The sequence below is a fragment of the Lepus europaeus genome, unplaced genomic scaffold (genome assembly GCF_033115175.1).
Source record: "Lepus europaeus isolate LE1 unplaced genomic scaffold, mLepTim1.pri SCAFFOLD_28, whole genome shotgun sequence".
Lineage (NCBI taxonomy): Eukaryota > Metazoa > Chordata > Mammalia > Lagomorpha > Leporidae > Lepus > Lepus europaeus.
Genome location: NW_026909158.1, coordinates 5925200 through 6069378, shown reverse-complemented (window position 1 = coordinate 6069378; position 144179 = coordinate 5925200).

Here is a 144179-nt window from a genome sequence, read left to right as displayed (position 1 = left end):
TCGATCCATTGCATATGAATTCCATAAGAGTTTGTCTGGATATGACTGGATGAAAAGAGAAATATCAGGTTGTGTTTTGTCTATCTCAATCCGAAATATCTTGAAAGCCTCTGTGTTTGTGTTTTCTGGATATTCTCGATGGACTTTATTGTTTTGAATGTTTTTATCAGGCAACATTAATTTTGTACCGTTGAATCACTAATTCGTTCATCATGGGGACACCAGCTCTACACATTTGTATTTTCTAGGGAGAAAGCTAGAGGAACTGCGGCAAACAAACATGATATTTCTGTTTGTATCTAAGACATTTTATGCAATTGCCTAACAAAAAGACTTTGCTTTTCTCCAAAACCATTTATACTGTGATTTTCTCGGTCAATTGCACACGAATTCCACACCAGTGTGTCTGGATATGACTGGATGAAACCAGAAATATCCGGTTTTGTTTTGCCTAACTCAATCACAGATATTGTTACTGCGCCTGTGTTTGTGTATTCCTGGTATTATCCACAGAATTTATTATTTTGAATATTTTTTATCAGGGAATATTTAATTTTCTGTTTGGAAACACTAATTGGTTCCACATATAGACACCAGCTCTACACATTCGTATATTCTAGGGAGAAAGCTAGAGGAACTGAGGCAAACATTATATTTCTGTTTTTATAGATGACATTTTATGCACTTGCCTAACGAGAAGACTTTGCTTTTCTCCAAAACCATTTGTACTGTGATTTTCTCGGTCCATTGCATACGAAATCCACAGGAGGTTGTCCGGATATGACAGGATGAAACCAGAAATATCCGGTTGTGTTTTGGCTAACTCAATCCGAAATATTTTGAAAGCCTCTGTGTTTGTGTTTTCTGGATATTATCGATGGACTTTATTGTTTTGAATGCTTTTTATCGGGGAACATTTTATTTTGAGCTTGGATACAGTAATTGGTTCCACATGGATACACCAGCTCTACACATTCGTATTTTCTAGGGAGAAAGCTAGAGGAACTGCGGCAAACAAACATGATACTTCTGTTGGTATAGATGACATTTTATGCACTTGCCTAACGAAAAGACTTCGCTTTTCTCCAAAACTATTTGTACTGTGATTTTCTCGGTCCATTTCATACGAATTCCATACCAGTTTGTCTGGATATGACTGGACGTAACTGTAAATATCTGGGTTTTTTTTTTTTTTTTTGGCTAACTCAATCCCAAATATTGCTACAGCCTCTGTGTTTGTTTTTTCTGTATACTATCAATGGACTTTATTGTTTTGAATGCTTTTTATCGGGGAATATTTTATTTTGAGCTAGGATACAGTAATTGGTTACACAGGGAGACACCAGATCTACATATTCGTATTTTCTAGGGAGAAAGCTAGAGGAACTGCAGCAAACAAACTTGATATTTATGTATGTATAGATGGCATTTTATGCTCTTGCCTAACGAAAAGACTTGCTTTTCTCCAAATACATTTGTACTGTGATTTTCTCGGTCCATTACATATGAATTCCAAACCACTTTGTCCGGATATCACTGGAGGAGAGCGGAAATATCCGGTTGTGTTTTGGCTAACTCAAACCGAAATATTGTGAAAGCCTCTCTGTTTGTGTTTTCTGGATATTATCGATGGACTTTATTGTTTTGAATGTTTTTTTTTCAGGGAACATTTAATTTTGTGCTTGGAAACACTAATTGGTTCCACATGGAGACTCTAGCTCTACATATTTGTATTTTCCAGAGAGAAAGCTAGAGGAACTGCGGCAAACAAACATGATATTTCTGTTTGTATAGATGACATTTTATGCACTTGCCTGGCGAAAAGGCTTTGCTTTTCTCGAAAACCTTTTTTCTGTGTTTTTCTCAGTACACTTCATATGATATCCACACCACTTTGTCCTGATATGACTGGATGATACCGGAAATATCCGCCTTATTTTTGGCTAACTCAATCCCAGATATTGCTACAGCCTCTGTATTTGTGTTTTCTGGATATTATCGATGGACTTTATTGTTTTGAATGTTTTTATCAGGGAACATTTAATTTTGTACCATTGAAACACTAATTGGTTCATCATGGGGACACCAGCTCTACACATTCCTATTTTCTAGGGAGTAAGCTAGAGGAACGGTTGCAAACAAACAGGATATTTCTGTTTGTATAGATGACGTTTTATGCACTTGCCTAACGAAAAGACTTTGCTATTCCCCAAAACCATTTGTACTGTGATTTTCTCGGTCCATTGCATACGAATTCCACAGCACTTTGTACGGATATGACTGGATGAAACCAGAAATATCCGTTTTTGTTTTGGCTAACTCAATGCGAAATATTGTGAAAGTTTCTGTGTTTGTGTTTTCTGGATGTTATCGATGGACTTTATTGTTTAGAATGTTATTTATCAAGGAACATTTATTTTTGTACCATAGAAACATTAATTGGTTCATCAATGGGACACCAGCTCTACACATTCGTATTTTCTAGGGAGAACGCTAGAGGAACTGCGGTAAACAAACATGATATTTCTGTTTGTATAGATGACATTTTATGCACTTGCTTAACGAAAAGACTTTGGTTTTCTCCAAAACCAATTTTACTGTGATTTTCTCGGTCCATTGCATACGAATTCCACACCAGTTTGTCCGGATATGAATGGATGAAGCCGGAAATATCCGGTTTTGTTTTGGCTAACTCAATCCCAGATATTGCTACAGCCTCTGTGTTTGTGTATTCCTGATATTAGCCACGGACTTTATTGATTTGAATGTTTTTTACCCGGAAATATTTAATTTTGTCCTTGGAATCACTAATTTTTTCCACATGGAGACACCAGCTCTACACATTCGTATTTTCTAGGGAGATATCTAGAGGAACTGTGATAAACAAACATGATATTGCTGTTTATATAGATGACAATTTATGCACTTGCCTAACAAAAAGACTTTGCTTTTCTCTTTAACCATTTGTACTGTGATTTTCTCTGTCCATTTCATCCAAATTCTAAACAACTTTTTCCGGATATGACTGGATGAAAACAGAAATATCCGGTTGTGTTTTGGCTAAGTGAATCCGAAATATTGCTCCAGCCTCTGTGTTTATGTTTTCTGGATATTATCGATGGACTTTATTGTTTTGAATATTTTCATCAGGGAACATTTAATTTTGTACCGTAGAAACACTAATTGGTTTCACATTTAGACACCATTCTACACATTCATATTTTCTAGGGAGACTGCTAGAGGAAATGAGGCAAACAAACATGATACTTCTGCTTGTATAGATGACATTTTATGCACTTGCCTAACGAAAAGACTTTGCTTTTATCGAAAACCATTTTTCTGTGATTTTCTCGGTACACTTCATATGAATTCCACACAAGTTTGTCTGGACATGCCTGGATGAAAACAGAAATATCCGTTTTTGTTTTGGCTAACTCAATCCCAGATATTGCTACACCCTCTGTGTTTGAGTATTCCTGTTATTATCCACGGACTTTATTGTTTTGAAAGTTTTTTATCGGGGAACATTTTATTTTTAGCTAGGATACAGTAATTGGTTCCACATGGAGACACCAGCTCTACACATTCGTATTTTCTAGGTAGAAAGCTAGAGGAACGGTGGCAAACAAACATGATATTGCTGTTTGTATAGATGACATTTTATGCACTTGCTTAACGAAAAGACTTTGCTTTTTCTCCAAAACCATTTTTACTGTGATTTTCATGGCCCATTGCATACAAATTCCATACCACTTTGTCCGGATATGGCTAGATGAAAGCTGAAATATCCGGTGTGTTTTGGCTAAGTCAATCCGAAATATTGTGAAAGACTCTGTGTTTGTGTTTTCTGGATATTATTGATGGACGTTACTGTGATTTTCTCAGTCCATTGCATCTGAATTCCAAACGACTTTTTCCGGATATGACTGGATGAAACCAGAAATACCCGGTCGTGTTTAGGCCAATTATATGCGAAATATTGTGAAAGTTTCTGTGTTTGTGTTTTTTGGATATCATCGATGGACTTTATTATTTTGAATGTTTTTATCAGGGAACATTAAATTTTGTACCGTTGAAACACTAACTGTTTTATCATGGGGACACCAGCTCTACATATTCGTATTTTCTAGGGAGAATGCTAGAGGAACTGCGGCAAACAAACATGATATTTCTGTTTGTATCGATGACATTTTATGCACTTGCCTAACGAAAATACTTTGCCTTTCTCCAAAACCATTTGTACTGTGATTTTCTCGGTCTATTGCATACGAATTCCACACCAGTTTACCATATATGACTGGATGAAACCAAAAATATCCGGTTTTGTTTTGGCTAACTCAATCCCAGATATTGCTACAGCCTCTGTGTTTGTGTATTCCTGATATTATCCACAGACTTTATTGTTTTGAATGTTTTTTCAGGGAACATTTAATGTTGTGCCATTGAAACACTAATTGGTTCATCATGGGGACACCAGCTCTACACTTTTGTATTTTCTAGGGAGAAAGCTAGAGGAACTGCGGCAAACAAACATGATATTTCTGTTTGTATAGATGACATTTTATGCACTTGCCTAACGAAAAGACTTGCTTTTCTCCACAGCCATTTTTCTGTGATTTTCTCGGTACACTTAATCTGAATTCCACACCAGTTTGTACGGATATGACTGGATGAAACCGGAAATATCTAGTTTTCTTGTGGCTAACTCAATCCCAAATATTGCTACAGCCTCTGTGTTTGTGTTTTCTTGATATTCTCAACGGACTTTATTGTTTTGAATGTTTGTTATCGGGGAATATTTTATTTTCAACTTGGATACAGTAATTGGTTCATCATGGGGACACCAGCTCTACACATTTGTATTTTCTAGGGAGAAAGCTAGAGGAACTGCGACAAAAGGCACGATATTTGTGTTTGTATAGATGACATTTTATGCACTTGCCTAACGAAAAGACTTTGCTTTTCTCCAAAACAAATTTTACTCTGATTTTCTCGGTCCATTTCATCCGAATTCCAAACGACTTTTCTGGATATGACTGGATGAAACCAGAAATATCCGGTTGTGTTTTGGCTAACTCAATACGAAATATTGTGAAAGCCTCTGTGTTGGTGTTCTCTGGATATTATGGAAGGGCTTTATTGTTTTGAATATTTTTTTATCAGTGAACATTTAATTTAGTACCGTAGAAACACTAATTGGTTCATTATTTGGACACCAGCTCTACACATTCGTATTTTCCAGGGAGAAAGCTAGAGGAACTCGCCAAACAAACATGATATATCTGTTTGTATATAAGACTTTTTATGCACTTGCCTAAAGAAAAGACTTTGCTTTTCTCCAAAACCATTTTTTTGTGATTTTCTCGGTACACTTCATATTAATTAAACACCAGTATGTCCGGATATGAATGGATGAAACCGGAAATACCCGCTTTGTTTTGGCTAACTCAATCCCAGATATTGCTACAGCCTCTGTGTTTGTGTATTCCTGATATTATCCACGTACTTTATTGTTTTGGATGTTTTTTATCAGGGAACATTTTATTTTGATCTTGGAAACAATAATTGGTTCCACATGGAGACACCAGCTCCACACATTCCTATTTTCTAGGGAGAAAGCTAGAGGAACTGTGACAAACACAAATGACATTTCTGTTTGTATACATGACATTTTATGCACTTGCCTAACTAATAGTCTTTATTTTTCTCCAAAACCATTTTTACTGTGATTTTCTCGGTCCATTGCATCCGAATTCCAAACGACTTTTTCCGGATATGACTGGATGAAACCAGAAATATCCGGTTGTGTTTTGGCTAACTCTATCGGAAATATTGTGAAAGCCTCTGTGTTTGCGTTTTCTGGATATTATCGATGGACTTTCTTGTTTTGAATGTTTTTATCAGGGAACATTTAATTTTGTACCGTAGAAACACTAATTGGTTCCACATGGAGACACCAGCTCTACACATTCATATTTTCTAGGGAGACTGCTAGAGGAAATGTAGCCAACAAACATGATATTTCTGTTTCTATAGATGACATTTTATGCACTTGCCTAACGAAAAGTCTTTGGTTTTCTCGAAAACCATTTTTACTGTGATTTTCTCGGTCCATTGCATAAGAATTCCACACAAGTTTTTCTGGATATGACTGGATGAAAACAGAAATATCCGTTTTTGTTTTGGATAACTCAATCCCAGATATTGCTACAGCCTCTGTGTTTGTGTCTTCCTGATATTTTTCACGGAATGTATTGTATTGAATGTTTTTTATCAGGGATCATTTTATTTTGATCTTGGATACACTAATTGGTTCATCATGGGGCCACCAGCTCTACACATTCGTGTTTTCTAGGGAGATAGCTAGAGGAACTGCGAGAAACAAACATGATATTTCTGATTGTATAGATGACATTTTATGCACTTGCCTAACGAAAATACTTTGCTTTTCTCCACAACCATTTTACTGTGATTTTCTCGGTCCATTGCATATGAATTCCACACCAGTTTGTCCGGATATGACTGGATAAAAACAGAAATATCCCGTTTTGTTTTGGCTAACTCAATCCGAAATATTGCTCCAGCATCTGTGTTTCTGTTTTCTGGATATTATCAATGGACTTTATTGTTTTGAATGTTTTTATCAGGGAACATTTCATTTTGTACCACAGAAACACTAATTGGCTCATCATGGGGAAACCAGCTCTACACATTTGTATTTTCTAGGGAGAAAGCTAGAGGAACTGTGGCAAACAAACATGATATTTCTGTTTGTATAGATAGCATTTTATGCACTTGCCTAATGAAACGACTTTGCTTTTCTCCGAAAACATTTTTACTGTGATTTTCTCGGTACATTCCATACGAATTCCACACCACTTTGTCCAGATATGACTGCATGAAACCAGAAATATCTGGTTGTGTTTTGGCTAACTCAATCCAAAATATTGCTACACCCTCTGAGTTTGTGTATTCCTGATATTATCCACAGACTTTATATTTTTGAATGTTTTTTTTTTCAGGGAACATTTAATTATGTGCTTGGAAACACTAATTAGTTCCACAGGAGACACCAGCTCTAAACATTCGTATTTTCTAGGGAGAAAGCTAGAGGAACTGCGGCAAACAAACATGATATTTCTGTTTGTATAGATGACACTGTATGCACTTGGCTAAGGAAAAGACTTTGTTTTTCTCCAAAATCTTTTTTACTGTGATTTTCTTGGTCCATTGCATACGAATTCCACACAGGTTTGTCCTGATATGACTGGAAGACACCAGAAATATCTGGTTGTGTTTTGGCTAACTAATTCCCAGATATTGCTACAGCCTCTGTGTTTGTGTTTTCTGGATATTATCCACGGACTTTGTTGTTTTGAATGTTTTATAGCAGGGAACATTTAATTATTTGCTTGGAAACTCTCATTGGTTAAACATGGAGCCACCAGCTCTACACATTCATATTTTCTAGTGAGAAACCTAGAGGAACTGCGGCAAACAATCATGATATTTCTGTTTGTATAGCTGACATTTTATGCACTTACCTAACTAAAAGACTTTTCTATTTTCCAGAACCATTTTTACTGTGATTTTTTCCATCCATTGCATTCGAATTCCACACCAGTTTGTCCGGATATGACTGGATAAAAAGAGAAATATCCGGTTTTGTTTTGACTAACTCAATCCCAGATAGTGCCTCAGCCTCTGTGTTTGTATTTTCTGGATATTATCGATGGACTTTATTTTTTGAATGTTTTTTATCAGGGAACATTTTATTTTGAGCTTGGATACAGTAATTGGTTCCCATTGAGACACCAGCGCTATATATTCGTATTTTCTAGGGAGAAAGCTTGAGGAATTGTGGCAAACAAACATGATACTACTGTTTGTATAGATGACATTTTATGCACTTGCCTAACGAAAAGACTTTGCTTTGCTCCAAAACCATTTCTACTGTGATTTTCTCGGTCCATTGCATAGGAATTCCAAACCACTTTGTCCAGATATGACTGGATGAAATGAGAAATATCCGGTTGTGTTTGGGCCAACTCAATCCCAGATATTGCAACAGGCTATGTGTTTGTGTTTTCCGGAAATTATCGATGGATTTTATTGTTTTGAATGTTTTTATCAGGGAATATTTCATTTTGTACCGCAGAAACACTAATTGGTTCATCATGGGGACACCAGCTCTACACATTCGTATTTTCTAGGGAGAAAGCTAGAGGAACTGTGGCAAGCAAACATGATATTTCTGTTTGTATAGATAGCATTTTATGCACTTGCCTAATGAAACGACTTTGCTTTTCTCCGAAACCATTTTTACTGTGATTTTCTCAGTCCGTTGCATACGAATTCCACAGCACTTTGTCCGGATATGACTGGATGAAACCGGAAATATCTGGTTTTGTTTTGGTTAACTCAATCCCAGGTATTGCTACACCCTCTGTGTTTGTGTATTCCTGATATTATCCACGGACTTTATTGTTTTGATTGATTTTTATCAAGGAACATTTAATTTTGTGCTTGAAAACAATAACAGTTTCCACATGCAGACACCAGCTCTATATATTTGTATTTTATAGGGAGCAAGCTAGAAGAACTGTGACAAACAAACATGATATTTCTGTTTGTATCGATGATATTTTATCTACTTGCCTAATGAAAAGACTTTGCTCTTCTCCAAAACCATTTGTACTGTGATTTTCTCGGTCCATTGCATACGATTTCCACACGAGTTTGTCCGGAAATGACTGGATAAAAAGAGAAATATCCACTTGTGTTTTGGCTAACTCAATACGAAATATTGCTACAGCCTCTGTGTTTGTGTATTCCTGATATTATCCACAGACTTTATTGTTTTTAATGTTTCTTATCAGTGAACATTTAATTATGTGCTTGGAAACACTAATTGGTTTCACATGGACACCCCAGCTCTACACATTCGTATTTTCTAGGGAGAAAGCTAGCGAAACTACAGCAAACAAACATGATAGTTCTGTTTGTCTAGATGACATTTTATGCACTTGCATAATAAAACGACTTTGATTTTCTCCGAAACCATTTTTACAGTAATTTTCTCGGTACATTGCATAAAACTTCTACAACACTTTATCCGTATACGACTGGATGAAACCAGAAATGCCTGGTTGTGTTTTGGCTAACTCGATCCAAAATATTGCTCCAGCCTCTGTATTTGTGTTTTCTGGATATTATCAACGGACTGTATTGTTTTGAATGTTTTATCAGGGAACATTTAATTTTGTACCGTAGAAACACTAATTGGTTCATCATGGGAAAATCAGCTCTACACATTCGTATTTTCTAGGGAGAAAGCTAGAGGAACTGCGGCAAACAATCATGATATTTATGTTTGTGCGGATGACATTTTATGCACTTGCCTAATGAAACGACTTTGATTTTCTCCGAAACCTTTTTACTGTGATTTTCTCGGTCCATTGCATACAACTTCTACACCACTTTATCCGTATACGACTGGATGAAACCAGAAATGTCTGGTTGTATTTTGGCTAACTCAATCCAAAATATTGCTCCAGCCTCTGTATTTGTGTTTTCTGGATATTATCAACAGACTGTATTGTTTTGAATGTTTTATCAGGGAACATTTAATTTTGTACCGTAGAAACAATAATTGGTTCATCATGGGAAAACCAGCTCTACACATTCGTATTTTCTAGGGAGAAAGCTAGAGGAACTGCGGCAAACAATCATGATATTTATGTTTGTGCGGATGACATTTTATGCACTTGCCTAATGAAACGACTTTGATTTTCTCCGAAACCTTTTTACTGTGATTTTCTCGGTCCATTGCATACAACTTCTACACCACTTTATCCGTATACGACTGGATGAAACCAGAAATGTCTGGTTGTATTTTGGCTAACTCAATCCAAAATATTGCTCCAGCCTCTGTATTTGTGTTTTCTGGATATTATCAACAGACTGTATTGTTTTGAATGTTTTATCAGGGAACATTTAATTTTGTACCATAGAAACAATAATTGGTTCATCATGGGAAAACCAGCTCTACACATTCGTATTTTCTAGGGAGAAAGCTAGAGGAACTGCGGCAAACAATCATGATATTTATGTTTGTGCGGATGACATTTTATGCGCTTGCCTAATGAAACGACTTTGCTCTTCTCCAAAACCATTTGTACTGTGATTTTCTCGGTCCATTGCATACGATTTCCACACGAGTTTGTCCGGAAATGACTGGATAAAAAGAGAAATATCCACTTGTGTTTTGGCTAACTCAATACGAAATATTGCTACAGCCTCTGTGTTTGTGTATTCCTGATATTATCCACAGACTTTATTGTTTTTAATGTTTCTTATCAGTGAACATTTAATTATGTGCTTGGAAACACTAATTGGTTTCACATGGACACCCCAGCTCTACACTTTCGTATTTTCTAGGGAGAAAGCTAGCGAAACTACAGCAAACAAACATGATAGTTCTGTTTGTCTAGATGACATTTTATGCACTTGCATAATAAAACGACTTTGATTTTCTCCGAAACCATTTTTACAGTAATTTTCTCGGTACATTGCATAAAACTTCTACAACACTTTATCCGTATACGACTGGATGAAACCAGAAATGCCTGGTTGTGTTTTGGCTAACTCGATCCAAAATATTGCTCCAGCCTCTGTATTTGTGTTTTCTGGATATTATCAACGGACTGTATTGTTTTGAATGTTTTATCAGGGAACATTTAATTTTGTACCGTAGAAACACTAATTGGTTCATCATGGGAAAATCAGCTCTACACATTCGTATTTTCTAGGGAGAAAGCTAGAGGAACTGCGGCAAACAATCATGATATTTATGTTTGTGCGGATGACATTTTATGCACTTGCCTAATGAAACGACTTTGATTTTCTCCGAAACCTTTTTACTGTGATTTTCTCGGTCCATTGCATACAACTTCTACACCACTTTATCCGTATACGACTGGATGAAACCAGAAATGTCTGGTTGTATTTTGGCTAACTCAATCCAAAATATTGCTCCAGCCTCTGTATTTGTGTTTTCTGGATATTATCAACAGACTGTATTGTTTTGAATGTTTTATCAGGGAACATTTAATTTTGTACCGTAGAAACAATAATTGGTTCATCATGGGAAAACCAGCTCTACACATTCGTATTTTCTAGGGAGAAAGCTAGAGGAACTGCGGCAAACAATCATGATATTTATGTTTGTGCGGATGACATTTTATGCACTTGCCTAATGAAACGACTTTGATTTTCTCCGAAACCATTTTTACAGTGATTTTCTCGGTCCATTGCACACGAATTCCACACCAGTTTGTCCAGATATGACTGGATGAAAACTGAAATATCAGGTTTTGTTTTGGCTCACTCAATCCCAGATATTGCTACAGCCTCTGTGTTTCTGTATTCCTGATATTATTCTTGGAATTTATTGTTTTGAATGGTTTTTATCAAGGAACATTTGATTTTGTGCTTGAAAACCCTAACTCTTTCCAGATGGAGAAACCAGCTCTATATATTTGTATTTTCTAGGGAGAAATCTAGAGGAACTGCGGCAAACAAACATGATATTTCTGTTTGTATCGATGATATTTTATCTAATTGCCTAATGAAAAGACTTTGTTTTTCTCTAAAACCATTTTTACTGTGATTTTCTCGGTTCATTGCATACTATTTCCAAACCACTTTGTCCAGATATGACTGGATGAAACCAGAAATATCCGGCTGTTTTGGCCAACTCAATCCCAGATATTGCTACAGCCTCTGTGTTTGTGTTTTCCGGATATTATCGATGGACTTTACTGTTTTGAATGTTTCTTCAGGGAACATTTCATTTTGTACCGCAGAAACACTGATTGGTTCATCATGGGGACACCAGCTCTACACATTCTTATTTTCTAGGGAGAAAGCTAGAGGAACTGTGGCAAACAAACATGATATTTCTGTTTGTATAGATGACATTTTATGCACTTGCCTAACGAAAAGACTTTGCTTTTCTCCAAAATCATTTTTACTGTGATTTTCTCCATCCGTCTATTGCATAGTAATTCCACAACACGTTGTCCTGAAGTGACTGGATGAAACCGTAAATATCCGGTTTTGTTTTGGCTAACTCAATCCCAGATATTGCTACAGCCTCTGTGTTTGTGTATTCCTGATATTATCCTTGGAATTTATTGTTTTGAATATTTTTATCAGGGAACATTTAATTTTGTACCTTTGAAATATTAATTGGTTCATCATGGGAACACCAGCTCTACACATTCTTATTTTCTAGGGAGAAAGCTAGAGGAACTGCGAGAAACATGATATTTCTGTTTGTCTAGATGACATTTCATGCACTTGCCTAACGAAAGACTTTGTTTTTCTCCAAAACCATTTGTACTGTGATTTTCTCGGTCCATTGCATACGAATTCCACACCTGTTTTTCCGGATATGACTGGATGAAACCAGAAATATCCCGTTGATTTTGGCCAACTTAATCCCAGGTATTGCTACAGCCTCTGTGTTTGTGTATTCCTGATATTATCCACGGACTTTATTGTTTTGAATATTTTTGTCAGGGAACATTTCATTTTGTACCGTTGAAACACTAATTGGTTCATCAAGGGGACACCAGCTCTACACATTCGTATTTTCTAGGGAGAAATCTATGGGAACTGTGGCAAACAAACATGATATTTCTTTATGTATAGATGACATTTTCTGCTCTTCTCTGGCGAAAAGACTTTGCTATTCTCCAAAACCATTTCTACTGTGATTTTCTCGGTCCATTGCATACGAATTCCACACCAGTTTGTCCGGATAAGACTGGATGAAACCGGAAATATCAGGTTTTTTTTGGCTGACTCAATCCCAGATATTGCTACAGCCTCTTTGTTTTTTTTTTTTCTTGATATTATCAATGGACTTCATTGTTTTGAATGTTTTTTCTCAGGGAGCATTTTATTTTGAGCTTGGATAGAGTAAGTGGTTCCACATGGAGACACTAGCGCTACATATTCGTATATTCTAGGGAGAAAGCTAGAGGAACTGCGGCAAACAACCATGATATTTCTCTTTCTATAGATGACATTTTATGCATTTGCCTAACTAAAGACTTTGCTTTTCTCCAAAACCATGTTTACTGTGATATTCTCGGTCCATTGCATACGAATTCCACACCAGTTTGTCCAGATATGACTGGATGAAAACAGAAATATCCGGTTGTGTTTTTCTAATTAATCCCAGATATTGCTACAGCCTCTGTGTTTGTGTTTTCTGGATATTATCAATGCACTTTATTGTTTTTAATGTTTTTATCAGGGAACATTTTATTTATACCGTAGAAACACTAATTGGTTCATCAAGGGGACACCAGCTCCAAACATTCCTATTTTTTTTTTTTTTTTGGGAGAAAGCAGAGGAAATGCGGCAAACAAACATCATATTTCTGTTTGTATCGATGACATTTTATGCACTTGCCTAACGAAAAGACCTTGCTTTTCTCCAAAACCATTTTTACTGTGATATTCTCGGTCCATTGCATACGAATTCCACACTACTTTGTCTGGATATGACTAGATGTAACCAGAAATATCCGGTTGTGTTTTGGCTAACTCAATCTGAAATATTGTGAAAGCCTCAGTGTTTGTGATTTCTGGATATTATCCATGGACTTCATTGTTTTGAATGTTTTTATCAGGGAACATTTTATTTTGTACCGTAGAAACACTAATTGGTTCATCATGGGGACACCAGCTCCACACATTCCTATTTTCTAGGGAGAAAGCTAGAGGAAATGCGGCAAACAAACATCATATTTCTGTTTGTATAGATAGCATTTTATGCACTTGCCTAATGAAACGACTTTGCTTTTCTCCGAAACCATTTTTACTGTGATTTTCTCGGTCCATTGCACACGAATTCCACAGCACTTTGTCTGGATATGACTGGATGAAACCGGAAATATCCGTTTTTTTTGGCTAACTCAATCCCAGATATTGCTACACCCTCTGTGTTTCTGTAATCCTGATATAATCCACGGACTTTATTGTTTTGAATGATTTTTATCAAGGATCATTTTATTTTGTGCTTGAAAACACTAACTGTTTCCACATGGAGACACCAGCTCTATATATTTGTATTTTATAGGGAGAAAGCTAGAGGAACTACTGCAAACAAACATGATATTTCTGTTTTTATCGATGATATTTTATCTACTTGCCTAATGAAAAGACTTTGCTCTTCTCCAAAACCATTTGTACTGTGATTTTCTCGGTCCATTGCATATGATTTCCACACGAGTTAGTCCGGAAATGACTGGATAAAAAGAGAAATATCCGGTTGTGTTTTGGCTAACTCAATACGAAATATTGCTACAGCCTCTGTGTTTGTGTATTCCTGATATTATCCACAGACTTTATTGTTTTGAATGTTTTTTATCAGGGAACATTTAATTTTGTGCTTGGAAACATTAATTGTTTCCACATGGAGACACCAGCTCTAAGTATTCGTATTTTCCAGGGAGAAAACTAGAGGAACTGTGGCAAACAAACATGATATTTCTGTTTGTATAGATGACACTCTATGCTCTTGCCTGGCGAAAAGGCTTTGCTTTTCTCCAAAACCATTTTTACTGTGATTTTCTCGGTCCATTGCATACGAATTCCACACCACTTTGTCCAGATATGACTGCATGAAACCAGAAATATCTGGTTGTGTTTTGGCTAACTCAATCCGAAATATTGCTACAGCCTCTGAGTTTGTGTATTCCTGATATTATCCACAGACTTTATATTTTTGAATGTTTTTTTTTTCAGGGATCATTTAATCATGTGCTTGGAAACACTAATTATTTCCACTGGAGACACCAACTCTATACATTCGTATTTTCTAGGGAGAAAGCTAGAGGAACTGGGGCAAACAAACATGATATTTCTGTTTGTATAGATGACATTCTATGCACTTGCCTAAGGAAAAGACTTTGTTTTTCTCCAAAATCATTTTTACTGTGATTTTCTTGGTCCATTGCATACGAATTCCACACAGGTTTGTCCTGATATGACTGGAAGACACCAGAAATATCTGGTTGTGTTTTGGCTAACTCATTCCCAGATATTGCTACAGCCTCTGTGTTTGTGTTTTCTGGATATTATCCACGGACTTTGTTGTTTTGAATGTTTTATATCAGGGAACATTTAATTATGTGCTTGGAAACACTAATTGGTTCCACATGGAGCCACCAGCTCTACACATTCGTATTTTCTAGGGAGAAAGCTAGAGGAACTGCGGCAAACAATCATGATATTTCTGTTTGTATAGCTGACATTTTATGCACTTACCTAACTAAAAGACTTTTCTATTTTCCAGAACCATTTTTACTGTGATTTTTTCTATCCATTGCATTCGAATTCCACACCAGTTTGTCCGGATATGACTGGATAAAAAGAGAAATATCCGGTTTTGTTTTGACTAACTCAATCCCAGATAGTGCCTCAGCCACTGTGTTTGTATTTTCTGGATATTATCGATGGACTTTATTTTATGAATGTTTTTTATCAGGGAACATTTTATTTTGAGCTTGGATACAGTAATTGGTTCCCATTGAGACACCAGCGCTATATATTCGTATTTTCTAGGGAGAAAGCTTGAGGAATTGTGGCAAACAAACATGATGTTACTGTTTGTATAGATGACATTTTATGCACTTGCCTAACGAAAAGACTTTGCTTTGCTCCAAAACCATTTTTACTGTGATTTTCTCGGTCCATTGCATAGGAATTCCAAACCACTTTGTCCAGATATGACTGGATGAAATGAGAAATATCCGGTTGTGTTTGGGCCAACTCAATCCCAGATATTGCAACAGGCTATGTGTTTGTGTTTTCCGGAAATTATCAATGGATTTTATTGTTTTGAATGTTTTTATCAGGGAACATTTCATTTTGTACCGCAGAAACACTAATTGGTTCATCATGGGGACACCAGCTCTACACATTCGTATTTTCTAGGGAGAAAGCTAAAGGAACTGCGGCAAACAAACATGATATTTCTGTTTGTATAGATAGCATTTTATGCACTTGCCTAATGAAACGACTGCTTTTCTCCGAAACCATTTTACTGTGATTTTCTCAGTCCGTTGCATACGAATTCCACAGCACTTTGTCCGGATATGACTGGATGAAACCGGAAATATCCGGTTTTGTTTTGGTTAACTCAATCCCACATATTGCTACACCCTCTGTGTTTCTGTATTCCTGATATTATCCATGGACTTTATTGTTTTGATTGATTTTTATCAAGGAACATTTAATTTTGTGCTTGAAAACAATAACAGTTTCCACATGCAGACACCAGCTCTATATATTTGTATTTTATAGGGAGCAAGCTAGAAGAACTGTGACAAACAAACATGATATTTCTGTTTGTATCGATGATATTTTATCTACTTGCCTAATGAAAAGACTTTGCTCTTCTCCAAAACCATTTGTACTGTGATTTTCTCGGTCCATTGCATACGATTTCCACACGAGTTTGTCCGGAAATGACTGGATAAAAAGAAATATCCGGTTTTGTTTTGGCTAACTCAATACGAAATATTGCTACAGCCTCTGTGTTTGTGTATTCCTGATATTATCCACAGACTTTATTGTTTTGAATGTTTTTTATCAGGGAACATTTAATTTTGTGCTTGGAAACACTAATTGTTTCCACATGGAGACACCAGCTCTACACATTCGTATTTTCTAGGGAGAAAACTAGAGGAACTGTGGCAAACAAACATGATATTTCTGTATGTATCGATGACATTTTATACTCTTGCCTGGCGAGAAAACTTTGCTTTTCTCCAAAACCATTTGTACTCTGATTTTCTCGGTCCATTGCATACGAATTCCACACCAGTTTGTCTGGATATGACTGGATGAAACCAGAAATATGGTTGTTTTTTGGCTAACTCAATCCAAAATATTGCTACAGGCTCTGAGTTTGTGTATTCCTGATATTATCCACGGACTTTATGTTTTTGAATGTTTTTTTTTTTTTCAGGGGACACTTAATTTTGTACTTGGAAACACTAATTAGTTCCACAGGAGACACCAGCTCTACACATTCGTATATTCTAGGGAGAAAGCTAGAGGAACTGCGACAAACAAACATGATATTTCTATTTGTATAGATGACATTTTAAGCACTTGCCAAAGGAAAAGACTTTGTTTTTCTCCATAATCATTTTTACTTAGATTTTCTTGGTCCATTGCATACGAATTCTACACAGGTTTGTCCTGATATGACTGGAAGACACCAGAAATATCTGGTTGTGTTTTGGCTAACTCATTCCCAGATATTGCTACAGCCTCTGTGGTTGTGTTTTCTGGATATTATACACGGACTTTGTTGTTTTGAATGTTTTATATCAGGGAACATTTAATTTTGTGCTTGGAAACACTAACTGGTTCCACATGGAGACCCAAGCTCTACAAATTCGTATTTTCTAGTTAGAAAGCTAGAGGAACTTTGGCAAACAATCATGATATTTCTGTTTGTATAGATCACATTTTATGCACTTGCCTAACTAAAAGACTTTTCTATTCTCTAAAACCATTTTTACTGTGATTTTCTCGGTTCATTGCACACTATTTCCAAACCACTTTGTCCAGATATGACTGGATGAAACCAGAAATATCCGGCTGTTTTGGCCCACTCAATCCCAGATATTGCTACAGCCTCTGTGTTTGTGTTTTCCGGATATTATCGATGGACTTTATTGTTTTGAATGTTTTTATCAGGGAACATTTCATTTTGTACCGCAGAAACACTGATTGGTTCATCATGGGGACACCAGCTCTACACATTCGTATTTTCTAGGGAGAAAGCTAGAGGAACTGCGGCAAACAAACATGATATTTCTGTTTGTATAGATGACATTTTATGCACTTGCCTAACGAAAAGACTTTGCTTTTCTCCAAAATCATTTTTACTGTGATTTTCTCCGTCCGTCCATTGCATAGGAATTCCACAACACGTTGTCCTGAAGTGACTGGATGAAACCGGAACTATCCGGTTTGGTTTTGGCTAACTCAATCCCAGATATTGCTACAGCCTCTATGTTTTCTATTTTTTTTTCTGGATATTATCAATGGACTTTATCATTTTGAATGTTTTTTATCAGGGAACATTTAATTTTGTGCTTGGAAACACTAATTGTTTCCACGTGGAGACACCAGCTCTACACATTTTTATTTTCTAGGGAGAAAGCTAGAGGGACAGTGGCAAACAAACATGATATTTCTGTTTGTATAGATGACATTTTATGCACTTCCCTCACGAAAAGACTTTGCTTTTCTCCAAAACCATTTTTACTGTGATTTTCTCGGTCCATTGCATACGAATTCCACACCACTTTATCCGGATATGACTGGATGAATCCAGAAATATCTGGTGTGTTTTGGCTTACTCAATCCGAAATATTGCTACAGCCTCTGTGTTTGTGTATTCCTGATATTATCCATGGACTTTATTTTTTGGAATGTTTTTTTTTTCAGGGAACATTTAATTTTGTGCTTGGAAACACTAATTGGTTCCATATGGAGACACTAGCTCTACACATTTATATTTTCTACAGAGAAAGCTTGAGGAACTGCAGCAAACAAACATGATATTTCTGTTTGTATAGGTGACATTTAAGCTCTTGCCTGGCGAAAAGACTTTGCTTTTCTCCAAAACCATTTTTACTGTGATTTTCTCGGTCCATTGCATACGAATTCTACACCAGTTTGTCCGGATATGACTGGATGAAACCAGAAATATCCGTTTTTTTATTTTTGCTAACTCAATCCCAGATATTGCTACAGCATCTGTGTTTGTATATTTTTATATTATCCATGGACTTAATTGTTTTGAATGTTTTTTATCAGGGAACATTTAATTTTGTGGTTGAAAACACTAACTGTTTCACATGGAGGCACCAGCTCTACACATTCGTATTTTCTAGGGAGAAAGCTAGAGGAACTATGGCAAATAAACATGATATTTCTGTTTGTATAGATGACATTTTATGCCCTTTCCTAACGAAAAGACTTTGCTATTCTGCAAAACTATTTTTACTGTGATTTTCTCGGTCCATTGCATACGAATTCTACACCACTTTATCCGGATATGACTGGATGAAACCAGAAATATCTGGTTGTGTTTTGGCTAACTCAATCCGAAATATTGCTCCAGCGTCTGTGTTTCTGTTTTCTGGATATTATCAATGGACTTTAATGTTTTGAATGTTTTTATCAGGGAACATTGAATTTTGTACCACAGAAACACTAATTGGTTCATCATGGGGACACCAGCTCTACACATTCGTATTTTCTAGGGAGAAAGCTAGAGGAACTGCGGCAAACAAACATGATATTTCTGTTTGTATAGATAGCATTTTATGCACTTGCCTAATGAAACGACTTTGCTTTTCTCCGAAACCATTTTTACTGTGATTTTCTCGGTCCATTGCACACGAATTCCACAGCACTTTGTCTGGATATGACTGGATGAAACCGGAAATATCCGTTTTTTTTGGCTAACTCAATCCCAGATATTGCTACACCCTCTGTGTTTCTGTAATCCTGATATAATCCACGGACTTTATTGTTTTGAATGATTTTTATCAAGGATCATTTTATTTTGTGCTTGAAAACACTAACCTTTTCCACATGGAGACACCAGCTCTATATATTTGTATTTTATAGGGAGAAAGCTAGAGGAACTACTGCAAACAAACATGATATTTCTGTTTTTATCGATGATATTTTATCTACTTGCCTAATGAAAAGACTTTGCTCTTCTCCAAAACCATTTGTACTGTGATTTTCTCGGTCCATTGCATATGATTTCCACACGAGTTAGTCCGGAAATGACTGGATAAAAAGAGAAATATCCGGTTGTGTTTTGGCTAACTCAATACGAAATATTGCTACAGCCTCTGTGTTTGTGTATTCCTGATATTATCCACAGACTTTATTGTTTTGAATGTTTTTTATCAGGGAACATTTAATTTTGTGCTTGGAAACATTAATTGTTTCCACATGGAGACACCAGCTCTAAGTATTCGTATTTTCCAGGGAGAAAACTAGAGGAACTGTGGCAAACAAACATGATATTTCTGTTTGTATAGATGACACTTTATGCTCTTGCCTGGCGAAAAGGCTTTGCTTTTCTCCAAAACCATTTTTACTGTGATTTTCTCGGTCCATTGCATACGAATTCCACACCACATTGTCCAGATATGACTGCATGAAACCAGAAATATCTGGTTGTGTTTTGGCTAACTCAATCCGAAATATTGCTACAGCCTCTGAGTTTGTGTATTCCTGATATTATCCACAGACTTTATATTTTTGAATGTTTTTTTTTTTCAGGGGACATTTAATCATGTGCTTGGAAACACTAATTATTTCCACTGGAGACACCAAATCTATACATTCGTATTTTCTAGGGAGAAAGCTAGAGGAACTGGGGCAAACAAACATGATATTTCTGTTTGTATAGATGACATTCTATGCACTTGCCTAAGGAAAAGACTTTGTTTTTCTCCAAAATCATTTTTACTGTGATTTTCTTGGTCCATTGCATACGAATTCCACACAGGTTTGTCCTGATATGACTGGAAGACACCAGAAATATCTGGTTGTGTTTTGGCTAACTCATTCCCAGATATTGCTACAGCCTCTGTGGTTGTGTTTTCTGGATATTATCCACGGACTTTGTTGTTTTGAATGTTTTATATCAGGGAACATTTAATTATGTGCTTGGAAACATTAATTGGTTCCACATGGAGCCACCAGCTCTACACATTCGTATTTTCTAGGGAGAAAGCTAGAGGAACTGCGGCAAACAATCATGATATTTCTGTTTGTATAGCTGACATTTTATGCACTTACCTAACTAAAAGACTTTTCTATTTTCCAGAACCATTTTTACTGTGATTTTTTCCATCCATTGCATTCGAATTCCACACCAGTTTGTCCGGATATGACTGGATAAAAAGAGAAATATCCGGTTTTGTTTTGACTAACTCAATCCCAGATAGTGCCTCAGCCACTGTGTTTGTATTTTCTGGATATTATCGATGGACTTTATTTTATGAATGTTTTTTATCAGGGAACATTTTATTTTGAGCTTGGATACAGTAATTGGTTCCCATTGAGACACCAGCGCTATATATTCGTATTTTCTAGGGAGAAAGCTTGAGGAATTGTGGCAAACAAACATGATGTTACTGTTTGTATAGATGACATTTTATGCACTTGCCTAACGAAAAGACTTTGCTTTGCTCCAAAACCATTTTTACTGTGATTTTCTCGGTCCATTGCATAGGAATTCCAAACCACTTTGTCCAGATATGACTGGATGAAATGAGAAATATCCGGTTGTGTTTGGGCCAACTCAATCCCAGATATTGCAACAGGCTATGTGTTTGTGTTTTCCGGAAATTATCAATGGATTTTATTGTTTTGAATGTTTTTATCAGGGAACATTTCATTTTGTACCGAAGAAACACTAATTGGTTCATCATGGGGACACCAGCTCTACACATTCGTATTTTCTAGGGAGAAAGCTAGAGGAACTGTGGCAAGCAAACATGATATTTCTGTTTGTATAGATAGCATTTTATGCACTTGCCTAATGAAACGACTTTGCTTTTCTCCGAAACCATTTTTACTGTGATTTTCTCAGTCCGTTGCATACGAATTCCACAGCACTTTGTCCGGATATGACTGGATGAAACCGGAAATATCCGGTTTTGTTTTGGTTAACTCAATCCCACATATTGCTACACCCTCTGTGTTTCTGTATTCCTGATATTATCCATGGACTTTATTGTTTTGATTGATTTTTATCAAGGAACATTTAATTTTGTGCTTGAAAACAATAACAGTTTCCACATGGAGACACCAGCTCTATATATTTGTATTTTATAGGGAGCAAGCTAGAAGAACTGTGACAAACAAACATGATATTTCTGTTTGTATCGATGATATTTTATCTACTTGCCTAATGAAAAGACTTTGCTCTTCTCCAAAACCATTTGTACTGTGATTTTTTCGGTCCATTGCATATGATTTCCACACGAGTTTGTCCAGAAATGACTGGATAAAAAGAAATATCCGGTTTTGTTTTGGCTAACTCAATACGAAATATTGCTACAGCCTCTGTGTTTGTGTATTCCTGATATTATCCACAGACTTTATTGTTTCGAATGTTTTTTATCAGGGAACATTTAATTTTGTGCTTGGAAACACTAAGCGTTTCCACATGGAGACACCAGCTCTACACATTTGTATTTTCTAGGGAGAAAACTAGAGGAACTGTGGCAAACAAACATGATATTTCTGTATGTATCGATGACATTTTATACTCTTGCCTGGCGAGAAAACTTTGCTTTTCTCCAAAACCATTTGTACTCTGATTTTCTCGGTCCATTGCATACGAATTCCGCACCAGTTTGTCTGGATATGACTGGATGAAACCAGAAATATGGTTGTTTTTTGGCTAACTCAATCCAAAATATTGCTACAGGCTCTGAGTTTGTGTATTCCTGATATTATCCACGGACTTTATGTTTTTGAATGTTTTTTTTTTTCAGGGGACATTTAATTTTGTACTTGGAAACACTAATTAGTTCCACAGGAGACACCAGCTCTACACATTCGTATATTCTAGGGAGAAAGCTAGAGGAACTGCGACAAACAAACATGATATTTCTATTTGTATAGATGACATTTTAAGCACTTGCCAAAGGAAAAGACTTTGTTTTTCTCCATAATCATTTTTACTTAGATTTTCTTGGTCCATTGCATACGAATTCTACACAGGTTTGTCCTGATATGACTGGAAGACACCAGAAATATCTGGTTGTGTTTTGGCTAACTCATTCCCAGATATTGCTACAGCCTCTGTGGTTGTGTTTTCTGGATATTATACACGGACTTTGTTGTTTTGAATGTTTTATATCAGGGAACATTTAATTTTGTGCTTGGAAACACTAACTGGTTCCACATGGAGACCCAAGCTCTACAAATTCGTATTTTCTAGTTAGAAAGCTAGAGGAACTTTGGCAAACAATCATGATATTTCTGTTTGTATAGATCACATTTTATGCACTTGCCTAACTAAAAGACTTTTCTATTCTCTAAAACCATTTTTACTGTGATTTTCTCGGTTCATTGCATACTATTTCCAAACCACTTTGTCCAGATATGACTGGATGAAACCAGAAATATCCGGCTGTTTTGGCCCACTCAATCCCAGATATTGCTACAGCCTCTGTGTTTGTGTTTTCCGGATATTATCGATGGGCTTTATTGTTTTGAATGTTTTTATCAGGGAACATTTCATTTTGTACCGCAGAAACACTGATTGGTTCATCATGGGGACACCAGCTCTACACATTCGTATTTTCTAGGGAGAAAGCTAGAGGAACTGCGGCAAACAAACATGATATTTCTGTTTGTATAGATGACATTTTATGCACTTGCCTAACGAAAAGACTTTGCTTTTCTCCAAAATCATTTTTACTGTGATTTTCTCCATCCGTCCATTGCATAGGAATTCCACAACACGTTGTCCTGAAGTGACTGGATGAAACCGTAAATATCCGGTTTTGTTTTGGCTAACTCAATCCCAGATATTGCTACACCCTCTGTGTTTGTGTATTCCTGATATTATCCTTGGAATTTATTGTTTTGAATATTTTTATCAGGGAACATTTAATTTTGTACCTTTGAAATATTAATTGGTTCATCATGGGAACACCAGCTCTACACATTCTTATTTTCTAGGGAGAAAGCTAGACGAACTGCGAGAAACATGATATTTCTGTTTGTCTAGATGACATTTCATGCACTTGCCTAACGAAAGACTTTGTTTTTCTCCAAAACCATTTGTACTGTGATTTTCTCGGTCCATTGCATACGAATTCCACACCTGTTTTTCCGGATATGACTGGATGAAACCAGAAATATCCCGTTGATTTTGGCCAACCCAATCCCAGGTATTGCTACAGCCTCTGTGTTTGTGTATTCCTGATATTATCCACGGACTTTATTGTTTTGAATATTTTTGTCAGGGAACATTTCATTTTGTACCGTTGAAACACTAATTGGTTCATCAAGGGGACACCAGCTCTACACATTCGTATTTTCTAGGGAGAAATCTATGGGAACTGTGGCAAACAAACATGATATTTCTTTATGTATAGATGACATTTTCTGCTCTTCTCTGGCGAAAAGACTTTGCTATTCTCCAAAACCATTTGTACTGTGATTTTCTCGGTCCATTGCATACGAATTCCACACCAGTTTGTCCGGATAAGACTGGATGAAACCGGAAATATCAAGTTTTTTTTGGCTGACTCAATCCCAGATATTGCTACAGCTTCTTTTTTTTTTTTTCGGATATTATCAATGGACTTCATTGTTTGAATGTTTTTTCTCGGGGATCATTTTATTTTGAGCTTGGATAGAGTAAGTGGTTCCACATGGAGACACTAGCGCTACATATTCGTATATTCTAGGGAGAAAGCTAGAGGAACTGCGGCAAACAACCATGATATTTCTCTTTCTATAGATGACATTTTATGCACTTGCCTAACTAAAGACTTTGCTTTTCTCCAAAACCATGTTTACTGTGATTTTCTCGGTCCATTGCATACGAATTCCACACCAGTTTGTCCAGATATGACTGGATGAAAACAGAAATATCCGGTTGTGTTTTTCTAATTAATCCCAGATATTGCTACAGCCTCTGTGTTTGTGTTTTCTGGATATTATCAACGGACTTTGTTGTTTTTAATGTTTTTATCAGGGAACATTTTATTTAGTACCGTAGAAACACTAATTGGTTCATCAAGGGGACACCAGCTCCACACATTCCTATTTTTTAGGGAGAAAGCTAGAGGAAATGCGGCAAACAAACATCATATTTCTGTTTGTATCGATGACAATTTATGCACTTGCCTAACGAAAAGACTTTGCTTTTCTCCAAAACCATTTTTACTGTGATATTCTCGGTCCATTGCATACGAATTCCACAGCACTTTGTCTGGATATGACTAGATGAAACCAGAAATATCCAGTTGTGTTTTGGCTAACTCAATCTGAAATATTGTGAAAGCCTCAGTGTTTGTGATTTCTGGATATTATCCATGGACTTCATTGTTTTGAATGTTTTTATCAGGGAACATTTTATTTTGTACCGTAGAAACACTAATTGGTTCATCATGGGGACACCAGCTCCACACATTCCTATTTTCGAGGGAGAAAGCTAGAGGAAATGCGGCAAACAAACATGATATTTCTGTTTGTATAGATAACATTTTATGCACTTGCCTAACGAAAAGACTTTGCTTTTCTGCAAAACCATTTGTACTGTGATTTATTCAGTCCACTGCATACGACTGGATGAAACCAGAAATATCCGGTATTTTTTTGGCTAACTCAATCCCAGATATTGCTACAGCCTCTGTGTTTGTGTTTTCTGCATATTATCCTTGGAATTTATTGTTTTGAATATTTTTATCAGGGAACATTTAATTTTGTACCATTGAAACACTAATTGGTTCATCATGGGAACACCAGCTCTACACATTCGTATTTTCTAGGGAGAAAGCTAGAGGAACTGCAGCCAACAAACATGATATTTCTGTTTGTATAGACGACATTTAATGCACTTGGCTAACAAAGAGACTTTCCTTTTCTCCAAAACCATATTTACTGTGATTTTCTTGGTCCATTGCATATGAATTCCAAACGAATTTGTCCAGATATGATTCCATGAAACCGGTAATATCCTTTTTTTTTTTTGGCTAACTCAATGCAAGATATTGCTACAGCCTCTGTGTTTGTGTATTCCTGATATTATCCACAGACTTTATTGTTTTGAATGTTTTTATCAGGCAACATTTAATTTTGTACCGTTGAATCACTAATTGTTTCATCATGGGGACACCAGCTCTACACATTCGTATTTTCTAGGGAGAAAGCTAGAGGAACTGCGGCAAACAAACTTGATATTTCTGTTTGTATTGATGATATTTTATCTTCTTGCCGAATGAAAACACTTTGCTTTTCTCCGAAACCATTTTTACTGTGATTTTCTCGGTCCATTGCATACGAATTCCACACCAGTTTGTCCTGATATGACTGGATCAAACCGGAAATATCCAGTTTTGTTTTGGCTAACTCAATACAAAATATTGCTACAGCCTCTGTGCTTGTGTATTCCCAATATTATCCACGGACTTTATTGTTTTGAATTTTTTTTTTCAGGGAACATTTAATTTTGTGCTTGGAAACACTAATTGTTTCCACATGGAGACACCAGCTCTACACATTCTTATTTTCTATGGAGAAAGCTGGATGAACTGCAGCAAACAAACATGATATTTCTGTTTGTATAGATGATATTTTATGCACTTGCCTAACGAAAAGACTTTGCTTTTCTTCAAAACCATTTGTACTGTGATTTTCTCGGTCCATTGCATACGAATTCCACACCAGTTTGTCGGAAATTACTGGATGAAACCAGAACTATCTGGTTGTGTTTTGGCTAACTCAATCCGAAATATTGCTACAGCCTCTGAGTTTGTGTATTCCTGATATTATCCACGGACTTTATTGTTTTGAATGTTTTTATCCGGGAAGATTTAATTTTGTGCTGTGAAACACTAATTGGTTCATCATGGGAACACCAGCTCTACACATTCTTATTTTCTAGGGAGAAAGCTAAATGAACTGCAGCAAACAAACATGATATTTCTGTTTGTCTAGATGACATTTCATGCACTTGCCTAACGAAAGACTTTGTTTTTCTCCAAAACCATTTGTACTGTGATTTTCTCGGTCCATTGCATACGAATTCCACACCTGTTTTTCCGGATATGACTGGATGAAACCAGAAATATCCCGTTGATTTTGGCCAACTTAATCCCAGGTATTGCTACAGCCTCTGTGTTTGTGTATTCCTGATATTATCCACAGACTTTATTGTTTTGAATATTTTTGTCAGGGAACATTTCATTTTGTACCGTTGAAACACTAATTGGTTCATCAAGGGGACACCAGCTCTACATATTCGTATTTTCTAGGGAGAAATCTATGGGAACTGTGGCAAACAAACATGATATTTCTTTATGTATAGATGACATTTTCTGCTCTTCTCTGGCGAAAAGACTTTGCTATTCTTCAAAACCATTTGTACTGTGATTTTCTCAGTCCATTGCATACGAATTCCACACCAGTTTGTCCGGATAAGACTGGATGAAACCGGAAATATCAAGTTTTTTTTGGCTGACTCAATCCCAGATATTGCTGCAGCCTCTTTGTTTTTTTTTTTTTTCTGGAGATTATCAATGGACTTCATTGTTTTGAATGTTTTTTCTCGGGGAACATTTTATTTTGAGCTTGGATAGAGTAAGTGGTTCCACATGGAGACACTAGCGCTACATATTCGTATATTCTAGGGAGAAAGCTAGAGGAACTGCGGCAAACAACCATGATATTTCTCTTTCTATAGATGACATTTTATGCACTTGCCTAACTAAAGACTTTGCTTTTCTCCAAAACCATGTTTACTGTGATTTTCTCGGTCCATTGCATATGAATTCCACACGAGTTTGTCCAGATATGACTGGATGAAAACAGAAATATCCGGTTGTGTTTTTCTAATTAATCCCAGATATTGCTACAGCCTCTGTGTTTGTGTTTTCTGGATATTATCAACGGACTTTGTTGTTTTTAATGTTTTTATCAGGGAACATTTTATTTAGTACCGTAGAAACACTAATTGGTTCATCAAGGGGACACCAGCTCCACACATTCCTATTTTTTAGGGAGAAAGCTAGAGGAAATGCGGCAAACAAACATCATATTTCTGTTTGTATCGATGACAATTTATGCACTTGCCTAACGAAAAGACTTTGCTTTTCTCCAAAACCATTTTTACTGTGATATTCTCGGTCCATTGCATACGAATTCCACAGCACTTTGTCTGGATATGACTAGATGAAACCAGAAATATCCAGTTGTGTTTTGGCTAACTCAATCTGAAATATTGTGAAAGCCTCAGTGTTTGTGATTTCTGGATATTATCCATGGACTTCATTGTTTTGAATGTTTTTATCAGGGAACATTTTATTTTGTACCGTAGAAACACTAATTGGTTCATCATGGGGACACCAGCTCCACACATTCCTATTTTCGAGGGAGAAAGCTAGAGGAAATGCGGCAAACAAACATGATATTTCTGTTTGTATAGATAACATTTTATGCACTTGCCTAACGAAAAGACTTTGCGTTTCTCCAAAACCATTTTTACTGTGATTTTCTCGGTCCATTGCATACAAATTCCACACCACTTTGTCTGGATATGTCTGGATGAAACCAGACATACCCTGTTGTGTTTTGGTTAACACAATAAGAAATATTGAGAAATCCTCTGTGTTTGTGTTTTCTGGATATTATCAATGGACTTTATTGTTTTCAATATTTTTATCATGGAACATTTAATTTTGTGCAGTAGAAACCCTAATTGGTTCCACATGGAGACACCAGATCTATACATTCTTATTATCTAGGGAGAAAGCTGGAGGAACTGCGGCAAACAAACATGATATTTCTATTTCTATATGACATTTTATCCAATTGCCTAACGAAAAGACTATGCTTTTCTCCAAAACCATTTTTACTGTGATTTTCTCGGTTCATGACATTCCAATTCCACAACAATTTTTCCAGATATTCCTGAATGAAAACAGAAATATCCGGTTGTGTTTTGGCTAACTCAATCCGAAATATTGTGAAAGCCTCTGTGTTTGCATTTTTTGGATATTATCGATGAACTTTGTTGTTTTGAATGTTTTTATCAGGGTACATTTAATTTTGTGCTTGGGTACATGAATTGGTTCAAAATGGAGACACCAGCTCTACACATTCGTATTTTCGAGGGAGAAAGCTAGAGGAACTGCGGCAAACAAAGATGATATTTCTGTTTGTATAGATGACATTTTATGCACTTGTCTAATGATAAGACAATGCTTTTAACAAAAACCATTTTTAATGTGATTTTCTTGGTCCATTGCATATGAATTCCACACCACTTTATCCGGATAAGACTGAATGAAACCAGAAATATCCGGTTGTGTTTTGGCTAACTATATCCCACATATGGCCACAGCCTCAGTGTTTGTGTTCTCTGGATATTATCAATGGACTTTATTGTTTTGAATGTTTTTATCAGGGAACATTTCATTTTGTGCTGGGAAACACTAATTGGTTCCACATGGAGACACCAGCTCTACACATTCGTATTTTCTAGGGAGAAAGCTAGAGGAACTGCGGCAAAGAAACATGATATTTCTGTTTGTGTAGATGACATTTTATGCACTTGCCTAACGAAAATACTTTGCTTCTCTCCAAAACCATTTGTACTGTGATTTTCTCAGTCCATTGCATACGAATTCCACACCACTTTGTCCAGATATGACTCGATGAAAACAGAAATATACGGTTATGTTTTGTCTAACTCAATACGAAATATTGTGAAAGCCTCTGTGTTTCTGTTTTCTGGATCTTATCGATGGACTTTATTGTTTTGAATGTTTTTTTCAGGGAACATTTAATTTTGTACCGTTGAAGCACTAATTGGTTCATCACGGGGACACCAGCTCCACACATTTGCACTTTCTAGGGAGAAAGCTAGAGGAACTGCAGCAAACAAACATGATATTTCTGTTTGAATAGATGACATTTTGTGCACTTTCCTAATGAAAAGACTTTGCTTTTCTCGAAACCCATTTCTCTGTGATTTTCTCGGTACACTTCATATGAATTCCACACAATTTTGTATGGATATGACTGGATGAAACCGGAAATATCCGGTTTTGTTTTGGCTAACTCAATCCCAGATATTGCTACAGCCGCTGTGTTTGTGTATTCCTGATATTATCCACGGACTTTATTGTTTTGAATGCTTTTTATAAGGAAACACTTAATTTTGTACCGTTGAAACACTAATTGGTTCCACATGGAGACACCAGCATTACACATTTGTATTTTCTAGGAAGAAAACTAGAGGAACTACGAAAATCAAACAAGATATTTCTATTTGTATAGATGACATTTTATGCACTTGCCTAAAGAAAAAGCTTTGCTATTCTCCAAAACCATTTTTACTGTGATTTTCTCGGTTTATTGCATACCAATTCCACACCACGTTGTCTGGATATGACAGAATAAAACCGGATATATCTGGTTTTGTTTTGGCTAACTCAATCCCAGATATTGCTAAAGCCTATTTGTTTGTGTATTCCTGATATTATCAATGGATTTTTTGTTTTGAATATTTTTTATCAGGGAACATTTATTTTTGATCTTGGAAACAATAATTGGTTCCACATGGAGACACAAGCTCTACACATTCCTATTTTCTAGGGAGAAACCTAGAGGAACTGTGGCAAACAAAATGATATTTATGTTTGTATAGATGACATTTTATGCACTTGCCTAATGAAAAGACTTTGCTATTCTCCAAAACCATTTTACTGTGATTATCTAGGTCCATTGCATACAAATTTCAAACCAGTTTGTTCGGATATGACTGGATGAAACCAGAAGTATCCGGTTTTGTTTTGGCTAACACAATCCCAGATATTGCTACAGCCTCTGTGTTTGTGTTTTCTGGATATTGTCGATGGACTTTATTGTTTGGAATGTTTTTATCAAGGAACATTTAATTTTGTTCTTGGAGTCACTAATTGGTTCCACATGGAGACACCAGCTCTACACATTTGTATTTTCTTGCTAAAAAAACTAGAGGAACTGCGGCAAGCAAACATGATATTTCTGTTTGTATAGATGATATTTTATATACTTGCCTAACGAAAAGACTTTGCTTTTCTCCAAAACCATGTTTACTGTGATTTTCTCGGTCCATTGCATACGAATTCCCCACCACTTTGTCCGGATATGACTGGATGAAACCGGAAATATCCGGTTTTGTATTGGCTAACTCAATCCCAGATATTGATACAGCCCCTGTATTGTGTATTCCTGATATTATCCACGGACTTCATTGTTTTGAATGTTTTATATCAGTGAGCATTTAATTTTGTGCCTGGAAACACTAATTGGTTCCACATGGAGACACCAGCTCTACACATTTGTATTTTCTAGGGAGGAAGCTAGAGGAACTGCGAATAACAATCATGATATTTATCTTTGTATAGATGACATTTTATGCATTTGCCTAACGAAAAGACTTTGCTTCTCTCCAAAACTCTTTTTGCTGTTATTTTCTCAGTCCATTGCATACGAATTCCACACCGGTTTATTCGAATATGACTGGATAAAAATAGAAGTATCCGGTTGTGTTTTGGCTAACTCAATCCGAAATATTGTGAAAGCCTCTGTGTTTGTATTTTCTGGATATTATCTATGGACCTTATTGTTTTGAATGTTATTTATCAGGGAATATTTTATTTTGTGCTTGGAAACACTAATTGGTTCAACATGGAGACACCAGCTCTACACATTCGTATTTTCTACAGAGAAAGCTAGAGGAACTGCGGCAAACAAACATGATATTTATCTTTGTATAGATGACATTTTATGCACTTGCGTAACGAAAAGACTTTGCTTTTCTCCAAAACCATTTTTTCTGTGAATATCTCAGTGCATTGCATATGAATTCCACACCAGTTTACTGTATATTTCGGGATAAAACCGGAAATATCTGGTTTTCTTTTGGCTAACTCAATCCCAGATATTGCTACAGCCTCTGTGTTTGTGTATTCCTGATATTATCCACAGACTTGATTGTTTTGAATGTTTTTTATCAGGGAACATTTAATTTTGTACCGTTGAAACACTAATTGTTTCCACATGGAGACACCAGCTCTACACCTTCGTATTTTCTAGGGAAAAAGCTGGAGGAACTGCGGCAAACAAACATGATATTTCTGTTTGAATAGATGACATTTTATGCACTTTCCTAACGAAAAGACTTTGCTTTTCTCCAAAACCATTTTTACTGTGATTTTCTCGGTCCTTTGCATACGAATTCCTCCCCAGTTTGTCCGGATATCACTGCATGAAACCGGAAATATCCAGTTGTGTTTTGCCTAAGTATATCCCAGATATTGCTACAGCCTCTGTGTTTGTGTAATCCTGATATTATCCACGGACTTTATTTCTTTGAATTTTTTTTCAGGGAACATTTAGTTTTGTGCTTGGAAACTCTAATTGTTTCCACATGGAAACACCAGCTCTACACATTAGTATTTTCTAGGGAGAAAGCAAGAGGAACTGTGGCAAAGAAACATGATATTTCTGTTTGTATAGATGACATTTTATGGACTGGCCTAACGAAAAGACTATGCTTTTCTCCAAAACCATGTTTACTGTGATTTTCTCGGTCCATTTCATACGAATTCCACACCACTTTGTCCAGATATGAGTGGTTGAAACCAGATATATCTGGTTTAGTTTTGGCTAACTCAATCCGAAATATTGCTACAGACTGTGTGTGTGCATTCCTGATATTATCCACAGACTTTATTGTTTTGAATGTTCTTTATCAGGGAACATTTAATTTTGTGCTTGGAAACACTAATTGGTTCCACATGGAGACACCAGCTCTACACATTCGTATTTTCTAGGGAGAAAGCTAGAGGAACTGAGACAAACAAACATGATGTTTCTGTTTGTATAGATGATATTTTATGCACTTGCCTAACGAAAAGACCTTGCTTTTCTCCAAAAACATTTTTACTGTGATTTTCTCAGTCCATTGCATACGAATTCCTCCCCAGTTTGTCCGGATATGACTGGATGAAACCAGAAATATCCGGTTGTGTTTTGCTAACTCAGTCCGAAATATTGTGAAATCCTCTGTGTTTGTGTTTTCTGGATATTATCAACGGACTTAATTTTTTGTTTTTTTTTTAACATTTATTTAATGAATATAAATTTCCAGTTTACAGCTTATGCATTACAATGTCTTCCCCCTCCCATAACTTCCCTCCCACCCTCAACCGTCCCCTCTCCCGCTCCCTCTCCCCTTTCATTTGCATCCAGATTCATTTTCAATTCTCTTTATATACAGGAGATCAAGTTAGTATATATGAAGTAAAGGTTTCACAGTTCGCACCCACATAGAAACACAAAGTGAAACATACTGTTTGAGTACTAGTTATAGCATTAAATCAAAATGTGCAGCACATTAAGGACAGAGATCCCACATGAGGAGCAAGTGCACAGTGGCTCCTGTTGTTGACCCAACAAATTGACACTCTAGTTTATGGCGCCAGTAACCATCCTAGGCTGTGATCATGAGTTGCCAAGGCTATGGAAGCCTTCCAAATTTACTGACTCTGATCCTATTTAGACAAAGTCATAAAAGATAGAGTGAGGATAGTAACCAATGATCCTAAGATTGGCATTTACCAGGTTTGAACAATTGTACAGCATTAAGTGGGGAAGAGGACCATCAGTACACACAGGTTGGGAGTAGAGCCATTGGTGATAGAGTAGAGGTTATGATTACAAAGGAATGAGGCCCAAGTGCAATAGACAGGGCCTAGAACAAAGGACAGAGTCATTATTAGAGGAGCTAAGAAAGGTGCTGTCTAAGCTACAATTAACTTTTCTGATTGAGAGGCAAATAGAACCTGATAGAATGGGCTTGATAATAATCTGGTGGGCTTTAGGCCTTGTAAATTCAGAGGCCCAGACCTATCTATCTCTTCACCTGGGGTATATCATAAGGGAGGTGTGAACCTCCTAGGGGAAGGCACTCTGTTGACTTTCATTACTTGGCTGGCCTGGGAGGAGAGCTGGCCAGGTAAAGGCAGGTGGCATCTCTAACAAGAAATTTACAGTTCTGCCTGCAATGTTGCTGACCCTACTTGACCAAACGCTCAGCTGCAGTGGTCACTTTGGAAGTTGTGCTGAGTGAAGGGCTTTTCAGCTTAGAGCCAATAAGATCTGTGGCTCTGACCTGGGCATCCTTCGACTCCAGGGCAGGTCCATTTCCAGTGATCCAACTCTTGGCAGAGCTGCCAGGGCTCTTCACAAGCTGACTTCTGCTGAAGTCCAGGCTTACCACTTTGAAAGCCACTGCAGTGGACTGGCCTGTTGGGTCTCCTTGAGGGCAGATCACTGTACAGATCAGCCATTAATAGGCCTGCCATCCATTGCTTCTGATGCCTAGCTTTCTTTTCCTCCTGGTTTATGTTAAAGCAGACCAGAGGATGCAAGTCAAGGGAGTGCCCAAGTCCCATCTCTAATCTTCAATGGCCTGAACTACAAGTCTATAGTCACAGGCATGTTCTGCAGTAGTTTTTCTAAGGTAGACAATGCCCATGAGGAAAAGTATATTCTCACTTTCAAACTTTCTTTCCCTTTGGTCTGAAAGGGAGGTTTTTTCTACTTATTGTATACTTCGCTGATGGCAAAGTGAATCTAGTTATGAGATTATTATTTAAGTTCTTATTTTGGCTATGCTATTACAGAAAAATGTTAGCCATCTCTTTTATAAGGTCTAAAGATTAATTGTGCGTCCTACAGATTCCTTCATAATAGAATTAGTTTCCTACCTTGAAGAGAATAGAGAAATGAAAGAACAAGTTGGGCTTAGAATAGAGAAATGAGGGAGCAAGTCCTAGATCGCTTGCTGACAATAGCAATATTACATGAATACTTAGCAAACCGTTTCAACCATTAGATAACAACTTAAGAAAACATTTACCAGAAGGTCCAATGCCTTCTATAAATTTTAAGAATCATGTATTTGAAAACACCTCTTAAATATCTACCATGGTGTAGTTTTTTTAGCCAGTAAACTTAAGCACAACCATCTAAAATGTTTTTAGTTTCTTTCTACCAACAAGTTTAAAATATATGATACACAGATTCAGGTCACAGCAATTAAAATGTATCTTTGATTGATTTTAGCAGCTTAAATGTATGAACAATCTTATCGATAAGCCATTTAAAATAAAACTCTTAATAAAATTTCCCCATGTGGACATACAATATGTACACACATATAACATAGCATAACAGACCAATATAGCAATTTTAATAATAGCTTTTAAAATCTTTAACTCTTTTCTAGATTGCCAATGGATTTCAATTGCTTTTCCTTTTTAGTAACCTCAGTTAACCATACTTTCTCTCAGTTGGTACTGTTAATACATTATTGGCTTCATCTGTTTACAGAGCCATCCCAAAGTACTGAATACAATAAAAGTAGCTGGAAAAACGTCCATAGGAACCTATAGGAGGACAGCTAAACACATAACCAAGAACGCTTTAGTTTTATGAGCAGCACATCATATATAACTGTGGATGACAAAAGACTTTAAGTTGCCATGTTTAAAATTATAAACTCATCAACCAACAAGAGGCACTTGCTTACTTCACAGTATTTTTGAAAGCACCTGTAGGATTTGACAAGTATTTAACCCTTTAGGCCTCTGGGGCTTTCTCATTAAGATAACTCTCATGTCTAGTAACACAAGATCATTAGACTTTTTAATTCTCAAACATTTGTATTAATAGCATTTTCCATTATAGAAACTTAAAGTCTGGTACTACATCACATCTTGACAGTTCTTCTAATATAATCCAAATAGCCTGCTTATTTGGTGTCTCTATAAGATGAGAGACATAGGTCCTTCGATTTTTTCAGTTGGGCCCAAACTGGACAAACCAAAGTCCAGGATTTACTGGAAATTTTAGAGACCAGATTGTTTGAAACTTTGATTTTTTGAATGCCTGTCAAGAATGCCAAGAAGGCTCAAAATCCAAAATATCTGGTTGAAATAAGATTCCTTAAAATGATAACATAACATAGACCAAATTTGATCTTGTTACAAGGTGACTATTCAAATCTTTGAAAATAAGCACATAGTTAAATAACCCATAGCTCTTAATAAAAATTCAGCTGTTTTTGAACAATTAGAATTTAACAGACATCAAGAGCACATAATAGATTACTTTAACACATTGCTTTAACAGAGCATCAGAGTTTAATTCTATGTCAAAGAGAAATTGAGCTTCCTGTGATCTTTTGCCGTGAGGTTTCCTTCCTTTACCTTCTTTCATATTGGTGACCGTGTTTCTGTGTTTCTGTGTGTAATACATCTTTAAGCATCTTTTGCAGGGCAGGATGAGTGGCAACAAATTCTTTCAGTTTCTGTTTGCTATGAAAAGTCTTAATTTCTCCTTCATTCACAAATGAGAGCTTTGCAGGATATAGTATTCTGGGCTGGCCATTTTTCTCTCTTAGTACCTGGGCTATGTCTCGCCATTCCCTTCTAGCTTGTAGGGTTTCTGATAAAAAGTCTGCTGTGAGTCTAATTGGAGATCCTCTAATAGTAATCTGACGTTTCTCTCTTGCACATTTTAGGATCTTTTCTTTATGTTTCACTGTGGTGAGTTTGATTACAACATGTCGTGGTGAGGATCTCCTTTGGTCATGTTTATTAGGGGTTCTATAAGCTTCCTGTACTAAGATGCCTCTGTCCTTCTCCAAACCTGGGAAATTTTCTGCGAGTATCTCACTGAAAATGCCTTCTAATCCTTTCTCCCTCTCCATGCCTTCAGGAACTCCTAGAACCCGAATGTTGGGTTTTTTAATAGTATCCTTTAGATTCTTGACAATATTATTTAGATTTCTGATTTCTTCTTCTTTTCTTTGGTTTGCCTGTTTCCTTTCCTGTTCTCCGTCTTCTAAGTCTGATATTCTCTCTTCTGCTTCGCCCATTCTGTTTTTAAGGCTCTCTAATGTGTTTGTCATTTGATCTATTGAATTCTTCATTTCATTATGATTTCTCATCACTATCACAGTTTCTTGTTCCACTAGTTGTTTCATTTCATTTTGATTCCTCCTTAATATTTCATTTTCACGAGAGAGATTTTCTATCTTGTCCATTAAGGATCTCTGTAGTTCAAGAATTTGTTTTTGAGAACTTCTTAATGTTCTTATCAATTTTTTGAGATCCGCTTCTTGCATTTCTTCGATCTCATCGTCTTCATAATCTTGAATTGGGGTGTCTTTTTCATTTGGGGGCATCATAGTGTCTTCCTTATTCTCGTTAGCTTGGTTTTTGCGTTTGTTGTTTGGCATGTTGGCGATATTTGGTTTCTTCACTGTGGTGTTTTTTCTTGTTACACTATGGCTCTATATTAAGTGGACTGTCTGCTTTCAGTGGAGCCTTAGAGGCTTGAGATGAGTATGGGCTGAGAGCTGTGTTTGGTTCCTCAGGGTTGAGGGTGTGTCAAAGATGGCACTCCCAGGTTAGGTGTGGCAAATATCTCCTTCTTTTTTTGATTCAAAAGGGAAGTAATTCCACACAGCTGAACGTAATTGGAGGTAGTTAGCAGGCAAATGATATACCCACAGGAGCCAGAGATCGGAAGCTCTTTCCCAAGGACCACACAGGGAATCTGTGCTACCCTCAGTGTGGGCTCCAATTCTCCTGCAGTCTCCCACTGGGTTGCCAAGTTAGATCCTAATCTCCTGTGATTTCACCCCTTCCCCCAGAGTCAGGTGTTTCTGCTAGGCTCAGGGCCGGTGTACACCTGAGGTCACCCTGCTTATGATGTATGTCCAAAATGGCGCCTGCTCTGCCTTGCTCACCTTTGAGAGGTGAGCGGAGACAGAGAAACTTGTGTCCGTATCGGTCACTTTTTTTTATTTTTTCCTCTCTCTCTTCTAGTTAGCCTGGTGAATTTTTCCCCACGGAGTTTCAAGCCTCATTCCCTCTAGCCACCTCTTTCCACTTGCCCACTGGTGTCTCGGGCTATTGAGGTTCAGCTCACCTCACGTTCCAGCGCTGGTGTGTTGAGTCTGCCGCTGGTGTCCCGAACTTGGGCTCCCACGCTTTCCACGCAGGTCCACTGTGAATCACTAGTTCCGGAAGAGTTTCCTCTGCTGTTTCATACCCTACTCTTCCTTGACCCTGCAGTATCTCCACTTATATTAAACTATATCTCCCCCGGACTAATAGTGTGCTCCCTGCCTATTCCGCCATCTTGCCGCTCTCCTAATTTCCTATCCGGACTTTATTGTTTTGAATGTTTTTTATCGGGGAACATTTTATTCAGAGCTTGGATACAGTAATTGGTTCCACATGGAGACACCAGCTCTATACATTTGTATTTTCTTGGGAGAAAGCTAGAGGAACTGCGACAAACAAACATGATATTTCTCCTGTATAGATGATATTTTATGCACTTGCCAAACGAAAAGATTTTGCTATTTTCCCAAACCATTGTTACTGTGATTTTCTCGGTTCATTGCATATCCGGTTTGACCGGATATGACTGGATGAAATCGGAAATATCCGCTTGTGTTTTGGCTAACTCAATCCCAGATATTGCTATAGACTCTGTGTTTGTGTATTCCTGATTTTATCCACGGACTTTATTTTATTTATTTTTTCTTTTTTTAACTTTTATTTAATGAATATAAATTTCCAAAATACAGCTTATGGATTATAATGGCTTCCCCCACCGACATAACTTCCCTCCCACCTGCAACCCTCCCCTCTCCTGCTCCCTCTCCCCTTCCCGTCACATCAAGATTCATTTTCAATTCTCTTTATATACAGAAGATCAATTTTTTTAATTTTTTTTAACTTTTATTTAATGAATATAAATTCCCAATGTACAGTTTATGGATTATAATGGCTTCCCCCTCCCATAAATTCCCTCCCACCCACAACCCTCCCATCTCCCGCTCCCTCTCCCCTTCCATTCACAACAATATTCATTTTCAATTCTCTTTGTGTACAGAAGATCAATTTAGTATATATTAAGTAAAGATGTCAACAGTTTGCACCCACACAGAAACACAAAGTGCAAAATACTGTTTGAGTCCTAGTTATAGCATTAAATCACAATGTACAGCATATTAAGGACAGAGATCCTATATGAGGAGTAAGTGCACAGAGACTCCTATTGTTGACTTAACAAATTCACACTGTTGCTTATGGTGTAAGAACCCTAGGCTCTAGTCATGAGTTGCCAAGGCTATGGAAGCCTTTTGAGTTCACCGACTCTGTTTATATTTAAACAAGGTCATAGTCAAAGTGGAAGTTTTCTCCTCCTTTCAGAGAAAGGTACCTCCTTCTTTGATGACCTGTTCTTTTTTTTTTTTTGAAGATATGAAACAGGAGAGTTTTATTTTTTAGTTTATTATTTTCTGAAATATTTAATTTTTTCATGAATAGTGCATTCATACTATTTTATGATAAAATTAATAATATTCAGTTTTTCATTATATGACTATATGAGGGGATTTAAACAGGTTTGTGGAATTAAAAGATAAAAATAAAAAATATAAACTTTATTACTCAAGTCCAAGTTTAAGACACATTTGTAAGCATTGATACCAGTGATTTAGTCAGTCCATAAAGAACTGAATTCTGGGTTCTGGACTCCTGGCCCTAAAATTTAATCAAGTTATACAATTGCTTTTATATTTTTTGTTTTTTTCTTTAGTAAATATAAATGTCCAAAGTACAGTTTATGGATTACAATGGCTCCCCCAGCCATAATTTCCCTCCCACTCGCACCCTTCCTGTCTCCCGCTCCCTCTCCCCTTCCATTCACATCAACATTCATTTTCAATTCTCTTTATATACAGAAGATCAATTTAGTATATATTAAGTAAAGATTTCAACAGTTTGTACCCACACAGAAACACAAAGTGTAAAATACATTTTCAGTACTAGTTATAGCATTAAATCACATCGGACAACACATTAAGGACAGATCCCACATGGGATGTAAGTACACAGTGACTCCTGTTGTTGACTTAACAATTTGACACTCTTGTTTATGGCGTCAGTAATCTCCCTAGGCTCTAGTCATGAGTTGCTAAGGCTATGGAAGCCTTTAGAGTTCGCAGACTTCATCTTATTCAGACAGGGTCATAGTCAAAGTGGATGTTCTCTCCTCCCTTCAGAGAAAGGTACCTCCTTCTTTGATGACCTGTTCTTTCCACTGGATCTCACTCACTGAGATCTTTCATTTAGGTCTTCTTCTTTTTTTTTTCTTTTCCATGGTGTCTTGGCTTTGCATGCCTAAAATACTCTCATGGGCTCTTCAGCCATATTCGCATGCCTTAAGGGCTGATTCTGAGGCCAGAGTGCTGTTTAGGACATCTGCCATTCTATGAGTCTGCTGTGTATCCTGCTTCCCATGTTGGATCGTTCTCTCCCTTTTTGATTCTAACAGTTAGTATTAGCAGACACTAGTCTTGCTTGTGTGATCCCTTTGACCCTTAGACCTATCAGTGTGATCAATTGAACTTGATTTTGATGACTGAAATTGATGACTTGGACTAGTGAGATGGCATTGGTACATGCCACTTTGATGGGATTGTATTGGGATCCCCTGGCACGTTTCTAATCCACCATTTGGGGCAAGTCCGATTGGGCATGTCCCAAATTGTACTCTCCTCCCTCTCTTATTCCCACTATTATACTTAACAGGGATCACTTTTCAGTTAAAATTTAAACACCTAAGAATAAATGTATGTTAATTAGAGTTCAACTAATAGTACTAGAACAAAAAAAACTAAAATGGATAAAGTATTACATTGTACATCAACAGTCAGGACAAGAGCTGATCAGGTCACTGTTTCTTATAGTGTCCATTTCACTTCAACGGGTTTCCCCTTTGGTGCTCAGTTAGTTGTCACCGATCAGGGAGAAAATGTGATATTTGTCCCTTTGGGTCTGGCTTATTTCACTCAGCATGATGTTTTCCAGATTCCTCCATCTTGTTGCAATTGACTGGATTTCATTTTTTTTTACTGCTGTATAGTATTCTATAGAGTACTTGTCCCATAATTTCTTTTTTTTTTCAAGGTAGTGACATTTATTTATTTATTTTTTAACTTTTATTTAATGAATATAAATTTCCAGTGTACAGCTTATGGATTACAATGGCTTCCCCCTCCCATAACTTCCCTCCCACCCACAACCCTCCCCTCTCCCGCTCCCTCTCCCCTTCCATTTGCATCAAGATTCATTATCAATTCTCTTTATATACAGAAGATCAATTTAGTACAAAGATTTCAACAGTTTGCACCCACATAGAAACACAAAGTGAAACATACTGTTTGAGTTCTAGTTATAGCATTAAATCAAAATGTACAGCACATTAAGGACAGAGATCCCACATGAGGAGCAAGTGCACAGTGGCTCCTGTTGTTGACCCAACAAATTGACACTCTAGTTTATGGCGCCAGTAACCATCCTAGGCTGTCGTCATGAGTTGCCAAGGCTATGGAAGCCTTCCAAGTTTGCCAACTCTGATCGTATTTAGACAAGGTCATAAAAGACAGAGTGAGGATAGTTACCAATGATCCTAAGAGTGGCATTTACCAGGTTTGAACAATTATACAGCATTAAGTGGGGAAGAGGACCATCAGTACACACAGGTTGGGAGTAGAGCCATTGGTGGTAGAGTAGAGGTTATGATTACAAAGGAATGAGGCCCAAGTGCGCTAGACAGGGCCTAGAACAAAGGACAGAGTCATTATTAGAGGAGCTAAGAAAGGTGCTGTCTAAGCTACAAGTAATTTTTCTGATCGAGAGGCAAACAGAACGTGATAGAAGGGGCTTGGTAATAATCTGGTGGGCTTTGGGCCTTGTAAATTCAGAGGCCCAGACCTATCTATCTCTTCACATGGGGTATATCCTAAGGGAGGTGGGAACCTCTTAGGGGAAGGCACTCTGTTGACTTTCATTACTTGGCTGGCCTGGGAGGAGAGCTGGCCAGGTAAAGGCAGGTGGCATCTCTAAAAGAAATTTACAGTTCTGCCTGCAATGTTGCTGACCCTATTGGACCATACTCTCAGCTGCAGTGGTCACTTTGGAAGTTGTGCTGAGTGAACGGCTTTTCAGCTTAGAGCCAATAAGATCTGTGGCTCTGACCTGGGCATCCTTCGACTCCAGGGCAGGTCCATTTCCAGTGATGCAACTCTTGGCAGAGCTGCCAGGGCTCTTCACAAGCTGACTTCTGCTGAAGCCCAGGCTTACCACATTGAAAGCCACTGCAGTGGACTGGCCTGTTGGGTCTCCTTGAGGGCAGATCACTGTACAGATCAGCCACTAATAGGCCTGCCACCCATTGCTTCTGATGCCGAGCTTTCTTTTCCTCCTGGTTTGTGTTAAAGCAGACCAGAGGATGCAAGTCAAGGGAGTGCCCGTGTCCCATCTCTAATCTTCGGTGGCCTGAACTACAAGTCTATAGTCACAGGCATGTTCTGTAGTAGTTTTTCTAAGGTAGACAATGCCCATGAGGAAAATTATATTCTCACTTTCAAACTTCCTTTCCCTTTGGTCTGAAAGGGAGGTTTTTTCTACTTACTGTATACTTGGCTGATGGTGAAGTGAATCTAGTTATGAGATTATTATTTAAGTTCTTATTTTGGCTATGCTATTGCAGAAAAATATTAGCCATCTCTTTTATAAGGTCTAAAGATTAAATTGTGCATCCTACAGATTCCTTCATAATAGAATTAGTTTCCTACCTTGAAGAGAATAGAGAAATGAAAGAACAAGTTGGGCTTAGAATAGAGAAATGAGGGAGCAAGTCCTAGATTGCTTGCTGACAATAGCAATATCACATGAATACTTAGCAAACCATTTCAACCATTAGATAACAACTTAAGAAAACATTTACCAGAAGGTCCAATGCCTTCTATAAATTTTAAGAATCATGTATTTGAAAACACCTCTTAAATATCTAACATGGTGTAGTTTGTTTAGCCAGTAAACTTAAGCACAACCATCTAAAATGTTTTTAGTTTCTTTCTATAGATTCTTGACAATATTATTTAGATTTCTGATTTCTTCTTCTTTTCTTTGGTTTGCCTGTTTCCTTTCCTGTTCTCCGTCTTCTAAGTCTGATATTCTCTCTTCTGCCTCGCCCATTCTGTTTTTAAGGCTCTCTAATGTGTTTGTCATTTGATCTATTGAATTCTTCATTTCATTATGATTTCTCGTCACTATCAGAGTTTCTTGTTCCACTAGTTGTTTCATTTCATTTTGATTCCTCCTTAATATTTCACTTTCACAAGAGAGATTTTCTATCTTGTCCATTCAGGATTTCTGTAGTTCAAGAATTTGTTTTTGAGAACTTCTTAATGATCTTATCAATTTTTGGAGATCCGCTTCTTGCATTTCTTCGATCTCATCGTCTTCATAATCTTGAATTGGGGTGTCTTTTTCATTTGGGGGCATCATAGTGTCTTCCTTGTTCTTGTTAGCTTGGTTTTTGCGTTTGTTGTTTGGCATGTTGGCGATATTTGGTTTCTTCACTGTGGTGTTTTTTCTTGTTACACTATGGCTCTATATTAAGTGGACTGTCGGCTTTCAGTGGAGCCTTAGAGGCTTGAGATGAGTGTGAGCTGAGAGCTGTGTTTGGTTCCTCAGGGTTGAGGGTGTGTCAAAGATGGCACTCCCAGGTTAGGTGTGGCAAATATCTCCTTCTTTCTTTGATTCAAAAGGGAAGTAATTCCGCACAGCTGAACTTGGAGGTGGTTAGCAGGCAAATGATATACCCACAGGAGCCAGAGATCGGAAGCTCTTTCCCAAGGACCACACAGGGAATCTCTGCTGCACTCAGTGTGGGCTCCAATTCTCCTGCAGTCTCCCACTGGGTTGCCAAGTTAGATGCTAATCTCCTGTTATTTCACCCCTCCCCCCAGAGTCAGGTTTTTCTGCTAGGCTCAGGGCTGGTGCAGACCTGAGGTCGCCCTGCTTATGATGTATGTCCAAAATGGCGCCTGCTCTGTCCTGCTCACCTTTGAGAGGTGAGCGGAGACAGAGAAACTTGTGTCAGTATCGGTCAATTTTTTATTTTTTTCCTCTCTCTCTTCTAGTTAGCCTGGTGAACTTTTCCCCATGGAGTTTCAAGCCTCGTTCCCTCTAGCCACCTCTTTCCGCTTGCCCGCTGGTATCTCGGGCTATTGAGGTTCGGCTCACCTCGCGTTCCAGCGCTGGTGTGTTGAGTCTGCCGCTGGTGTCCCGAACTTGGGCTCCCATGCTCTCCACGCAGGTCCACTGTGAATCACTAGTTCCGGAAGAGTTTCCTCTGCTGTTTTATACCCTACTCTTCCTTGACCCAGCAGTATCTCCACTTATATAAAACTTTTGCTCCCCTCGGACTAATAGTGTGCTCCCTGCCTATTCTGCCATCTTGCTGCTCTCCACGGACTATACAGTTTCGAATGATTTTATCAGGGAATATTTAATCATGTTCTTGGAAACACTAATAGGTTCCACATGGAGACACCAGCTCTACACATTCGAATTTTCTAGGGAGAAAGCTAGAGGAACTGTGGCAAACAAACATGATATTTCTATTTGTATCAATGACATTTTATGCACCTGCCTAACGAAAAGACTTTGCTTTTCTCCAAAACCATTTTTACTGTGATTTTCTCAGTCCATTGTATACGAATTCCACACCAGATTCTCCGGATATGACTGGATGAAACCAGAAATATCCGGTTGTGTTTTGGCTAACTCAATCCCAGATATTTGTATAGCCTCTGTGTTTGTTTTTTCTGGATACTATCAATGGCCTTTATTGTTTTGAATCCTTTTTATCGGGGAACATTTTATTTTGAGCTTGGATACAGTAATTGATTCCACATGGAGAAACCAGCTGTACATATTCTTATTTTCTAGGGAGAAAGCTAGAGGAACTGCGGCAAACAAACATGATATTTCTGTTTGTATAGATGACATTTTATGCACTTGCCTAACGAAAAGACTATGCTTTTCTCCAAAACCATTTGTACTGTGATGTTCTCAGTATACTTCATATGAATTCCACACCAGTTTGTCCGGATATGACTAGATGAAACCGGTAATATCTGGTTTTGTTTTGGCTAACTCAATCCAAAATATTGCTACGGCCTCTGTGTTTGTGTTTTCTGGATATTATTGATGGACGTTATTGCTTTGAATGTTTTTATTACGGAACATTTAATTTGTACCGTTGAAACTCTAATTGGTTCATCATTGGGACACCAGCTCTACACATTCGTATTTTCTAGGGAGAAACCTAGAGGAACTGTGGCAAGAAAACATGATATTTCTGTTTGTATCGATGACATTTCATGCACTTGCCTAACGAAAAGACTTTGCTTTTCTCCAAAACCATTTGTACTGTGAGTTTCTCGGTCCATTTCAAACGAAATCCACACCAGTTTCTCAGGATATGACTGGATGAAACCAGAAATATCCGGTTGTGTTTTGGCTAACTCAATCCCAGAAATTGCTACAGTCCCTGTGTTTGTTTTTTCTGGATACTCTCAATGGACTTTATTGTTTTGAATGCTTTTTATCAGGGAACATTTTATTTTGAGTTTGGATACAGTAATTCATTCCACATGGAGACACCAGCTGTACATATTCGTATTTTCTAGGGAGAAACCTAGAGGAACTGCGGCAAACAAACGTCATATTTCTGTTTGTATCGATGACATTTTATGCAGTAGCCTAACGAAAATACTTTGCTTTTCTCCAAAACAATTTGTACTGTGATTTTATCGGTGCATTGCATATGAATTCCACACGAGTTTGTCCAGATATGACTGGATGAAACCAGAAATATCCGGTTGTGTTTTGGCTAACTCAATCCCAGATATTGTTACAGCGTCTGTGTTTGTTTTTTCTGGATAATATCAATGGACTTATTGTTTTGAATGTTTTCATCAGGGAACATTTAATTTTGAACCTTTGAAACGCTAATTGGTTCATCATGGCGACACCAGCTCTATACATTGGTACTTTCTAGGGAGAAAATTAGAGGAACTGCGGCAAACAAACATGATATTTCTGTTTGTATCGATGACATTTTATGCACTTGCCTAACGAAAATACTTTGCTTTTCTCCAAAACCATTTGTACTGTGTTTTTCTCGGTCCATTGCATACGAATTCCACAGGAGTTTGTCCGGATATCACTGGAAGAAACCGGAAATATCCTGTTTTGTTTTGGCTAACTCAATCCCAGATATGGCTACAGGCTCTATATTTGTTATTTCTGGATAATATCAATGGACTTTATTGTTTTGAATGCTTTTTATCGGGGAACATTTTATTTTGAGGTTGGATACAGTAATTGGTTCCACATGGAGACACCAGTTCCACATATTCGTATTTTTTAGGGAGAAAGCTAGATGAACTGCGGCAAACAAAAATGATATTTCTCTTTGCATAGATGACATTTTATGCACTTGCCTAACGAAAAGACTTTACTTTTCTCCAAAACGATTTGTACTGTGATTTTCTCGGTCCATTGCATACGAATTCCACACCATTTTGTCCGGATATGACTGGATGAAACCAGAAATATCCGGTTGTGTTTTGGCTAACTCAATCCGGAATATTGCTACAGACTCTGTGTTTGAGTTTTCTGGATATTATCGATGGACTTATTGTTTTGGATGTTTTTATCAGTGAACATTTAATTTTGTACCATTGAAACACTAATTGTTTCATAATGGGAACACCAGCTCTACACATTCCTGTTTTCTAGGGAGATATCTAGAGGAACTGCGCCAAACAAACATGATATTATGTTTTTAGAGATGACATTTTATGCCCTTGCCTAACAAAAAGACTTTGCTATTCTGCAAAACTATTTTTACTGTGATTCCTCAGTCCATTGCATACGAATTCCACACCACTTTGTCCCCATATGACCTGATGAAAACAAAAATATCCGGTTGTGTTTTGGCTAACTCAATCCCAGATATTGTTACAGCCTCTGTGTTTGTGCTTTCCAGATATTATCCACGGACTTTATTGTTTTGAATCTTTTGTATCAGGGTACATTTAATTTTGTGCTTGGAAACAATAATTAGTTCCACATGGAGACACCAGCTCTACACATTCGTATTTTCTAGGGAGAAAGCTAGAGGAACTGCGACAAACAAACATGATATTCCTGTTTGTATAGATGACATTTTATGCACTTGCCTAATGAAAAGACTTTGCTTTTCTCCAAAACCATTTTTACTGTGATTTTCTCGGTCCATTGCATACGAATTCCACACCACTTTGTCCGGATATGACTGGATGAAAGCAGAAATATCCGGTTGTGTTTTGGCAAACTCAATCCGAAATATTGTGAAAGCCTCAGTGTTTGTGATTTCTGGATATTATCCATGGACTTTATTGTTTTGAATGTTTTTATCAGGGAACATTTTATTTTATACCGTAGAAACACTAATTGGTTCATCATGGGGACACTAGCTCTACACATTCCTATTTTCTAGGGAGAAAGCTAGAGGAACTGCGGCAAACAAACATGATATTTCTGTTTGTATAGATGACATTTTATGCACTTTCCTAACGAGAAGACTTTGCTTTTCTCCAAAACCATTCTTACTGTGATTTTCTCGGTCCATTGCATACGAATTCCACACCACTTTGTCCGGATATGACTGAATGAAATCAGAAATATCCGGTTGTGTTTTGGCTAACTCAATCCGAAATATTGTGAAAGCCTCTGTGTTTGTGTTTTCTGGATATTATCGATGGACTTAGTGTTTTGAATGTTTTTATCAGGCAACATTTAATTTGTACCATAGAAACACTAATTGCTTTATCATGTAGACACCAGCTCTACACATTCGTATTTTCTAGGGAGAAAGCTAGAGGAACTGCTGCAAACAAACATGATATTTCTGTTTGAATAGATGACATTTTATACACTTGCCTAATGAAAAGACTTTGCTTTTCTCCAAAACCATTTTACTCTGATTTTCTCAGTCCATGCATACGAATTCCACACCAGTTTGTCCAGATATGACTGGATGAAACCAGAAATATCAGGTTGCGTTTTTTCTAACTCAATGCGAAATATTGTGAAAGCCTCTGTGTTTGTGTTTTATGGATATTAGCAATGGACTTATAGTTTTTAATCTTTTCATCAGGGAACATTTAATTTTGTACCGTAGAAACACTACTTGGTTCAACATGAGAACCCCAGCTCCTCACATTCGTATTTTCTAGGGAGAAAGCTACAGGAACTGCGGCAAACAAACATGATATTTCTGTTTGTATCGATGATATTTTTATCTTCTTGCCTAATGAAATGTCTCTGCTCTTCTCCAAAACCATATTTACTCTGATTTTCTTGGTCCATTGCATACCAATTCCACACCAGTTTCTCCTGAAATGACTGGATAAAAAGAGAAATATCCGATTGTGTTTTGGCTAACTCAATAGGAAATATTGCTACAGCCTCTGTGTTTGTGTATTCCTGATATTATCCACAGACTTTATTGTTTTGAATGTTTTTATCAGGGAACATTTAATTTTTTGCTTGGAAACATTAATGGTTTCCACATGGAGACACCAGCTCTACACATTCGTATTTTCTAGGGAGAAAGCTAGAGGAAGTGTTGCAAACAGACATGATATTTCTGTATGTATAGATGACATTTGATGCACTTGCCTCACGAAAAGACTTTGCTTTTCTCCAAGACCATGGTTACTGTGATTTTCTGGGTCCATTGCATACGAATTCCACACCAGTTTGTTGGATATGATTGGATGAAACCAGAAATATTTGGTTGTGTTTTGGCTAACTCAATCCCAGGTATTGCTACAGCCTCTGTGTTTGTGTTTTCCGGATATTATCCACGGACTTTACTGTTTGAATGTTTTATATCAGGGAACATTTAATTTTGTGCTGTGAAACACTAATTGGTTCCGCATGGAGACACCAGCTCTACAGATTCATATTTTCTAGGTAGAAAGCTAGAGGAACTGTGGCAAACAAACATGATATTTGTTTTTCTAGATGACATGCTATGCAGTTGCCTAACGAAAAGATTTTGCTTTCCTCCAAAACCATTTTACTGTGATTTTCTCTGTCCATTGCATAAGAATACCTCAAGAATTTGTCCGGATATGACTGGATGAAACCGGAAATATCCGGTTTTGTTTTCACTAACTCAATCCCAGTTATTGCTATAGCCTCTGTTTTTTTTTTTTTTTCTGGATATTATCCACGGACTTTATTGTTTTGAATGTTTTTATCAGGGAACATTTAATTTTGTGCTTGAAAACACTAATTGGTTCCACATGGAGACACCAGCTCTACATATTTGTATTGTCAGGTGGAAAGCTAGAGGAACTGCGGCAAACAAACATGATATTTCTGTTTGTGTAGATGACATTTTATGCACTTGCCTAACTAAAGACATGGCTTTTCTCCAAAACCATGTTTACTGTGATTTTCTCGGTCCATTGCATACAAATTCCACACCACTTTGTCCAGATATTACTGGATGAAACCCAAAATATCCGGTTGTGTTTTGGCTAACTCAATCCGAAATACTGCTACAGCCTCTGTGTTTGTGTTATCCGGATATTATCCTACGGACTTCATTGTTTTGAATGTTTTTATAAGGGAACAATGAATTTTGTACCGTTGAAACACTAATTGGTTCATCATGGGGACACCAGCTCTAAATATTTGTATTTTACAGGGAGAAATCTAGAGGAACTGCAGCAAAGAAACATGATATTTCTGTTTCTATAGATGACATTTTATGCCCTTACCTATGAAAAGACTTTGCTTTTCTCCAAAACTATTTTTACTATGATTTTCTCGGTCCATTGCATACGAATTCCACACCACTTTGTCCCCATATGACCTGATGAAAACAGAAATATCCGTTTGTGTTTTGGCTAACTCAATCCCAGATATTGATCCTGCCTCTGTGTTTGTGCTTTACAGATATTATCCACGGACTTTACTGTTTTGAATCTTTTGTATCAGGGAATATTTAATTTTGTGCTGTGAAACACTAATTGTTTCCACATGGAGACACCAGCTCTACACATTCGTATTTTCTAGGGAGAAAGCTAGAGGAACTGCGATTTTCTCGGTCCATTGCATAGAAACTCCAAACGACTTTTTCCGGAAATGGATGGATGAAACCAGAAATATCCGGTTGTGTTTTGGCTAACTCAATGCGAAATAGTGTGAAAGATTCTTTTTTTGTGTTTACTGGATATTATCGATGAACTTTATAATTTTGAATGTTTTTATCAGGGAACATTTAATTTTGTACCGTAGAAACTCTGATTGGTTCCACATGGAGACACCAGCTCTACACATTCGTATTTCTAGGGAGAAAGCTAGAGGAACTGCGACAAACAAACATGATATTTCTGTTTGTATCGATGACATTTTATGTGCTTGCCTAACGAAAAGACTTTGCTCTTCTCCAAAACCATTTGTACTGTGATTTTCTCGGTCCATTGCATCTGAATTCCAAACGACTCTTTCCGGATATGACTGGATGAAACGGGAAATATCCACTTTTGTTTGGCTAACTCACTCCCAGATGTTGCTACAGCCTCTGTGTTTGTGTTTTCTGGATATTATCAACAGACTTTATTGTTTTCAATGTTTTTATCAGGGAACATTTAATTCTAACTTGGATACGAGTTTGTCCGGATACTACTGGATGAATCTAGAAATATCCAGTTTTTCTTTGGCTAACTCAATGCGAAATATTATAAAAATTTCTGTGTTTGTGTTTTCTGGATTTTATCGATGGGCTTTATTGTTTTGAATATTTTAACAGGGAACAATTTTCTTTGTACCGTAGAAACACTAATTTGTTCATCATGGGAATACCAGCTCTACACATTCGTATTTTGAGGGTAAAATGTAGAGAAACTACGTCAAACAAACATGATATTTCTGTTTGTATCAATGACATTTAATACACTTTCCTAACGAAAAGACTTTGCTTTTCTCCAAAATCATTTTTACTGTCATTTTCTCAGTCCCTTGCATACGAATTGCATACAACTGTGTCCGGATATGACTGGATGAAACCAGAAGTATCCAGTTGTGTTTTGGCTAACTCAATGCGAAATATTGTGAAACCCTCTGTGTTTGTGTTTTCTGGATACTATCAATGGACTTTATTATTTTGAATGGTTTTTATCACGGAACATTTTATTTTGAGCTTGGATACTGTAATTGGTTCCATATGGAGACACCAGCTCTACAGACTCGAATATTCTAAGCTGAAAGCTAGAGGAACTGCAGCTAACAAACATGATATTTCTGTTTGTATAGATGACATTTTATGCACTTGCCTCACGAAAACACTTTGCTTTTCTCCAAAACCATTTTTACTGTGATTTTATCGGTCCCCTGCATAAGAATATCAAACCACTTTGTCCAGATATGACTGGATGAAACCAGAAATATCCGGTTGTGTTTTGGCTAACTCAATCCGAAATATTTTGAAAGCCTCTGTGTTTGTGTTTTCTGGATATTATCAACGGACTTTATTGTTTTGAATGTTTTTATCAGGGAACATTTATTTTTGTACCGTAGAAACTCTAATTGGTTCATCATGGGGACACCAGCTCTACACATTCGTGTTTTCTAGGGAGAAAGCTAGAGGAACTGCGGCAAAGAAACATGATATTTCTGTTTGTATAGATGACATTTTATGCACTGGCCCAACGAAATGACTTTGCTTTTCTCCAAAACCATTTGTACTGTGATTTTCTCGGTCCATTGCATACGAATTCCACACCAGTTTGTTCGGATATGACTGGATGAAAGCGGAAATATCCGGTTTTGTTTTGGCTAACTCAATCCCAGATATTGCTAGAGCCTCTGTGTTTGTGTTTCCTGGATATTATCGATGGACTTTATTTTTTTGAATATTTTTATCAGGAAACATTTATTTTTTGTACCGTAGAAACAGTAATTGGTTCATCATGGGGACACCAGCTCTACACATTCGTATTTTCTAGGGAGAAAGCTAGAGGAACTGCGGCAATCAAACATGATATTTCTGTTTGTATCGATGACATTTTATGCACTTGCCTAATGAAAAGTCTTTGCTTTCCTCCAGAACCATTTGTACTGTGCTTTTTTCGGTCCATTGCATACGAATTCCACACCAGCTTGTCCGGATATGACTGGATGAAACTGGAAATAACCGTTTTTGTTTTTGCTAACTCAATCGCAGATTTTGCTACATCCTCTGGGTTAGTGTTTTCCGGATATTATTCACGGGCTTCATTGTTTTGAATGTTTTTTATCCGGGACATTTTATTTTGAGGTCGGATACAGTAATTGGTTCCACATGGAGAAACCTGCTCTACACATTCGTATTTTCTAGGGAGAAAGCTAGAGGAACTGCGACAAACAAACATGATATTTCTGTTTGTATCGATGACATTTTATGCGCTTGCCTAACGAAAAGACTTTGCTGTTCTCCAAAACCATTTGTACTGTGATTTTCTCGGTCCATTGCATCTGAATTCCAAATGACTCTTTCCGGATATGACTGGATGAAACGGGAAATATCCACTTTTGTTTGGCTAACTCACTCCCAGATGTTGCTACAGCCTCTGTGTTTGTGTTTTCTGGATATTATCGATGGACTTTATTGTTTTTAATGTGTTTATCAGGGAACATTTAAATTTGTACTGTTGAAACACTAATTGGATCCTCATGGGAACACCAGCTCTACAAATTCGTATTTTTAGGGAGAAAGCTAGAGGAACTGCAGCAAATAAACATGATATTTCTGTTTGTATAGATGACATTTTATGCACTTCTCTAACGAAAAGACTTTGCTTTTCTCCAAAACAATTTGTACTGTGATTTCCTTGGTCCGTTGCATACAAACTCCACACCAGTTTGTCCGGATATGACTGTATGAAACCAGATATATCCGGTTGCACATTGACTAAATGAATCCGAAATATTGTGAAAGCCTCTGTGTTTGTGTTTTCTGGATATATCGAGGTACTTATTCTTTTGAATGTTTTCATCAGGGAAGATTTAATTTTGTACCGTTGAAACACCAGTTAGTTCATTATGGGAACACCATCTCTACACATTCGTATTTTCAAGGGAGAAAGCTAGAGGAACTGCGACAAACAAACATGGTATTTCTGTTTGTATAGATGACATTTTATGCACTTGCCTAATGAAACGAATTTGCTTTTCTCCAAAACCATTTTTACTGTGATTTTCTCGGTCCCTTGCATACGAATTCCACAACAGTTTGTGCGGATATGACTGGATAAAAAGAGAAATATCCGGTTTTGTTTTGCTAACTCAATACGAAATATTGCTACAGCCTCTGTGTTTGTATTTTCTGGATATTATCGATGGACTTTATTTTTTGAATATTTTTTATCAGGGAACATTTTATTTTGAGCTTGGATACAGTAATTGGTTCCACATTGAGACACCAGCGCTACATATTCGTATTTTCTGGGGAGAAAGCTTGAGGAACTGTGGCAAACAAACATGATATTTCTGTATGTATAGATGACATTTTATTTACTTGCCTAACGAAAAGACTTTGCTTTTCTCCAAAACCATTTTTACTGTGATTTTCTCGGTCCATTGCATACGAATTCAAAACCACTTTGTCTGGATATGACTGGATGAAACCAGAAATATCTGGTTGTGTTTGGGCCAACTCAATCCCAGATATTGCAACAGGCTATGTGTTTGTGTTTTCCGGATATTATCGATGGACTTTACTGTTTTGAATGTTTTTATCAGGGAACATTTCATTCTGTACCGCAGAAACACTAATTGGTTCATTATGGGGACACCAGCTTTACACATTCGTATTTTCTAGGGAGAAAGCTAGAGGAACTGCGGCAAACAAACATGATATTTCTGTTTGTATAGATAGCATTTTATGCACTTGCCTAAAGAAACGACTTTGCTTTTCTCCGAACCCATTTTTACTGTGATTTTCTCGGTCCATTGCACACGAATACCACAGCACTTTGTCCAGATATGACTGGATGAAACTGGAAATATCCGGTTTTGTTATGGCTAACTCAATCCCAGATATTGCTGCAGCCTCTGTGCTTGTGTATTCCTGATATTATCCAGGGACTTTAATGTTTTGAATGATTTTTATCAAGGAACATTTAATTTTGTGCTTGAAAACCCTAACTGTTTCCACATGGTACACCAGCTCTATATATTTGTATTTTCTAGGGAGAAAGCTAGAGGAACTGCGGCAAACAAACATGATATTTCTGTTTGTTTAGATGACATTTTATGCACTTGCCTAATGAAAAGACTTTGCTCTTCTCCAAAACCATTTGTACTGTGATTTTCTCCGTCCATTGCATACGAATTCCACATGAGTTTGTCCGGAAATGACTGGATAAAAAGAGAAATATCCGGTTGTGTTTTGGCTAACTCAATACGAAATATTGCTACAGCATCTGTGTTTTTGTATTCCTGATATTATCCACAGACTTTATTGTTTTGAATGTTTTTTATCAGGGAATATTTAATTTTGTGCTTGGAAACAATAATTGTTTCCACATGGAGACACCAGCTCTACACATTCATATTTTCTAGAAAGAAAGCTAGAGGAACTGCCACAAACAAACATGATATTTCTGTTTGTATAGATGACATTTTATACACTTGGCTAAAAAAAAGAATTTGCTTTCCTCCAAATCCATTTCTCCTGTGATTTTCTCGGTCCATTTCATATGCATTCCACACCAGTTTTTCCGGATATGATTGGAAGTAACCAGAAATATCCTGTTGTGTTTTGGCTAACTCAATCTGAACCATTGCTACAACCTGTGTTTTTCTGTTTTCTGTATATTGTCGATGGACTCATTGTTTTGAATGTTTTTATGTGGGAACATTTAATTTTGTGCTTGAAAACACTAATTGGTTCCACATGGAGACACCAGCTCTACATATTTGTATTTTCTAGGGAGAAAGCTAGAGGAACCGTGGCAAACAAACATGATATTTCTGTTTGTATCAATGATATTTTATCTTCTTCCCTAATCAAAAGACTTAGCTTTTCTCCAAAACCATTTTTAGTTTGATTTTCTCGGTCCCTTTTATACAAATTCCACACCAATTTGTCCGGATATGACTGGATGAAAACAGAAATATCCTGTTGTGTTTTGGCTGACTCAATCCCAATATTGCTACATCCTCTGTGTTTGTGTTTTCTGGATATTATCAATGGACTTTATAGTTTTGAATGTTTTTTATCAAGGAACATTTTATTTTCAGCTTGGATACAGTAATTCGTTGCACATGGAGACACCAGCTCTACATAGTCATATTTTCTAGGGAGAAAGCCAGCGAAACTACAGCAAACAAACATGATATTTCTGTTTGTATAGATGACATTTTATACACTTGCCTAACGAAAAGACTTTACTTTTCTCCAAAACCATTTTTACATTTATTGCCTCAGTCCATTGCGTACGAATTTCACACCAGTTTTTCCGGGTATGACTGGATGAAACCCGAAATATCCGGTTTTGTTTTGGCGAACTCAATCCCAGATATTGTTACCACCTCTGTGTTTGTGTATTCCTGATATTATCCACAGACTTTATTGTTTTCAATGTTGTTTATCAGGTAACATTTAATTTTGTGCTGTGAAACACTAATTGTTTCCACATGGAGACACCAGCTCTACACATTCGTATTTTCTAGGGAGAAAGCTAGAGGAACTGCTGCAAACAAACATGGTATTTCTGTTTGTATAGATGACATTATATGCACTTGCCTAACGAAAAGAATTTCCTTTATTCCAAACCATTTTTACTGCGATTTTCTCGGTCCATTGGATACAAATTCCACTCCAGATTGTCCAGATATGACTTGATGCAACAGGAAATATCCGGTTTTGTTTTGGCTAACTCAATCCCAGATATTGCTACAGCCTCTGTGTTTGTATATTCCTGATATTATCCATGGACTTTATTTTTTTGAATTTTTTGTTCAGGGAACATATATTTTTGTACCGTAGAAACACTAATTGGTTCATCATGGGGACACAAGCTCTACACATTCGTATTTTCTAGGGAGAAAGCTGGAGGAACTGCCGAAAAGAAATATGATATTCTGTTTGTATCGATGACATTTTATGCACTTGCCTAACGAAAAGACTTTGCTTTTCTCCAAAACCATTTGTACTGTGATTTTCTCGGTCCATTGCATACGAATTCAAAACCACTTTTTCCGGATATGACAGGATGAAACCGGAAATATCCGGTTGTGTTTTGACTAACTCAATCTGAAATATTGCTACAGCCCTTGTGTTTGTGTATTCCTAATATTTTCCACGGACTTTATTTTTTTCAATGTTTTTTTTTTTCAGGGAACATTTAATTTTGTGCTTGGAGACAATAATTGTTTACACATGGAGACACCAGCTCTACACATTCATATTGTCTAGTGAGAAAGCTAGAGGAACTGCCGCAAACAAACATGATATTTCTGTTTGTATAGATGACATTTTATATACTTGGCTAAAAAAAAGAATTTGCTTTCCTCCAAATCCATTTCTACTGTGATTTTCTCGGTCCATTTCATACGCATTCCACACCAGTTTTTCCGGATATGATTGGAAGAAACCAGAAATATCCTGTTGTGTTTTGGCTAACTCAATCTGAAATATTGCTTCAAACTGTGTGTTTCTGTTTTCTGGATATTATCGATGGACTCATTGTTTTGAATGTTTTTATCCGGGAACATTTAATTTTGTGCTTGAAAACACTAATTGGTTCCACATGGAGACACCAGCTCTACATAGTTGTATTTTCTAGGGAGAAAGCTAGAGGAACTGCGGCAAACAAACATGATATTTCTGTTTGTATCAATGATATTTTATCTTCTTCCCTAATGAAAGACTTTAATTTTCTCCAAAACCATTTTTACTGTGATTTTCTCGGTCCATTGCATAGGAATTCCACACCAGCTTGTCCGGATATGACTGGATGAAACCAGAAATATCTGGTTGAGTTTTGGCTAAATCAATCCGAAATATTGTTACAGCCTCTGTGTTTGTGTATTCCTGATATTATCCACGGACTTTATTATTTTGAATGTTGGTTCCACATGGATACACCAGCTCTATATATTTGTATTTTCTAGGCAGAAAGCTAGAGGAACTGTGGCAAATCTATATGATATTTCTGTTTGTATAGATGACATTTTATGCACTTGACTAATGAAAAGACTTTGCTTTTCTCCAAAATCATTTCTACTGTGATTTTCTCGGTCCATTGCATACGAATTCTGCACCAGTTTCCGGACATGACTGGATGAAACCAGAAATATCCGGTTGTCTTTTGGCTAACTCAATCTGAACTATTGTAAAAGCCTCTGTATTTGTTTTTTCTGGATATTGTCGATGGACTTTATTGTTTTGAATATTTTTATCAGGGAAAATTTAATTTTGTTCTTGGAACAATAACATGGATACACCAGCTCTACATATTTGTATTTTCTAGGGAGAAAGCTAGAGGAACTTCGACAAACAAACATGATATTTCTGTTTGTTTAGATGACATTTTATGCACTTGCCTAACGAAAAGACTTTGCTATTCTCCAAAAACATTTTTACACTGATTTTCTCGGTCCATTGCATACGAATTCCACAGGAGTTTGTTCGGATATGACTGGATGAAACCAGAAATATCCAGTTTTGTTTTGGCTAACTCAATCCCAGATATTAGTACAGCCTCTGTGTTTGTTTTTTCTGGATACTATCAATAGACTTTATTCTTTGGAATGCTTTTATCAGGGAACATTTCATTTTGTGCAGTTGAAACACTAATTGGTTCATCATAGGGACACCAGCTCTACACATTCGTATTTTCTAGGGAGAAACCAAAGGAACTGCGGCAAACAAACATGATATTTCTGTTTGTATCGATGACATTTTATGCAGTTGCTTAACGAGAAGACTTTGCTTTTCTCCAAAACCAATTTTACTGTGATTTTCTAGGTCCATTGCATACGAATTCCACACCAGTTTTTCTGGATATGACTGGATGAAACCGGAAATATCCGGTTTTCTTTTGATAACTCAATCCCAGATATTGATACAGCCTCTGTGTTTGTGCATTCCTGATATTATCCACGGACTTTACAGTTTCGAATGTTTTTTATCAGGGAACATTTAATTTTGCTCTTGGAAACACTAATTGGTTCCACATGGACACACCAGCTGTACACATTCGTATTTTCTAGGGAGGAAACTAGAGGAACTGGGGCAAACAAACATGATATTTCTGTTTCTTTAGATGACATTTTATGCACATGCCTAATGAAAAGACTTTACTTTTCTCCAAAACCATTTTTACTGTGATATTTCTCAGTCCAATGCATCCGAATTCCAAACGACTTTTTCCGGATATGACTGGATGAAACCAGAAATATCCGGATTGTTTTGGCTAACTCAATGCGAAATATAGTGAAAGATTCTTTTTTTGTGTTTTCTGGATATTATCGATGGACTTTATTTTTTTGAATGTTTTTATCAGGGAACATTTAATTTTGTGCTGGGAATCACTAGTTGACTCCACCTGGAGACTCCAGCTCTGCACACTCGTATTTTCTAGTGAGAAAGCTAGAGGATCTGCTGCAAACAAACATGATATTTCTGTTTCTATACATGACATTTTATTCACTTGCCTAACGAAAAGACTTTGCTTTTCTCCTAAACCATTTTTACTGTGATTTTCTCAGTGCATTTTAAACGAATTCCACACCAATTTGTCCGGGTATGCCTGGATGAAAACAGAAATATCTGGTAGTGTTTTGGCTAACTAAATCAGAAATATTGTGAAAGCCTCTATGTTTGTGTTTCGTGGATATTATCAATGCACTTTATTGTTTTGAAAGTGTTTTATCAGGGAACATTTAATTTTGTGCTGGGAAACACTAATTGGTTCCACATGGAGACACCAGCTATACACATTCGTATTTCCTAGGGAGAAAGCTAGCAGAACTGTGGTAAACCAACACGATATTTCTGTTTGTATAGATGACATTTTATGCACTTGCCTAACGAAAAGACTATGCTTTTCTCCAAAACCATTTTTACTGTGATGTACTCGGTCTAATGCATACGAATTCCACAGCAGTTTGTTGGATATGACTGGATGAAACCAGAAATATCTTGTTGTGTTTTGGATAACTGAATCTCTAATATTTTGAAAGCCTCTGTGTTTGTGTTTTCTGGATATTATCCATGGACTTTATTGTTTTCAATGTTTTTATCAGGGAACATTTAATTTTGTGCAGTAGAAACACTAATAGGTTCCACATGGAGACACCAGCTCTAGACATTCGTATTTTCTAGGCAGAAAGATAGAGGAACTGCGGCAAACGAACATGAAATATCTCTTTGTACAGATGACATTTTATGCATTGCCTAACGGAAAGACTTTACTTTTCTCCAAAACCATTTGTACTGTGATTTTCTCTGTCTATTGCATACGAGTTCCATACCACCTGTCCGGATACGACTGGATGAAACCAGAAATACCCGGTTTTGTTTGTGCTAACTCAATCAGAAATATTGTGAAAGCCTCTGTGTTTGTGTTTTCTGGATATTATCGATACACTTTATGGTTTACAATGTTTTTGTCAGGGAACATTTATTTTTGTACTGTAGAAACACTAATTGGTTCCACATGGAGACACCAGCTCTACACATTCGTGTTTTCAAGGGAGAAAGCTAGAGGAACTTCAACAAACAAACATGATAATTCTGTTTGTTGAGATGACATTTAATGCACGTTCCTAACAAAAACACTTTGCTTTTCTCCAAAACCATATTTGCTGTGATTTTCTCAGTCCATTGCAAATGAATTCCACACCACTATGTCCGGATATGACTGGATGAAATCAGAAATATCTGGCTGTGTTTTGGCTAACTCAATCGAAATACTGAGAAAGACTCTGTGTTTGTGTTTTCTGGATATTATCAACTGACTTTATTGTTTTGAATGTTTTTTATCAGAGAGCATTTAATTTTTTCCTGGGAAACACTAATTGGTTCCACATGGAGACACCAGCTCTACACATTCGTATTTTCTAGGGAGAAAGCTAGAGAAACTGTGGCAAACAAACATGATATTTCTGTTTGTATAGATGAAATTTTATGCACTTGCCTAACGAAAACACTTTGCATTTCTCCAAAACCATTTTTACTGTGATTATCTCGGTCCATTGCTTACAAATTCCACACCACTTTGTCTGGATATGTCTGGATGAAACCTGACATATCCTGTTGTGTTTTGGTTAACTCAATAAGAAATATTGAGAAAGCCTCTGTGTTTCGTTTTCTTGATATTATCGATGGACTTTATTGTTTTCAATATTTTTATCATGGAACGTTTAATTTTGTGCAGTAGAAACCCTAATTGGTTCCACATGGAGACACCAGATCTACACATTCTTATTTTCTAGGGAGAAAGCTGGAGGAACTGCGGCAAGCAAACATGATATTTCTATTTCTATATGACATTTTATCCAATTGCCTAACGAAAAGACTATGCTTTTCTCCAAAACCATTTTTACTGTGATTTTCTCGGTTCATGACATTCCAATTCCACACCAATTTTTCCAGATATTCCTGAATGAAAACAGAAATATCCGGTTTTGTTTTGGCTAACTCAATCCGAAATATTGTGAAAGCCTCTGTGTTTGTATTTTCTGGATATTATCGATGAACTTTGTTGTTTTGAATGTTTTTATCAGGGATCATTTAATTTTATGCTTGGGTACACAAATTGATTCAAAATGGAGACACCAGCTCTACACATTCGTATCTCGAGGGAGAAAGCTAGAGGTACTGCGGCAAACAAACATGAGATTTCTGTTTGTATAGATGACATTTTATGCACTTGTCTAATGAAAAGACATTGTTTTTAATGAAAACCATTTTTACTGTGATTTTCTTGGTCCATTGCATATGAATTCCACACCACTTTGTCCGGATAAGACTGAATGAAAGCAGAAATATCCGGTTGTGTTTTGGCTAACTATATCCCAGATATGGCCACAGCCTCAGTGTTTGTGTTCTCTGGATATTATCCATGGGCTTCATTGTTTTGAATGTTTTTATCAGGGAACATTTCATTTTGTGCTGGGAAACACTAATTGGTTCCACATGGAGACACCAGCTCTACACATTCGTATTTTCTAAGGTGAAAGCTAGAGGTACAGCGGCAAACAAACATGACATTTCTGATTGCATAGATGACATTTAATGCATTTGCCTAACGAAAAGACTTTGCTTTCCTCCAAAACCATTTTTAGTGTGATTTTCTCGGTCCATTGAATATGAATTCCACAGCAATTTGTTCGGATATGACTGGATGAAACCAGAAATATCCAGTTGTGTTTTGGCTAACTCAATCCCACATATTGCTACAGCATCTGTGTTTGTGTTTTCTGGATATTATTAACAGACTTTACTGTTTTGAATGTTTTTTTATCAGGGAATGTTTAATTTTATACCGTAGAAACACTAATTGGTTCCACATGGAGACACAAGCTCTAAACATTCGTACTTTCTAGGGAAAAAGCCAGAGGAACTGTGGCTAACAAACATGATATTTCTGTTTGAATAGATGACATTTTATGCCCTGTCGAAGGAAAAGACTTTGCTTTTCTCCAAAACCATTCTCACTGTGATTTTTCTGTCCATTGCATACGAATTCAACACCAGGATGTCCTGAATGCCTGGATGAAACCAGCAATATCCGGTTGTGTTTTGGCTAACTCAATCCCAGATATTGCTGCAGCCACTGTGTTTGTGTTTTCCAGATATTATCGATGGACTTTATGGTATTGAATGTTTTTATCAGGGAGCATTTAATTTTGTGCAGTAGAAACACTAATTGGTTCCACATGGAAACACCAGCTCTGCACATTCATATTTTCTAGACAGAAAGCTAGAGGAACTGCGGCCAACAAACATGATAGTTCTGTTCGAATAGATGACATTTTATGCACTGGCCGAAGGAAAAGACTTCGCTTTACTCCTAAACCATTTTTACTGTGATGTTCTGGGTCCATTGCATACGAATTCCACACTACTTTGTCCAGATATGCCTCGATGAAAACTGAAATATCCGTTGTGTGTTAGCTAACTCATTCGAGATATTCCTACAGCATCTGTGTTTGTGTTTTGTGGATAGTATCGATTGACTTTATTATTTTGAATGTTTTTATCATGGAACATTTCATTTTGTACAGTAGAAACACTAATTGGTTCCACATGGAGACACCAGCTCTACATATTCGTATTTTCTAGGGAGAAAAGTAGAGGAACTGCAGCAAGCAAACATGACATTTCTGTTTGTATAGATGACATTTTATGCACCTACCTAACGAAAAGGCTTTGGTTTTCTCCATAAGCATTTTTCTGTGATATTCTCGGTCCATTACATACGAATTCCACACCACTTTGTCCAGATATGACAGGATGAAACCAGAAATATCCGGTTGTGTTTTGTCTTACTATATCCCAAATATTGCTAAAGCCTCAGTGTTTCTGTTTTCTGGATATTATCGATGGATTTTAGTGCTTTGAATGTTTTTATCAGGGAACATTTCATTTTGTGCTTGGAAACACTAATTGGTTCCACATGGAGACAACAGCTCTACACATTCGTGTTTTCTAGGGAGAAAGCTTGAGGAACTGTAGCAAACAAACATGATATTTCTGTTTGTACACATGACATCTATGCACTGGCCAAAGGAAAACACTTTGCATTTCTCAAAAAGCATTTTTACTATGATTTTATGGGTACATTACATACGAATTCCACACCACTTTGTCTGGATATGACTGGATGAAACCAGAAATATCCGGTTGTGTTTGGCTAACTGAATCCAACATATTGCTACATCCTCTGTGTTTGTGTTTTCTGGATATTATCGATGAATTTTATTGCTTTGAATATTTTTATCAGGGAACATTTAATTTTGTACCGTTGAAACACTAATTGGTTCATCATGGAGACACCAGATCTACACATTCTTATTTTCTAGGGAAAAGCTAGATGAACTGCGGCAAACAAACATGATATTTCTGTTTGTATAGATGACATTTTATGCACTTGCCTAATGAATAGACATTGCTTTTTTCTAAAAACATTTTTACTGTGATTGTCTGTTTACATTGCATATGAATTCCACCCCACTTTGTCTGGACATGACTGGATGAAACTAGACATATCTGGTTGTGTTTTGGCTTACTATATCCCAGATATTGCTACAGCCTCAGTGTTTGTGTTTTCTGGATATTATCGATGGATTTTTTTGCTTTGCATGTTTTTTATCAGGGAACATTTAATTTTGTGCTGGGGAACACTAATTGCTTCCACATGGAGACACCAGCTCTACACATTCGTATTTTCCAGGGACAAAGCTAGAGGAACTGAGGCAATCAAACCTGATATTTCTGTTTGTATAGATGACATTTTATGCACTGGCTGCAGGAAAGACTTTGCTTTTCTCCAAAACCATTTTACTGTGATTTTCTCGGTCCATTGCATACGAATTCCACCGCACTTTGTCTGGATATTACTGGATGGAACCAGAAATATCCTGTTGTGTTTTGGCTTACTACATCCCAGACATTGCTACAGCCTCTGTGTTTTTTCTTTTCTGGATATTTTTGATGTATTTTATGGTTTTGAATGTTTTTATAAGGGGACATTTAATTATGTACAGTAGAAACACTAATTGGTTTCACATGGAGACCCCAGCTCTACACATTCGTATGTTCTAGGGAGAAATCTAGAGGAACTGCGGCAAACAAACATGATATTTCTGTTTGTATAAATGACATTTTATGCACCTGCCTAATGAAAAGACTTTGCTTTTCTCCAAAACCATTTTTATTGTGAGTTTCTCGGTCCATTGCATACGAATTCCACAACGTTTGTCCGGATATGACTGGATGAAACCAGAAATATCCGGTTGTGTTTTGGCTAACGCAATCCCAGGTATTGTGAAAGCCTCTGTGTTTGTGTTTTCCGGATATTATCGACGGACTATATTGTTTTGAATATTTTTTTCAGGGAACATTTCATTTTGTGCTTGGAAACACTAATTGGTTCCACATGGATACACCAGCTCTGCACATTCGTGTTCTCTAGGGAGATAGCTTGATGAACTGTGGAAAACATACATGATATTTCTGTTTGTATACATGACATCTTATGCACTGACCGAAGGAAAAGACTTTGCTTTTCTCAAAAAGCATATTTACTATGATTTTATGGGTCCACTACATACGAATTCCACACCACTTTGGCCGGATATGACTGGATGAAACCAGAAATGTCCTGTTGCGTTTTGGCTCAATCCCAAATTTTTTACCATAGAAACACTAATTGGTTCCAGATGGAGACACCAGACTACACATTCGTATTTTGTAGGGAAAAGCTAGATGAACTGCGGCAAACAAACATGATATTTCTGTTTGTATAGATGACATTTTATGCACTTGCCTAATGAATAGACATTGCTTTTTTCTAAAAACATTTTTACTGTGATTGTCTGTTTACATTGCATTCGAATTCCACCCCACTTTGTCTGGACATGACTGGATGAAACCAGACATATCTGGTTGTGTTTTGGCTTACTATATCCCAGATATTGCTACAGCCTCAGTGTTTGTGTTTTCTGGATATTATCGATGGATTTTTTTGCTTTGCATGTTTTTTATCAGGGAACATTTAATTTTGTGCTGGGGAACACTAATTGCTTCCACATGGAGACACCAGCTCTACACATTCGTATTTTCCAGGGACAAAGCTAGAGGAACTGAGGCAATCAAACCTGATATTTCTGTTTGTATAGATGACATTTTATGCACTGGCTGCAGGAAAGACTTTGCTTTTCTCCAAAACCATTTTACTGTGATTTTCTCGGTCCATTGCATACGAATTCCACCGCACTTTGTCTGGATATTACTGGATGGAACCAGAAATATCCTGTTGTGTTTTGGCTTACTACATCCCAGACATTGCTACAGCCTCTGTGTTTTTTCTTTTCTGGATATTTTTGATGTATTTTATGGTTTTGAATGTTTTTATAAGGGGACATTTAATTATGTACAGTAGAAACACTAATTGGTTTCACATGGAGACCCCAGCTCTACACATTCGTATGTTCTAAGGAGAAATCTAGAGGAACTGCGGCAAACAAACATGATATTTCTGTTTGTATAAATGACATTTTATGCACCTGCCTAATGAAAAGACTTTGCTTTTCTCCAAAACCATTTTTATTGTGAGTTTCTCGGTCCATTGCATACGAATTCCACAACACTTTGTCCGGATATGACTGGATGAAACCAGAAATATCCGGTTGTGTTTGGGTAACTCAATCCCAGATATTGCTACAGCCTCTGTTTTTGTGTTTTCTGGATATTTTTGATGTATTTTATGGTTTTGAATGTTTTTATAAGGGAACATTTAATTATTTGCAGTAGAAACACTAATTGGTTTCACATGGAGACACCAGCTCTACACATTCGTATTTTCTAGGGAGAAAGCTAGAGGAACTGCGGCAAACAAACATGATAATTCTGTTTGTATAAATGATATTTTATGCCCCTGCCTAACGAAAAGACTTTGTTTTTCTCCAAAAGCATTTTTACTGTGATTTCCTCGGTCCATTGCACACGAATTCCACCACACGCTGGCTGTATATGAATGGATGAAACCAGAAATTTCCGGTTGTGTTTCGGCTAACGCAATCCCAGATATTGTGAAAACCTCTGTGTTTGTGTTTTCTGGATATTATCGACATACTTTATTGTTTTGAATATTTTTTTCAGGGAACATTTCATTTTGTGCTTGGAAACACTAATTGTTTCCACATGGAAACTCCAGCTCTACACATTCGTGTTTTCTAGGGAGAAAGCTTGAGGAACTGTGGCAAACAAACATGATATTTCTGTTTACATACATGACATCTTATGCACTGCCCAAAGGAAAAGACTTTGCTTTTCTCAAAAAGCATTTTTACTATGATTTTATGGGTACATTACATAAGAATTCCACACCACTTTGGCCGGATATGACTGGATGAAACCCGAAATATCCGGTTGTGTTTTGGCTTACTATATCCCAGATATTACTACAGCCTCTGTGTTTGTGTTTTCTGGAGAGTTTCGATGGATTTTATTGTTTTGAATATTTTTATCAGGGAACATTTAATTTGTGCTTGGAAACAGTAATTGGTTCCACATGGAGACTCCAGCTCTACACATTCCTATTTTTTTAGGAAGAAAGCTAGAGGAACTGTGGCAAACAAACATGACATTTCTGTTTGTATAGATGACATTTTATGCACTTGCCTAACAAAAAGACTGCTTTCCTCCAAAACCATTTTCAATTACTTTTCTCAGTCCTTTGCATACGAATTCCACACCAGTTTGTCCGGATATGACTGGATGAAACCAGAAATATCTGGATGTGTTTTTGCTAACTCAATCCGAAATAATGTGAAAGGCCCTGTGTTTGTGTTTTCTGGATATTATCGATGGACTTTATTATTTTGAATTTTTTTTTTGCCATGCAGAGTGGACAGTGAAAGAGAGAGAGAGACAGAGAGAAAGGTCTTCCTTTGCCGTTGGTTCACCCTCTAATGGCCGCCGCGGTAGCGCGCTGCGGCTGGCGCACCGCGCTGTTCCGATGGCAGGAGCCAGGTGCTTCTCCTGGTCTCCCATGGGGTGCAGAGCCCAAACACTTGGGCCATCCTCCACTGCACTCCCTGGCCACAGCGGAGAGCTGGCCTGGAAGAGGAGCAACCGGGACAGGATCGGTGCCCCGAACGGGACTAGAGCCCGGTGTGCCGGAGCCGCAAGGCGGAGTATTAGCCTGTTGAGCCACGGCGCCAGCCTATTTTGAATGATTTTATCAGGGGACATTTAATTTTGTACCGTAGAAACACTAATTGGTTCATCCTGGGGACACCAGCTCTATCCATTCGTATTTTCCATGTAGAAAGCTAGAGGAACTACGGCAAACAAACATGATATTTCTGTTTGTATAGATGATATTTTATACACTTTCCTTAGGACAAGATTTGCTTTTCACCAGAACCATTTTTACTGTGATTTTCTCGGTCCATTGCATACGAATTGCACACCAGTTTGTCCGGATATGACTGGATGAAAACGGAAATATCCGGTTTTGTTTTGGCTAACTCAAACCCAGATATTTCTAGAGTGTCTGTGTTTGTGTATCCCTGATATTATCCACAGAGTTTATTGTTTTGAATGTTTTTTATCCGGGAATATTTAATTTTGTCCTTGGAATCACTAATTGGTTCCACATGGAGACACCAGCTCTACACATTCGTATTTTCTAGGGAGAAAACTAGAGGAACTGCGGTATTTTTCTTTGTATACATGACATTTTATGCACTTGCCTAAGGAAAAGACTTTGCTTTTCTGCAAAACCACTTTTAAAGTGTATTTCTCAGTCCACTGCATGCAAATTCCACACCAGTTTGCCCGGATTGACTGGATGAAACCGGAAATAACCGGTTGTGTTTTGGCTAACTCAATCCCAGATATTGCTACAGCCTCCGTGTTTGTGTATTCCTGATATTATCAATGGATTTTTTGTTTTGAATTTTTTTTTATCAGGGAACATTTATTTTTGATCTTGGAAACACTAATTGGTTCCACATGGAGACACCAGCTCTACATATTCCTATTTTCTAGGGGGAAAGCTAGAGGAACTACGACAATCAAACAAGATATTTCTATTTGTATAGATGATATTTTATGCACTTGCCTAACGAAAGACTTTGCTTTTCTCCAAAACCATGTTTACTGCGATTTTCTCTGTCCATTACATATGAATTCCACACTACTTTCTCCGGATATGACTATATGAAAGCAGATATATCTGGTGGTATTTTGGCTAACTCAATCCGAAATATTGTGAAAGCCTCTGTGTTTGTGTTTTCTGGATATTATCGGTGGACGTTCTTGTTTTGAATGTTTTTATCAGGGAACATTTAAGTTTGTACCGTTGAAACACTAAATGGTTCATCACGGGGACACCAGCTCTACACTTTCGTATTTTCTAGGGAGAAAGCTAGAGGAACTGCGGCAAACAAACATGATACTTCTGTTTGTATCGATGACATTTTATGCTCTTGCCTAACGAAAAGCCTTTGCTTTTCTCCAAAACCATTTTTCTGTGATTTTCTCGGTACACTTCATTCGAATTCCACACCAGTTTGTCCGGATATGACTGGATGAAACCGAAAATATCCGGTTTTGTTTTGGCTAACTCAATCCCAGATATTGCTACAGCCTCTGTGTTTGTGTATTCCTGATATTATCCACGGACTTTATATTTTTCAATGTATTTTTATCAGGGAACATTTTATTTTGATCTTGGAAACCCTAATTGGTTACACATGGAAACACCAGCTCTACACATTCGTATTTTCTGGGGAGAAAGCTAGAGGAACTGCGGCAAACAAACATGATATTTCTGTTTGTATAGATGACATTTTATGCACTTTCCTAACAAAAAGACTTTGCTTTTCTCCAAAACCATTTTTACTGTGATTTTCTCGGTCCATTGCATACGAATTCCACACCACTTTGTCCGGATATGACTGGATGAAACAAGAAATATCTGGTTGTATTATGGCTGACTCAATCCGAAATATTGCTACATCATCTGTGTTTGTGTATTCTTGATATTATCCACTGACTTTATTTTTTTGAATGTTTTTTTTTTCAGGAAATTTTTAATTTTTTGCTGTGAAAGACTATTTGGTTCCACATGGAGACACCAGCTCTACACATTCATGTTTTCTACGGAGAAAGCTAGAGGAACTGCAACAAACAAACATGATATTTCTGTTTGTATAGATGACATTTTATACACTTGCCTAACGAAAAGACTTTGCTTTTCTGCAAAACCACTTTTAAAGTGTATTTCTCAGTCCACTGCATGCAAATTCCACACCAGTTTGCCCGGATTGACTGGATGAAACTGGAAATAACCGGTTGTGTTTTGGCTAACTCAATCCCAGATATTGCTACAGCCTCCGTGTTTGTGTATTCCTGATATTATCAATGGATTTTTTGTTTTGAATTTTTTTTTATCAGGGAACATTTATTTTTGATCTTGGAAACACTAATTGGTTCCACATGGAGACACCAGCTCTACATATTCCTATTTTCTAGGGGGAAAGCTAGAGGAACTACAACAATCAAACAAGATATTTCTATTTGTATAGATGATATTTTATGCACTTGCCTAACGAAAGACTTTGCTTTTCTCCAAAACCATGTTTACTGCGATTTTCTCTGTCCATTACATATGAATTCCACACTACTTTCTCCGGATATGACTATATGAAAGCAGAAATATCTGGTGGTATTTTGGCTAACTCAATCCGAAATATTGTGAAAGCCTCTGTGTTTGTGTTTTCTGGATATTATCGGTGGACGTTCTTGTTTTGAATGTTTTTATCAGGGAACATTTAAGTTTGTACCGTTGAAACACTAAATGGTTCATCATGGGGACACCAGCTCTACACTTTCGTATTTTCTAGGGAGAAAGCTAGAGGAACTGCGGCAAACAAACATGATACTTCTGTTTGTATCGATGACATTTTATGCTCTTGCCTAACGAAAAGCCTTTGCTTTTCTCCAAAACAATTTTTCTGTGATTTTCTCGGTACACTTCATTCGAATTCCACACCAGTTTGTCCGGATATGACTGGATGAAACCGAAAATATCCGGTTTTGTTTTGGCTAACTCAATCCCAGATATTGCTACAGCCTCTGTGTTTGTGTATTCCTGATATTATCCACGGACTTTATATTTTTCAATGTATTTTTATCAGGGAACATTTTATTTTGATCTTGGAAACCCTAATTGGTTACACATGGAAACACCAGCTCTACACATTCGTATTTTCTGGGGAGAAAGCTAGAGGAACTGCGGCAAACAAACATGATATTTCTGTTTGTATAGATGACATTTTATGCACTTTCCTAACAAAAAGACTTTGCTTTTCTCCAAAACCATTTTTACTGTGATTTTCTCGGTCCATTGCATACGAATTCCACACCACTTTGTCCGCATATGACTGGATGAAACAAGAAATATCTGGTTGTATTATGGCTGACTCAATCCGAAATATTGCTACATCATCTGTGTTTGTGTATTCTTGATATTATCCACTGACTTTATTTTTTTGAATGTTTTTTTTTCAGGAAATTTTTAATTTTTTGCTGTGAAAGACTATTTGGTTCCACATGGAGACACCAGCTCTACACATTCATGTTTTCTATGGAGAAAGCTAGAGGAACTGCAACAAACAAACATGATATTTCTGTTTGTATAGATGACATTTTATACACTTGCCTAACGATAAGACTTTGCTTTTCTGCAAAACCACTTTTAAAGTGTATTTCTCAGTCCACTGCATGCAAATTCCACACCAGTTTGCCCGGATTGACTGGATGAAACCGGAAATAACCGGTTGTGTTTTGGCTAACTCAATCCCAGATATTGCTACAACCTCCGTGTTTGTGTATTCCTGATATTATCAATGGATTTTTTGTTTTGAATTTTTTTTTTATCAGGGAACATTTATTTTTGATCTTGGAAACACTAATTGGTTCCACATGGAGACACCAGCTCTACATATTCCTATTTTCTAGGGGGAAAGCTAGAGGAACTACGACAATCAAACAAGATATTTCTATTTGTATAGATGATATTTTATGCACTTGCCTAACGAAAGACTTTGCTTTTCTCCAAAACCATGTTTACTGCGATTTTCTCTGTCCATTACATATGAATTCCACACTACTTTCTCCGGATATGACTATATGAAAGCAGAAATATCTGGTGGTATTTTGGCTAACTCAATCCGAAATATTGTGAAAGCCTCTGTGTTTGTGTTTTCTGGATATAATCGGTGGACGTTCTTGTTTTGAATGTTTTTATCAGGGAACATTTAAGTTTGTACCGTTGAAACACTAAATGGTTCATCACGGGGACACCAGCTCTACACTTTCGTATTTTCTAGGGAGAAAGCTAGAGGAACTGCGGCAAACAAACATGATACTTCTGTTTGTATCGATGACATTTTATGCTCTTGCCTAACGAAAAGCCTTTGCTTTTCTCCAAAACAATTTTTCTGTGATTTTCTCGGTACACTTCATTCGAATTCCACACCAGTTTGTCCGGATATGACTGGATGAAACCGAAAATATCCGGTTTTGTTTTGGCTAACTCAATCCCAGATATTGCTACAGCCTCTGTGTTTGTGTATTCCTGATATTATCCACGGACTTTATATTTTTCAATGTATTTTTATCAGGGAACATTTTATTTTGATCTTGGAAACCCTAATTGGTTACACATGGAAACACCAGCTCTACACATTCGTATTTTCTGGGGAGAAAGCTAGAGGAACTGCGGCAAACAAACATGATATTTCTGTTTGTATAGATGACATTTTATGCACTTTCCTAACAAAAAGACTTTGCTTTTCTCCAAAACCATTTTTACTGTGATTTTCTCGGTCCATTGCATACGAATTCCACACCACTTTGTCCGCATATGACTGGATGAAACAAGAAATATCTGGTTGTATTATGGTTGACTCAATCCGAAATATTGCTACATCATCTGTGTTTGTGTATTCTTGATATTATCCACTGACTTTATTTTTTTGAATGTTTTTTTTTCAGGAAATTTTTAATTTTTTGCTGTGAAAGACTATTTGGTTCCACATGGAGACACCAGCTCTACACATTCATGTTTTCTACGGAGAAAGCTAGAGGAACTGCAACAAACAAACATGATATTTCTGTTTGTATAGATGACATTTTATACACTTGCCTAACGAAAAGACTTTGCTTTTCTGCAAAACCACTTTTAAAGTGTATTTCTCAGTCCACTGCATGCAAATTCCACACCAGTTTGCCCGGATTGACTGGATGAAACCGGAAATAACCGGTTGTGTTTTGGCTAACTCAATCCCAGATATTGCTACAGCCTCCGTGTTTGTGTATTCCTGATATTATCAATGGATTTTTTGTTTTGAATGTTTTTTTTATCAGGGAACATTTATTTTTTATCTTAGAACTAATTGGTTCCACATGGAGACACCAGCTCTACATATTCCTATTTTCTAGGGGGAAAGCTAGAGGAACTTTGACAATCAAACAAGATATTTCTATTTGTATAGATAAGATTATATGCACTTGCCTAACGAAAAGACTTTGCTTTTCTCCAAAACCATGTCTACTGTGATTTTCTCTGTCCATTACATACGAATTCCACACCACTTTCTCAGGATATGACTATATGAAAGTAGAAATATCTGGTGGTGTTTTGGCTGACTCAATCCGAAATATTGTGAAAGTCTCTGTGTTTGTGTTTTCTGGATATTATCGATGGACGTTCTTGTTTTGAATGTTTTTATCAGGGAACATTTAAGCTTGTACCGTTGAAACACTAATTGGTTCATCATGGGTACACAAGCTCTACACTTTTTATTTTCTAGGGAGAAAGCTAGAGGAACTGCGGCAAAAAACATGATATTTCTGTTTGTATAGATGACATTTTATGCACTTGCCTAACGAAAAGGCTTTGCTATTCTCCAAAACTAATTTAATGTGATTTTCTCGGTCCATTGCATACGAATTCCACAACAGTTTGTCCGGATATGAGTGGATGAAACCGGAAATATCCGGTTTTGTTTTGGCTAACTCAATCCCAGATATTGCTACAGCCTCTGTGTTTGTGTATTCCCGAGATTATACACGGACTTTATTGTTTTGAATGTTTTTTTTTATCAGGGAACATTTAATTTTGTGCTTGGAATCACTAATTGGTTACACATGGAGACACCAGCTCTACACATTCGTGTTTTCTAGGGAGTAAGCTAGAGGAACTGCGGCAAACAAACATGATATTTCTGTTTGTATAGATGACATTTTATCCACTTGCCTATTGAAAAGCCTTTGCTTTTCTCCAAAACCTTTTTTATTGTGATTATTTTGGTTCATTGCATACGAAATCCACACCTCTTTGTCCGGATATGACTGGATCAAACCAGAAATATCCGGTTGTGTTTTGGCTAACTCAATCCGAAATATTGTGACAGCCTCTGTGTTTGTGTTTTCTGGATATTATCAATGGACTTACTTCTTCTGAATGTTTTTTTTTTATCAGGGAACATTTTATTTTGCGGTTGGATACAGTAATTGGTTCCACATGGAGAAACCAGCTGAACATATTCGTATTTTCTAGGTAGAAAGCTAATAGGAACTGCGGCAAACAAACATGATATTTCTGTTTGTATTGATGACACTTTATGCACTTTCCTAACGAAAAGACTTTGCTTTTCTCCAAAACCATTTTTACTGTCATTTTCTCGGTCCATTACATACAAATTCCAAACGACTTTTTCCGGATATGACTGGATGAAACCGGAAATATCCGGTTGTGTTTTGTCTAACTCAATGCAAAATATTGTGAATCCTCTGTGTTTGTGTTTTCTGGATATTATCGATGGACTTTATTGTGTTGAATATTTTTTATCGGGGAATATTTTATTTTGAGCTTGGATACAGTAATTGGTTCCACATGGAGACACCAGCTCTATATATTCGAATTTTCTAGGGAGAGAGTTAGAGGAACTGCGGCAAACAAACATGGGATTTTTGTTCGTATTGATGATATTTTATGCACTTGCCTAATGAAAAGACTTTGCTTTTCTCCAAAACCATTTTTACTCTCATTTTCTCAGCCCATTGCATACGAATTCCGCACATCTTTGTCCGGATATGACCGCATGAAAACAGAAATATCCGGTTGTGTTTTGGCTAACTCAATCCGAAATATTGTGAAAGCCTGTGTGTTTGTGTTTTCTGGATATTATCAATGGACGCTATTGTTCTGAGAGTTTTCATCAGGGAACATTTAACTTTGTACTGCTGAAACACTAATTGGTTCATCATGGTGGTACCGGTATATAATGAATATACATTTCCAAAGTACAGCTTATGGATTTTAATGGCTCCACCCCTCTCATAACTTCCCTCCCACCTGCATCCCTCCCCTCTCTTGCTTCCTCTCCCCTTCCAGTCACATCAAGATTCATTGTCAATTCTCTTTATATACAGAAGATCATTTTTTTTATTTTTTTTAACTTTTATTTAATGAATATAAATTTCTGATGTACAGTTTATGGATTATAATGGCTTCCCCCTCCCATAACTTCCCTCCCACCCGCAGCCCTCACCTCTCCCGCTCCCTCTCCCCTTCCATTCACAACAATATTCATTTTCAATTCTCTTTATGTACAGAAGATCAATTTAGTATATATTAAGTAAAGATGTCAACAGTTTGCACCCACACAGAAACACAAAGTGCAAAATACTGTTTGAGTACTAGTTATAGCATTAAATCACAATGTACAGCACATTAAGGACAGGGATCCTATATGAGGAGTAAGTGCACAGAGACTCCTGTTGTTGACTTAACAAATTGACACTGTTGTTTATGGTGTAAGAACCCTCGGCTCTAGTCATGAGTTGCCAAGGCTATGGAAGCCTTTTGAGTTCAACGACTCTGATTATATTTAAACAAGGTCATAGTCAAAGTGGAAGTTCTCTCCTCCTTTCAGAGAAAGGTACCTCCTTCTTTGATGACCTGTTCTTTTTTTTTTTTTTGAAGATATGAAACAGGAGAGTTTTATTTTTTAGTTTATTGTTTTCTGAAATATTTAATTTTTTCATGAATAGTGCATTCATACTATTTTATGATAAAATTAATAATATTCAGTTTTTCATTATATGACTATATGAGGGGATTTAAACAGGTTTGTGGAATTAAAAGATAAAAATAAAAAATATAAACTTTATTACTCAAGTCCAAGTTTAAGACACATTTGTAAGCATTGATACCAGTGATTTAGTCAGTCCCTAAAGAACTGAATTCTGGGTTCTGGACTCCTGGCCCTAAAATTTAATCAAGTTATACAATTGCTTTTATATTTTTTAAGTTTTTTTTATTTAGTAAATATAAATTTCCAAAGTACAGTTTATGGATTACAATGGCTCCCCCAGCCATAATTTCCCTCCCACTCACACCCTTCCTGTCTCCCACTCCCTCTCCCCTTCCATTCACATCAACATTCATTTTCAATTCTCTTTATATACAGAAGATCAATTTAGTATATATTAAGTAAAGATTTCAACAGTTTGTACCCACACAGAAACACAAAGTGTAAAATACATTTTCAGTACTAGTTATAGCATTAAATCACATCGGACAACACATTAAGGACAGATCCCACATGGGATGTAAGTACACAGTGACTCCTGTTGTTGACTTAACAATTTGACACTCCTGTTTATGGCGTCAGTAATCTCCCTAGGCTCTAGTCATGAGTTGCTAAGGCTATGGAAGCCTTTAGAGTTCACAGACTTCATCTTATTCAGACAGGGTCATAGTCAAAGTGGATGTTCTCTCCTCCCTTCAGAGAAAGGTACCACCTTCTTTGATGACCTGTTCTTTCCACTGGGATCTCACTCACTGAGATCTTTCATTTAGGTCTTCTTCTTTTTTTTTTCTTTTCCATGGTGTCTTGGCTTTGCATGCCTAAAATACTCTCATGGGCTCTTCAGCCATATTCGCATGCCTTAAGGGCTGATTCTGAGGCCAGAGTGCTGTTTAGGACATCTGTCATTCTATGAGTCTGCTGTGTATCCTGCTTCCCATGTTGGATCGTTCTCTCCCTTTTTGATTCTAACAGTTAGTATTAGCAGACACTAGTCTTGCTTGTGTGATCCCTTTGACCCTTAGACCTATCAGTGTGATCAATTGAACTTGATTTTGATGACTGAAATTGATGACTTGGACTAGTGAGATGGCATTGGTACATGCCACTTTGATGGGATTGTATTGGGATCCCCTGGCACGTTTCTAATCCACCATTTGGGGCAAGTCCGATTGGGCATGTCCCAAATTGTACTCTCTTCCCTCTCTTATTCCCACTATTATATTTAACAGGGATCACTTTTCAGTTAAAATTTAAACACCTAAGAATAAATGTATGTTAATTAGAGTTCAACTAATAGTACTAGAACAAAAAAAACTAAAATGGATAAAGTATTACATTGTACATCAACAGTCAGGACAAGAGCTGGTCAGGTCACTGTTTCTTATAGTGTCCATTTCACTTCAACGGATTTCCCCTTTGGTGCTCAGTTAGTTGTTGCCGATCAGGGAGAAAATGTGATATTTGTCCCTTTGGGTCTGGCTTATTTCACTCAGCATGATGTTTTCCAGATTCCTCCATCTTGTTGCAATTGACTGGATTTCATTTTTTTTACTGCTGTATAGTATTCTATAGAGTACTTGTCCCATAATTTCTTTTTTTTCAAGTTAGTGACATTTATTTATTTATTTTTTAACTTTTATTTAATGAATATCAACTTCCAGTGTACAGCTTATGGATTACAATGGTTTCCCCCTCCCATAACTTCCCTCCCACCCTCAACCCTCCCCTCTCCCACTCCCTCTCCCCTTCCATTTGCATCAAGATTCATTTTCAATTCTCTTTATATACAGAAGATCAATTTAGTACAAAGATTTCAACAGTTTCCACCCTGTAGAAACACAAAGTGAAACATACTGTTTGAGTTCTAGTTATAGCATTAAATCACAATGTACAGCACATTAAGGACAGAGATCCCATATGAGGAGCAAGTGCACAGTGGCTCCTGTTGTTGATCCAACAAATTGACACTCTAGTTTATGGCGCCAGTAACCATCCTAGGCTGTCGTCATGAGTTGCCAAGGCTATGGAAGCCTTCCAAGTTTGCCGACTCTGATCATATTTAGACAAGGTCATAAAAGACAGAGTGAGGATAGTAACCAATGATCCTAAGAGTGGCATTTACCAGGTTTGAACAATTATACAGCATTAAGTGGGGAAGAGGACCATCAGTACACACAGGTTGGGAGTAGAGCCATTGGTGGTAGAGTAGAGGTTATGATTACAAAGGAATGAGGCCCAAGTGCACTAGACAGGGCCTAGAACAAAGGACAGAGTCATTATTAGAGGGGCTAAGAAAGGTGCTGTCTAAGCTACAAGTAATTTTTCTGATTGAGAGGCAAACAGAACCTGATAGAAGGGGCTTGATAATAATCTGGTGGGCTTTGGGCCTTGTAAATTCAGAGGCCCAGACCTATCTATCTCTTCACATGGGGTATATCCTAAGGGAGGTGTGAACCTCCTAGGGGAAGGCACTCGGTTGACTTTCATTACTTGGCTGGCCTGGGAGGAGAGCTGGCCAGGTAAAGGCAGGTGGCATCTCTAACAAGAAATTTACAGTTCTGCCTGCAATGTTGCTGACCCTACTTGACCAAACCCTCAGCTGCAGTGGTCACTTTGGAAGTTGGGCTGAGTGAAGGACTTTTCAGCTTAGAGCCAATAAGATCTGTGGCTCTGACCTGGGCATCCTTCGACTCCAGGGCAGGTCCATTTCCAGTGATCCAACTCTTGGCAGAGCTGCCAGGGCTCTTCACAAGCTGACTTCTGCTGAAGCCCAGGCTTACCACATTGAAAGCCACTGCAGTGGAATGGCCTGTTGGGTCTCCTTGAGGGCAGATCACTGTACAGATCAGCCACTAATAGGCCTGCCACCCATTGCTTCTGATGCCTAGCTTTCTTTTCCTCCTGGTTTGTGTTAAAGCAGACCAGAGGATGCAAGTCAAGGGAGTGCCCATGTCCCATCTCTAATCTTCGGTGGCCTGAACTACAAGTCTATAGTCACAGGCATGTTCTGTAGTAGTTTTTCTAAGGTAGACTATGCCAATGAGGAAATTATATTCTCACTTTAAAACTTTCTTTCCCTTTGGTCTGAAAGGGAGGTTTTTTCTACTTACTGTATACTTCGCTGATGGCGAAGTGAATCTAGCTATGAGATTATTATTGAAGTTCTTATTTTGGCTATGCTATTGCAGAAAAAATGTTAGCCATCTCTTTTATAAGGTCTAAAGTTTAAATTGTGCATCCTACAGATTCCTTCATAATAGAATTAGTTTCCTACCTTGAAGAGAATATAGAAATGAAAGAACAAGTTGGGCTTAGAATAGAGAAATGAGGGAGCAAGTCCTAGATCGCTTGCTGACAATAGCAATATCACATGAATACTTAGCAAACCGTTTCAACCATTAGATAACAACTTAAGAAAACATTTACCAGAAGGTCCAATGCCTTCTATAAATTTTAAGAATCATGTATTTGAAAACACCTCTTAAATATCTAACATGGTGTAGTTTGTTTAGCCAGTAAACTTAAGCACAACCATCTAAAATGTTTTTAGTTTCTTTCTACCAACAAGTCTAAAACATATGATACACAGATTCAGGTCACACCAATTAAAATGTATCTTTGATTGATTTTAGCACCTTAAATTTATGGACAATCTTATCTATAAGCCATTTAAAATAAAACTCTTAATAAAATTTCCCCATGTGGACATACAATATGTACATACATATAATATAGCATAATAGACCAATATAGCAATTTTAATAATAGCTTTTAAAATCTTTAACTCTTTTTCTAGATTGCCAATGGATTTGAATTGCTTTTTCTTTTTAGTAAACTCAGTTAACCATATTTTCTCTCAGTTGGTACTGTTAATACATTATTGGCTTCATCTGTTTACAGAGCCATCCCAAAGTACTGAATACAATAAAAGTAGCTGGAAAAAGTCCATAGGAACCTATAGGAGGACAGCTAAACACAGAACCAACAATGCTTTAGTTTTATGAGCAGCACATCATATATAACTGTGGATGACAAAAGACTTTAAGTCGCCATGTTTAAAATTATAAACTCATCAACCACCAAGAGGCACTTGCTTACTTCACAGTATTTTTGAAAGCACCTGTAGGATTTGACAAGTATTTAACCCTTTAGACCTCTGGGGCTTTCTCTTTAAGCTAACTATCATGTCTAGTAACACAAGATCATTAGACTTTTTAATTCTCAAACATTTGTATTAATAGCATTTTCCATTATAGAAACTTAAAAAGTCTGGTACCACATCACATATTGACAGTCCTTCTAATATAATCCAAATAGCCTGCTTAGTTGGTGTCTCTATAAGATGAGAGACATAGGTCCTTCGATTTTTTCAGTTGGGCCCAAACTGGACAAACCAAAGTCCAGGATTTACTGGAAATTTTAGAGACCAGATTGTTTGAAACTTTGATTTTTTGAATGCCTGTCAAGAATGCCAAGAAGGCTCTAAATCCAAAATATCTGGTTGAAATAAGATTCCTTAAAAGCATGACATAACATAGACCAAATTTGATCATTGTTACAAGGTGACTATTCAAATCTTTGAAAATAAGCACCTATTTACATAACCCATAGCTCTTAATAAAAATTCAGCTGTTTTTGAACAATTAGAATTTAACAGACATCAAGAGCACATAATAGATTACTTTAACACATTGCTTTAACAGAGCATCAGAGTTTAATTCTATGTCAAAGAGAAATTGAGCTTCCTGTGATCTTTTGCTGTGAGGTTTCCTTCCTTTACCTTCTTTCATATTGGTGACCATGTTTCTGTGTTTCTGTGTGTAACACATCTTTAAGCATCTTTTGCAGGGCAGGATGAGTGGCAACAAATTCTTTCAGTTTCTGTTTGCTATGAGAAGTCTTAATTTCACCTTCATTCACAAATGATAGCTTTGCAGGATATAGTATTCTGAGCTGGCATTTTTTCTCTCTTAATACCTGGGCTATGTCTCGCCATTCCCTTCTAGCTTGTACGGTTTCTGATGAGAAGTCTGCTCTGAGTCTAATTGGAGATGCTGTAAGAGTAATCTGACATTTCTCTCTTGCACATTTTAGGATCTTTTCTTTATGTTTCACTGTGGTGAGTTTGATTACAACATGTCGTGGTGAGGATCTCTTTTGGTCATGTTTATTAGGGGTTCTATAAGCTTCCTGTACTAAGATGCCTCTGTCCTTCTCCAAACCTAGGAAATTGTCTGCTAGTATCTCACTGAAAATGCCTTCTAATCCTTTCTCCCTCTCCAGGCCTTCAGGAACTCCTAGAACCCGAATGTTGGGTTTTTTAATAGTATCCTGTAGATTCCTGACAATATTATTTAGATTTCTGATTTCTTCTTCTTTTTTTGGTTTGCCTGTTTCCTTTCCTGTTCTCCGTCTTCTAAGTCTGATATTCTCTCTTCTGCTTCGCTCATTCTGTTTTAAGGCTCTCTAATGTGTTTGTCATTTGATCTATTGAATTCTTCATTTCATTATGATTTCTCGTCACTATCAAAGTTTCTTGTTCCACTAGTTGTTTCATTTCATTTTGATTCCTCCTTAATATTTCATTTTCACGAGAGAGATTTTCTATCTTGTCCATTAAGGATTTTTGTAGTTCAAGAATTTGTTTTTGAGAACTTCTTTATGTTCTTATCAATTTTTTGAGATCCGCTTCTTGCATTTCTTCAATGTCATCATCTTCATAATCTTGCATTGGGGTGTCTTTTTCATTTGGGGGCGTCATAGTGTCTTCCTTGTTCTTGTTACCTGGGGTTTTCATTTGTTGTTTGGCATGTTGGAGATATTTGGTTTCTTCACTGTGGTGTTTTTTCTTGTTACACAAGGCTCTATATTAAGTGGACTGTCTGCTTTCAGTGGAGCCTTAGAGGCTTGAGATGAGTGTGGACTGAGAGCTGTGTTTGGTTCCTCAGGGCTGAGGGTGTGTCAAAGATGACACTCCCAGGTTAGGTGTGGTAAATCTCACTTTCTTTTTTTGATTCAAAAGGGAAGTAATTCCGCACAGCTGAACGTAATTGGAGGTAGTTAGCAGGCAAATGATATACCCACAGGAGCCAGTGATTGGAAGCTCTTTGCCAAGGACCACACAGGGAATCTGTGCTGCCCTCAGTGTGGGCTCCAATTCTCCTGCAGTCTCCCACTGGGTTGCCAAGTTAAATGCTAATCTCCTGTTATTTCACCCCTCCCCCCAGAGTCAGGTGTTTCTGCTAGGCTCAGGGCTGGTGCAGACATGAGGTTGCCCTGCTTATGATGTATGTCCAAAATGGCACCTGCTCTTTGTCTTGCTCGCCTTCGAGAGGTGAGTGGAGAGAGAGAAACTTGTGTCCGTATCGGTCACTTTTTTTTTTTCCTCTCTCTCTTCTAGTTAGCCTGGTGAACTTTTCCCCACGGAGTTTCAAGCCTTGTTCCCTCTAGTCTCCTCTTTCCGCTTGCCCGCTGGTGTCTCAGGCTATTGAGGTTCGGCTCACCTCGTGTTCCAGCGCTGGTGCATTGAGTCTGCCACTGGTGTCCCGAACTTGGGCTCCCATGCTCTCCACGCAGGTCCACTGTGAATCACTAGTTCCAGAAGAGTTTCATCTGCTGTTTCTGCCCCTACTCTTCCTTGACCCTGCAGTATCTCCACTTTTATTAACGTGTCTCTTGACGAACTATCAATGTGCTCCCTTCCTATTCCCTCCTCCTTAATATTTCATTTTCACGAGAGAGATTTTCTATCTTGTCCATTCAGGATTTCTGTAGTTCAAGAATTTGTTTTTGAGAACTTCTTAATGTTCTTATCAATTTTTTGAGATCCGCTTATTGCATTTCTTCGATCTCATCGTCTTCATAATCTTGAATTGGGGTGTCTTTTCCATTTGGGGGCATCATAGTGTCTTCCTTGTTCTCGTTAGCTTGGTTTTTGCGTTTGTTGTTTGGCATGTTGGAGATATTTGGTTTCTTCACTGTGGTGTATTTTCTTGTTACACTATGGCTCTATATTAAGTGGACTGTCTGCTTTCAGTGGAGCCTTAGAGGCTTGAGATGAGTGTGGACTGAGAGCTGTGTTTCGTTCTTCAGGGTTGAGGGTGTGTCAAAGATGACACTCCCAGGTTAGGTGTGGCAAATGTCTCTTTTTTTTTATTTAAAAGGGAAGTAATTCCGCACAGCTGAACATAATTGGAGGTAGTTAGCAGGCAAATGATATACCCACAGGAGCCAGAGATCAGAAGCTCTTTCCCAAGGACCACACAGGAAATCTCTGCTGCACTCAGTTTGGGCTCCAATTCTCCTGCAGTCTCCCACTGGGTTGCCAAGTTAGATCCTAACCTCCTGTTATTTCACCCCACGCCCCAGAGTCAGGTGTTTCTGCTAGGCTCAGGGCCGGTGCAGACCTGAGGTCACCCTACTTATGATGTATGTCCAAAATGGAGCCTGCTCTGTCTTGCTCGCCTTTGAGAGGTGAGCGGAGAGAGAGAAACTTGTGTCTGTATCGGTCACTTTTTATTATTTTTTTCCTCTCTCTCTTCTAGTTAGCCTGGTGAACTTTTCCCCACGGAGTTTCAAGCCCCGTTCCCTCTAGCCTCCTCTTTCCAATTGCCCGCTGGTGTCTCGGGCTATTGAGGTTCGGCTCACCTCACGTTCCAGCACTGGTGTGTTGAGTCTGCCACTGGTGTCCCGAACTTGGGTTCCCACCCTTTTCACACAGGTCCACTGTAAATCACTAGTTCCAGAAGTGTTTCCTCTGCTGTTTCATCCCCTACCTTCCTTGACCCTGCAGTATCTCCACTTATTTTAAACTGTCTCTCCCCCGAACTAATAGTGTGCTCCCTGCCTATTCCACCATCTTGCCACTCTCCTAATTTCCTATACGGATTTTTAATCTTTTGAATGTTTTTTATGGGGAAACATTTTATTTAGAGGTTGGGTACAGTAATTGGTTCCACATGGAGACACCAGCTCTACATATTCATATTTTCTAGGGAGAAAGTTAGAGGAAATGAGGCAAACAAAAATGATATTTCTGTTTGTTTACATGATATTTTATGCACTTGCCTAACGAAAAGACTTTGCTTTTCTCCATAACCATTTGTACTGTGATTTTCTTGGTCCATTGCATCCAAATTCCAAACAACTTTTTCCGGATATGACTGGATGAAACCAGAAATATCCAGTTGTGTTTTGGCTAACTCAATCCGAAATATTGTGAAACCCTCTGTGTTTGTGTTTTCTTGATATAATCGATGGACTTTATTGTTTTGAATATTTTTATCAGGGAACATTTAATTTTGTACCATAGAAACACTAATTGGTTCATCCTGGGGACACCAGTTCTACACATTCCTATTTTCTAGGTAGAAATCTACAGGAACTGCAGCAAACAAACATGATATTCCTGTTTGTATCGATACATATTACGCACTTTCCAAAAAAAAAGACTTTGCTATTCTCCAAAATCATTTTTACTGTGATTTTCTCCGTCCATTGCATAGGAATTCCACACCACTTTGTCCGGATATGACTGGAAAAAAAAAGAAATATCCGGTTGTGTTTTGGCTAACTCAATCCGAAATTTTGTGAAAGCCTCTGTGTTTGTATTTTCTGGATATTATCGATGGACTTTCTTGTTTTGAATGTTTTTATCAGGGAACATTTATTTTTGTACTGTAGAGACACTAATTGGTTCATCATGGGAACACCAGCTCTACACATTCGTATTTTCTAGGGAGAAAGCTAGAGGAACTGTAGTAAACAAACATGCTATTTCTGTTTGTATAGATGACATTTTATGCACTTGCCTAATGAAAAGCCTTTGCTTTTCTCCAAAACAATTTTTACTGTGATTTTCTCGGTCCATTGTATACGAATTCCACACCACTTTGTCCAGATATGCCGGGATGAAACCGGAAATCTTCGGTTTTGTTTTGGCTAACTCAATCCCAGATATTGCTACAGCCTCTGTGTTTGTTTTTTCTGGATATTATTCACGGACGTTATTATTTTGAATGTTTTTTATCAGGGAATATTCTATTTTGAGCTTGGAAACAGTAATTGGTTCCACATGGAGACACCAGCTCTATATATTCGTATTTTCTAGGGAGAAAACTAGAGGAACTGCGGCAAACAAACATGGTATTTCTGTTCGTATTGATGATATTTTATGCACTTGCCTAACGAAAAGACTTTGCTTTACTCCAACACCATTTTTACTCTCATTTTCTCAGCCCATTGCATACGAATTCCACACAACTTTGTCCAGATATGACTGGATGAAACCGGAAATATCCGGTTGTGTTTTTGCTAATTCATTCCGAAATATTGGGAAAGCCTCTGTGTTTGTTTTTTCTGGATATTATCTATGGAGTTTTTTGTTTTGAAAGTTTTTATCAGGGAATATTTACTTTTGTACCGTTGAAACACTAATTGGTTCTTCATGGGGACACCAGCTCTACACATTCGTATTTTCTAGGGAGAAAGCTAGAGGAACTGCGGCAAACAAACATGATACTTCTGTTTGTATAGATGACATTTTATGCACTTGCCTAACAAAAAGCCTTGCTTTTCTCCAAAACCATTTTTCTGTGATTTTCTCGGTACACATCATACAAATTCCACAGCAGTTTGTCCAGATACGACTGGATGAAACCAGAAGTATCCGGTTTGGTTTGGGCTAACTCAATCCCAGATATTGCTACAGCCTCTGTGTTTGTGTATTCCTCATATTATCCACGGACTTTATTGTTTTGAATGTTTTTTATCAGTGAACATTTTATTTTGATCTTGAAACACTCATTGGTTCCACATGGAAACACCAACTCTACACATTCGTATTTTCTAGGGAGAAAGCTAGAGGAACTACGGCAAACAAACATGATATTTCTGTTTGAATAGATGACATTTTATGTACTTGCCCAACGAAAAGCCTTGCTTTTCTCCAAAACCATTTTTCTGTGATTTTCTCGGTACACATCACAGAAATTCCACAGCAGTTTGTCCAGATATGACTGGATGAAACCAGAAGTATCCGGTTTTGTTTTGGGTAACTCAATCCCAGATATTGCTACAGCCTCTGTGTTTGTGTATTCCTGATATTATCCACATACTTTATTGTTTTGAATGGTTTTTATCAGGGAACATTTAATTTTGTGCTTGTAATCACTAATTGGTTCCACATGGAGATACCAGCTATACACATTCGTATTTTCTAGGGAGAAAGCTAGAGGAACTACGGCAAACAAATATGATATTTCTGTTTATATAGATGACATTTTATGTAGTTGCCTAACGAAAAGACTTTGCTTTTCTCCAAAACCATTTTTACAGTTATTTTCTCAGTAGATTGCATCCGAATTCCAAACGACTTTTTCCAGATATCACTGGATGAAACCGGAAATATCCGGTTTTGTTTTGGCTAACTCAATCCGAAATATTCTGAAAGCCTCTGTGTTTGTGTTTTCTGGAAATTATCAATGGAATTTCTTGTTTTGAATTTTTTTTCAGGGAACATTTCATTTTTTACCGTAGAAACACTAATTGGTTCATCCTGGGGACACCAGCTGTACACATTCATATTTTCTAGGGAGAAAGCTAGAGGAACTGCGGCAAAAAAACATGATATTTCTGTTTGTATCGATGACATTTTATGCACTTGGCTAACGAAAAGACTTTGCTTTTCTCAAAACCATTTTTATGGTGATTTTCTCGGTCCATTGCCTATGAATTCCACACCAGTTTACCGGATATGACTGGATGAAACTGGAAATATCCTGTTGTGTTTCGGCTAAATCAATGTGAAATATTGTGAAAGCCTCTGTGTTTGTGTTTTCTGGATATTATCGATGGACTATACTGTTTTTAATGTTTTTATCAGGGAACATTTAATTGTGTACAGTTGAAACACTAATTGGTTCATCAGGGGGACACCAGCTCTATAGATTCGTATTTTCTAGGGAGAAAGATAGCGGACATGCGACAAACAAACATGATATTTCTGTTTGTATAGATGACATTATATTCATTTCCCTAACGAAAAGACTTTGCTTTTCTCCAACACCATTTCTACTGTGATTTTCTCAGTCCATTGCATATGAATTCCACACCAGTTTGTCCGGATATGACTGGATGAAACCAGAAATATCCGGTTGTGTTTTGGCGATCTCAATCCAAAATATTGTGAAAGTTTCTGTGTTTGTGTTTTCTGGATATTATCGATGGACTTCACTGTTTATGAATATTTTTATCAGGGAACATTTAATTTTGTACCGTTGAAGCACTAATTGGTAAATCATGGGGGCACCAGCTCTACACATTCGTATTTTCTAGGGAGAAAGCTAGAGGAACTGCGGCAAACAAACATGATATTTCTGTTTGTATCGATGATATTTTATCTACTTCCCTAATGAAAAGACATTGCTCTTCTAAAAAACCATTTTTACTGTGATTTTATTGGTCCATTGCATATGAATTCCACACCACTTTGTCCTGATATGACTGGATCAAACCGGAAATATCTGGTTGTGTTTTGGCTAACTCAATCCCAGATATTGCTACAGCCTCTGTGTTTGTGTATTCCTGATATTATCCATGGACTTTATTTTTTTCAACGTTTTTTTTTTTCAGGGAACATTTAATTTTGAGCTTGGAAACACTAATTAGTTCCACATGGAGACACCAGCTCTACACATTCGTATTTTCTAGGGAGAAAGCTAGAGGAATTGTGGCAAACAAACATGATATTTCTGTTTGTATCGATGACATTTTATGCACTTGCCTAACGAAATGACTTTGCTTTTCTCCTAAACCATTTTTACTGTGCTTTTCTCAGTGCATTGCATACCAATTACTGACCACTTTTTCCGGATATGACTGCATGAAACCGGAAATATCCGGTTTTGTTTTGGCTAACTCAATCCCAGATATTGCTACAGCCTCTGTGTTTGTTTTTTCTGGATACTATCAATGGACTTTATTGTTTTGAATGTTTTTTATCGGGGAACATTTTATTTTGAGCTTGGATACAGTAATTGGTTCCACATAGGGACACCAGCTCTACATATTTGTAATTTCTTGGGAGAAAGCTAGAGGAACTGCGGTAAACAAAGATGATACTTCTGTTTGTATCGATGACATTTTATGCACTTGCCTAACGAAAAGATTTTGCTTTACTCCAAAACCATTTTTACTGTGATTTTCTCGGTCCATTGCATACGAGTTCCACACCAGTTTCTCCGGATATGACTGGATGAAACTGGAAATATCCGGTTGTGTTTTGGGTAACTCAATCCCAGATTTTCTACAGCCTCTGTGTTTGTTTATTCTGGATACTATCAATGGACTGTATTGTTTTGAAAATTTTTTATCGGGGAACATTTTATTTTGAGTTTGGATACAGTAAAAAATTCCACATGGAGACACCAGCTCTACATATTCGTATTTTCTAAGGAGAAAGCTAGAGTAACTGCCTACCAACAAACATGATATTTCTGTTTGTATCGATGACATTTTATGCACTTGCCTAACGAAAAGATTTTGCTTTTCTCCAAAACCATTTTTACTGTGGTATTCTCGGTCCATTGCATATGAATTCCACACCACTTTGTCTGGATATGACTGGATGAAACCAGAAATATTTGCTTTTTTTTTTTTTGTCTAACTCAAACCCAGATATTGCTACAGCCTCTGTGTTTGTTTTTTTCTGGATACTATCAACGGACTTTATTGTTTTGAATGTTTTTTATCGGGGAATATATTATTTAGAGCTTGGATACAGTAATTGGATCCACATGGGGACACCAGCTCTATATATTCGTATTTTCTTGGGAGAAAGCTAGAGGAACTGCGGTAAACAAAGATGATACTTCTGTTTGTATCAATGACATTTTATGCACTTGCCTAATGAAAAGATATTGCTTTTCTCCAAAACCATTTTTACTGTGATTTTCTTGCTCCATTGCATAGGAAATCCACACCAGTTTGTCCGGATATGTCTGGATGAAATGAGAAAAATCCGGTTGTGGTTTAGCTAACTGAATCCGAAATATTTTGAAAGCCTCTGTGTTTGTGTTTTCTGGATATTGTTCATGGATTTTTTATTTTTCAATGTTTTTTTTCAGGCAACATTTAATTTTGTGCTTGGAAAAACTAATTATTTCCACATGGAGACACCAGCTCTAAACATTCGTATTTTGTAGGGAGAAAGCTAGAGGAACTACGGCAAACAAACATGATATTTCTGTTTGTATAGATGACATTTTATGCACTTGCCTAACGAAAAGACTTTGCTTTTCTCCAAAACCATTTTTACTGTGATTTTCTTGGTCCATTGCATATGAATTCCACACCACTTTGTCCAGATATGACTGGATGAAACCGGAAATTTCCAGTTTTTTTTTTTTTTTGCTAACTCAATCCCAGATATTGCTACAGCCTCTGTGTTTGTGCATTCCTGATATTATCCACGCACTTTATTGTTTTGAAAGTTTTTTATCAGGGAACATTTAATTTTGTACCGTAAAACACTAATTTTTTCCACATGGAGACACCAGCTCTACACATTCGTATTTTCTAGGGAGAAATCTAGAGGCACTGTGGCAAACAAACATGATATTTCTGTTAGTGTCCATCACATTTTATGCACTTGCCTATCGAAAAGGCTTTGCTTTTCCCCAAAACCATGTTTACAGTGATTTTCTGGGGCCATTGCATCCGAATTTCATACGACTTTTTCCGTATATGACTGCATGAAACCGGAAATATCCGGTTTTGTTTTGGCTAACTCAGTCCCAGATATTGCTACAGCCGCTGCGTTTGTGTTTTCTGGATATTATCAATGGACTTTATTGTTTTCAAAGTTTTTTTATTGGAGAACATTTTATTTTGATCTTGTCACAGTAATTGGTTCCACATGGAGACACCTGCTCTACACATTCGTATTTTCTAGGTAGAAAGCTGGAGGGACTGCGGCAAACATACAAGATATTTCTGTTTGTATAGATGACATTTTACGCACTTGCCTAAGGAAAAGACTTTGCTTTTCTCCAAAACCATTAGTACTGTGATTTTTGTGGTCCATTGCATATGAATTCCACACCAGTTTGTCCTGTATGACTGGATGAAACCAGAAATATCCGGTTGTGTTTTGGATAACTCAATCCGAATTATTGTGAAAGCCTCTGTGTTTGTTTTTTCTAGGTATTCTCGATGGAATTTATTGTTTTCAATGTATTTTATCAGGGAGCATTGCATTTTGTACCGTAGAAACACTAATTGGTTCATCATGGGGAAACGAGCTCCACACATTCGTATTTTCTAGGGAGAAAGCTAGAGGAACTGCGGCAAACAAACATGATATTTCCATTTGTATCGATGACATTTTATGCACTTGCCTAACGAAAAGACTTTGCTTTTCTCCAAAACCATTTTTACTGTGATTTTCTCGGTCCATTGCATACGAATTCTGCACCAGTTTGTCCAGATATGACTTGATGAAACCGGAAATATCCGGTTCTGTTTTGGCTACCTCAATCCCAGATATTGTTACCGCCATTGTGTTTGTGTTTTCCTGATATTATACATGGACTTTATTGATTTGAATTTTTTTTATCCGAGAACATTTAATTTTGAGCTTGGATACAGTAATTGGTTCCACATGGAGATACCAGCTCTACACATTCATATTTTCTACGGAGAAATGTACAGGAACTGTGGCAAACAAACATGATATTTCTGTTTGTATAGATGACATTTTATTCACTTGCCTAATGAAAAGACTTTGCTTTTCTCCAAAACCATTTGTACTGTGATTTTCTCGGTCCATTGCATATGAATTCCACACCACTTTGTGCGGATATGACTGGATGAAACCGGAAATATCCGGTTTTGTTTTGGCTAACTCAATCCCAGATATTGCTACAGCCTCTGTGTTTGTGAATTCCTGATATTATCCACGGACTTTATTGTTTTGAATGGTTTTTTTCGGGGAACATTTCATTTTGTACCGTAGAAACACGAATTGGTTCATCATTGGGACATCAGCTCTACACATTCGTATTTTCTGTGTAGAAACCTAGAGGAACTGCAGAAAACAAACATTTTATTTCTGTTTGTATAGATGACATTTTATGCACTTGCCTAACGAAAAGCCTTTGCTTTTCTCCAAAACTATTTTTACTGTGATTTTCTCGGTCCATTGCATACGAATTCCACACCAGTTTGTCCAGATATGACTGGATGAAACCAGAAATATCAGATTATTTTTTTTGCTAACTCAATCCCAGTTATTTTATCGCATCTGTGTTTGTGTATTCCTGATATTATCCACGGACTTTATTTTTTTGAATATTTTTATCAGGGAATATTTCATTATCTGCTTGGAAACACTAATGGTTCCACATGGACACACCAGCTCTACACATTCGTATTTTCTAGGGAGAAAGCTAGAGGAACTGCGGCAAACAATCATGATATTTCTCTTTGTATAGATGACATTTTATGCACTTTCCTAATGAAAAGACTTCGCTTTTCTCCAAAACCATTTTTACTGTGCTTTTCTCGGTCCATTGCATGTGAATTCCACACCACTTTTTCCGGATATGACTGTATGAAACGGGAAATATCCGTTTTTGTTTTGGCTAACTCAATCCCAAATATTATTACCGCCTCTGTGTTTCTGTATTCCTGATATTATCCACGGCCTTTATTGTTTTGAATGTTTTTTATCACGGAACATTTCATTTTGTACCGTTGAAACACTAATTGGTTCATCATTGGGACACCAGCTCTACACATTCGTATTTTCTGGGGAGAAACCTAGAGAAACTGCGGAAAACAAACATGATATTTCTGTTTGTATAGATGACATTTTATGCACTTGTTTATCGAAAACATTTTGTTTTTCTCCAAAACCATTTTTACTGTGATTTTCTCGGTACATTGCATACGAATTCTACAGAAGTTTGTCTGGATATGACTGGATGAAACCGGAAATATCTGGTAGTGTTTGTGCTAACTCAATCCGAAATATTGCTACAGCCTCTGTGTTTTTCGTGTATTCCTGATATTATCCACGGACTATATATTTTTGAATTTTTTTTTCAGGGAACATTTAATTCTGTGCTTGGAAACACTAATTTGTTCCACATTTAGACAGCAGCTCTACACATATGTATTTTCTAGGGAGAAACTAGGGGTACTGCGGCAAACAAACATGATATTTCTGTTTGTATTGATGACATTTTATGCACTTGCCTAATGAAAAGACTTTGCTTTTCTCCAAAACCATTTGTACTGTGATTTTCTTGTTCCATTGAATATGAATTCCACAGCAGTTTGTCCAGATATGACTGGATGAAACCGGAAATATCCAGTTTTGTTTTGGCTAACTCAATCCCAAATATTATTACCGCCTCTGTTTTTGTGTATTCCTGATATTATCCACGGCCTTTATTGTTTTAAATGTTTTTTATCAGGGAACATTTAATTTTGTGCTTGGAAACACTAATTGGTTCATCATGGAGACACCAGCTCTACACATTCATATTTTCTACGGAGAAATCTACAGGAACTGTGGCAAACAATCATGATATTTCTCTTTGTATAGATGACATTTTATGCACTTGCCTAACGAAAAGACTTTGCTTTTCTCCAAAACCATGTTTACTGTGATTTTCTCGGTCCATTGCATACGATTTCCACACCACTTTGTCCGGATGTGACTGGATGAAACCGGAAATATCCGGTTTTGTTTGGGCTAACTCAATCCGAAATATTGCTACAGCATCTGTGTTTGTGTTTTCTGGATATTATCAACGGACTTCATTGTTTTGAATGTTTTTATCAGGGAACATTTAATTTTGTACAGTTGAAACACTAGTAGTTTCCACATGGAGACACCAGCTCCACGCATTCGTATTTTCTAGGGAGAATGCTAGAGGAACTGTGGCAAATAAAGATGATATTTCTGTTTGTATAGATGATATTTTTGCACTTGTCTAACGAAAAGACTTTGCTTTTCTCGAAAACCATTTGTACTGTGATTTTCTTGTTCCATTGAATATGAATTCCACAGCAGTTTGTCCAGATATGACTGGATGAAACCGGAAATATCCAGTTTTGTTTTGGCTAACTCAATCCCAAATATTATTACCGCCTCTGTTTTTGTGTATTCCTGATATTATCCACGGCCTTTATTGTTTTAAATGTTTTTTATCAGGGAACATTTAATTTTGTGCTTGGAAACACTAATTGGTTCATCATGGAGACACCAGCTCTACACATTCATATTTTCTACGGAGAAATCTACAGGAACTGTGGCAAACAATCATGATATTTCTCTTTGTATAGATGACATTTTATGCACTTTCCTAACGAAAAGACTTTGCTTTTCTCCAAAACCATGTTTACTGTGATTTTCTCGGTCCATTGCATACGATTTCCACACCACTTTGTCCGGATGTGACTGGATGAAACCGGAAATATCCGGTTTTGTTTGGGCTAACTCAATCCGAAATATTGCTACAGCATCTGTGTTTGTGTTTTCTGGATATTATCAACGGACTTCATTGTTTTGAATGTTTTTATCAGGGAACATTTAATTTTGTACAGTTGAAACACTAATAGTTTCCACATGGAGACACCAGCTCCATGCATTCGTATTTTCTAGGGAGAATGCTAGAGGAACTGTGGCAAATAAAGATGATATTTCTGTTTGTATAGATGATATTTTTGCACTTGTCTAACGAAAAGACTTTGCTTTTCTCGAAAACCATTTGTACTGTGATTTTCTTCGTCCATTGAATACGAATTCCACAGCAGTTTATCCAGATATGACTGGATGAAACCGGAAATATTTGGTTTTGTTTTGGCTAACTCAATCTCAGATATTGCTACAGCTTCTGTGTTTGTGTATTCCTGATATTATCCACGGACTTTATTGGTTTGAATGTTTTTTAACAGCGAACATTTAATTTTGTGCTTGGAAACACTAATTGGTTCATCATGGAGACACCAGCTCTACACATTCGTATTTTCTAGGGAGAAACTAGGGGAACTGCGACAAACATGATATTTCTGTTTGTTTAGATGACATTTTATGTACTTGCCTAATGAAAAGACTTTGCTTTTCTCCAAAACCATTTGTACTGTGATTTTCTTGGTCCATTGCATACAAATTCCACATCAGTTTGTCCAGATATCACTGGATTTAACCAGAAATATCTGGTTTTGTTTTGGCTAACTCAATCCGAAATATTGCCATAGCCTCTATGTTTGTGTATTCCTGATATTATGCACGGACTTTATTGTTTTGAAAGTTTTTCTATCGGGGAACATTTGATTTTGTACCGTTGAAACATTAATTGTTTCCTCATGGAGACACCAGCTCTACACATTCATATTTTCTAGGGAGAAAGCTAGAGGAACTGTAGCAAACAAACATGATATTTCTGTTTGTATAGATGACATTTTATGCACTTGCCTAACAAAAAGACTTGCTTTTCTCCAAAACCATTTTTACTGTGATTTTCTCGTTCCATTGCATACCAGTTCCACACCACTTTGTCCAGATATGACTGGTTGAAACCAGAAATATCTGGTTGGGTTTGTGCTAACTGAATGCGAAATATTGCTAAAGCCTCTGTGTTTGTGTATTCCCAATATTATCCACGGACTATATTTTTTTGAATTTTTTTTCAGGGAACATTTAATTTTGTGCTTGGAAACACTAATTGGTTCATCATGGAGACACCAGCTCTACACATTCGTATTTTCTATTGAGAAACTAGGGGAACTGCGGCAAACAAACATGATATTTCTGTTTGTATGGATGACATTTTATGCACTTGCCTAACGAAAAGACTTTGCTTTTCTCCAAAACCATTTTTACTGTGACTTTCTTGGTCCATTGCATACAAATTCCACACCAGTTTGTCCGGATATGACTGGATGAAACCAGAAATATCTGGTTGGGTTTTGGCTAACTCAATACGAAATATTGCCACAGACTCTTTGTTTGAGTTTTCTGGATATTATGTATGGACTTATTGTCATGAATATTTTTATCAGGGAACATTTAATTTTGTACCATTGAATCACTAATTGGTTCATCATGGGGACACCAGACTTGACTGGATGAAACCAGAAATATCCAGTTTTGTTTTGGCTAACTCAATCCCAAATATTTTTACCGCCTCTGTGTTTTTTTATTCCTGATATTATCCACAGACTTTATTGTTTTGAATGTTTTTATCAGGGAACATTTCATTTTCTGCTTGGAAACACTAATTGGTTCCACATGGAGACGCCAGCTCTACACAATTATATTTTCTAGGGAGAAAGCTAGAGGAACTGCGGCAAACAAACATGATATTTCTGTTTGTATAGATGACATCTTATGCACTTGCCTAACGAAAAGTCTTTGCTTTTCTCCAAAACCATTTGTACTGTGATTTTCTCGGTCCATTGCATTCGAATTCCACACCACTTTTTCCGGATATGACTGGCTGAAAACAGATATATCCAGTTGTTCTTTGGCTAACTCAATCTGAAATATTGTGAAAGCCTCTGTGTTTGTGTTTTACAGATATTATCGATGGACTTCATTGTTTTGAATACTTTTATCACTGAACATTTATTTTGTGTATTCCTGATATTTTCCACGGACTATATTTTTTTGAAATTTTTTTTCAGGAAACATTTAATTTTGTGCTTGGAAACACTAATTTGTTCCACATGGAGACAGCAGCTCTACACTTTGTATTTTCTAGGGAGAAACTAAGGGTACTGCGGCAAACAAACACGATATTTCTGTTTGTATCGATGACATTTTATGCACTTGCCTGACGAAAAGACTTTGCTTTTCTCCAAAACCATTTTTACTGTGATTTTCTTGTTCCATTGAATATGAATTCCACAGCAGTTTGTCCAGATATGACTGGATGAAACCGTAAATATCCAGTTTTTTTTGGCTAACTCAATCCCAAATATTATTACCGCCTCTGTGTTTATGTATTCCTGATATTATCCACGGACTTTATTGATTTGAATGTTTTTTATCAGGGAACATTTAATTTTCTGCTTGGAAACACTAATTGGTTCATCATTGGGACACCAGCTCTACACATTCATATATTCTAGGGAGAAAGCTAGAGGAACTGCGGCAAACAATCATGATATTTCTGTTTGTATAGATGACATTTTATGTACTTGCCCAATGAAAAGACTTTGCTTTTCTCCAAAATCATTTGTACTGTGATTTTCTCCGTCCATTGCATACAAATTCAACACACCAGTTTGTCCGGATATCACTGGATGAAACTGGAAATATCCGGTTTTGTTTGGCTCACTCAATCCCAGATATTGCCATGGCCTCTGTGTTTGTGTTTTCCTGATAATATCCACGGACTTTATTGTTTTGAAAGTTTTTTATCAGGGAACATTTAATTTTCTGCTTGGGAACACTAATTGGTTCATCATGGAGACACCAGCTCTACACATTCATATATTCTAGGGAGAAAGCTAGAGGAACTGCGGCAAACAATCATGATATTTCTGTTTGTATAGATGACATTTTATGCACTTGTCTAACGAAAAGACCTTGCTTTTCTCCAAAACCATTTTTACTGTGATCTTCTAGGTCCATTGAATACGAATTCCACACCAGTTTGTCCTGAAATGACTGAATGAAACCAGAAATATCTGGTTGGGTTTTGGCTAACTCAATCTGAAATATTGTTACAGCCTCTGTGTTTGTATATTCCTGATATTACCACGGACTTTATCGGTTTGAATGTTTTTTATCAGGGAACATTTTATTTTGTGCTTGGAAATACTATTGAGTTCCACATGGAAACACCAGCTCTACACATTCATATTTTCTACGGAATAATCTACAGGAACTGCGGCAAACAAACATGATATTTCTGTTTGTATAGATGACATTTTATGCACTTGCCTAACGAAAAAACTTTGCTTTTCTCCAAAACCATTTTTACTGTGATTTTTCAGTCCATTGCATACGAGTTCCACACCAGTTTGTCCAGACTTGACTGGATGAAACAAGAAATATCCTGTTTTGTTTTGGCTAACTCAATCCCAAATATTTTTACTGCCTCTGTGTTTGTTTATTCCTGATATTATACATAGACTTTATTGTTTTGAATGTTTTTGTCAGGGAACATTTCATTTTCAGCTTGGAAACACTAATTGGTTCCACATGGAGACACCAGCTCTACACAATCGTATTTTCTAGGGAGAATGCTAGAGGAACTGCGGCAAACAAACATGATATTTCTGTTTGTATTGATGACATTTTATGCACTTGCCTAACGAAAAGACTTTGCTTTTCTCCAAAACCATTTGTACTGTGATTTTCTCGGTCCATTGCATTCGAATTCCACACCACTTTTTCCGGATATGAATGGCTGAAAACAGATATATCCGGTTGTTCTATGGCTAACTCAATCAGACATATTGTGAAAGACTCTGTATTTGTGTTCTCTGGATATTATCGATGGACTTTATTGTTTTGAATGTTTTTATCAGGGAACATTTAATTTTGTACTTGGAAACACTAATTGGTTCATCATGGGAACTCAAGCTCCACACATTCTATTTTCTACGGAGAAAGCTAGAGAAACTGCGGCAAACAAACATGATATTTCTGTTTATATAGATGACATTTCATGCACTTGGCTAATGAAAAGACATTTTTGGTACAAAACCATTTTACTGTTATTTTCTCGGTCCATTGCAAAAGAATTCCAAACCACTTTGTCCAGATATGACTGGATGAAACCAGAAATATCCGGTTGTGTTTTGTCTAACTCAATCCGAAATATTGTGAAAGCCTCTGTGTTTGTGTTTTCCAGATATTATCGATGGACTTCATTGTTTTGAATACTTTTATCACTGAACATTTATTTTTGTACCTTAGAAACACTAATTGGTTCATCATGGGGACACCAGGTGTACACATTCGTATTTTCTAGGGAGTTAGCTAGAGGAACTGCGGCAAACAAACATGATATTTCTGTTTGTATAGATGACATTTTATGCACTTGCCTCAAGAAAAGTTTTTGCTTTTCCCCAAAACCAATTTACTGTGCTTTTCTCGGTCCATTGCATTCGATTTCCACACCACTTTGTCCGGATATGACTGGTTGAAAACGGAAATATCCAGTTTTGTTTTGGCTAACTCAATCCCAGATATTTCTACAGCATATGTGTTTGTGTATTCCTGATATTTTCCACAGACTTTACTGTTTTGAATGTTTTTTATTAGGGAACATTTAATTTTGTGCTGCGAAACACTAATTGTTTCCACATGGAGACACCAGCTCTACATATTCGTATTTTCTAGGGAGAAAGCTAGAGGAACTGCGGCAAACAAACATGATATTTATGTTTCTATTGATGACAATTTATGGAATTGCCTAACGAAAAGACTTTGCTTTTCTCCAAAACCATTTTTACTGTGATTTTCTCGTTCCTTTGCATACGAATTCCACAGGAGTTTGTCCAGATATGACTGGATGAACCCGGATATATCTGGTTGTGTTTTGGCTAACTCAATCCGAAATATTGCTACAGCCTCTGTGTTTGTTTATTCCTGATATTATCCATGGACTTTATATTTTTCAATGTTTTCTTTTTTCAGGGAACTTTTAATCTTGTGCTGCGAAACACTAATTGCTTCATCAGGGGAACACCAGCTCTACACATTCGAATTTTCTAGGGAGAAAGCTAGAGGAACTGTGGCAAACAAACATGATATTTCTGTTTCTATAGATGACATTATATGCACTTGCCTAACGAAAAGACTTTGCTTTTCTCCAAAACCAATTTACTGTGATTTTCTCGGTCCATTGCATACGAATTCCAAACCAGTTTGTCCGGATATTACTGGATGAAACCAGAAATATCCGGTTGTGTTTTGGCTAACGCAATCTGAAATATTGTGAAAGCCTCTGTGTTTGTATTTTCTGGATATTATCGATGCAATTTATTGTTTTGAATGTTTTTTATCAGGGAACACCTAGTTTTGTCCTTGGAAACACTAATTGGTTCCACATGGAGACACCAGATCTACACATTCGTATTTTCTACTGAAAAGCTAAAGGAACTGCGGCAAACAAACATGATATTTCTGTTTGTATAGATGACATTTTATGCACTTGCCTAATGAAAAGACTTTGCTTTTCTCCAAAACCATTTTTACTGTGATTTTCTCGTTCCTTTGCATACGAATTCCAGACCACGTTGTCCGGATATGACTGGATGAAACTGGAAATATCCGGTTTTGTTGTGGCTAACTCAATCCCAAATATTGCTACAGCCTCTCTGTTTGTGTACTCCTGATATTATCCACGGACTTTATTGTTTTCAATGTTGTTTATCAGGGAACATTTAATTTTATAGCATTGAAACTCTAATTGGTTCATCATGGGGACACCAGCTCTACACAATCGTATATTCTAGGGAGAAAGCTATTGGAACTGCAGCAAACAAACATGATATTTCTGTTTGTATAGATGACATTTTATGAAATTGCCTAAAGAAAAGAATTTGCTATTCTCCAAACCCATTTTTACTGTGATTTTCTCGGTCCATTGTATATGAATTCCACACCAGTTTGTCTGGTTATGACAGGATGAAACCAGAAATATCCGGTTTTGTTTTTGCTAACTCAATCCCAGATATTGCTACAGCCTCTGTGTTTGTGTTTTCTGGATATTATCGATGGACTTTTTTGTTTTGAATCTTTTTATCAGGGAACATTTAATTTTGATCTTTGAAACACTGATTGGTTCCATAGGGAGACACCAGCTCCTCATATTCATATTTTCTAGGGAGAAAGCTAGAGGAACTTCGACAAACAAACATGATATTTCTGTTTGTATGATGACATTTTATGCTTGCCTAATGAAAAGACTTTGCTTTTCTCCAAAACCATGTTTACTGTGATTTTCTCGGTCCATTGCATATGAATTCCACACCAGTTTTTCCGGATATGACTGGAAGAAAACAGAAATATATGGTGGTGTTTTGGCTAACTCAATAGCAAATATTGCTACAGCCTCTGTGTTTGTGTTTTCTGGATATTATCGATGGACGTTCATGGTTTGAATGTTTTTATCAGGGAACATTTAATTTTCTACCGTTGAAACACTAATTGGTTCATCATGGAGACACCAGGGCTACACATTCGTATTTTCTAGGGAGAAAGTTAGAGGAACTGCGGCAAACAAACATGATATTTCTGTTTGTATAGATGATATTTTATGCACTTGCCTAACGAAAAGTTTTGCTTTTCTCCAAAACCATTTGTACTCTGATTTTCTCGGTCCATTGCATAGGAATTCCACACCAGTTTGTCCGGATATGACTGGTTGAAACCGGAAATATCCGGTTTTGTTTTGGCTAACTCAATCTGAAATATTGTGAAAGCCTCTGTGTTTGTATTTTCTGGATATTATCGATGCACTTTATTGTTTTGAATGCTTTTTATCAAGGAACATTTAATTTTGTATCATTGGAATACTAATTGGTTCATCATCGGGACACCAGCTCTACACATTCATATTTCCTAGGGAGAAAACTAGAGGAACTACGCAAACAAACATGATATTTCTGTTTGTATAGAAGACATTTTATGCACTTGCCTAGCGAAAGACTTTGCTTTTCTCCAAAACCATTTTTCTGTGATTTTCTCGGTACACTTCATACGAATTGCACACCACTTTGTCCGGATAACACTGGATGAAACCAGAAATATACGGTTGTGTTTTAGCTAACTGAATCCGAAATATTGTGAAAGCCTCTGTGTTTGTGTTTTCTGGATATTATCAACGGACTTTATTTTTTTTCTTTTTTTTATCTTTTATTTAATGAACATAAATTTCCAGTGTACAGCTTATGGATTACAATGGCTTCCCCCTCCCATAACTTCCCTCCCACCCACAACCCTCCCCTCTCCCGTTTCCTCTCCCCTTTCATTTGCATCAAGATTCATTTTCATTTCTCTTTATATATAGAAGATCAAGTTAGTATATATGAAATAAAGGTTTAAACAGTTCGCAGCCACATAGCAACACAAAGTGAAACATACTCTTTGAGTACTAGTTATAGCATTATATCACAATGTACAGCACATTAAGGACAGAGATCCCACATGAGGAGCAACTGTAAAGTGGCTCCTGTTGTTGATCCAACAAATTGACACTCTAATTTATGGCGCCAGTAACCATCCTAGGCTGTCATCATGAGTTGCCAAGGCTATGGAAGCCTTCCAAGTTTACTGACTCTGATCATATTTAGACAAGGTCATAAAAGACAGAGTGAGGATAGTAAACAATGATCCTAAGAGTGGCATCAACCAGGTCTAAACAATTATACAGTATCAAGTGGGGAAGAGGACCATCAGTACACACAGGTTGGGAGTAGAGCCATTGGTGGTAGAGTAGAGGTTATGATTACAAAGGAATGAGGCCCAAGTGCACTAGACAGGGCCTAGAACAAAGGACAGAGTCATTATTAGAGGAGCTAAGAAAGGTGCTGTCTAAGCTACAAGTAATTTTTCTGATTGAGAGGCAAACAGAACCTGATAGAAGGGGCTTGATAATAATCTGGTGGGCTTTAGGCCTTGTAAATTCAGAGGCCCAGACCTATCTATCTCTTCACATGGGGTATATCCTAAGGGAGGTGTGAACCTCCTAGGGGAAGGCACTCTGTTGACTTCCATTACTTGGCTGACCTGGGAGGAGCGCTGGCCAGGTAAATGCAGGCGGCATCTCTAACAAGAAATTTACAGTTCTGCCTACAATGTTGCTGACCCTCCTTGACCATACCCTCAGCTGCAGTGGTCACTTTGGAAGTTGGGCTGAGTGAGGGGCTTTTCAGCTTAGAGCCAATAAGATCTGCGACTCTGACCTGGGCATCCTTCGACTCCAGGGCAGGTCCATTTCCAGTGATCAAACTCTTGGCAGAGCTACCAAGGCTCTTTACAAGCTGACTTCAGCAGAAGCCCAGGCTTACCACTTTGAAATCCACTGCAGTGGACTTTCCTGTTGGGTCTCCTTGAGGATATTCCTGTTTGTATATATGACATTTTATGCATTTGCCTAACGAAAAGACTTTGGTTTTCTCAAAACCATTTTCCTGTGATTTTCTCGGTACACTTCATATGAATTCCACAACAGTTTGTCCGGATATGACTGGATGAAACCGGAAATATTCGCTTTTGTTCTAGCTAACTCAATCCCAGATATTGCTACAGCCTCTGTGTTTGTGTATTCCTGATATTATCCAGGGATTTTATTGTTATGAATTTTTTTTTATCAGGGAACATTTAATTTTGTACCGTAGAGACACTAATTGGTTCAGCATGTGGACACCAGCTCTACACATTCGTATTTTCTAGGGAGAAATCTAGAGGAACTGCGGCAAACAAACATGATATTTCTGTTTGTATAGATGACATTTTATGCACTTGCCTAACGAAAAGACTTTGCTTTTCTCCAAAACCATTTTTACTGTGATTTTCTCGGTCCATTGCATACGAATTCCACACCACGTTTTCAGGATATGACGGGATGAAACCGAAAATATCAGGTTTTGTTTTGGCTAATTCAATCCCAGATATTGCTACAGCCTCTGTGTTTGTGTTTTCTGGATATTATCAACGGACTTTATTGTTTTGGATGTTTTTTATCAGAGAACTTTTTATTTGAGCTTGGCTACAGTAATTGGTTCCACATGGAGACACCAGCTCTACACATTCGTATTTTCTAGATAGAAAACTAGAGGAACTGCGACAAACAAACATGATATTTCCGTTTGTATAGATGACATTTTATGCACTTGTTTAAATAAAAGACTTTGCTTTCCTCCAAAACCTATTTTACTCTGATTTTTGTGGTTCATTGCATACGAATTCCACACAACTTTGTCGAGATATGACTGGATCAAAACAGAAATATCCGGTTGTGTTTCAGCTAACTCAATCCGAAATATTGTGAAAGCCTCTGTGTTTGTGTTTTCTGGATATTATCGATGGACTTTATTGTTTTGTATGTTTTTATCAGGGAAAATTTAATTTTGTACCGTAGAAACACTAATTGGTTCATCATGGGGAAACCAGCTCTACACATTCGTATTTCAAGGGAGAAAGCTAGAGGAACTGCGGCAAACAAACATGATATTTCTGTTTTTATAGATGACATTCTATGCACTTGCCTAACGAAAAGACTGCTTTTCTACAATACCATTTTTACTTGATTTTATTAGTCCATTGCATATGAATTCCATACCAGTTTGTCCGAAAATGACTGGATGAAAACAGAAATATCCGGTTGTGTTTTGCTAACTCAATTCGAAATATTATGAATACCTCTGTGTTTGTGTTTTCTGGATATTATCGATGGACTTTATTTTTTGAATGTTTTTTATCAAGGAACATTTATTTTTGTACCGTACAAACACTAATTGGTTCATCATGGGGACACAGCTCTACAAATTTGTATTTTCTAGGGAGAAAGCTAGAGGAACTGTGACAAACAAACATGATATTTCTGTTTGTATAGATGACATTTTATGCACTTGCCTAACGAAACGACTTTGCTTTTCCCAAACCATTTTCACTGTGAATTTTTTGTCCCATTGCATACGAATTGCACACCAGTTTGTCCGCATATGACTGGATGCAAACATAAATATCCGGTTGTGTTTTGGCTAACTCAATCTGAGATATTGTGAAAGCCTCTGTGTTTCTGTTTTCTGGAAAATATCGATGGACTATATTGTTTTGAATGTTTTTATCAGGGAACATTTAATTTTATACCGAAAAACACGAATTGGTTCATCATGGGGACACCAGCTCTACACATTCATATTTTCTATGGAGACTGCTAGAGGAAATGCGACAAACAAACATGATATTTCTGTTTGTATAGATGACATTTTATGCATTTGCCTAACGAAAAGACTTTGCTTTTCTCCAAAACCATTTTTCTGTGATTTTCTCGGTCCATTGCATATGAAATCCACAAAAGTTTGTCTGGATATGACTGGATGAAACCGGAAATATCCGTTGTGTGTTGGCTAACTGAATCCCATATAGTGCTACAGCCTCTGTGTTTGTGTTTTCTGGATATTATCGATGGACTTTATTGTTTTCAATGTTTTTATCAGGGAACATTCAATTTTGTACCGTTGAAACACTAATTGGTTCATCATGGGGACACCAGCTCTACACATTCGTATTTTCTAGGGCGAACGCTAGAGGAACTGCGACAAACAAACATGATATATCTGTTTGTATAGATGACATTTTATGCACTTGCCTAACGAAAATACTGTGCTTTTCTCCAAAACCATTTTTATTGTGATTTCCTCGGTCCATTGCATACGAATTCCACTCCAGTTTGTCCGGATATGACTGGATGAAACCGGAACTATCCGTTTTCGTTTTGGCTAACACAATCCCAGATATTGCTACAGCCTCTGTGTTTTTGTATTCCTGATATTTTCCACAAACTTTATTGATTTGAATGTTTTTTATCCGGGAATATTTAATTTTGTCCTTGGAATCACGAATTGGTTCCACATGGAGACACCAGCTATACACATTTGTATTTTCTAGGGAGAAAGCTCAGGAACTGCGACAAACAAACCTGATATTTCTGTTTATATATATGACATTTTATGCACTTGCCTAACGAAAAGACTTTGCTTTTCTCCAAAACCATTTGCTATGATTTTCTGGTTCCATTTCATACGAATTCCATACCAGTTTGTCCAGATATGAATGGATGAAACCTGAAATATCCGGTTCTGTTTTGGCTAACTGAATACGAAATATTGTGAAAGCCTCTGTGTTTGTGTTTTCAGGATATTATCAATGGACTTTATTGTTTTGAAATTTTTTATCAGGGAACTTTTAATTTTATACCTTAGAAACACTAATTGGTCCATCATGGGAACACCAGATCTACACATTTGTATTTTCTAGGAAAAAGCTAGAGGAACTGTGGCAAACAAACATGATATTATGTTTCTATTGATGACATTTTATGCACTTGCCTAACGAAAAGACTTTGCTGTTCTCCAAAACCATTTTTATTGTGATTTTCTCGGTACACTGCATACGAATTCCACACCAGTTTGTCCGGATATGACTGGATGAAACCGGAAATATCCAGTTTCGTTTTTGATAACTAAATCCCAGATATTGCTACAGCCTCAGTCTTTGTGTATTACTGATATAATCGATGGACTTTATTGTTTTGAATTTTTTTATCAGAAAACATTTAATTTTGTTCTTGGAAACAGTAATTCGTTCCACATGAAGACACGAGCTCTACATATTTGTAATTTCTAGGGAGGAAGCTAGAGGAACTGTGGCAAACATGATATTTCTGTTTGTATAGATGACATTTTATGCACTTGCCTAATGAAAAGACTTTGCTTTTCTCCAAAACCATTTTTACTGTGATTTTCTCGGTCCTTTGCATACAAATTCCACACCAGTTTGTCCAGATATGATTGGATGAAACCGGAAATATCCAGTTTTGTTTTGGCTCATTCAATCCCAGATATTGCTACAGCCTCTCTGTTTGTGTATTCCTGATGTTATCAACGGACTTTATTTTTTTAAATGTTTTTTTTTTTTATCAGGGAACATTTTATTTTGAGCTTGGAGACAGTACTTGGTTCCACATGGAGACACCAGTTCTACACATTCGTATTTTCTAGGGAGAAAGCTAGAGGAACTGCGGCAAACAAACATGATATTTCTGTTTGTATCGATGACATTTTATGCACTTGCCTAACAAAAACATTTTTGCTTTTCTCCAAATCCATTTTTACTGTGATTTTCTCCGTCTATTGCATACGAATTCCACTCCACTTTGTCCGGATATGACTGGATGAAAACAGAAATATCCGGGTATGTTTTGCCTAACTCAATCCCAGATATTGCTACAGCCTCTGTGTTTCTGTTTTTCAGATATTATCAAAGAACTTTCTTGTTCTGAATGTTTTTTATTGGGAACATTTAATTTTCTACTTAGATATACTAATTGGTTCCACATGGAGACAACAGCTCTATATATTTGTATTTTCTAGTGAGAAAGCTAGAGGAACTGTTGCAAAAATAATATTTCTGTTTCTATCAATGACATTTTATGCACTTGCCTAACGAAAAGACTTTGCTTTTCTCCAAAACGATTTTTACTGTGATTTTCTCAGTCCATTGCATACGAATTCCACACCAGTTTGTCCGGATATGACTGGATGAGACCAGAAATATCTGGTTGTGCTTTGGCTAACTCTATCCAAAATAGTGTGAAAGACTCTCTGTTTGTGTTTTCTGGATATTTTCGATGGACTTTATTGTTTTGAATGATTTTATCAGAGAACATTTAATTTTGTACCGTAGAAACACTAATTGGTTCATCATGGGGACACCAGCTCTATGCATTCTTATTTTCTAGGGAGAATGCTAGAGGAACTGCGGCAAACAAACACAATATTTTGGTTTGTATAGATAACATTTTATACACTTGTCTAAAGAAAAGACTTTGCTTTCCTCCAAAACCATGTTTACTGTGATTTTCTCGGTCCATTGCATACGAATTCCACACAAGTTTGTCCGGATATGACTGAATGAAACCGGAAATATCTGGTTCTGTTTTGGCTAACTCAATCCCAGATATTGCTACTGCCTCGGTGTATGTGTATTCCTGATATTATCCATGGACTTTATTGTTTTGAATGTTTTTTATCAGGGAACATTCAATTTTGTACTTATAAACACTAATTGGTTCCACATGGAGACACCAGCTCTACACATTCGTATTTTCTAGCGAGAAATCTAGAAGAACTGCAGCAAACATGATATTTCTGTTTGTATAGATGACATTTTATGCACTTGTCTAACCAAAAAACTTTACTTTTCTCCAAAAGCATTTTTACTGTGATTTTCTCGGTCCATTGCATCTAATTTCCAAACGACTTTTTCCGGAATTGACTGGATAAAACCGGAAATATGCGGTTTTGTTTTGGCTAACTCAATGCGAAAGATTATGAAAGTCTCTGTGTTTGTGTTTTCTGGATATTGTCGATGGACTTTATTGTTTTGAATGTTTTTGTCAGGGAACATTTAATTTTGTACCGTAGAATCTCTAATTGGTTCATCATGGGGACACCAGCTCCACACTTTTGTATTTTCAAGGGAGAAAGCTAGAGGTACTGCGGTAAACAAACATGATATTTCTGTTCTATAGATGACATTTTATGCACTTTCCTAACGAAAAGACTTTGGATTCTACAAACCATTTTTACTGTGATTTTCTTGGTATTGCATACGTATTCCACACCAGTTGGTACGAATATCACTGGATGAATCCGGAAATATCTGATTTTGTTCTGGCTAACTCAATCCCAGATATTGCTACAGCCTCTGTGTTTGTGTTTTTCGGATATTTTCCAAGGACTTTATTGTTTTGAATTTTTATTTTTTCGAGGAACTTTTAATTTTGTGCTTGGAAACACTAATGGGTTCCACATGGATATAAAAGCTCTAAGCATTCGTATTTTCTAGGGAGAAATCTAGAGGAACTGCAACAAACATACATGATATTTCTGTTTGTATAGATGACATTTTATGCACTTGCCTAACGAAAAGACTTTGCTTTGCTCCAAAACTGTTTTTACAGTGATTTTCTCGGTCCATTGCATCTGAATTCCAAACGAGTTTTTCTGGATATGAGTGGATAAAATCGGAAATATGCGGTTTTGTTTTGGCTAACTCAATGTGAAATATTGCGAAAGTTTCTGTGTTTTGGTTTTCTGGATATTATCGATGGACTTTATTGTTTTCAATGTTTTTATCAGGGAACATTTAATTTTGTACCGTAGAAACACTAATTGGTTCATCATGGGGACACCAGCTCTACACTTTGGTATTTTCTAGGAAGAAAGCTAAAGGAACTGCGGAAAACAAACATGACATTTCTGTTTGTATAGATGACATTTTATGCACTTGCCTAATGAAAAGCCTTTGCTTTTCTCCAAAACAATTTTTACTGTGATTTTCTCGGTCTATTGCATACGAATTCCACAACAGATGGTTTGGATATGACTGGATGAAGCCGGAAATATCTGGTTTTGTTCTGGCTAACTCAATCCCAGATATTGCTACAGCCTCTGTGTTTGTGTTTTTCGGATATTATCGGAGGTCTTTGTTGTTTTGAATTTTTTTTTATCGGGGAACGTTTAATTTTGTGCTCGGAAACACTAATTGGTTCCACATGGAAACACCAGCTCTACACATCCGTATTTTCTAGAGAGAAAGCTAGAGGAACTGCGCCAAACAAACATGATATTTCTGTTTGTATAGATGACATTTTATGCACTTGCCTCATGAAAAGACTTTGCTTTTCTCCAAAACCATTTCTACTGTGATTTTCTTGGTCCATTGCATACGAATTCCACACCAGTTTGTCCGGATATGACTGGATGAAAGCGAAAATATCCGGTTGTGTTTTGGCTAGCTCAATCTGAAATATTGTGAAAGCCTCTGTGTTTGTGTTTTCTGTATATTATCGATGGACTTTATTGTGTTGAATGTTTTTTTCAGGGAACATTTCCTTTTGTACCGTAGAAACACTAATTGGTTCATCATGGGGACACCAGCTCTGCACATTTGCATTTTCAATTGAGAAAGCTAGAGGAACTGCCCCAAACAAACATGATATTTCTGTTTGTATCGATGACATTTTATGCACTTGCCTAACGAAAAGACTTTCCTTTCCTCCAAAACCATTTTTACTGTATTTCTCAGTCCATTATACGAAATCCACACCAGTTTGTCAGGATATGACTGGATGAAACCGGAAATATCTGGTCTTATTTTGGCCAACTGAATCCCAGATATTTCTACAGCCTCTGTGTTCGTGTTTTCTGGATATGATCGATGGATTTTATTGTTTTGAATGTTTTTATCAGGGAACATTTAATTTTGTACCCTAGAAACACTAATTGGTTCATCATGGGGACACCAGCTCTACACATTCCACATTCGTATTTACTAGGGAGAAAGCTAGAGGAACTGCGGCAAACAAACATGATATTTCTGTTTGTATAGATGACATTTTATGCACTTGCCTAATGAAAAGACTTTGCTTTTCTCAAAAACCATTTATGCTGTGATTTTCTCGGTCAATCGCATACGAATTCACACCAGTTTGACCGAATATGACTGCATGAAACCGGAAATATCCGGTTTTGTTTTGCCTAACTCAATCCCAGATATTGCTACAACCTCTGTTTTTGTGTTTTCGGGATATTATCGATGGACTTTATTTTTTTGAATGTTTTTTATCCGGAAACATTTTATTTTGAGCGTAGATACAGCACTTGGTTCCACATGGAGACACCAGTTGAACATATTCGTATTTTTAGGGAGAAAGCTAGAGGAAATGTGGCAAACAAACATGATATTCCTGTTTGTATCGATGACATTTTACGCACTTTCCTAAAGAAAAGACTTTGCTTTTCTCCAAAACCATTTGTACTGTGATTTTCTCGGTCCATTGCATACGAATTCCACACCATTTGGTCCGAATAGCACCGAATGAAGCCGGAAATATCTGGTTTTGTTCTGCTAACTCAATCCCAGATATTGCTACAGCCTCTGTGTTTGTGTTTTTTGGGTATTATCGAAGGATTTTATTGTTTTGAATGTTTTTTTATCAGGGAACATTTAATTTTGTGCTTGGGATCAATAATTGGTTCCACATGAAGACACCAGCTCTACACATTCGTATTTTGTAGGGAGAAAGCTAGAGGAACTGCGCCACACAAACATGATATTTGTGTTTGTATCGATGACATTTTATGCACTTGCCTAACGAAAAGACTTTGCTGTTCTCCAAAACCATTTTTACTGTGATTTTCTCGGTCCATTGCATCTGAATTCCAAACAACTTTTTCCGGATATGACTGGATAAATGCGGAAATATGCGGTTTTGTTTTGGCTAACTGAATCCGAAATATTGTGAAAGTTTCTGTGTTTGTGTTTTCTGGATATTATCGATGGACTTTATTGTTTTGAATGTTTTTATCAGGGAACATTTAATTTTGTACCATTGAAACACTAATTTGTTCCACATGGAGATTCCAGCTCTACACATTCGTATTTTCTAGGGAGAAAGCTAGAGGAACTGCGGCAAACAAACATGATATTTCTGTTTGTATAGATGACATTTTATGCACTTGCCTAACGAAAAGACTTTGGTTTTCTCCAAACCATTTTTACTGTGATTTTCTTGGTCCATTGCATACGAATTCCACACCATTTGGTCCGAATATCACCGGATGAAGCCGGAAATATCTGATATTGTTCTGGCTAACTCAATCCCAGGTATTACTACAGCCCCTGTGTTTGTGTATTCCTGATATTATCCACGGACTTTACTGTTTTGAATGTTTTTTATCAGGGAACATTTAATTTTGTTCTTGGAACACTAATTGGTTCCACATGGAAACAGCAGCTCTGCATATTTGTATTTTCTAGGGGGAAAGCTAGAGGAACTGCGACAAACAAACATGATATTTCTGTTTGTATTCATGACATTTTATGCACTTGTCTAACGAGAAGACTTTCCTTTTCTCCAAACCATTTTTACTGTGATTTTCTCGGTCTATTGCATACGATTTCCACACCAGATGTTCCGGATATGACTGGATGAAGCCGAAAGTATCTGGTTTTGTTCTGGCTAACTCAATCCCAGATATTGCTACAGCCTCTGTGTTTTTGTTTTCGGATTTTTTTTTTACTTTTATTTAATGAATATAAATTTCCAGTGTACAGCTTATGGATTACAATGGTTTCAACCTCCCATAACTTCACTCCCACCCGCAACCCTCCCCTGTCCCTCTCCCTCTCCCCTTTCATTTCCATCAAGATTCATTTTCAATTCTCTTTATATACAGAAGATCAATTTAGTATAAAGATTTCAACAGTTTGCACCCACATAGAAACGCAAAGTGAAACATACTGTTTGAGTACTAGTTATAGCATTAAATCACAATGTACAGCACATTAAGGACAGAGATCCCACATGAGGAACAAGTGCACAGTGGCTCCTGTTGTTGACCCAACAAATTGACACTCTAGTTTATGGTGCCAGTAACCATCCTAGGCTGTCGTCATGAGTTGCATAGGCTATGGAAGCCTTCCAAGTTTACCGACTCTGATCATATTTAGACAAGCTCATAAAAGACAGAGTGAGGATAGTAACCAATGATCCTAAGAGTGGCATTTACCAGGTTTGAACAATTATACAGCATTAAGTGGGGAAGAGGACCATCAGTACACACAGGTTGGGAGTAGAGCCATTGGTGGTAGAGTAGAGGTTATGATTACAAAGCAATGAGGCACAAGTGCACTTGACAGTGTCTAGAACAAAGGACTGAGTCATTATTAGAGGAGCTAAGAAAGGTGCTGTCTAAGCTACAATTAAGTTTTCTGATTGAGAGGCAAATAGAACCTGATAGAAGGGGCTTGATAATAATCTGGTGGGCTTTAGGCCTTGTAAATTCAGAGGCTCAGACCTATCTATCTCTTCACATGGGGTATATCCTAAGGGAGGTGTGAACCTCCTAGGGGAAGGCACTCTGTTGACTTTCATTACTTGGCTGGCCTGGGAGGAGAGCTGGCCAGGTAAAAGCAGTGGGCATCTCTAACAAGAAATTTACAGTTCTGCCTGCAATGTTGCTGACCCTACTTGACCATCCTCTCAGCTGCAGTGGTCACTTTGGAAGTTGGGCTGAGTGAAGGGCTTTTCAGGTTAGAGCCAATAAGATCTGTGGCTCTGACCTGGGCATCCTTCAACTCCAGGGCAGGTCCATTTCCAGTGATCCAACTCTTGGCAGAGCTGCCAGGGCTCTTCACAAGCTGACTTCTGCTGAAGCCCAGGCTTACCACTTTGAAATCCACTGCAGTGGACTAGCCTGTTGGGTCTCCTTGAGGGCAGATCACCATACAGATCAGCCATTAATAGGCCTGCCACCCATTGCTTCTGATGCCGAGCTTTCTTTTCCTTCTGGTTTGTGTTAAAGCAGACCAGAGGATGCAATCAAGAGAGTGCCCAAGTCCCATCTCTAATCTTCGGTGGCCTGAACTACAAGTCTATAGTCACAGGCATGTTCTGTAGTAGTTTTTCTAAGGTAGACAATGCCCAGAGGAAAATTATATTCTCACTTTCAAACTTTCTTTCTCTTTGGTCTGAAAGGGAGGTTTTTTCTACTTACTGTATACTTGGCTGATGGCGAAGTGAATCTAGCAATGAGATTATTATTTAAGTTCTTATTTTGGCTATGCTATTACAGAAAAATGTTAGCTATCTCTTTTATAAGGTCTAAAGATTAAATTGTGCATCCTACACATTCCTTTATAATAGAATTAGTTTCCTACCTTGAAGAGAATAGAGAAATGAAAGAACAAGTTGGGCTTAGAATAGAGAAATGAGGGAGCAAGTCCTAGATCTCTTGCTGACAATAGCAATATCACATGAATACTTAGCAAACGGTTTCAACCATTAGATAACAACTTAAGAAAACATTTACCAGAAGGTCCAATGCCTTCTATAAATTTTAAGAATCATGTATTTGGAAAAACCTCTTAAATATATAACATGGTGTAGTTTGTTTAACCAGTAAACTTAAGCACAACCATCTAAAATGTTTTTAGTTTCTTTCTACCAACAAGTCTAAAACATATGATACACAGATTCAGGTCACTCAAATTAAAATGTATCTTTGATTGATTTTAGCAGCTTAAATTTATGGACAATCTTATCTATAAGCCATTTAAAATAAAACTCTTAATAAAATTTCCCCATGTGGACATACAATATGTACACACATATAACATAGCATAATAGACCAATATAGCAATTTTAATAATAGCTTTTAAAATCTTTAACTCTTTTCTAGATTGCCAATGGATTTGAATTGCTTTTTCTTTTTAGTAACCTCAGTTAACCATACTTTCTCTCAGTTGGTACTGTTAATACATTATTGGCTTCATCTGTTTACAGAGCCATCCCAAAGTACTGAATACAATGGAAGTGGCTGGAAAAAGTCCATAGGAACCTATAGGAGGAAAGCTAAACACAGAACCAACAATGCTTTAGTTTTATGAGCAGCACATCATATATAACTATGGATGACAAAAGACTTTAAGTCGCCATGTTTAAAATTATAAAATCATCAACCAACAAGAGGCACTTGCTTACATCACAGTATTTTTGAAAGCACCTGTAGGATTTTACAAGTATTTAACCCTTTAGGCTTCTGGGGCTTATCAAAGGTCTTCGTTGTTTAGAATTTTTTTTTTAATCGGGGAACATTTAATTTTGTGCTCGGAAACACTAATTGGTTCCACATGGAAACACCAGCTCTACACATCCGAATTTTCTAGGGAGAAAGCTAAAGGAACTGCGCCAAACAAACATGATATTTCTGTTTGTATAGATGACATTTTATGCACTTGCCTATTGAAAAGACTTTGCTTTTCTCCAAAACCATTTATACTGTGATTTTCTCGGTCAATCGCATACGAATTCCACACCAGTTTGACCGGATATGACTGGATGAAACCAGAAATATTGGGTTTTGTTTTGGCTAACTCAATACCAGATATTCCTACACCTCTGTGTTTGTGTTTTCGGGATATTATCGATGGATTTTATTTTTTTGAATGTTTTTTATCCGGAAACATTTTATTTTGAGCTTAGATACAGTAATTGGTTCCACATTGAGAAACCAGATGAACATCCTCGTATTTTTAGGGAGAAAGCTAGAGGAACTGCCGCAAACAAACATGATATTTCTGTTTGTATCGATGACATTTTACGCACTTGCCTAAAAAAAACACTTTGCTTTTTTATTGTGATTATCTCGGTCCATTGCATACGAATTCCAAAGGACTTTGTCCAGATTTGACTGGATGAAACCAGAAATACCCGGTTGTGTTTTGGCTAACTCAATCCGAAATATTGTGACAGCATCTGTGTTTGTGTTTTCTGGATATTTTCGATGGACTTTATTGTTTTGAATGTTTTTATCAGGGAACATTTCTAGGGAGAATGCTAGAGGAACTGCGGCAAACAAAACAATATTTTGGTTTGTATAGATAACATTTTATACACTTGTCTAAAGAAAAGACTTTGCTTTCCTCCAAAACCATGTTTACTGTGATTTTCTCGGTCCATTGCATACAAATTCCACACCTGTTTGACCGGATATGACTGGATGAAACCGGAAATATCTGGTTTTATTTTGGCAAACTGAATCCCAGATATTTCTACACCTCTGTGTTTGTGTTTTTCAGGTATTATCGAAGGATTTTATTGTTTTGAATTTTTTTTGTAATCGGGGAACATTTCATTTTGTGCTTGGAAACACTAATTGGTCCCACGTGAAACACCAGCTCTACACATTCGTATTTTGTAGGGAGAAAGCTAGAGGAACTGCGCCAAACAAACATGATATTTCTGTTTGTATAGATGACATTTTATGCACTAGCCTAACGAAAAGACTTTGCTGTTCTCCTAAACCATTTTTACTATGATTTTCTCGGTCAGTTGCATCTGAATTCCAAACGACTTTTTCCGGACATGACTGGATAAAACTGGAAATATGCGGTTTTGTTTTGGCTAACTCAATGCGAAATATTGTGAAAGTTTCTGTGTTTGTGTTTTCTGGATATTATCGATGGACTTTATTGTTTTAAATGTTTTTATCCGGGAACATTTAATTTTGTACCGTTGAAACACTAATTGGTTCATGATGGGGACACCAGCTCTACACATTCGTATTTTCTAGGGAGAAAGCTAGAGGAACTGCTGCAAACTAACATGATATTTCTGTTTGTATAGATGACATTTTATGCACTTCCCTAATGAAAAGACTTTGCTTTTCTCCAAAACCATTTTACTCTGATTTTCTCGGTCCATTGCATACGAATTCCACACCACTTTGTCCGGATATCACTGGATGAAACCCGAAATATCTGATATTGTTCTGGCTAACTCAATCCCAGGTATTGCTACAGACTCTGTGTTTGTGTATTCCTGATATTATCCGCGGACTTTACTGTTTTGAATGTTTTTTATCAGGGGACATTTAATTTTGTTCTTGGTACCACTTATTGGTTCCATTGGAGACACCAGCTGTACACAGTCGTATTTTCTAGGGAGCAAGCTAGAGGAAATGCGACAATCGAACATGATATTTCTGTTTGTATACATGACGTTTTATGTACTTGCCTAACGAAAAGATTTTGCTTTTCTCCAAAACCATTTTACTCTGAATTTCTCAGGCCGTTGCATATGAATTCCACAGAACTTTGTCCGGATATTACTGGATTAATCCAGAAAAATCCAGTTGCTTTGGCTATCTCAATCCCAGATATTGCTACAGACTAGGTGTTTTTGTTTTCTGGATATTATCAATGGGCTTTATTGCTTTGAATGTTTTTATCAGGGAACATTTTTTTTTGTGCCGTTGAAACACTAATTGGTTCATCATGGGGACAACAACTGTACACATTCGTATTTTCTAGGGAGAAAGCTAGATGAACTGCGACAAAACATGATATTTCTGTTTGTATAGATGACATTTTATGCACTTGCTTAACGAAAAGACTTTCCTTTTCTCCAAACCATTTTTACTGTGATTTTCTCGATCCATTGCATACGAATTCCACACCAGTTTGTCTGGATATGGCTGGATGAAACCGTAAATATCCGGTTTTGTTTTGGCTAACTCAATCCCAGATATTGCTACAACTTCTGTTTTTGTGCATTCCTGATATTATCCATGGACTTTACAGTTTTGAATGTTTTTTATCAGGGAACATTTAATATTGCTCTTGGAAACACTAACTGGTTCCACATGGAAACACCAGCTCTAAACATTCGTATTTTCTAGGGAGAAAACTAGATGAACTACGGCAAACAAACTTGATATTTCTGTTTGTTTAGATGACATTTTATGCACTTGCCTAATGAAAAGACTTTACTTTTCTCCAAACCATTTTTACTGTGATTTTCTCAGTCCATTGCATCATAATTCCAAACGACTTTTTCCGGATATGACTGGATGAAACCAGAAATATCCGGTTGTGTTTTGGCTAACTCAATCCCAGATATTGCTACAGCATCTGTGTTAGTGTTTTCCGGCTATTATCAACGGACTTTATTGTTTTGAATGTTTTTATCAGGGAATATTTATTTTTGTACCGTAGAAAGACTAATGGGTTCATCGTGGGGACACAAGTTCTACACATTCGTATTATCTAGGGAGAAAGCTAGAGGAACTGTGGCAAACAAACATGATATTTATGTTTGTGTAGATGACGTTTTATGCGCATGCCTAAGGAAAAGACTTTGCTTTTCTCCAAAGCCAATTGTACTTTGATTTTCTTGGTCAATTTCATACGAATTCCACACCAGTTTGTCCGGATATGACTGGATGAAACTGGAAATATCCAATTGTGTTTTGGCTAACTCAATCTGAAATATTGCTCCAGCCTCTATGTTTGTGTATTCCTGATATTATCCACAGACTTTATTGTTTTGAATATTTTTTATCAGGAAACATTTACTTTTGTGCTTGGAGACACTAATTGTTTCCACATGGATACACCAGCTCTACACATTCGTATTTTCTATTTAGAAAGCTAGAGGAACTGTGACAAACAAACAGGATATTTCTGTTTGTATCATTGATATTTGATGCACTTGCCTAACGAAAAGACTTTGCTTTTCTCCGAAACCATTTTTCTGTGATTTTCTCGAAACACTGCATACGAATTCCACACCAGTTTTCCGGATATGACTGGATGAAACCGGAAATGTCCGGATCTGTTTAAGCTAACTCAATGCGAAATATTGTGAAACTGTCAGTATTTGTTTTTTCAAGATATTATCAATGGACAATATTTTTTGAATGTTTTTATCAGGGAATTTCTGTTTATATCGATGATATTTTATGCACTTGCCTAATGAAAAGACTTTGCTATTCTCCAAAACGATTTTTCCTGTGATTTTCTCGGTCCATTGCATACGAATTTCACATCACTTTGTCTGGAAATGACTGGATGAAACCAGAAATATCCGGTTGTGTTTTGGCTAACTCAATCCGAAATAATGTGACAGCATCTGTGTTTGTGTTTTCTGGATATTATCGATGGACTTTATTGTTTTGAATGTTTTTATCAGGCAACATTTAATTTCGTACCGTAGAAACACTAATTGGTTCCACACTGAGACACCAGCTCTACACATTCTTATTTTCTAAGGAGATAGCTAGAGGAACTGCAGAAAACAAACATGATATTTCTCTTAATATAGAAGACATTTTATGTACTTGCCACCGAAATGACTTTGCTTTTCTCCAAAACCATTTTTCTGTGATTTTCTCGTTACACTGCATACGAATTCCACATCAGTTTGTCCGGATATGACTGGATGAAACCGGAAAAATCCGGTTTTGTTTTGGCTAATTCAATCCCAGATATTGCTAAAGCCTCTGTGTTTGTGTATTCCTGATATTATCCATGGATTTTTTAGTTTGGAAAGTTTTTTATCAGGGAATATTTAATTTTGTGCTTGGAATCACTAATTGGTTCCACATGGAGACACCAGCTCTACACATTCGTATTTTCTAGGGAGAAAGCTAGAGGAACTGTGGCAAACAAACATGGTATTTCCGTTTGTATAGATGACATCTTATGCACTTGTCTACCGAAAAGACTTTGCTTTTCTCCAAAACCATTTGTACTGTGATTATCTCGGTCCATTGCATACAAATTCCACAGCAGTTGGTACAGATATGAATGGATGAAACCGGAAGTTGCAGTTTTTTTTTGGCTAACTCAATCCCAATATTGCTACAACCTCGGTGTTTGTGCTTTCTGGATATTATCGATGGACTTTATTGTTTTGAATGTTTTTACGGGGAACATTGAATTTTGTACCGTAGAAACACTAATTGGTTTATGCTGGGGAAACCAGCTCTACTCATTCGTATTTTCTAGGCAGAAAGCTAGGGGAACTGTGGCAAACAAGCATGATATTTCTGTTTGTATAGATGACATTTTATGCACTTGCCTAACGAAAGGACTTTGCTTTTCTCCAAAACCATTTTTAGCTGTAATTTTCTCGCTCCATTGCATATGAATTCCAAACCACTTTGTCCAGATAGTACTGGATGAAACCTGAAATATCCGGTTGTGTTTTGCTAATTCAATCAGAAACATTGTGAAAGCCTCTGTGTTTGTGTTTCTGGATATTATCGATGGAATTTATTGTTTTGTATATTTTTATCAGGGAACATTTAATTTTGTACCATTGAAACACTAATTGGTTCCACATGTGGACAAGCTCTACACATTCATATTTTCTAAGGAGAAAGCTAGAGGAACTGCGGCAAACAAACATAATATTTCTGTTAGTATAGATGACATTTTAGGCTCTTCCCTAACGAAAGACTTAGCTTTTCACCATAACCATTTTAACTGTGATTTTCTCCATCCATTGCATATGAATTCCAGAACACTTTGACCGAATATGACTGTATGAAACCGGACATATCCAGTTTGTTTTGGCTAACTCAATCCCAGATATTGCTACAGCCTCTGTGTTTGTGTATTCCTGATATTATCCACGGAGTTTATTGTTTTGAATATTTTTTATCAAGGAACATTTTATTTTGAGCTTGGAAACACTAATTGGTTCCACATGGAGGCACCAGCTCTACACATTCGTATTTTCTAGGGAGAAAGATAGAGGAACTGTGGCAAACAAACATGATATTTCTGTTTGTATAGTGACATTGTATGCACTTGCCTAATGAAAAGACGTTGCTTTTCTCCAAAACAATTTTTGCTGTGATTTTTTCGGTCCATTGCATATGAACTCCACACCTGTTCGCCCGTATATGACTGGATGAAACCGGAAATATCCGGTTTTGTTTTGGCTAACTCAATCCCAGATATTGCTGCAGCCTCTGTGTTTGTGTATTCCTGATATTATCCACGGACTTTATTGTTTGAATGTTTTCTATCAGGGAAAATTAAATTTGTGCTGGAATCACTAATTGGTTCCACATGGAAACACCAGCTCTACACATTCGTATTTTCTAGGGAGAAAGCTAGATGAACTGCGGCAAACAAACATGATATTTCTGTTTATATCGATGATATTTTATCTACTTGCCTAATGAAAAGACTTTGCTATTCTCCAAAACTAGTTTTCCTGTGATTTTCTCAGTCCATTGCATAGGAATTCCACATCACTTTGTCCAGATATGACTGGATGAAACTAGAAATATCCGATTGTGTTTTGGCTAACTCAATCCGAAATATTGTGAAAGCCTCTGTGTTTGTGTTTTCTGGATATTATCGATGGAATTTATTGTTTTGAATGTTTTTCTCAGGGAAAATTTCATTTTGTACCGTTGAAACACTAATTGGTTCATCATGGGGTCACCAGCTCTACACATTCGTATTTCTAGGGAGACTGCTAGAGGAAATGCGGCAAACAAACATTATGTTTCTGTTTGCATAGATGACATTTTATGCAGTTGCTTAACAAAATGTCTTTGCTTTTCCGGAAAACCATTTCTCTGTGATTTTCTCGGTACACTTCATATGAATTCCATGCAAGTTTGTATGGATATGACTGGATGAAACCGGAAATATCCAGATTTGTTTTGGCTAACTCAATCCCAGATATTGCTACAGAGTCTGTGTTTGTGTTTTCTGGATATTATCGATGGACTTATTGTTTTGAATGTTTTTTTTTTTCAGGGAACATTTAATTTTGTACTGTTGAAACACTAATTGTTTCCACATGGAGACACCAGCTCTACACATTCGTAATTTCTTTTTTTTTATTAAACTTGTATTTAATGAATATAAATTTCCAAAGTACAGCTCATGGGTTACAATGGGTTCCCTCTCCCAAAACTTCCCTCCCACCCACAACCCTCCCCTGTCCCGCTCCCTCTCCCCTTCCAATCACATCATGATTCATTTTCAATTCTCTTGATATACAAAAGATCAGTTTAGTATAAATTAGGTAACGATTTCAATGGTTTTCCCCCATATAGCAACACAAAGTGAAAAAAAAAATACTGTTGGAGTACTAGTTATAGCATTAAATAAGAGTGTACAGCACATTAAAGGCAGAGATCCTACATAATATTTTTTTTAAATTAATTAATTTTCTATGCCATTTCCAATTTATCACCAGGTTTTCTTTTTCATTTCCAATTATCTTTATATACAGAAGATCGATTCAGTATATAATTAGTAAAGATCTCATCAGTGTGTACCCATGCAGAAACACAAAGTGTAAAAATACTGTTTCAGTACTAGTTATAGCATCACTGCACATTAGAGAACACATTAAGGACAGATCTCACATGGGAGGTAAAAACACAGTGACTCCTGTTTCTGACTTAACCATTTGATGCTCTTGTTCATGGCGTCAGTAATTACATTTGTAATTTCTACGGAGAAACCTATAGGAATTGCGGCAAACAAACATGATATTTCTGTTTCTATAGCTGACATTTTATGCACTTCCCTAACGAAAATACTTGCTTTTCTCCAATACAATTTGTACTGTGATTTTCTCGGTCCAATGCATACGAATTACACACCAGTTTGTCCGGATATGACTGGATGAAACCAGAAATATCCAGTTTCGTTTTGCTAACTCAATCCCAGATATTGCTACAGCCTCTGTGTTTGTGTTTTCTGGATATTATCGATTGACTTTATTGTTTTTAATGTTTTTTTTCAGGGAACATTTAATTTTCTGCTTGGAAACACTAATTGGTTCCACATGGAGACACCAGATCTACATATTTTTATTTTCTAGGGAGAAAGCTAGAGGAACTGGGGCAAACAAACATAATATTTCTGTTTGTATAGATGACATTTTATGCACTTGCCTAACGAAAAGACTGTGCTTTTCTCCAAAACCATGTTTACTGTGATTTTCTCTGTCCATTACATACGAATTCCACACCACATTCTCCGGATATGACTGCATGAAACGAGAAATATCCGGTTGTTTTTTGGCTTATTCAATCGGAAATATTGTGAAAGTCTCTGTGTTTCTGTATTCCCGAATTATGCACGGACTTTATTTTTTTGAATGTTTTTTTTTTCAGGGAACATTTAATTTTGTGCTTCGAAACACTAATTGGTCCACATGGAGACACCAGATCTACATATTCATATTTTCTAAGGAGAAAGCTAGAGGAACTGCGACAAACAAACATGATATTTCTGTTTGTATCCATGACATTTTATGCACTTGCCTAACGAAAAGACTTTGCTTTTCTCGAAAACCATTTGTACTGTGATTTTCTCGGTCCATTGTATACGAATTCCACATCACTTTGTCCAGATATGACTGGATGAAACCAGAAATATCCGGTTGTGTTTTGGCTAACTCAATCTGAAATATTGCTACAGACTCTGTGTTTGAGTTTTCTGGATATTATCGATAGACTTATTGTTTTGAATGTTTTTTATCAGGGAACATTTAATTTTGTACCGTCAAAACACTAATTGGTTCATCATGGGGTCACCAGCTCTACACATTCATATTTTCTAGGGAGAAAGTTAGAGGAACTGCGGCAAACAAACATGATATTTCTGTTTGCATAGATGACATTTTATGCACTTGCCTAACAAAAAGACTTTGCTTTTTTCGAAAACCATTTCTCTGTGATTTTCTCAGTACACTTCATATGAATTCCATGCAAGTTTGTATGGATATGAGTGGATGAAACCAGAAATATCTGGTTGTGTTTTGGCTAACTCAATCCCAGATATTGCTACAGAGTCTGTGTTTGTGTTTTCTGGATATTATCGATGGACTTATTGTTTTGAATGTTTTTTTTTCAGGGAACATTTTATTTTGTACTATAGAAACAATAATTGGTTCATCATGGGGACACCAGCTCTACACATTCGTATTTTCTAGGGAGAAAGCTAGAGGAACTGCGGCAAACAAACATGATATTTCTATTTGTATCGATGATATTTTATGCAGTTGCCTAACGAAAAGACTTTGCTTTTCTCCAAAACCATTTTTACTGTGATGTTCTCGGTCCATGCCATATGAATTCCACACGAGTTTGTCCGGATATGACTGCATGAAACCGGAAATATCCGGTTTTGTTTTGGCTAACTCAATCCAAGATATTTCTACAGCCTCTGTGTTTGTGTATTCCTGATATCATCCACAGACTTTATTGTTTTGAATGTTTTTTATCAGGGAACATTTAATTTGTACTTGGAAACAGTAATTGGTCCACATGGAGACACCAGCTCTACATATTCATATTTTCTAGGGAGAAAGCTAGAGGAGCTGCAGCAAACAAACATGATATTTCTTTTGTATAGATGACATTTTATGCACTTGCCTAATGAAAAGACATTGCTTTTTTCCAAAACCGTTTTCACTGTGATTTTCTTGGTGCATTGCATACAAATTTCACACCAGTTTGTCTGGATATGACTGGATGGAACCAGAAATATCCGGTTTTGTTTTGGCTATCTCAATCCCAGATATTGCTACAGCCTCTGTGTTTGTGTATTCATGATATTATCCATGGACTTTATTGTTTTTAATGTTTTTTATCAGGAAACACTTAACTTTGATCTTGGAAACACTAATTGGTTGCAAATGGAGACACCAGTTCTACATATTCGTATTTTTTAGGGAGAAAGCTAGAGGAACTGCGTCAAACAAAGATGATATTTCTGTTTGTATAGATGACATTTTATGCACTTGCCTAACGAGAAGACTTTGCTTTTCTCCAAAAGCATTTTTTCTCTGATTTTCTCAATCCATTTCATACCAATTCCGCCCCAGTTTGTCCGGATATGACTGGAGGAAAACAGAAATATACGGTTGTGTTTTGTCTAACTCAATCCGAAATATTGTGAAAGCCTCTGTGTTTGTGTTTTCTGGATATTATCGATGGACTTTATTGTTTTGAATGTTTTTTTCAGGGAACATTGAATTTTGTACCGTTGAAACTAATAGGTTCATCATGGGGACACCAGCTCCACACATTTGCATTTTCTAGGGAGCAAGCTAGAGGAACTGCGGCAAACAAACATGATATTTCTGTTTGTATAGATGACATTTTGTGCACCTGCCTAATGAAAAGACTTTGCTTTTCTCCAAAACCATTTTTATTGTGATTTTCTCGGTCCATAGCATAGGAGTTCCACACCACTTTGTCCGAATATAACTGCATGAAACCGGAAATATCCGGGTTTTTTTTGCCTAACTCAATCCCACATATTGTTACTGCCTCTGTGTTTGTGTATTCCTGATATTATCTACAGACTTTTTTGTTTTAAATGTTTTTTTTAATCAGGGAATATGTAATTTTGTACCGTTGAAACACTAATTGGTTCATCATGGGGACACCAGCTCTACACATTCATATATTCTACGGAGAAAGCTAGAGGAACTGCAACAAACAAACATGATATTTCTGTTTGTTTAGATGACATTTTGTGCACTTGCCTAATGAAAAGACTTTGCTTTTCTCCAAAACAATTTTTACTGTGATTTTCTCGGTCCATTGCATATGAATTCCACACCAGTTTGTCCGGATATGACTGGATGAAAACAGAAATATCCAGTTGTGTTTTCGCTAACTCAATCCGAAATATTGTGAAAGCCACTGTGTTTGTGTTTTCTGGATATTATCGATGGAATTTATTGTTTTGAATGTTTTTTATCAGAGAACATTTAATTTTCTGCTTGGATACAGTAATTGGTTCCACATGGGGACACCAGCTCTACATATTCGTATTTTCTGGGGAGAAAGCTAGAGGAACTGCGACAAACAAACATGATATTTCTGTTTGTATCCATGACATTTTATGCACTTGCTTAACGAAAAGACTTTGCTTTTCTCCAATACTCTTTGTACTGTGATGTACTCGGTCCATTGCATACCAATTCCACACCACTTTGTCCGGATATGACTGGATGAAACCAGAAATATCCGGTTGTGTTTTGGCTAACTCAATCCGAAATATTGCTACAGACTCTGTGTTTGAGTTTTCTAGATATTATCGATGGACTTATTGTTTTGAATGTTTTTATCAGGGAACATTTAATTTTGTACCGTCAAAACACTAATTGGTTCATCATGGGGTCACCAGCTCTACACATTCTAATTTTTAGGGAGAAAGATAGAGGAACTGCGGCAAACAAACATGATGTTTCTGTTTGCATAGATGACATTTTATGCACTTGCCTAACAAAAAGAATTTACTTTTTTCGAAAACCATTTCTCTGAGATTTTCTCGGTACACTTCATATGAATTCCATGCAAGTTTGTATGGATATGACTCGATGAAACCGGAAATATCCGGTTGTGTTTTGGCTAACTCAATCCCAGATATTGCTACAGAGTCTGTGTTTGTGTTTTCTGGATATTATCGATGGACTTATTGTTTTGAATGTTTTTTTTTTCAGGGAACATTTTATTTTGTACCGTAGAAACAATAATTGGTTCATCATGGGGACACCAGCTCTACATATTCGTATTTTCTAGGGAGAAAGCTAGAGGAACTGCGGCAAACAAACATGATATTTCTATTTGTATCGATGACATTTTATGCACTCGCCTGACGAAAAGATTTTGCTTTTCTCCAAAACCATTTTTACTGTGATGTTCTTGGTCCATGTCATACGAATTCCACACCAGTTTTTCTGGATATGACTGGATGGAACCAGAAATATCCGGTTTTGTTTTGGCTAACTCAATCCCAGATATTTCTACAGCCTCTGTGTTTGTGTATTCATGATATTATCCATGGACTTTATTGTTTTTAATGTTTTTTATCAGGGAACACTTAACTTTGATCTTGGAACACTAATTGGTTGCAAATGGAGACACCAGCTCTACATATTGGTATTTTCTAGGGAGAAAGCTAGAGGAACTGCCGCAAACAAAGATGATATTTCAGTTTGTATAGATGACATTTTATGCACTTGCCTAATGAAAAGACTATGCTTTTCTCCAAAAGCATTTTTACTCTGATTTTCTCAGTCCATTGCATACCATTTCCACACCAGTTTTTCCGGATATGACTGGATGAAAACAGAAATATACGGTTGTGTTTTGTCTAACACAATCCGAAATATTGTGAAAGCCTCTGTGTTTGTGTTTTCTGGATATTATCGATGGACTTTACTGTTTTGAATGTTTTTTTCAGGGAACATTGAATTTTGTACCGTTGAAACTAATAGGTTCATCATGGGGACACCAGCTCCACACATTTGCATTTTCTAGGGAGCAAGCTAGAGGAACTGCGGCAAACAAACATGATATTTCTGTTTGTATAGATGACATTTTGTGCACTTGCCTAATGAAAAGACTTTGCTTTTCTCCAAAACCATTTTTATTGTGATTTTCTCGGTCCATTGCATAGGAGTTCCACACCACTTTGTCCTAATATAACTGCATGAAACCGGAAATATCCGGGTTTTTTTTGCCTAACTCAATCCCACATATTGTTACTGCCTCTGTGTTTGTGTATTCCTGATATTATCCACAGACTTTGTTGTTTTAAATGTTTTTTTTTAATCAGGGAATATGTAATTTTGTACCGTTGAAACACTAATTGGTTCATCATGGGGACACCAGCTCTACACATTCATATATTCTACGGAGAAAGCTAGAGGAACTGCAACAAACAAACATGATATTTCTGTTTGTTTAGATGACATTTTGTGCACTTGCCTAACGAAAAGAATGCATTTCCCCAAAACAATTTTTATTGTGATTTTCTCGGTCCATTGCATACGAATTCCAAACCACTTTGTCCGGATATGACTGGATGAAAACAGAAATATGCGTTGCGTTTTCGGTAACTCAATCCGAAATATTGTGAAAGCCACTGTGTTTGTTTTTTCTGGATATTATTGATTGTCTTTATTGTTTTGAATGTTTTTTATCAGAGAACATTTAATTTTCTGCTTGGATACAGTAATTGGTTCCACATGGTGACACCAGCTCTACATATTCGTATTTTCTAGGGAGAAAGCTAGAGGAACTGCGACAAAGAAACATGATATTTCTGTTTGTATCCATGACATTTTGTGCACTTGCCTAACGAAAAGACTTTGCTTTTCTCCAATACTCTTTGTACTGTGATGTTCTCGGTCCATTGCATACCAATTCCACACCACTTTGTCCGGATATGACTGGATGAAACCAGAAATATCCGGTTGTGTTTTGGCTAACTCAATCTGAAATATTGCTACAGACTCCGTGTTTGAGTTTTCTGGATATTATCGATGGACTTATTGTTTTGAATGTTTTTATCAGGGAACATTTAATTTTGTACCGTCGAAACACTAATTGGTTCATCATAGGGACACCAGCTCTACACATTCATATTTTCTAGGGAGACTGCTAGAGGAAATGCGGCAAACAAACATGATATTTCTTTTTGCCATTTTTACTCTGATTCTCTCAGTCCATTGCATACGAATTCCACACCTGTTTGACCGGATATAACTGGAAGATACCAGAAACATCCGGAAGTGTTTTGGCTAACTCAATCCGAACATTGCTACAGCCTCTGTGTTTGTGTTTTCTGGATATTATCAATGGACTTTATTGTTTTGAATGTATTTTATCGGGGAACATTTTATTTTGAGTTTCGATACACTAATTGGTTCCACATGGAGACACCAGCTCTGCACTTTCTTGTTTTCTAGGGAGAAAGCTAGAGGAAATGCGGCAAACAAACATGATATTTCTGTTGGTATAGAGGACATTTTATGCACTTGCCTAACGAAAAGACTTTGCTTTTCGCCAAAACCATTTTTATTGTGATTCTCCCAGTCCATTGCATACGAATTCCACACAAGTTTGTCCGGATATGACTGCATGAAACTGGAAATAGCCGGTTTTGTTTTGGCTAACTCAATCGCAGATATTGCTACAGCCTCTGGGTGTGTGTATTCCGGATATTAACCACGGGCTTCATTGTTTTGAATGTTTTTTATCCGGGAACATTTTATTTTGATGTTGGATACAGTAATTGGTTCCACATGGAGACACCAGCTCTACACATTCGTATTTTCTAGGGAGAAAGCTAGAGGAACTGTGGCAAACAAACAAGATATTACTGTTGGTATAGATGACATTTTATGCACTTGCCTAACGAAAAGACTTTGCTTTTCTCCAAAACCATTTGTACTATGACTTTCTTGGTCCATTGCATACGAATTACACACCAATTTGTCCGGATATGACTAGATGAAACCAGAAATACCCGGTTGTGTTTTGGCTAACTCAATCCCAGATAGTGCTACAACCTCTGTGTTTGTGTATTCCTGATATTATCCAGGGACTTTATTATTTTCAAAGTTTTTTTCAGGGAACATTTAATTTTTTGCTTGGAAACACGAACTGGTTCCACATGGAGACACAAGCTCTACACATTCGTATATTTAGGGAGAAAGCTAGAGGAACTGCGGCAAACAAACATGACATTTCTGTTTGTATAGATGACATTTTGTGCACTTGCCTAACGAATAGACTTTGCTTTCTCCAAAACCATTTTTACTGTGATTTTCTTGGTCCATTGAAACAAATTCCACACGAGTTTGTCCATATATGACTGGAAGAAACCAGAAATATCCGATTGTGTTTTGGCTAACTCAATCGGAAATATTGTAATAGCCTCTGTGTTTGTGTTTTCTGGATATTAGCGATGGACTTTATTGTTTTGAATATTTTTATAATGGAACATTTATTTTTGTACTGTAGAAAACTAATTAGTTCATCCTGGGGACACCAGCTCTACACATTTACACATTCGTATTTTCTAGGGAGAAATCTAGAGGAACTGCGGCAAACAAACATGATATTTATGATTGTGTAGATGACATTTTATGCACTTGCCTAATGAAAAGACTTTGCTTTTCTCCAAAACCATGTTTACTGTGATTTTCTCGGTCCATTGCATACGAATTCCACACCAGTTTGTCCGGATATGACTGGATTAAACCAGAAATATCTGGTTGTGTTTTGGCTATCTCAATCCCAGATATTGCTACAGCCTCTGTGCTTGTGTATTCCTGATATTATCCACAGACTTTATGATTTTGAATGCTTTTTTATCAGGGAACATTTTATTTCTTGCTCTGAAGCACTAATTGTTTCCACATGGAGACACCATCTCTACACATTCATATTTTCTAGGGAGAAATCTAGAGGAACTGCGGCAAACAAACATGATATTTGTGGTTGTGTAGATGACATTTTATGCACTTGCCTAACGAAAAGACTTTGCTTTGCTCCAAAACCATTTTTACTGTTATTTACTCGGTCCATTGCATACGAATTCCACACCAGTTTGTCCGGATATGACTGGATGAAACCAGAAATATCCGGTTGTGTTTTGGCTAACTCAATCCGAAAAATTGTGAAAACTTCTGTGTTTGTGTTTTCTGGACATTATCGATGGACTTTATTGTTTTGAATATTTTTATCAGGGAACATTTAATTTTTTGCTTGAAAACACTAATTATTTCCACATGGAGACACGAGCTCTACATATTTATTTGTCTAGAGGAACTGCGGCAAACAAACATGATATTTCTGTTTGTATACATGATATTTTATCTACATACTTAATGAAAAGATTTGCTTTTCTCGAAAACCATTTTTACTGTGATTTTCTCGGTCCATTGCATATGAATTCTGCACCACTTTGTCCGGATATGACTAGATGAAACCAGACATATCCGGTTGTGTCTTAGCTAACTCAATGCAAAATATTGTGTTTTCTGGATATTATCGATGGACTTTATTGTTTTGAATGTTTTTATCACGGAACATTTCATTTGGTACCATTGAAACACTAATAGGTTGCACATGGGGACACCAGCTCTACACATTCATATTTTGTAAGCTGAAAGCTAGAAGAACTGCGGCAAACCAACATGATATTTCTGTTTGTATCGATGAGATTTTATGCACTTGCCTAACGAAAACACTTTGCTTTTCTCCAAAACCATTTTTACTGTGATTTTCTCGGTCCATTGCATAGGAATTCCACAACAGCTTGTCCGCATATGACTGGATGAAACCGGAAATATCTGATTATGTTTTGGCTAACTCAATCCCAGATATTGCAGCAGCCTCTGTGTTTGTTTTTTCTGGATACTATCAATGGATTCTATTATTTTGCATGCTTTTTTATCAGGGAACATTTTATTTTGAGCTTCGATACAGTAATTGGTTCCACATGGAGACACCAGCTCTACACATTCGTATTTTTTAGGGAGAAAGCTAGAGGAACTGCGGCAAACAAACATGATATTTCTGTTGGTATAGATTACATTTTATGCACTTGCCTAACGAAAAGAATTTGCTTTTCTCCAAAACCATTTTTACTGTGATTTTTTAAGTTCATTAAATTCCAATTCCACACCACGTTTTCTGGATATGACTGGATGAAACCGGAAATATCTGGTTTTGTTTTGGCTAACTCAATCCCAGATATTGCTAAAGCCTCTGTGTTTGTGTATTCCTGATATTATACACAGACTTTATTGTTTTGAATATTCTTCATCAGGGAACATTTAATATTGTGCTGTGAAACAATAATTGGTTCCACATGTAGAAACCAGCTCTACACATTCGTATTTTCTAGGGAGAAATCTAGAGGAACTGCGGCAAACAAACATGATATTTCCATTTGTATAGATGACATTTTATGCACTTGCCTAACGAAAAGACTTTGCTTTTCTCCAAAACCATTTTTTCTGTGAATATCTCAGTGCATTGCATGCGAATTCCACACCAGTTTACTGGATATTTCGGGATAAACCCGGAAATATCCGGTTTTGTTTTGGCTAACTCAATCCCAGATATTGCTACAGCCTCTGTGTTTGTGTATTCCTGATATTATCCACGGACTTTATTATTTGGACTGTTTTTTATCAGGGAACAATTAATTTTGTGCTTGTATCACTAATTGGTTCCACATGGAGACACCAGCTCTACACATTCGTATTTTCTAGGGAGAAATCTAGAGGAACTGCAGCAAAGAAACATGATATTTCTGTTTGTATAGATGACATTTTATGCACTTGCCTAACGAAAAGACTTTGCTTTTCTTCAAAACCATGTTTCTGTGATTTTCTCGGTACACTTCATCTGAATTCCACACCAGTTTGTCTGGACATGACTGGATGGAACTGTAAATATCCAGTTTTGTTTTGGCTAACTCAGTCCCAGATATTGCTACAGCCTCTGTGTTTGTGTTTTCCTGATATTATCCACAGACTTTATTGTTTCGAATGTTTTTTATCAGGGAATATTTAATTTTGTTCTTGGAAACACTAATTGGTTCCACATGTAGAAACCAGCTCTACACATTCGTATTTTCTAGGGAGAAGGCTAGAGGAAGTGTGGCAAACACACATGATATTTCTGTTTCTATAGATGATATTTTTTGCACTTGCTAAACGATAAGACTTTGCTATTTCCAAAACCATTTTTACTGTGATTTTCTCGGTTCATTGCATACATTTCTACACCAGTTTGACCGGATATGACTGGATGAAACCGGAAATATCCGCTTGTGTTTTGGCTAACTCAATCCCAGATATTGCTATAGCCTCTGTGTTTGTGTATTCCTGATATTATCCACTGACTTTATTTATTTTTTCTTTTTTTTAACTTTTATTTAATGAATATAAATTTCCCGTGTACAGCTTATGGATTACAATGGCTCCCCCCCAGACATAACTTCCCTCCCACCTGCAACCCTCCCCTCTCCTGCTTCCTCTCCCCTTCTAGTCACATCAAGATTCATTTTCAATTCTCTTTATGTACAGAAGATCAATTTAGTATATATTAAGTAAAGATGTCAACAGTTTGCACCCACACAGAAACACAAAGTGCAAAATACTGTTTGAGTACTATTTATAGCATTAAATCACAATGTACAGCACATTAAGGACAGGGATCCTATATGAGGAGTAAGTGCACAGAGACTCCTGTTGTTGACTTAACAAATTGACACTGTTGTTTATGGTGTAAGAACCCTAGGCTCTAGTCATGAGTTGCCAAGGCTATGGAAGCCTTTTGAGTTCAACGACTCTGATTATATTTAAACAAGGTCATAGTCAAAGTGGAAGTTCTCTCCTCCTTTCAGAGAAAGGTACCTCCTTCTTTGATGACCTGTTCTTTTTTTTTGAAGATATGAAACAGGAGAGTTTTATTTTGTAGTTTATTATTTTCTGAAATATTTAATTTTTTCATGAATAGTGCATTCATACTATTTTATGATAAAATTAATAATATTCAGTTTTTCATTATATGACTATATGAGGGGATTTAAACAGGTTTGTGGAATTAAAAGATAAAAATAAAAAATATAAACTTTATTACTCAAGTCCAAGTTTAAGACACATTTGTAAGCATTGATACCAGTGATTTAGTCAGTCCCTAAAGAACTGAATTCTGGGTTCTGGACTCCTGGCCCTAAAATTTAATCAAGTTATACAATTGCTTTTATATTTTTTAAGTTTTTTTTATTTAGTAAATATAAATTTCCAAAGTACAGTTTATGGATTACAATGGCTCCCCCAGCCATAATTTCCCTCCCACTCGCACTCTTCCCCTTCCATTCACATCAACATTCATTTTCAATTCTCTTTATATACAGAAGATCAATTTAGTATATATTGAGTAAAGATTTCAATAGTTTGTACCCACACAGAAACACAAAGTGTAAAATACATTTTCAGTACTAGTTATAGCATTAAATCACATCGGACAACACATTAAGGACAGATCCCACATGGGATGTAAGTACACAGTGACTCCTGTTGTTGACTTAACAATTTGACACTCCTGTTTATGGCGTCAGTAATCTCCCTAGGCTCTAGTCATGAGTTGCTAAGGCTATGGAAGCCTTTAGAGTTCGCAGACTTCATCTTATTCAGACAGGGTCATAGTCAAAGTGGAAGTTCTCTCCTCCCTTCAGAGAAAGGTACCTCCTTCTTTGATGACCTGTTCTTTCCACTGGGATCTCACTCACTGAGATCTTTCATTTAGGTCTTCTTCTTTTTTTTTTCTTTTCCATGGTGTCTTGGCTTTGCATGCCTAAAATACTCTCATGGGCTCTTCAGCCATATTCGCATGCCTTAAGGGCTGATTCTGAGGCCAGAGTGCTGTTTAGGACATCTGCCATTCTATGAGTCTGCTGTGTATCCTGCTTCCCATGTTGGATCGTTCTCTCCCTTTTTGATTCTAACAGTTAGTATTAGCAGACACTAGTCTTGCTTGTGTGATCCCTTTGACCCTTAGACCTATCAGTGTGATCAATTGAACTTGATTTTGATGACTGAAATTGATGACTTGGACTAGTGAGATGGCATTGGTACATGCCACTTTGATGGGATTGTATTGGGATCCCCTGGCACGTTTCTAATCCACCATTTGGGGCAAGTCCGATTGGGAATGTCCCAAATTGTACTCTCCTCCCTCTCTTATTCCCACTATTATATTTAACAGGGATCACTTTTCAGTTAAAATTTAAACACCTAAGAATAAATGTATGTTAATTAGAGTTCAACTAATAGTACTAGAACAAAAAAAAAACTAAAATGGATAAAGTATTACATTGTACATCAACAGTCAGGACAAGAGCTGATCAGGTCACTGTTTCTTATAGTGTCCATTTCACTTCAACGGATTTCCCCTTTGGAGCTCAGTTAGTTGTCGCCGATCAGGGAGAAAATGTGATATTTGTCCCTTTGGGTCTGGCTTATTTCACTCAGCATGATGTTTTCCAGATTCCTCCATCTTGTTGCAATTGACTGGATTTCATTTTTTTTACTGCTGTATAGTATTCTATAAAGTACTTGTCCCATAATTTCTTTTTTTTTCAAGATAGTGACATTTATTTTTTTTAACTTTTATTTAATGAATATAAATTTCCAGTGTACAGCTTATGGATTACAATGGCTTCCCCCTCCCATAACTTCCCTCCCACCTGAAACCCTCCCCTCTCCCGCTCCCTCTCCCCTTCCATTTGCATCAAGATTCATTTTCAATTCTCTTTATATACAGAAGATCAATTTAGTACAAAGATTTCAACAGTTTGCACCAACATAGACACACAAAGTGAAACATACTGTTTGAGTTCTAGTTATAGCATTAAATCACAATGTACAGCACATTAAGGACAGAGATCCCACATGAGGAACAAGTGCACAGTGGCTCCTGTTGTTGACCCAACAAATTGACACTCTAGTTTATGGCGCCAGTAACCATCCTAGGCTGTTGTCATGAGTAGCCAAGGCTATGGAAGCCTTCCAAGTTTGCCGACTCTGATCATATTTAGAAAAGGTCATAAAAGACAGAGTGAGGATAGTAACCAATGATCCTAAGAGTGGCATTTACCAGGTTTGAAAAATTATACAGCATTAAGTGGGGAAGAGGACCATCAGTACACACAGGTTGGGAGTAGAGCCATTGGTGGTAGAGTAGAGGTTATGATTACAAAGGAATGAGGCCCAAGTGCGCTAGACAGGGCCTAGAACAAAGGGCAGAGTCATTATTAGAGGAGCTAAGAAAGGTGCTGTCTAAGCTACAAGTAATTTTTCTGATAGAGAGGCAAATAGAACCTGATAGAAGGGGCTTGATAATAATCTGGTGGGCTTTGGGCCTTGTTAATTCAGAGGCCCAGACCTATCTATCTCTTCACATGGGGTATATCCTAAGGGAGGTGGGAACCTCTTAGGGGAAGGCACTCTGTTGACTTTCATTACTTGGCTGGCCTGGGAGGAGAGCAGGCCAGGTAAATGCAGGGGGTATCTCTAACAAGAAATTTACAGTTCTGCCTGCAATGTTGCTGACCCTACTTGACCAAACCCTCAGCTGCAGTGGTCACTTTGGAAGTTGTGCTGCATGAAGGGCTTTTCAGCTTAGAGCCAATAAGATCTGTGGCTCTGACCTGGGCATCCTTCGACTCCAGGGCTGGTCCATTTCCAGTGATCCAACTCTTGGCAGAGCTAACAGGGCTCTTCACAAGCTGACTTCTGCTGAAGTCCAGGCTTACCACTTTGAAAGCCACTGCAGTGGACTGGCCTGTTGGGTCTCCTTGAGGGCAGATCACTGTACAGATCAGCCATTAATAGGCCTGCCACCCATTGCTTCTGATGCCTAGCTTTCTTTTCCTCCTGGTTTGTGTTAAAGCCGACAAGAGGATGCAAGTCAAGGGAGTGCCCAAGTCCCATCTCTAATCTTCAATGGCCTGAACTACAAGTCTATAGTCACAGGCATGTTATGTAGTAGTTTTTCTAAGGTAGACAATGCCAATGAGGAAAATTATATTCTCACTTTAAAACTTTCTTTCCCTTTGGTCTGAAAGGGAGGTTTTTTTCTACTTACTGTATACTTCGCTGATGGCGAAGTGAATCTAGCTATGAGATTATTATTGAAGTTCTTATTTTGGCTATGCTATTGCAGAAAAATGTTAGCCATCTCTTTTATAAGGTCTAAAGATTAAATTGTGCATCCTACAGATTCCTTCATAATAGAATTAGTTTCCTACCTTGAAGAGAATAGAGAAATGAAAGAACAAGTTGGGCTTAGAATAGAGAAATGAGGGAGCAAGTCCTAGATCTCTTGCTGACAATAGCAATATCACATGAATACTTAGCAAACGGTTTCAACCATTAGATAACAACTTAAGAAAACATTTACCAGAAGGTCCAATGCCTTCTATAAATGTTAAGAATCATGTATTTGAAAACACCTCTTAAATATCTAACATGGTGTAGTTTGTTTAGCCAGTAAACTTAAACACAACCATATAAAATGTTTTTAGTTTCTTTCTACCAACAAGTCTAAAACATATGATACACAGATTCAGGTCACACCAATTAAAATGTATCTTTGATTGATTTTAGCAGCTTAAATTTATGGAAAATCTTATCTATAAGCCATTTAAAATAACACTATTAATAAAATTTCCCCATGTGGACATACAATATGTTCACACATATAATATAGCATAATAGACCAATATAGCAATTTTAATAATAGCTTTTAAAATCTTTAACTCTTTTTCTAGATTGCCAATTGATTTGAATTGCTTTTTTTGGTAGTAACCTCAGTTAACCATACTTTCTCTCAGTTGGTACTGTTAATACATTATTGGCTTCATCTGTTTACAGAGCCATCCCAAAGTACTGAATACAATGGAAGTGGCTGGAAAAAGTCCATAGGAACCTATAGGAGGACAGCTAAACACAGAACCAACAATGCTTTAGTTTTATGAGCAGCACATCATATATAACTGTGGATGACAAAAGACTTTAAGTCGCCATGTTTAAAATTATAAACTCATCAACCACCAAGAGGCACTTGCTTACTTCACAGTATTTTTGAAAGCACCTGTAGGGTTTGACAAGTATTTAACCCTTTAGGCCTCTGGGACTTTCTCATTAAGATAACTATCATGTCTAGTAACACAAGACCATTAGACTTTTTAATTCTCAAACATTTGTATTAATAGCATTTTCCATTATAGAAACTTAAAGTCTGTTACCACATCACATCTTGACAGTCCTTCTAATATAATCCAAATAGCCTGCTTAGTTGGTGTCTCTATAAGATGAGAGACATAGGTCCTTCGATTTTTTCAGTTGGGCCCAAACTGGACAAACCAAAGTCCAGGATTTACTGGAAATTTTAGAGACCAGATTGTTTGAAACTTTGATTTTTTGAATGCCTGTCAAGAATGCCAAGAAGGCTCAAAATCCAAAATATCTGGTTGAAATAAGATTCGTTAAAAGCATGACATAACATAGACCAAATTTGATCATTGTTACAAGGTGATTATTCAAATCTTTGAAAATAAGCACATATTTACATAACCCATAGCTCTTAATAAAAATTCAGCTGTTTTTGAACAATTAGAATTTAACAGACATCAAGAGCACATAATAGATTACTTTAACACATTGCTTTAACAGAGCATCAGAGTTTAATTCTATGTCAAAGAGAAATTGAGCTTCCTGTGATCTTTTGCTGTGAGGTTTCCTTCCTTTACCTTCTTTCATATTGGTGACCGTGTTTCTGTGTTTCTGTGTGTAACACATCTTTAAGCATCTTTTGCAGGGCAGGATGAGTGGTGACAAATTGTTTCAGTTTCTGTTTGCTATGAAAAGTCTTAATTTCACCTTCATTCACAAATGAGAGCTTTGCAGGATATAGTATTCTGGGCTGGCAGTTTTTCTCTCTTAGTACCTGGGCTATGTCTCGCCATTCCCTTCTAGCTTGTAGGGTTTCTGATGAGAAGTCTGCTGTGAGTCTAATTGGAGATCCTCTAAGAGTAATCTGATGTTTCTCTCTTGCACATTTTAGGATCTTTTCTTTATGTTTCACTGTGGTGAGTTTGATTACAACATGTCCTGGTGAGGGTCTCTTTTGGTCATGTTTATTAGGGGTTCTATAAGCTTCCTGTACTAAGATGCCTCTGTCCTTCTCCAAACCTGGGAAATTTTCTGCGAGTATCTCACTGAAAATGCCTTCTAATCCTTTCTCCCTCTCCATGCCTTCAGGAACTCCTAGAACCCGAATGTTGGGTTTTTTAATAGTATCCTGTAGATTCCTGACAATATTTTTTAGATTTCTGATTTCTTCTTCTTTTCTTTGGTTTGCCTGTTTCCTTTCCTGTTCTCCGTCTTCTAAGTCTGATATTCTCTCTTCTGCTTCGCCCATTCTGTTTTTAAGGCTCTCTAATATGTTTGTCATTTGATCTATTGAATTCTTCATTTCATTATGATTTCTCGTCACTATCACAGTTTCTTGTTCCACTAGTTGTTTCATTTCATTTTGATTCCTCCTTAATATTTCACTTTCACGAGAGAGATTTTCTATCTTGTCCATTAAGGATTTCTGTAGTTCAAGAATTTGTTTTTGAGAACTTCTTAATGATCTTATCAATTTTTGGAGATCCGCTTCTTGCATTTATCTATCTCATCATCTTCATAATCTTGAATTGGGGTGTCTTTTTCATTTGGGGGCATCATAGTGTCTTCCTTGTTCTTGTTAGCTTGGTTTTTGCGTTTGTTGTTTGGCATGTTGGAGATATTTGGTTTCTTCACTGTGGTGTTTTTTCTTGTTACACTATGGCTCTATATTAAGTGGACTGTCTGCTTTCAGTGGAGCCTTAGAGGCTTGAGATGAGTGTGAGCTGAGAGCTGTGTTTGGTTCCTCAGGGTTGAGGGTGTGTCAAAGATGACACTCCCAGGTTAGGTGTGGTAAATCTCTCTTTCTTTTTTTGATTTAAAAGGGAAGTAATTCCGCACAGCTGAACGTAATTGGAGGTGGATAGCAGGCAAATGATATACTCACAGGAGCCAGAGATCAGAAGCTCTTTCCCAAGGACCACACAGGAAATCTGTGCTGCCCTCAGTGTGGGCTCCAATTCTCCTGCAGTCTCCCACTGGGTTGCCAAGTTAGATGCTAATCTCCTGTTATTTCACCCCTCCCCCCAGAGTCAGGTGTTTCTGCTAGGCTCAGGGCTGGTGCAGACCTGAGGTCTCCCTGCTTATGACGTATGTCCAAAATGGTGCCTGCTCTGTCCTGCTCGCCTTTGAGAGGTGAGCGGAGAGAGAGAAACTTGTGTCCGTATCAGTCACTTTTTTAATTTTTTTCCTCTCTCTCTTCTAGTTAGCCTGGTGAACTTTTCCCCACGGAGTTTCAAGCCTCGTTCCCTCTATCCTCCTCTTTCTGCTTGCCCGCTGGTATCTCGGGCTATTGAGGTTTGGCTCTCCTCGTGTTCCAGCACTGGTGTGTTGAGTCTGCCGCTGGTGTCCCTAACTTGGGCTCCCACGCTCTCCACGCAGGTCCACTGTGAATCACTAGTTCCAGAAGAGTTTCCTCTGCTGTTTCATACCCTACTCTTCCTTGAACCAGCAGTATCTCCACTTATATAAAACTTTCGCTCCCCCCGGAATAATAGTGTGCTCCCTGCCTATTCTGCCATCTTGCTGCACTCCACGGACTATATTGTTTCGAATGATTTTATCAGGGAATATTTAATCGTGTTCTTGGAAACACTAATAGGTTCCACATGGAGACACCAGCTGTACATATTTGTATTTTCTAGGGAGAAAGCTAGAGGAACTGCGGCAAACAAACATGATATTTCTGTTTGTATCGATGACATTTTATGCAGTAGCCTAACGAAAATACTTTGCTTTTCTCCAAAACCATTTGTACTGTGATTTTATCAGTGCATTGCATACGAATTCCACACCACTTTGTCCCCATATGACTGGATGAAACCATAAATATCCGGTTGTGTTTTGGCTAACTCAATCCCAGATATTGTTACAGCCTCTATGTTTGTTTTTTCTGGATAATATCAATGGACTTATTGTTTTGAATGTTTTCATCAGGGAACATTTAATTTTGTACCTTTGAAACACTAATTGGTTCATCATGGCTAAACCAGCTCTACACATTCATACTTTCTAGGGAGAAAATTAGAGGAACTGCAGCAAACAAACATGATATTTCTGTTTGTATCGATTTCATTTTATGCACTTGCCTAACGAAAAGACTTTGCTTTTCTCCAAAATCATTTGCACTGTGTTTTTCTCGGTCCATTGCATACGAATTCCACAGGAGTTTGTCCGGATATGACTGGAAGAAACCGGAAATATCTGGTTTTGTTTTCGCTAACTCAATCCCAGTTATGGCTACAGGCTCTATATTTGTTATTTCTGGATAATATCAATGGACTTTATTGTTTTGAATGCTTTTTATTGGGGAACATTTTATTTTGAGCTTGGATACAGTAATTCGTTCCACATGGAGACACCAGTTCCACATATTCGCATTTTCTAGGGAGAAAGCTAGAGGAACTGCGGCAAACAAACATGATATTTCTGTTTCTATAGATGACATTTTATGCACTTGCCTAACGAAAAGACTTTACTTTTCTCCAAAACCATTTGTACTGTGATTTTCTCGGTCCATTGCATACGAATTCCACACCAGTTTGTCCGGATATGACTGGATGAAACCAGAAATATCCGGTTGTGTTTTGGTGCACTCAATCCGGAATATTGCTACAGACTCTGTGTTTGAGTTTTCTGGATATTATCGATGGACTTATTGTTTTGGATGTTTTTATCAGTGAACATTTAATTTTGTACCATTGAAACACGAATTGTTTCATAATGGGAACACCAGCTCTACACATTCGTATTTTCTAGGGAGAAATCTAGAGGAACTGTGCCAAACAAATATGATATTTCTGTTTTTAGAGATGACATTTTATGCACTTGGCTAACGAAGAAACTTTGCTTTTCTCCAAAACCATTTTTACTGTGATTTTCTCGGTCCATTGCATATGAATGCCACAGCACTTTGTCCGGTATGACTGGATGAAACGAGAAATATCTGGTTGTGTTTTGGCTAACTCAATGTGAAATATTTTGAAACCTCTGTGTTTGTGTTTTCTGGATATTATCCACGGACTTTACTGTTTTGAATGTTTTTTATCGGAGACCATTTTATTTTGAGCTTGGATAAGTAATTGGTTCCACATGGAGACACCAGCTCTACACATTCGTATTTTCTAGGGAGAAAGCTAGAGGAACTGCGGCAAACAAACATGATATTTCTCTTTGCATAGATGACATTTTATGCACTTGCCTAATGAAAAGAATTTGCTGTTCTCCAAAACCATTTGTACTGTGATTTTCTCGGTCCATTGCATACGAATTCCAAACCACTTTTTCCGGATATGACTGGTTGAAACCAGAAACATCCGGTTGTGTTTTGGCTAACTGAAACCGAAAAATTGCTACAGCCTCTGTATTTCTGTCTTCTTGATATTATCAATGGACTTTATTATTTTGAATGTTTCAACAGGGAACATTTAATTTTGTACCGTAGAAACACTAATGGGTTCATCATGGGGACACCAGCTCTAAACATTCGTATTTTCGACGGAGAAAGCTAGAGGAACTGTGAAAAACAAACATGATATTTATTTTGTATAGATGACATTTTATGCACTTGCCTAACGAAAAGACTTTGCTTTTCTCCAAAACCATTTTACTGTGATTTTCTCGGTCCATTGCATACGAATTCCACACCAGTTTGTCCAGATATGACTGTATGAAACAGGAAATATCCAGTTTTGTTTTGGCTAACTCAATCCCAGATATTGCTACAGCCTCTCTGTTTCTGCATTCCTGATATTACCAACAGACTTTATTGTTTTGAATGTTTTTAATCTTGTACCATTGAAACACTAATGGTTTCCACATGGAGACACCAGTTCTACACATTCGTATTTTCTAGGGAGAAAGCTAGAGGAACTGTGGCAAACAAACCTGATATTTCTGTTTGTATAGATGACATTTTATGCACTTGCCTAACGTAAAGACTTTGATTTTCTCCAAAACCATTTGTACTGTGATTTTCTCGGTCCATTGCATACTAATTCCACACCAGTTTGCCCGGATATGACTGGATGAAACCGGAAATATCTTGTTGTGTTTGGCTAACTCAATCCCAGATATTGCTACAGCCTCTGTGTTTGTGTTTTCTGGATATTCTCCACAGACTTTATTGTTTTGAATGTTTTTTATCGGAGAACATTTTATTTTGTGCTTGGATACAGTAATTGGTTCCACATGGAGACACCAGCTCTACATATTCGTATTATCAATGGACTTATTGTTTTGATTGTTGTTATCAGGGAACATTTAATTTTGTACTGGTGAAACAATAATTGATTCATAATGGGAACACCATTTCTACACATTCGTATTTTCTAGGGAGAAAGCTAGAGGAACTGCGACAAACAAACATGATATTTGTGTTTGTATAGATGACTTTTTATCTTCGTGCCTAATGAAAAGACTTTGCTTTTCTCTAAAACTGTTTGTACTGTGATTTTTCTCGGTCCATTGCATTCGAGTTCCACACCAGTTTGTCTGGAAATGACTGGATGAAACCAGAAATATCCGATTGTGTTTTGGCTAACTCAATCCCAGATATTGTGAATGCCTCTGTTTTTGCGTTTTCTGCCTATTATCGATGGACTTTTTTGTTTTGAATGTTTTTATCAGGGAACATTTAATTTTGTACCATTGAAACACTAATTGGTTCCACATGGGGACACCAGCTCTACGCATTCATATTTTCTAATCTGAAAGCTAGAGAAATTGCAGCAAACAAACATGATATTTCTGTTTGTATCGATGACATTTTATGCACTTGCCTAATGAAAAGACTTTGCTCTTCTCCAAAACCATTTTTACTCTTATTTTCTTGGTCCATTGCATACGAATTCCACACCAGTTTGTCCTGAAATGACTGGACAAAAAGAGAAATATCCGATTGTGTTTTGGCTACGTCAATACGAAATATTGCTACAGCCTCTGTGTTGGTGTATTCCTGATATTATCCACAGACTTTATTGTTTTGAATGTTTTTATCAGGGGACATTTAATTTTGCGATTGGAAACACCAATTGTTTCCACATGGAGACACCAGCTCTACACATTCGTATGTTCTAGGGAGAAAGCTAGAGGAAGTGTTGCAAACAAACATGATATTTCTGTATGTATCGATGACATTTGATGCACTTGCCTCACGAAAAGACTTTGCTTTTCCCAAGACCATGTTTACTGTGATTTTCTGGGTCCATTGCATACGAATTCCACACCAGTTTGTCCGGATATGATTGGATGAAACCAGAAATATTTGGTTGTGTTTTGGCTAACCCAATCCCAGATATTGCTACAGCCTCTGTGTTTGTGTTTTTCGGATATTATCCACGGACTTTACTGTTTTGAATGTTTTATATCAGGGAACATTTAATTTTGATCTTGGAAACACTAATTGGTTCCACATGGAGACACCAGCTCTACACATTCGTATTTTCTAGGGAGAAAGCTAGAGGAACTGCGGCAAACAAACATGATATTTCTCTTTGCATAGATGACATTTTATGCACTTGCCTAATGAAAAGAATTTGCTGTTCTCCAAAACCATTTGTACTGTGATTTTCTCGGTCCATTGCATACGAATTCCAAACCAGTTTGTCCGGATATGTCTGGATGAACACGGAAATATCCGGTTTTGTTTGGCTAACTCAATCCCAGATATTGCTACTGCCTCTGTGTTTGTCTTTTCTGGATATTATTGATGGACTTTATTGTTTTGAATATTTTTATCAGGGAACATTTCATTTTGTAACGTAGAAACACTAATTGGTTCCACATGGAGACACCAGCTCTAAGTATTCTTATTTTCAAGGTAGAAATCTAGAGGATCTGTGGCAAACATACATGATATTTCCGCTTGTGTGGATGACATTTTAGCACTTTCCAAACGAAAAGACTTTGGTGTTCTCTAAAACGATTTTTACTGTGATTTTCTTGGTCCATTGCATACGAATTCCGAACCGGTTTATCAGATATGACTGGATGAAACCGGTAATATCCGGTTTTTTTTTGGCTAACTCAATCCCAGATACTGCTACAGTCTCTGTATTTGTGTATTCCTGATATTATCCACAGACTTTATTTTTTTGAATTTTCTATAACAGGGAACATTTAGTTTTGTGCTGTGAGACACTGTTTGTTTCCACATGGAGACACCAGCTCTCCATATTCCTATTTTCTAGGGGGAAAGCTAGAGGAACTGCGGCAAACAAAAATGATATTTCTGTTTGTATAGATGACAATCTATGCACTTGGCTCAAGAAAAGACTTTGCTTTTCTCCAAAACCATTTTTACTGTGATTTTCTCGGTCCATTGCATACAAATTCCGCACCAGTTTTTCCAGATATGACTGGATGAAACCGGAAATATCCAGTTTTGTTTTGGCTAACTCAATCCCAGATATTGCTACAGCCTCTCTGTTTCTGCATTCCTGATATTACCAACAGACTTTATTGTTTTGAATGTTTTTAATTTTGTACCATTGAAACACTAATGGTTTCCACATGGAGACACCAGCTCTACACATTCGTATTTTCTAGGGAGAAAGCTAGAGGAACTGTGGCAAACAAACCTGATATTTCTGTTTGTATAGATGACATTTTATGCACTTGCCTAACGTAAAGACTTTGATTTTCTCCAAAACCATTTGTACTGTGATTTTCTCGGTCCATTGCATACTAATTCCACACCAGTTTGCCCGGATATGACTGGATGAAACCGGAAATATCTTGTTGTGTTTGGCTAACTCAATCCCAGATATTGCTACAGCCTCTGTGTTTGTGTTTTCTGGATATTCTCCACAGACTTTATTGTTTTGAATGTTTTTTATCGGAGAACATTTTATTTTGTGCTTGGATACAGTAATTGGTTCCACATGGAGACACCAGCTCTACATATTCGTATTATCAATGGACTTATTGTTTTGATTGTTGTTATCAGGGAACTTTTAATTTTGTACTGGTGAAACAATAATTGATTCATAATGGGAACACCATTTCTACACATTCGTATTTTCTAGGGAGAAAGCTAGAGGAACTGCGACAAACAAACATGATATTTGTGTTTGTATAGATGACTTTTTATCTTCGTGCCTAATGAAAAGACTTTGCTTTTCTCTAAAACTGTTTGTACTGTGATTTTTCTCGGTCCATTGCATTCGAATTCCACACCAGTTTGTCTGGAAATGACTGGATGAAACCAGAAATATCCGATTGTGTTTTGGCTAACTCAATCCCAGATATTGTGAATGCCTCTGTTTTTGCGTTTTCTGCCTATTATCGATGGACTTTTTTGTTTTGAATGTTTTTATCAGGGAACATTTAATTTTGTACCATTGAAACACTAATTGGTTCCACATGGGGACACCAGCTCTACGCATTCATATTTTCTAATCTGAAAGCTAGAGAAATTGCAGCAAACAAACATGATATTTCTGTTTGTATCGATGACATTTTATGCACTTGCCTAATGAAAAGACTTTGCTCTTCTCCAAAACCATTTTTACTCTTATTTTCTTGGTCCATTGCATACGAATTCCACACCAGTTTGTCCTGAAATGACTGGACAAAAAGAGAAATATCCGATTGTGTTTTGGCTACGTCAATACGAAATATTGCTACAGCCTCTGTGTTGGTGTATTCCTGATATTATCCACAGACTTTATTGTTTTGAATGTTTTTATCAGGGGACATTTAATTTTGCGATTGGAAACACCAATTGTTTCCACATGGAGACACCAGCTCTACACATTCGTATGTTCTAGGGAGAAAGCTAGAGGAAGTGTTGCAAACAAACATGATATTTCTGTATGTATCGATGACATTTGATGCACTTGCCTCACGAAAAGACTTTGCTTTTCCCAAGACCATGTTTACTGTGATTTTCTGGGTCCATTGCATACGAATTCCACACCAGTTTGTCCGGATATGATTGGATGAAACCAGAAATATTTGGTTGTGTTTTGGCTAACCCAATCCCAGATATTGCTACAGCCTCTGTGTTTGTGTTTTTCGGATATTATCCACGGACTTTACTGTTTTGAATGTTTTATATCAGGGAACATTTAATTTTGATCTTGGAAACACTAATTGGTTCCACATGGAGACACCAGCTCTACACATTCGTATTTTCTAGGGAGAAAGCTAGAGGAACTGTGGCAAACAAACATGATATTTCTGTTTGTATAGATGACATTGTATGCACTTGCTAACGAAAAGCCTTTGCTTTTCTCCAAAACCAATTTACTGTGATTTTCTTGTCCATTGCATACGAATACCACATGAATTTCTCCAGATGTGACTGGATGAAACCGGAAATATCCAGTATTGTTTTCACGAACTCAATCCCAGATATTGCTACAGCCTCTGTGTTTTTTTTTTTTTTTTTGGATATTATCCACGGACTTTATGGTTTTGAATGTTTTTATCAGGGAACATTTATTTTTGTGCTTGAAAACACTAATTGTTTCCACATGGAGACACCAGCTCTACATATTTGTATTTTCAGGGGGAAAGCTAGAGGAACTGCGGCAAACAAATATGATATTTCTGTTTGTATCGATGATATTTTATCTTTTGCCTAATGAAAAGACTTTGCTTTTTTCCAATACCCTTTAAACTGTGATTTTCTCGGTCCATTGCATACGAATTCCAAACCACTTTTTCCGGATATGACTGGTTGAAACCAGAAACATCCGGTTGTGTTTTGGCTAACTGAAACCGAAAAATTGCTACAGCCTCTGTATTTCTGTCTTCT